This window comes from Grampus griseus (genome assembly GCF_964374135.1).
Source record: "Grampus griseus genome assembly, chromosome: 14".
Classification (NCBI taxonomy): Eukaryota; Metazoa; Chordata; class Mammalia; order Artiodactyla; family Delphinidae; genus Grampus; species Grampus griseus.
In genome coordinates, this window is record NC_139008.1 from 17,434,104 (window position 1) to 17,577,325 (window position 143,222).

The window sequence follows — 143,222 nt, forward strand, 5'->3', positions numbered from 1 at the left end:
AGACAGAGGGTGGAGGCATGTATGCAGTGTAGACACTTACGGAGAACCCTCTGGGCTCTGATCTACAAAAGGCACCACGGAGGGGATCCTGTCACCTCCCTGTGCACCATGAGGCAGCATGGTATTGTCACACAATCCCCAAAGGCCCGCACCCCCTCCTCCCAGTTGAGGAACTCGCTGCTTCTGCCCATCTCCCCCAAGCTCTTCCCTCTGTTCCCTTCTTCCCTGGGAGTTTTCACTGGAAACACAGCATGGTCTTGCTTGCCTGGGGGGGGCGGGCAAGGGATACCGAGGCCAGACAGTTTCTTACTAACTCATACCCTGTTACACATGTATCAGCGCTTACTCATCACATTACAGTGATTTATTTCCTGGCCTGGACCTTTCTCTGAACTGTGAGTCTTCTGAGGTCAAGAACAGTCTCACTGACCTTGGTCTCCAAATGCTCAAGAGTGGGCTTTCTCATTGTGTCACTTAGGCAAGTTTTTTAAACTTCTCTGAGCCTCAGTAAAATGGGCCCAATCTTACAGTAGTTTGGTTGGGATGAACAAAGGTAATGCATATTAATTCCTTAGAACAGTGCCTGTCGTGTACCAATAACTCAATTAATATTAGCTGCTATTATTACTTGTTATTCTTATTATTGTTACTTGTTGTGGGTGTTTGGTTGCCTACCCAACAGTCATTCCCAGCTCCTTTTTTTCCACTTTAGAGACTGAAAGTGCAAAGTACTCATCTTCCCAGCCTTGCTTGCAGCTGGGGCAGGAGCCTGTGCCCCAATCTTGGGCAACAGGACTTGAACAAAAGTGTGCAAGAGGCTTCTGGGAAACATTTTCCTCTCTGATAAAAAGACAGTGAGATAGAGACCTTGGACACTATCATAGAGAGAGGTGACGCTTGGCGCTGTGGCAGCCATCTTGTGACCACGAGGGCAGAGGCAAGGATAAAAGTCAACATGCTGAAAATGTCAGAGCAGAAAGATGCAAGGGTCAGGGGCCCTGATGACATCTTTTAAAAAAGTAATTAATTAATTAATTAATTTCTGGCTGAGTTGGGTCTTTGTTGCTGTGCACGGGCTTTCTCTAGTTGCGGCGAGCTGGGGCTACTCTTGGTTGCGGTGCATGGGCTTCTCATTGCAGTGGCTTCTCTTGTTGCGGGGTATGAGCTCTAGGCGTGCGGGCTTCCGTAGTTGTGGCTCACGGGCTTAGTTGCTCCATGGCATGTGGGATCTTCCCAGACCAGGAATCGAACCCATCTCCCCTGCATTGGCAGGTGGATTCTTAACCGCTGCGCCACCAGGGAAGCCCCATGACATTGTTGAGTTGCTGCCCCAACTCTGGAACTTCCTATCTTAGAACACTTTGTTAAATTGGATCTGAAATGTCCTTATTATGAGGGCTACTTTGAGTTGGGGATTCTGGTATTAGCAGCTGAAAGTATTCCATTGAATACATTATTACAGAAATTTATGCTCAGTAACTGTTGAAAGGAAGTGGCAGTGCGACTCCTGGGGCCCTTTCAATGAACACCCTCTACTCTCCAGCCTCCACTCCCCCACCCAGATTCACATTAGCACAAGAGCTGACTGCCAATCGAGGTCATAGATGGGTAATGCTTCTTGGTCCACTAGTACGTGTGTTGGCCTCATGGGCAGTTCTACAGTGTGTCCATAGGAGAGTGGGTGGACGCACAGCAAAAGAAAATACAGAAGGAAAGGAGGAACCACTCACAAGTGAATAATCCAGATTCCTCGGGCTTGGTTTGTGCTCAGTCTGATCACACAGCCTTGTTCATTTCATCTGGGGGCATCCCATAATCAGAATTGTAACATGGGGGTCAGCCTGTCATGGATGGGCAAAGAAACCATTACCTATCATCACCTTGTTATGACTATTTCTAACTTAGTTTCCGTACGTTATTCATTTTATTGTATTGGAAACTTTGTCTCTCTTTTGCTGAGAAAAGGGGTCGGTGGGGAGACAGGGGTTATGTTTCTCTTGTTTCTGGTTAATTTTGTGACTAGAAAAAATTTCGTGGGAAAGATAGATGCACAACCTATTTACACCACAACTATGGGTCCCATGGTGATGCAGGATGTTACAGCAATAACTGGTGTGTGCCTTGTACAGGTTCATTTAACACTTGGTGTGGGAGTCCCATAGGTCAAAAACTAGCTAAAATTTTTGAGAAGGGGTGGGATCATACATTTTAAGGATGTGATAGGTCTGCTATAGTTAAGAAATATCATTTCTGTGGCAGCACTTGTCTCCAGCGCTTTCTTGAGCTGCCGTGTTCTCTCCTTATGTCACCACAGTTCTGTGTGTGTGACCATATTTCATCTCCACACTTACAGAACTTTCTAGGGTCAACAATGGCAGCTTCAACACAAAGGCCTTCTTTCTCCAGGTTCCACGCAGTCTTCCCAACCTCTGCAGCTGCCCGTTCTTCCTCAAATGTTCTCCTGTGTTGATTTATAAGATTCCACACAGACTCTCTAATCACCTTTTTCTCTTTCCTTTCTTCTTCCCTCTAAATTGGATCATTCATCACGTCCTCTTCTTTTCCCTCTAGCACTCTCCTTCTTGTTCAGCTCATTTACAAACTTACTTTTCCCTTATCGGATACGTGCCCGTGATCAAAGCTTCAACCATGCATAAGGATGTAAAGTCAGTGAATGTTTTCCCCTGGATCTACTCCCCCACCCCCGACCCGCCCAATCCCTCTTCCCAGAAGGAAGCTCTATGAGTATTGAGATGTTCATTCTTGTACAAACAGAGACATAATTTGACTGTGTGGTTTTGACCACAGCTCTATGTTGATAATTCTGTCTCTACATCCGGCCCTGCCAGTCCTCCGTGTCCCAGTGTTTCACGACCCCCATCTGTGTGCGTTTCCCCTGTTGCTATCTCTCAGACCTCTCAAACTCCATGCCTAAGACCAACTCATCATCTTTCTCCAACTTTACTTCTCCTTCTGTGTTCTCAGCCTCAGGTAATGGTGTCGCCATCCAATTAAGCAAGCTGGAAATGATGTCACCATCTTTGACCTCCCCCTGTCTGTCGGTCTCTCTCTGTCCCCTTCTCTCTCATGAAAGACAGCTGTAAGCCACCATGGTCTGCCCACTCCACTCCTGGATTCATTTTCACATCTGCCCTATTTCCCTCTCCCTGCTGCTTCTGCCCTTGTCCAGGCCCCAACTCCCTCTCATATGAACTAAAGCAACAAATTGCTTTTTGTTGCTGGTGGTAGCCCCTGTATTATAGCCTACCCAGCACCCCTTCTTCTCTCTCACTTCATTCAAGCTGCCATGGCTCATGCCTAAAGAATGAATCATGACTGACTGAAGCCAGAAACAGCAGTCCTAATCCTCTTTGACAGATTCTCACTTTCCTGGGCTCCTTTGCACCAAGAGGTGGTGATGTGATTCAGTTTTGACCAATAAGACATACAGAGGAAACCTGGAAAGAGGCCCATGAAGAGAAAGACCTCTGCTCGCCCCGCCCCCTCCCCCCCAACCAGCACTATCATTTTCATTTATGTTTTATTTTTTATTATTTTATTTAATTTAACATTTTTGGCCATGCCATGTGGCTTCTGGGATCTTAGTTCCCCGACCAGGGATTGAACCCGGGCCCACAGCAGTGAAAGCACAGAGTCCTAACCACTGAACCGCCAGGGAATTCCCTCATTTATGTTTTAGAAGTTTAAACTCTTTAGGCTGACATTTGAGGCCAAGACAACCTCACTCTGCACTCATCTTTCTTGCAATGTTACCCACTTCTCACCACATACCTTATGCTGGAGGCTGGGAGTAAGAAGGCCAAGAGTAGGTATGTCCTCCATGGTAGCTGGTCTCCAAAGACGGCCCCCAATGGAGCCTATCTCCCAGGATTCACAGTCTTGTGCAGCCCTCTCCCACTCTGAACCTGCACGGGTCCTGTCAAATACTTTAATTCTTCGATTGCAGAGGGCCTGATGCTGTCGGTCTGGGTCAAGACGGCCCAGCAGATTCCACTGTTACATCCTCAGTAGCCCTAAGCCACGGGATAAGCAATCCAATCGCGCTGAGACCACTGCGCCCGAGGCAGTGTAAGTGAGCCCCAGGAGAGGCCATGTGGAGGAGAACTGAGAATCTCAGTCAACACAGAAGACCAAGGTGCCCAGCTCGTGTTGGAGGGTGAGCCATTCCCACCAGCCTCCACCCGCTTGTATCTCCTGAACTGACACCCAGCGGAGCAAAGACAAGCTGGCAAGATGGGGTGAAAAAGTAAGTGAAAATCACTTCTAGTCAGACTCAACTAGTCTCCTCTTTCTTGCAGACGATACTACTCCTGCATCCACACTTTGCCTAGGTTAGGTTTCCTCCTCATCACGTTTATCCCATCCTCAAGGCTCATCTTGAATGTCACCTCTTTAAAACCTCTCGATTATGTCCACCCTGAATACTTGGGTATTTGGATCAGCTCTGGAGCAGGTGTGTGTTTTTGCCCACCTGCATGCACCCTCCCTTTCTATTGTAACAGTGCACCGATTTTGTTTGGATGGATGACCCCTCCTTCCTTTTTGGTGAAACTGTCAATCAAGTTGTCCACTCACCTCTGCCTTGGGTGGGACATAAAAACTGACTGGGGCCAATCAGCTGCTCTCTCCCTCCAGTACAAATCCTGAGATGGGTGACATGAAACCCCAAAGGGATGGCAGCCTGACTGCATCCTCATAGCTTCTGCCAGCTGGGTCCCCCAAGCTGCTCTCATCCCTGTTCAGTGCAAGAGTTGATTGTTCAGCTTTCTCTTTGTTATTTGTTACGATGAATGCAAAAGTTGAATGAAAATGAAAAATTTGATGAGTCAACTAGATACATTCTTTTCAATCTTGGCTTCCAAATCTATTTTCAAGTGAGTTTTAATTAAGAGATTAAACATATGATTTTACCTCTATTTTTATGATGGTGGTGGCAATATATATGTATATATATGTTTTCAATCATATTATAATTGATTCATAACTTCAAAAATTTATTAAGTGCTAAAGAATAAAATACTTTTGAAACATCAGAACAAAAATAACATTCACTAAGCTCTTAATTCATGACAGATACTATATGTAGGGTTTTTAGTTTTTCATCTCCTCATCCCACCCCTCCCCCAATCCTGATGTCTAACACTGTATTGTGGACAAAGAGAGAAGCAGCAATTTGGAAATATTTGTCTATCATTCCCAAAGGAATTAATAATTTTCAAATCAGAATAAAAGTGTCCCAAGAGGTTGCTGAACCCATGAGGAAGAACCATGGAGAAGGAACTCTCCACTTTTCTTCCTTTTAAAAGAAACACATGTAAAGTGAAAAAGATTTACAACCTGTTCCCAGTGAGAAAAAGAGAGAGAAAATGCTTTTGTTGGAATAACCTTTAAGAGCCTGCGCCATGGGACGTGTGAATAAATTTAAGTGTTTTCTAAATCAGTCCTGCTCAAACTTTGATGTGCTCGGTGATTCAGCTGGCGATCTTGTTAAAATGCAGATTCTGCTCCAGTAGGTCAGGGTGGGGCCTCAGACTCATGCTGTGAGATGTCCCACAAGCTCCCAGGTGATGCTGATGCTGCTAGTACGTGGACCACCTTGGAAGAGCAAATGTAGAATGTTCCTTATGTGATCAGAACAGTCACTGCAATTCAAGAGCTCTCAAAAGGCTTACTGGAGACCACGCTGGATTTGGAGTTTTGATCAGCTTGCCCTGAATTCAACCTTTGATAAGTTTTCTTTTTAAGTCAGTTAGGAAATCACTATGACCTTGAATCTTATCTGAAAATCACTCAGACACAGGCAAAAGAGAGGCCTGAGAAAGTAGGTGTATCAAAGTCTAAATGTGTTCAATTTACTAATATTTAGCTTTCTTATTATTATTTGCCACTTTTCCAACATTTATTTGCTCAGGTTAGGGGACGTTAAAAGAAGGCAATTACAAGAAGAGGTTAGGACTGCTGGTAGCTTGACAGAGGGAAGAAGATGGAAACACTGTAAACAGCTGATGCTACAGTTACAAACTTGGGGTATTTCATGCAAAGGCAAAAAGCCCTAGAAGTAGTAATTGTCCTCAAAAGCTTCCCTGTACTCATCAAGAAAAGTCGTTATTGGCTTAAAATGGCAGATAAGTATTTTAGAATTATTAATACAGAAAAGAGAAAACTTTTAAAATGTTAGTGTATGAAGGGATAATCTAGTTATATGGAAAATTCCTTTCTGTATAACAAATCTTGGATGATGCTAGATAAATATGGCTGTAACTAGATCCCAATTTTTATAGTGTCAATTTCATTATATCTAAAATCTTCATGATCACAGACTCTATTTTGAAAAATAATATTTCTCATGAATATAAGACATGCTTTTCGAGAAAAGTTGGAAAATATAAGAAAGTGACACGAAAAAACATTTACCTGTAATCCCCCCAATGAGGGATATCCACCGATAATATTTTAGTATATATTCTTCTAGTTCTCTAGTTTTCTCTTTCTCTGAAAATATTCTGCATCATGGTTTTTTTCTGACCTCAAGTATTCTTTGAAAACATGATTTTCAGGCTGCATAATGTTCTGCAGAATTTTAACTTATGCCAACCATTCTCCTTTTTAATTATATGGAGACATTTAAATTGTTGCTATTTTCCTCTGATGGAATTAAGGCTATGATGCACTTCTTTGTACATTAACCTTTGTGTGAGTCTCTGATTATGTCCTCAGATTCCTAGAAGTGGACTTATGAGGTCAAAGAACATGATATGTCTAGGCTCATCGTGGGCACAGCCAAATTGCCCTTTATGAAGATTGAATAGTCTACACTGTCCAGCAGCAAGCACATTTCCCAGTCCACTGTTGGACTCTAAATAGGGATCATTTTTAAAGCTGACCTTTGGGGGCTGTCTCCATCCTTCTAAGATAAGGGATGAGTAGAGGGGAATCACTTTCCCTTTCTGCTCCACAAATTCATACCCATTACCTCCACCAGATCAAACTTCAAATGTAATAAATCTCCAAATTATGTGAGTAACAGATGCTAACGAGGACTGTCATGAAAAAACGAAAAGGGTTTAACCTTTCTACTTTCTTCTCCCTTTATTGCCATGTACTTTAAAAAATTAAAATGTGGTTTTCATTCTTTTTCTTATTTTCACTCTTCCTATTAGAAATTTTAAAAAAATACAGAAAAGTGAAAGAGAAGAAAAATGACAGTCATCCATTTTCCCACCATCCAACATTAACCACTGTTAAGATTTTGGCACATTTACCTCTATCCCCTTTGTTAAAGGAGATGTTTGGAAAATTATACAAACTCTATATATGAATATATGGTTTTATTATTTTAAGATTATCATATTACAGATAAACCTCAAGACTTCTTTATTTTCGACCTCATCCCACACCCCTTCCCCCTTCCTAGAGCCCCTCTAGTAACAGTTTTGTGATAATATTTCCAATCCTTAAAAAGAAAATACTTTTATATGCATATATTTATCTATTGGAAATATAAACTATTCCCATTATGCATTTCATCATTTTTGCATAAATGGTAATCCTGTTGCATCCTTTTGTATCTTGCTTTTTTCCCACTCCATTCTATGCGTTTAAGATTCATCCGCGGAAATACTTGAGTCAATTCATCCTTTTTAATGTTACACAATTATCTATTGCACGTGAATATTTTGCTTTTTCATTTCCCTGTTAAAGATGTTTTCTTTTTTTTCCTCTATTGCCAACACTGTGACGGCAAACCTCCTCAAGAGCCCAAGGGAAGCTTTCTCCAGTTAATTTCCTAGAAGTGGAGCTGATAGATGAGCTTTTTCTATTTCAGTAACACCAAATTGCTCTCCAGAGCAGCTATAATATTTACAGCTCCACCATATACGTACCAGAATACTGGTCTCCTCTCACCCTTGGCAACGTTTTGTCGTTCTTATGGGGGAAAATCGGTATCTCTTTGTTTTTATTTCCAAGTAATAATAAGGTTGAACATCTTTCTACACATTTTGCAGCCATTTGAATTTCCTCTTCTGGAAGATACACTGGGAGACTCAGTTTTTGCAACCATGTTTGTACTATAGATGGAGCTGACATTTTCTTTAATTCTGCTGTTCTCATTTTGGTGTCAAGTTTAGACTAGCCTCATAGAATGTGTTGGATCGACTACTCTATCTTGCTCACATTCCAGGGCAGTTTGTGTGATACAGTTTTGTTCTGTTTTTTGTTTTTCGCATTTTTTGTGTATCACTCCAGTAAAATTATCTCGGTCTAGGCATTTTGGCAGTTGGAGCCAGTCTTCTATACTACCTTTTCAAGTTTATTGATGATTGTTCATCTATTTCTCTTCTTTTTGGACCAAGTTTTGTCATTTGTATTTTTGTCAAAAATTACCTTTTATCTAGGTTTTCAAATGTATTGGCATAAAGTTGTTCATTATGTACTCCGATGTTTTCTAACATTTTTATTCTATCTGGTGTCTCCTCTGCCATTTATAACATTGCCTATGTGTATCATTTTCTTGATCAGTCTTACTAGGAGTTTGTCTATTTTATTTGTCTTTAACAGAACGTCGGGTTTTGATTTCCATAATCAACTTCATTTTCTTTTGTTTTTCATTTTACTCTTCTCATTTTGCTTTTGAAAAATTGCTTTCCCTTTTGTTGTCTCTTCAGTTTTTATTTTTCTACCTCTTATATGCAACACTTAAATTTTGTTTTCTTGCTTTGTAATAAGTACCCTTAAGGCTATAAATCCCTCCTCTAATTGTTGTTTTAGTTAGATCCCACAAGTTTTATGTCTCACAAGTTTTATGTCAGGCTTTTATTGTCATTCATTTCTAAATATTTTATAATTTTTTTATTCGTTTTCTTTTCAAGCCGTGTGTATTCTTCAGTTACCAAATGTATGTTCTTTTTCTTTCTTTTTTAAAAATTAATTTATTTAAATTTTGGCTGCGTTTGGTCTTCATTGCTGTGCGTGGGCTTTCTCTAGTTGAAGAGAGAGGGGGCCACTCTTCACTGCGGTGTGCAGGCTTCTCATTGCGGTGGTTTCTCTTGTTGCGGAGCATGGGCTCTAGGCGCGTGGGCTTCAGTAGTTGTGGCATGCAGGCTCAGTAGTTGTGGCACATGGGCTTAGTTGCTCTGCAGCATGTGGGATCTTCCAGACCAGGGCTCGAACCCATGTCCCCTGCATTGGCAGGTGGATTCTTAACCACTGCGCCACCAGGGAAGTCCCTGTTGTTTTTGTTTTAAAAATGTATTATAAAATCTTTCAAAATACAAAAAGATATAAAAAAATAATATAATGAATACCCAGCTTAAGAAATAAAACTCAAATGTATGCTGATAATTTTCAATTTTACTTTTCATACGTAAAAGATGCAGGTGATAAAAAAACAAATCACTTTGTCTTGCTGGCCCCCTCCTGAGAAGCAACTGCAGTTACTAATTTAAGGTGTATTCTTGTGAGTTGAATAGGTTTCTTTTTGGCTCTCTTTTTGTTGTTGATTTTTCATTTTACTTTGTTGCGGTTTGTGAATACAGTCTGTAGATTCTTTGGAATTTAAGCTTCCTTTGCTGGGCCAGTGCATAGTCAATTTCTGTAAGTGTTTCAACTGTGTTTGAAACGAACAGATGTGCTAATGTTCTTTGTCTAAAGTACAAAATTGATTTCATCACTTCCTCTCTGAGAGCTTCTGTGGTCCTCGGGTTAAAGACCCACTGCCTTAGCCTATGATGTGGTCCCAAGCTTCCTCTTTAGCCAAGCCCTCAGTTACCCTCCTTTGATACAACACATTTACAGACATGTAGCTCTTGTATCGTTTAGGGTCAACTTTCAGAAGAAATGCTTGAGCTGTCAGAGTTGTCCTGTAGCAGACAGTCCAATGCCTGACAACGCAAAGGTCCTATTAGATAGATACTGAGTCAACCAGAGAATGGGCTGTGTTCTGAGGATGGAGTCAACCAGAGAACAGGACAGTCACCCAGTGGTGGGTTACTCACTCCCTCATCATGAACTCTAATCCTCACTCACTACTTGTTCCTCCTGAACCCAGCCTGCCTCACTGAGGCCTCTGGTTGCAGTACCCTCCATGTCAATTTCTCAGCACTTTCCCTCCTCCCTCCCTCTGCCTGCCCACCATGGTGGATCACTTCAAAGGCCCTCCCACCAACGCCAGTTGCTTTGCCTTCTAGAATCAGTGGCATATGCCCAACCAAGACCCACCCCAGGATGAATCCACACTTAGCTTCTGCTCTGAGGCCCCTGACACGCGAACGGGAGATTGTGTGTGGGGGGGGGGCAGGGGGGGAATGGGGGGGAGGGGAACCGGGTAAGCGACTGTCCCGTCTACACATTTAAGGTTTCAACCTTCGCTGGAACCTCACTTTTGCACTCACTTCGGCCTCTGTTCCAAACCTTTTGACTCCCCTCAAGTCCCCTAGCATCTCCCCAGCTCCTTTATTCAGCAGAATGATAGTTTGCTAATTTATGGAGAAAAGAGAAGACATCAGGGGTGAGCCTTTATTTAAACATTTTCACTTCCTTTCCTTCTGTTTCAGAGCGTCTCTCTTCCTCCTTAAGATAAAAGTAATCCTGTCTCCGTATGTCCTTGACCCCATCCTCTCCTGTCTCCCCTGTTTTTATTCTACTTTTCCCCTCTGCTCCTGTGTCTCCCCTTCCCAAACCATCCTTCCGAAAAGTAGTCAGCGCCCCCGACCTCAGCTTCCGTGCATCCACTCCTATTGGAGGCCAAGCTAGCTTCTTCCCCTCTCTATGGGCTCTAACTGGCCATCAAATTCTAAACTCGGGTCACATCTTTCTTGCCCTGTCCAGAGCGCTGAAGATCCCGACCACTCCCTGCTTCTCAAAACTCTCTCCTACCTATTTTGCCCCTGATACCACTCTGTTTTGAATCTCTTTCTGGTCTTTCTACCTTCTTTCTTGTCCCTTTGATCCTGAAATGTCCCCAGCGTTTTCTACTCGTGGTCCTCAGTTTTTATCCCTCCACACACCAGGAAAACACACAATTCATTACGAAGGGGTGCAGTCTCTACCAAGCTCCGAACAAGCACTGCCATGGGAGAATGCTGGCTGATTGTCACTACAGTGCCCCATTTTTCAAGAGCTGTCAGATACCCTAGGGTTTTACGTGAAATGCCTCAACTTTAAATATAGGTTATGAATTGAAAGTTTGCCAAAACTGTGCAGAGTAAATAAAACATGGATGGTCTCATTAGGGCTGTTCTTTTCTTATTCGACTGCCCCTAGGACAATTTACAAGGTACTGTATTAGTAATGGAAGTTCACATTTATTGAGGATTTACTATGTGCCAGACACACCTCTGAGTGGTTTGCATGTATTAATTCATTCAATCTTCACAACAATCCTATCAACAAAGTGCTATTATTATCCTGCTTTATAGAGGCAGCAAACTGAGGCAGAGAGCTTCAGTACTTTGCCCTGGGTCTCAGAGATTCTGAGTTTAAGAACCAGGTTTGAAGTCCAGACAGTCCAGCTCCAGAGCTCAAGTTTTTAACCACAGTACTCTGCTGGTTTCCTCCCGCAGTAGATGAGAAAACTGAGGTCCAGAGAGACTGAGAAGTTGCCCAAGACCACAGGAGTGGTAACCGGCCAAGTAGGGACTTGAAGATATCATCACAGGGATTGACACTTGCACTTTCTACTGGTCTATAATTAGTTACCTGTTACCTGTTGCCCCTGCTAGACTGCACGACCAGCTCTCAGACCAGGGACTGGAATACAAACGTTTGTAAAATGAGTGCCCTGGAGACGCAAAACAGTCCATTCACCTCTGTTAATAACTTCATTTACTTCTCACAACAATGCCCAGGTAGGACAGTAGCTAACATTTAATCAGCACTTCCATGTCCCATTATCTCTTAAAACCTCACAAACACACTATTTCATAGGGACTATTATTATCCCTACTAGACAGAAGAAGAACCTGAGGCTCAGTGCAGCTCCATGACTTGCCCAAGATCTGGCAACTAGTAAGTGACAGTCAGGATTCTAGCGCACGCTATAAGACAACAGAGGCCTCTTTCTTGACCATGAGGCCACACTGTCAGTTCTACAGATGGGAAAACTGAGGCCCGGGACGGGGCACGGAATCGCGCCCATTGAAGAGGGCATACTGCATTCTTGCTCTTCCCCCTTTTGGGCCGCGGAGTGCCACTGCGGAGCGGGAGGCGGAGGACGAGAAGCGGAAGCCCTTTCCTGTAAGGTACCGAGAGCCGCTTAGATGCGCTAACTCCCGCCCTCACGGACGGATCCCGCGATTCCAAGGCAACGGCGCGGGCTGGAGAACAGGAAGTGAGTCACCCGGTGGGAGGGACAAATCTGCCACAGTCACCAATGGGAGCGCCGCGTCCGCGTTAGCCCCGCCCCGAGGGAGGGGCCGAGCCCGACTTTTCGCCTTCGCCGCCGGCAGTGTGGGCTGTGCTTGAGCGCTGTGGTGGGTAATCGGGGCGCGGGGGCGCGAGGCTGACAGGGAAGGAAGAGTGTCGCTCAGGAAGGCGAGGGGCGGACGGCCGGTGGGGGTCAGGCCCCGGGGGTCGGTCCGCGTGCTGTGCCACAGTGTGGCTCCGAGGCCTGGGGACTGGGGCTTCTCAATTCCTGATGGGGAAACTGAGGCCCCGTGAGGGGCGGCAGAACTAGGTAGACCGGAAGCTCGTCCATCACACGCAGACATTTTAAAAACGTAATATGAGGTGAAAAAATACTTTAAATCATAATATTAGTTGAAAAAGCAAAATACAAAATTCTGTCTAAACTGAATACGTAAAATAGGGCCTTCACTGACCACCCTCTTAGTCTCGCCGGCCTCTGTGCTTCCCCTCTATTTTGGGTACAGAACTTCTTACTTTGTACAAGTCCACAGCCCCTTATTTTAAAGCCCTGAGGCTGGATGTGTTCAGAATCCCGAATTTCTCGGATTTTCGAAAGGTAATATGGCGCATATATTATATGTTCTGTCATATCTTCAGCGGGGTCTGGGGCAATGTCTTGTGATCAAATACATTACTTTTCTCACAGCTAAATATGTGCATATTTACGCGAAAGGGGTAAACAACAACCATAAATAGTCTCACCTTAGGTCAGGTTTTGAAACTTAAAAGATTAGTTTTGAGATCTTTCGAGATTTGAAAATTGCAGATAAGGGATCTGGATCATAATTTTATCGTTCACTCATATTTCTCACTAATTCGGACTGAGGCTGCCACAGTTCCTCACCCTGCTTTTGTATGGTCACTTCCCTGTCTCTATCACTAACGCTGTGTCGCCTTGTGCCCTCTCAGCCTCAGTTTCCTCATCTGTAAAATGGGGTCAGTAATGCTTTCCTCATAAGGTTCTGGGGAGGATGAAATGAGACTGTGAATGTGGAACATTAATACTGTGTCTAGCACTTGGCACAGATAGTTATGTTTGAGATTTGCTTATTCCACAAACATTTCTATTTTTAAATTATTTGAATGGTGATACACCCCCCCCTTTCATAGAGACTACTGACTTCTCTGCATAAACAAGCCTATATGTATCTTTCACCCTCATTTTCCCACCCCTTTCCCCCAAATTATAGCATTGTATACTGTTCTATACCTCCTTATTAACATTTATTTTGGCTGTTCCTTAACATACTTATATAATTTTCTTTTTTTTAATTAAGATAAGTTACCCACCTATAAAAATGTGTGATATAAGTTTGAAGAACAAAAGTACAGTGAACACCATCCACACACCACCAAGTTAAGAAATAGTACATTGTCATATCCTCAAAGCCGCCACTGAATCATTTTCTTCCCTCCCTAAAGATAACTACTGCCCTAAATATTGTGTTATCATTCCCTTGTTTTTCCTTGTACTTTTTAGTATCTATGTATCGCTCATGAATGCAGTGTACGGTTTTGCTAGTTTTTAGATTTTATATAAATGGGATCCAAATATATATTTTGTGTGACTTGATTTTTGCACATAACATTACATTTATGAGATGCATCCATGTTACTATGAGTAGCTCTACTTCATTGCTGTTTTGAATTCCATGGTATGATTAGAAAGGCTTTATGTAGGTGTTCTTCAGTTGACTGGCACTTATACTGTTGCCAGATTTTTGCTATTACATCATGCTTCATAAACATACTTCCTGGGGTAAATGTGGAATTTTCTGTAAGGTATATACCTAATAGTAGATTTCTGGGGATATCACATTTTTAGTGATATCAAATCAATGTCTGAAGTGGTTATAAGGGCTTATACTCTACCAGCAGTGGATGAAAGTTTCAGCCTCAGCCATTCTTAAGAATTTATGCCTTTCTGGTGACGGGTAAGATATTAATCACTATGGTTTTAATACTCATTTGCCTGATGACATTGAACATTTCTTTATGTATTTATTAGTCATTTGTGCATTCTTTTCATAAATTTTCTCTTGCTCATTTTTCTCTTACATTGCCTTCCCCTTACTGATTTGTAAGATTTCTTTATATATTCTGAATCTTTTGTGTGTGGCTTAAATGTGTTTCAGATACCTTCCAGTTTGAGCTTGTCTTTTGTCTCTCTGTCTCTGTCTCTCTCTCCCCCACTTTCTGTATTTTTGATGAACAGAGGTTCTTAATTTTAACAAAATCGGATTTATCAGTATATTCTTTTATGGTTTGTACTTTTCATATCTTTTAAAGAAATTCTGCTTTCCCTACCTTTGGGTCATAAAGATATACTCCTATATTGTTGTCTAAAAGTTTTATTGTGTTTCCTTTCTTATGACCTTAATCCTCAAGAATTGAGTTTTGTGCATAATGTGAAGGAAGGGTCTAGTTTTATTTTTTTTCACATATGAATAATGGGTTGTTCTGGCACCTTTCATTGAAAAGTCTGCTTTGATCTGGAGTTCCATTTCTTCAACATACCAAGTATCCATATATGTATACATTTCTATTTCTTTTTTTTTTTTTTTTTTTTTGCGGTATGCGGGGCCCCATTTCTATTTCTTAGTTGTCTATTCTGTTCCATTGGCCTTATTTGTCCATTTCTGTACCATTATCACCCATTATTCATTACTCTACCTGTATAATAAGTCGTGGTACCGGGTAGGACAAGTCCTCCTGCCTTTATCTTCTCTAAGAATGTCTTTGCTGCTTTGCCTTTACATTTTCTATGTAAATTTTAGAACCATCTTGTCAAGTCACACACAGACATGTACACAAAGCCTGTGAGGATTTTGATTGGAATTGTATTGATTCAATTGCATTGGATCAGTTTGGATTTTAAAGTGATTGCTTTGAACATTTCATCCTTAAGTGTTATGTGTGCTGTGGGTTTTTGTAGAAGTTTCCTTCTATTCCAAGTTTGTTAAAGAATTTTTAGTATGAACAAATGTTGGATTTTATCAACTATATTTTCTGCATCTATTAAGATGATTGTATGCTTTTTCTCCTTTCTATTAATGTGGTGGCTCACACTGATTGGTTTTTCTCTCCCGCCACAGCTTTATTGAGATATTATTGACATATGACTTTTTTTTTTAACATCTTTTTTTTTTTTTTTTTTTTTTTTGCGGTACGCGGCCTCTTACTGCCGTGGCCTCTCCCGCCGCGGAGCACAGGCTCCGGACGCGCCGGCCCAGCGGCCACGGCCCACGGGCCCAGCTGCTCCGCGGCACGTGGGATCCCCCCGGACCGGGGCACGAACCCGCGTCCCCTGCATAGGCAGGCGGACTCCCAACCACTGGGCCACCAGGGAAGCCCTTTTTAACATCTTTATTGGCATGTAATTGCTTTACAATGGTGTGTTAGTTTCTGCTTTATAACAGAGTGAATCAGTTATACATATACATATATCCCCATATCCCCTCCCTCTTGCGTCTCCCTCCCACCCTCTCTATCCCACCCCTCTAGGTGGTCACAAAGCACCGAGCTCATCTCCCTGTGCTATGCAGCTGCTTCCCACTAGCTATCTATTTTACATGTGGTAGTGTATGTATGTACATGCCATTCTCTCACTTTTTCCCAGCTTACCCTTCCCCCTCCCCTTGTTCTCAAGTCCATTCTCTAGTAGGTCTGCGTCTTTATTCCCATCTTGCCCCTAGGTTCTTCATAACCATTTTTTTGTTTGTTTTTTAGATTCCATATATATGTGTTAGCATACGGTATTTGTTTTTCTCTTTCTGACTTACTTCACTCTGTATGACAGACTCTAGGTCCATCCTGCTCACTGTAAAGAACTCAATTTTGTTTCTTTTTATGACATTTGATGGACTTTCAGATGTTTAACCATTGCTGGGATAAACCACACGATCACAATATATTGTCCTTTTTACATTGCTAGGTTTGGTATGTTAACATTTTTGCTTTGTTCATGAAAGATAACGGATTTTCATTTTACCTTCTTTTGCAGTCTTTGTTAGGTTTCAGTGCCCAACTTACGTCAGCTTCATCAGATGCTTTGGGGATGGTTTGTTCTTTTTCTGGCTCTGGGATAGTTTATGTAACATTTGAAATGATTTGTTTCTTGAATGTTTGGTAGGATTTCTTGATAAATCCATGGGGACCTGAAGTGTTCTTTGTGGGAAGATAAATTTCCCATAAAATGTCTTGAATGGTTATGAAATTGTTTAGGTTTTTAAATTATCTTTAGTCAGTTTTGAATGAATTTCCTATGACTTTGTACATATTTAAAATACAGCTTATTTTAAGTTGTCTATAATATCTTTTTAAAATGTTTGTATCTGCAATTAGTTACCCTTTTTCATTCCAAATATTATTTATTTATAAGTTTTCTGTCGGAAAATCTTGTCAGAGGTTTGTCACTTTTACTAAGTGCCTTCAAAGAATAATTTTGGTTTTATTGATCTTTTCAGATATGCACTTATTTTCTATTTCATTAATTTCTGGTCTTTATTATTTTCTTTCTTTAGCGTTCTTTGGATTTAATTTGCTGTTATTATTTTTATAGCTTCAGATGGATGTCTAACTCACTAATTTTCACGCCTCCCTCCCCCCCAAAATATATATTTATATATAAACATTTAAGGCTATTAATTTCTCTCTACTGTTTTAGTTGCCTCCCACCAATTTCTATGTGTAATATTTTATTTTCAGTTCAAAATATTTTCTGATTTCCATTAACAATTCCTCTTTGATAAAGGATTAAGAGTGTGTTTCTTAAATTTTAAACAGTTTTTCTACTTTTCTTTCTGTTTTCTGGTTCCCACCTTTATTGCATTGCAGTCAGAGAACATGTTCTGTATGAGACCAGTCTTTTACAGTTCGCTAAGACTTGCTTTCTGACCCATATGTGGCAATTTGCAAAATTGTTCCAGGTATGCTTGAAGATTGTGTATTCTGTAGCTGTTGAGTACAATGTTTTATACATGTCCATCAGATTAAGTTTTTTGTTGTGTTTTACAAATCTCTCTACAACATTTTTTTGTTCATTTATCAATGATGGAGAGGGATATCTTAGAATCTCCCACTATGGTTATGGATTTGTATGTTTATTTTTGTAGGTCTGTTAACTGTTTTGAGGTTCTGTTATTATGTGCTTAAATATTTAAAATTGTTATGGCTTCTTTGGAACTGAACCTTCTTATCATTTTATGGGGACCATCCTTATCTCTAGTAATGCTTTCTGCCTTTAAGTCTATTTTGTGTCATATTGATAGAGCCACATCAGCTGTCTTTTGGTTAGTTCACAGAGTGTATATTTTCCTATCCTTTTACTGTAAATTTTTTGGCATTCTTATGTTTTAGAAGTAACTTCTATGTCATATAGCTAGGTTTTATTAATTATTCAATTTGACAAGTTTTTGATCTGGTTTAACAGCCTGGCTCTGTCATCTACTTAAAGACCCTTAGTTTGGAAAGCCTGAATCTCCAGAGTTTCTAGGGTAAAAGTCCAAATTCCTCAGCCCAGCGTATTCTGTTCTTGTGTCTGGAACAATCACTGGCAAATAAGGGGTACTCAGTACCTAAAAATAGAATGGATGAATGAAGGTACCTGATCCTAGTGATAGGAAATAGACTTGGCAGGACTTGGGGACTGGCTGGATCTAGTCAGCCTCAGAGGAGAGGATGATCAGGGTTTGATGCTCAGGTCTGTGGTGTCTGTATGTCTGCGTGGACTGTAACACCCAAACCAGATGATTCTCGAAGAGGACTCGGGGGGAGGAAGGGGTTGAGGAAGGAGGAGATGAGTCTGGTTTAGGATTGGTTGAGGTTGAGATGCTGGTGAGATATTCTCGAGGAGAGCTAGCAGGCAGTCAGAGAAGCCGGTCATGAGATGGTGCATCTTCCCAGCTCTGAGGCCCAGCTGATGATGCCATTTAAAAAGAGCAGTAACTAGCCTTTTTGCGTATCTCCTAGAGCTAGTTCTTGGCAAATCCTTGGTAGTCATATCTCATTTAAACTGCATTTTATTCTTTAAAGATCGTATTATCCCCATTTTATAGAAGAAAAGACTGAGATTTAGCATATTAGCTAAAAATGTGTCTGTGTTATATTTGCTTAAGGTAATAGCGACTTTCGTATAAGACCATGGCATCACCTGAAGTGGATGTTAAAACCTCAGAATTTCAAGCCCCTCTGCAGTCAGAACCTCCAGAAAAGACCTGGGGGTCTGCATTTTTAATACGCAGGTTAGGTGATTCTTAAGATCAGGCGGGTCTGGCAGGCACAGGTCTCAAAGCTACCTGTCTAGTTCTCGCCCTCAGGTCTTAGCTGCTGCACTGCGCCACCTCTCTGTGGCAGGGGCAGGCTTTTTTTTTTTTTTTTTTTTGCGGTACACGGGCCTCTCACTGTTGTGGCCTCTCCCGTTGCGGAGCACAGGCTCCGGACGCGCAGGCTCAGCGGCCATGGCTCACGGGCCCAGCCGCTCCGCGGCATGTGGGATCTTCCCGGACCGGGGCACGAACCCGCATCCGCTGCATCGGCAGGCGGACTCTCAACCACTGTGCCACCAGGGAAGCCCGGGGAAGGCTTTTTGATCAGGGCTTGTGCAGTCCTTTTATCAGCTCTGATCTTTGTGGAAAGTTAGCGTTTTAGTAGAGAGCAGGAGATGTTGAAAAACACCTTGCAGTCCTAGCATGACAGTTGTTTTATTAGTGGTTTGGGAAAGGAGAAGGAAACTAGCATTTATTAAGTGTTTACTAGTAGTTCTCTAAGCAGTGAAAGTTATTCTGATTTTATAGTGAGAAATGGGGCCTCAGCTAAATTTATCCCAGGCCATAGATCTGGTAGGAGGCTGAGCCAAGTTTCAGACCCAGAAGTGTCTACTAGTAAAAATAGCTCAAATTTTTTTTTAGTGTCTAGTCTGTTACCAGGCTCTTATATGTATTTTTTTTATTGAGGTATAGTTGATACACAATATTATGTAAGTTTCAGGTGTACAACAGAGTGATTCACAATTTTTAAAGGTTATACTCCACTTATAGTGTTATAGGCTTTTATGTGTATTTACTCATTTAATCCTCATAGTAATTCTAGTGAAGACGTTTCTATCACTATTCTCACTTAACAAATCAGAAACTGAAGCACGTGGAGGTTAAGTGTCCCCGTTTCACACACCTCCGTGGTGGAGCGGCCTGTGAATCCAGGCTTTCTGGCTGCTTCCAGAGTCCATACTTCTCACCACTGCCCAGTACTAATTTGCCTCACCCCTGACTCGTGTCCTTTTCATCTTTGTACTATTCAGCGTGATGAACTAGATTTTAAAAACCATAACAAACTTTTATCTGTTAATGTAAATTGGAACGGACCGTGGAACGTTGCTTTTGGTGCTCAGACATGACTGGATTGCCTTTGCTTCTTTTTTAGTTCCTCCATCCATGCAGGGCAGCACAAGGAGAATGGGCGTCATGACTGATGTCCACCGGCGGTTCCTGCAGCTGCTGATGACTCACGGCGTGCTGGAGGAGTGGGACGTCCAGCGCTTGCAGAAGCACTGCTATAAGGTCCATGACCGTGAGTATCGTTTCCCTGTTCCCAGGCTGCTCTGCCACCGTGTGATCAGGGACTAGTGACACTGGACTAACACCATGTACCCAGTCAACCGATACTGCCGACCTGGGCGTTCAAGTCTCTCACCATCTCATGCCAGCCCACCTTTCTCATCTCATCTTCAACTTTTTATTTTTTTAAAGTAAATCTGAAATTTAGCCCAGTGGCTAAGAACTTGGACTCTGAAGCTGGATAGTCATGGTTCACACCAAAGCTCTAGCACCTTCTCCAGTCCAAGTTGCTTCATCTCTATAATGAGGATAATCATTTGTACTTCATACCTGAGGTGGTTCAGAGGATTAAGAGACATAATACATACAAAACACCTGGCACGGAAGGCGCTGCATTGGCTATTGATAGGAAGAGGGCACCTTAGCACAGGGGTGAAGGGCACAGCCTTGGACTTGGCCAGATCGGTGAAGTGCCATCCCTGCCCTGTGCCAGCTGTGGGCATTGGGAGCATCTTCTCAGTGGGTTGTCGGGAGGGGTAAGTAAGATAACACATGCGGAGCACTTAGAGACAGGGCCTGGTTTCAATAACTGGAGGTAGCAGTAGAAGCAAGAGGATCCATTTTGATAGATCAGTGAAATCAATGTTGGTAGATCTTACTGACTGAGTGTCAGTATGGGTAGATCTTGTTGAGTGAAAAAGAAAGTTGATAAATTATACCTATTGTATGATGTCATTGTGCTAAGTGTTTTTGTAAAACTTCACGATCTTTATTGTTCATGAATACATACATCTGTGTGTAAAAATATAAAAGTGGATTCTAGAAGGATGTGCAGTACACCATAAGTGTGCTTGCCTTTGGGGAGAGGAGGCGTGGGATCGTTTTGTCACTAGAAATCAAAGGATACTTCATCATTACCCTGTTTTGTTCTTTTATTAAAAAAAAGACAAACATGGCATTGTCAGCATAGTCTAATGGTTGTCCTTCTGACTGATTAACAGGAATTTAAGTATTTGTTTTTTATTCTATGTTTTTGTCTTTCTGTATTTTTAATTTTCAAAAGAAGTAGTCAGCTAAGTCGAGAGGGGTGGGGAAAGGTGTGGGAGGGGCCCTGGGTGCACCGGTGAAGGGACCCAAGACGAGGTGACACATTTCGAGAACTGCAGTCTGTGGCCTGACAGAGGCAGAAGCCAGATCCCTAGGAGCTGAGGGGGGGAGGGCAGTAAGAGGGAAGACAGTGAGGAGAGAAGCAGTATCTTCCTGATGTGCAGAAGAAGGAAGACTTAAGAGGGTGGCATGTAGAGAAGAGGCAGGGTTTGAAGCGGCTGCTCCAGTGAGGTGTTCACGGGAAATTCTGGGAGCTGGATGGCGCGCATCAACAAATTAAAAGCTTGGAGGGGCCCTACAGTAAGGAATCCTTTTAAACTCTGTTTAATCTTCTGTCTCCAAACTTAATTGACCTACAAACCTTGGGAAACTCTGGACAAGAACATATGCCGTGTGGGAAGAGAACAGGTTCTTGTGGTACGTAGGTTTACAGGTTATGAAGAACTCATAATTGTACACCATAGTAATGTTTTTTTTTTTTTAATTTAATTCTGTGGATATTGCAGACTTCTAGAAGGATTTGAAGCAGGAGAGTGACATAATTATTGCTGTGTTTGAGACTCTCCTTCTGGTGAAAATATGTTTGCTCTAACTGCCTGTACTGTGGTGGATTGGGGTCTTTGGTGAGAGCCTCCTTTATGGAAAGGGAATATTACATCTGTCAAGCTACCTTCTCTTGCTCTTTAAAAAAACACAGCAGGACTTTAAACTTGGCCCTCAATGTCCTTTAGTGATGGGCAGAATCATGCTTTTCTTAATTTTACCTACGTGACAGTTCCTTTTCCCTTTTAGTTTCTCATCTGAGTCCTGAGTGTGAGCTTTATTGTTGAGGGGAAGTTTCAGAGCTCACTGGAAGGAGCTGTATGATGCCTGGGCACTAAGAATGAAAGTGGTTTTGCCTTTATTTGACCTTTAAAGTTGTTGTGACCTAATTTAGGAAAGTCCTGTAAAATGTGTCTAGGAATTGATTTATTCTTCACACTTTATGTACCATTTCTGTGCATCAAGATATGGTTATGGCTAGGGTAGTCAGGATAGAACTATAGGTGTTTTCTCCCATCGTTCATTAAAAAAAAGAGAGAGAGAAAAGCTTGTTTCCAAGTGTTAATGTTATTTGAGAGATTTTTAAACTGAGGGATGATGGAATGAAATTATCTAAAATTAAGTAAAAACTTGTAAGACCAATATTATTAATCTCCTATCTTTTGAAGAGATTCCTAGGAAATTCCCCTTTTACCAACTAGAAAAATATTTAGGTTCCCAGAGAATGATGAAACAAAGGAGTATTTGAAACTGCAAGTTTCAGTTTCCCAGAGCATTTGTCCCTTTTGTCAAAGCACTTCCTATTCTGGGCTCTTGCTTGGGCTCTCCTTTTACTGTCATTAGGGGAAGACCAACTTCCCACATCTCTGGCTAGTGAAGAATTTCAATTTTTTTCTGATGTCCTGGTATAAAGCCTTGGCCTTTCTTCCTGGCATTGGAGCACCTTAGATTTTGAACCAGGGTTTGTGTACAAGCATGTGGCCATCCAGCACCATTTCCTGAGACTCTCCAGTGGGCCAGGCCTCTGTGCAAGAGATAAACTTGACACAGAGATAAACTTTTGCTTCGCCTTGGGTTTCGTGAGTCAGACCTGGAATCAGACACGGAATCAGACGATTCCAGTATAAGCCCCCTTGATGGGAGTAAGTACCGGAGGCCTGGGGAGTGGTGGTTAAGAAGACTTGGATTTGAGGATTTCCACTTTAGACCAAGATAGGGTAACAGGGACTAATTTACCTTCCTGTCTGAAACAATCAAAAAATGGACAAAAACATGCAACACCGGTCATTAGTCAGTGAAGGACAGTGATCTCTTGAGAGGTAGGCATGAGGGTTTTTCCCTCTTGACACCAAATATGCATTTTTTTCCCCCAGCACTACCTCCCCAGTTCTCTGGACACCAACTTGAGTGTCCAGGAACTCAGTTCAGTTCTGACACTACTACCTGGAGTTAGAGTCAGATCCCACCAGTGAGGGGCTTAGTCCCACAAGACTGCCCCTACTTACGATGCCAGTCTCAAGTCCTGGGCCACCCATACTTCTGACTGGCTATAAATCAGGGTTCTCATGATGCCCTCCTCAGGTTCAATACATTGGTAGAATGGCTCATGGAACTCAGGAAGACACTTCACTTGCATTTGCTGGTTTACTATAAAGGATACAACTCAAGAGCAGCCATATGGATAAGATGCATGGGGCAGGGGTGGTTTGGAGCCTCCGTGCCCTCTCTGGGTGTTCTACCCTCCTAGCACCTGGATGTGTTCACCATCCCGGAAGCGCTCCAGATCTCAACATTTAGGGATTTTTTTAATGGGGGTTTTATCACGTAGTCATGATTGATTAAATCATTGGCCGTTGGTGATTAGCTCAGTCTCCTCTGCCCAGAGTTGTGGGATGGGGCCGAAAGTTCCAGGCATGTAATCAAGGCTTGGTCTTTCTGGCAGCCAACCCCCATCCTGAAGTTGTTTAGGGACCTGCCAAGAGTCATCTCATTAGAACAAAAGACATGCCTATCACCTTATCACTTAGGAAATTTCAAGTGTTTTAGGAGCTCTGTGCCAGGAACCAGGGACAAAGAGCAAGTATCTTTCTTTCTTTCTTTTTTTTTTTTTAACATCTTTATTGGGGTATAATTGCTTTACAGTGGTGTGTTAGTTTCTGCTTCATAACAAAGTGAATCAGCTATACGTATGTCCCCATATCTCCTCCCTCTTGCGTCTCCCTCCCTCCCACCTGCAAGTATCTTTCTTATACCACAGGGAGAATTCGGTTGCGCCCTACAGTTGCCTCCGCTCACTGCTGTGAGAGCACTTTCAGACCATGGCACAGGGGAAACCAGGCAGAGCTAGACAGACACTCTGAGTTGAGATGGAGCTGAGAGTTCAAGGAGATGAAAGCAGCTAGGGTTTGTAGGACAGAGAACTGTACTGGAGAAGAGAGATGCACAGAGAGAAAAGTAGAGATCTATAGAGTGCCCCTCCACCCCCATCAAGGATCCAGCTGAGAACTGATCAGCACGGGAACTACCTGAGGCTAAGGAAAGAACCAGTTGAAAGAAGGAATTAGGGAAACAATGTGGCATGTTCACACGGGGCTGGGAATAGTGCCTATTGCGGCCCAAAATGGCTTCCCTGGTGAATTCTACCAAACATTCAAGGAAGAAGTAATACCAATTCCACCCTCACTCTTCCAGAAAATTGAAGAGAAGGGAATGCTTCCCAACTCATTCTGTTAGGCTTGCGTTATCCTGATACTAAAACCAAAGACATCGCAAGGAGAGAAGACTAAAGACCAAGATCCCTCATGAATGTAGATGCTAAAATTCTAAACACAGTTTTTGTCAATCTCATTCAGCAATATATAAAAGGGCTGATGTAATATGACCAAGTGGGGTTTACCCCAAGAATGCAGGGTTGGTTTAGCATTTGAAAATCAATCAATGTAATTCACCACATTAACAAACTAAAAAAGCAAAACCATATGATCATCTCAGTAGGTGCAGAAGAAGCATTTGACAAAATCCAACATCTACCCTGGCATGATGAAGCAGAAGTTTCTTACAGAAAATGAAAGCGATCCTCAGGAGCAGGGTGTAAGCAAGATAAACAGGACCTCAGGCATTAGAGCAGGAGAGAGGAATCAACAACTGTCTGCACAGAGTTGAAAAATCCAACATCTATTTCTGATTTAAAAAAAAAAAACGGGCTTCCCTGGTGGCGCAGTGGTTGAGAGTCTGCCTGCCGATGCAGGGGACACAGGTTCGTGCCCCGGTCCAGGAAGATCCCACTTGCCGCGGAGCGGCTAGGCCCATGAGCCATGGCTGCTGAGCCTGCGCGTCCGGAGCCTGTGCTCCGCAGCGGGAGAGGCCACAACAGTGAGAGGCCCGCGTACCGCAAAAAAAAAAAAAAAAACCCTCAGCAAGTAGGAAAAGAAGGGAACTTCCTTAACCCAATAAAGGGGATCTATATAAAACTACTGCTAACATATTTAATTGTGAGAAACTGAATACTTTTCCCCTAATATCAGGAGCAAGACAGGAACGTCCATTCTCATCATTTCTGTTCACCATTGTACTAGAGGTTCTAGCCAGTGCACTCAGGCAAGGGAAAAAAAAACCCACATTGGAAAGGAAGACATAAAAGTGTCTATTCACAGACATGATCATCGTAGAAAATGTGATGGAATCTTTGAAAAAGCTACTAGAACTAATAAGTGGGTTTAGTAAAGGTGCAGGATACAAGATATACAAAAATCAGTTGCATTTCTGTGTGTTAGCATTGAATCATCAGAAACTGAAAAATTTTTTAAAGCACCATTTATAATAGCATCAAAAATATGAAGTACTTAGGAATAAATCTGACAAAAATTTGTAAGGTCTGTAAACTGAAAACCACAAAATATTGCTGAGAGAAATTAAGGAAGATCTAAATAGATGGAGAGACATGCCATGTTCATGGGCTGGAAAATTCAGTATCACTAAGATATCAGTTTTCCCCAAATGATATATAGATTCAACTCAGTTTCAGTCAAATTGAAACCACTAGGTGGAGTTTCAGGGAGGTCTCCGAGGAGCTCCGGTTCTTTATGTCTCAGTGCAGAAAGAATTCAGTGAGAGGCAAAGTGATAGATAAGAAGTGATTTATTAGAATAGGACGCTTGTGAGGTTACAAGTAGCGGACGGGCAAGAGGGTGCCGTGTGCCGAGAACTTAGTGGGCCACAGTTTTATAATCAAAGGAAAATTGGGGAGGGGGTAAAGGCCACCCTCTTCCTCATTCTAGAGTAGACGTCAGGCTTCCATCATCAGCTCCTCCTACAGGTTGGCCAGGGGAGTTTTCTTGTCCCTACTTGGTCAAGCCAGGACTGTCGTGGCACTATGGAAATGAGCAAAAAGGCAGTAACATATGCTAAAAATGCTAAATCATCTCAGGTTTTGGTATAATGTCACCTTTTCCTTATATTTTTGTTTTTAGTACATGCAGAGGAGTGTGTCCTAGGAATCATTAACTTACTGAGTCAGGATATGGGTAGGATGTGGGTCTCATGCCACCATTATTTTATTGTTTTGGGGTGTGTCTCATACTTCTGTTGCATTGTTTTGTTGCTAAGCAAGTCTGCTTTCTTGAGTCATCATTAACTTCCAGAGGTCGCCAGTACCTTTTTCTTTACTTACAATCCCCTAGCGGGATTAACTGTTTAATTACAGTAAGTCCCCTACATACAAATGAGTTCCATTCCAAGAGCGAGTTCTTAAGTCCAGTTTGTTCGTAAGTCCAGCAAAGTTAGCCTAGGCACCCAACTAACACAATCGGCTATATAGTACTGTACTGTAATAGGTTTGTAATACTTTTCACAAAAATAATACATAAAAAACAAACAAAAAATAAAGAAAACATTTATAATCTTACAGTACAGTACCTTGAAAAGTACAGCAGTGCAGTACAACACCTGCCACACAGGCGCTGGCGTTGAGTGAACAGGCAAGAAGAGTTACTGACTGGAGGAGGGAGAGGAGGTGGGAGATGGTAGAGCTGAAGGATCGTCAGCAATAGGAGATGGAGGGCAGGCTGCAATGTCACTCATGCCTGACGCTGATGGCACAGGGTCTGGTTCCTTGCTGGATTCAATTCTATCTACCCTCCTGAAAAACCGATCCAGTGATGTCTGGGTAGTAGGTCCTTTTTTCTTGTCATAGATGACACGGTAGCACTGGATTTCATTCTCAACGGCTGTTGAACCTTCGTGTACCGTGAAGTCTGACTCCCAAGAGAGTTGGCAAGTAGTTATGGGAAGATTCATTAGTTCAATTTCCTAAAAAGAAAACAAACATGGAAGCCTGAATTTTGAAGCCTTCGAAGGAGGCCCACGTCCCCTTGGAAAGTAGGTATTCCTGATGATGTTGTCGGGGAATGGTGTTGCCCAGCTCAGGGTCTGAGGGGGCCCTGAACCTGAACCTGACTCTGGGTTGGAATGTGTTTCATTGATCATGTGGTTTTACTGGGCAGAAGCAGAAAGTTGCCACAGCCCACAGTTTCATAGGAACGAGTCTTTCAGAGTTACTCGCCTTGTTAAACTATTTTGGGGCTGGTCTTTCTGGTTCTGTTTGGTTGAACAAGTTGGGTTTTAGGGGATCATTGGGTCCAGCCTCCTCGTCTTACAAAGCAGGAAGCAGAAACCCCTGGGAGTCTGGTGTGCTGTGTAGCCCCTTCTCACACAATGACTCTGGGCCCCAGCACTGCCCAGTGCTGCCTTCTGAGTCAGTGCCCGATTCTTTGAGGGCCTGCCTTGCCTGAAGCTCCTAGGGTTTTTAAATTTATTGATTGATTGATTGATTGATTGATTGATTGCGGTACGCGGGCCTCTCACTGTTGTGGCCTCTCCCGTTGCGGAGCACAGGCTCCGGACACGCAGGCTCAGCGACCATGGCTGATGGGCCCAGCAGCTCTGCGGCATGTGGGATCTTCCCGGACCGGGGCATGAACCTGTGTCCCCTGCATCGGCAGGCGGACTCTCAACCACTGCGCCACCAGGGAAGCCCTAAATTAATTTTTTTAATTTGAAATAGTTCCAAACTCACAGGAGAGTTGTAAGAATAGTACAAAGAACTTTTTCTCCCCTGAATCATTTAAGAGTAGGTTACCAATCTGAAATTCCATCACCCCTACATTCTTTAGGGTGTGTTTCCTTCTAGCAAAGACATTCTCCTGAATAACCGCAGGATAACTATTAAATCTGACATTAACATTGATCCATCACTATCATCTAGTCCACAGACCCCATTGGTGTTTCTCCAGTTGTCCCAATATTGTCTTTTTTAGCAAAGGATCCACCCCAGAGTCATGTGTCACATTTAGTTGTCACATACAATTTGTCCTCAGGACAAATTAGGTAGAATATCTGAAATCTTAGATTAAAAAATTAAGACTTAACATTATTTCAGCGAGCAGAATAAGTAATGTGACGTTCAGGCAAAACACCAGTGAACTGAAGTGCATGTACCAAAAATAGATTAGGGAACACAGTGTCAGAGGAACATTATGGATGATAGATATTTTCCGTTCTTGTCAAACCTCTCATCTGCCCTCATCCTAGCTTTGTTTTCCTCCTGCGGATTTACATGACTGCATCTGCGCTGTTGTCTCTGCAGGCCTCAGGGCTCAGATTCATCGTTGGGTGGCACGTGTTAGTGGTGAGGCAGTGATGCTGTCCACCTTTCAGTTTAGTATTCTATCCTGTATCTGCAGTCACGTTTATACGCACCTTCTCTTTCCAAGGAGGACTCAGCGATGATTAGATGCTGGCTCCAAATAAGTTTTCCTCCTGCTTTTAATGATTTCATTGTCCATTTCTGCCCTTTGGCCGTGATGAACAGTTAATAAGCATACCGCCGTCAGCCTACTTGCCTTTTCAGTTAATCAAGGGGGATTAGGCTTGTGACCATAACTGAAAAGTGGCATAAAATTAGCATGAAAAGTAACATCTCAAACGCAACTTGATGAATTTTTCAACCTACAGAATTTCATAACAGGCAGTTGTGATGTGCTCAGACCAGAGTCTTTGGGTTCTGGAAGCTCTGCAGCCACGAGGAAACAAACTCTTGTGGCTTTCACATCTCTGGCTCTTGAAGGACTCACTGTGTCCAAGTTCCAGCCGGCCCTTGATGACTGCGGCGCAGGAACCCAGCGGGGAGATGGTCCCCAGCAGTCCTTCCAGGCCAGTGCGGATCTGCTGAGCCGGGGCCTCTGTGTGCTCCACGCTCTCCCAAAGCGTGGCCTTCATTTGCTCCAGGAAGTGTTTCATACTGGCTCCCAGCCACAAGGGAGGGTGTGTGGGTGTGTGGGAGGGCTGGGAGTGGATTCTTCAGCAGGATTACCACACACACCACTGGCAGGAATAGGGAAGCCATTTCTTGAAGACACAGGTTCAAATCAGGGACTTGGGAAAGTGTGTTTTTCTTCACTTTCTGAGTCTCTGCTTTCTGTTTTATAGAGGAGATCTTACCTACCTCATGGAAAAGTCATGAGTGTTAAACAGGAACTTAGGTGAAGTGCCTGGCACAGAGTACTTCCTGCTCCACGTCCAGTGCATGCGCCTTGCTGCCCCTTCCTTCCTGTATGTCCCTCCCCCTACCATCTACTCTCAGGTCCCGGGGCTGGGGGTGGGGGTGGGAACTCACCTCAGAAGATCCAGGATGTTGGTAAGTAGGGTGATAGGAATTGTTATGTAGACCATAGGCTGCATTTCTCGCGCTGGGATTTTCTTAGAAATACTCGTGGAAGGAGATCACGAGTGCAGGTGCTGAGTGGGGGTGTGAGTGACAGGAAGGCCAGCGCGGCTAAGAGTAGAGCGAGGGGGCACACGGGAGCCACTGGTGGCTTCCAGGTTGGCAGTGGTGGTGCGGGTATCTGGCTTCACCCTGGCTGCATGTGGAGGACGGGTGGGGGGCTAGGGTGGACGCTGGGAGGCTGGAGGAGGCTGTGTCGCACTCCAGGGGCGAGGCGCTGGGGACTCAGAGGAGGGCGGCAGTGAGCCGGATGAAAGCGGCCGGAGTCATCCTTCCGATGGCACCACAGGCCTGCCCGTGCCTTTCAGCCACCTTCCTCACCCCTGCCGGGAACGGGGTGCTGAGCCAAGTCCCACGTGTACAGAGTGTGGACATCAGTGAAGGCCACTCAGATGAGAACAGGCAATGGCTGTTTATTCAGAGCTTGCTCTGACAGGGGGACTTGTGTTTTGGAGACTTGCTGGCAGGCAGAGGAGTGGGAAAGCTGTATAGAGGAACAAAGGGAAGGCTTCAGCTGTGCCCTGATAGGAGGCCGTGGGCTCAGGAAGCTGGAGGCGGACAGTCTAGAAGCAGGACAGGCTGTGATTGGTTGCGGGAGCACACCTGGCTTTCTCAGGTTGGTCCTAAGTTGGAAGCAGGGACAGAAATTAGGGAAGCTGTCAGTTATTAATCAAGACCTGTTCATTTTTTTAAATATAGATTATTTTATTTATTTTTGGCCACTTTGGGTCTTCGTTGCTGTGCGCGGGCTTTCTCTAGTTGTGGCGAGCAGGGGCTACTCTCCATTGCGGTGCGCGGGCTTCTCATTGCAGTGACTTCTCTTGTTGTGGAGCACAGGCTCTAGGCGTGTGGGCTTCAGTAGTTGCGGCACTCGGGCTCAGTAGTTGTGGCTCCCAGACTCTAGAGCACAGGCTCAGTAGTTGTGGCACACGGGCTTAGTTGCTCCGTAGCATCTGGGATCTTCCCGGACCAGGGCTCGAACCCGTGTCCCCTGCATTGGCAGGCGGATTCTTAACCACTGCACCACCAGGGAAGCCCAAGACCTGGTCATTTTGAGCCAGTTATTACAGAGCTTATGGCTGGCTTCCTGAGCTGGTTGCTAGAGATAGTGGTCTGACCTCCTACAGGTCTAACTTACAGGTAGCAGGCTGGCTTCCTGGGCTGGTTACTCTAGGTGGTGGGTTGGTTCCCTGGGCTGGGTGCTGCAGATTGTGGATCAGAGCCCTGTTTCTATAACGTTTCTTGTCCGTTTGTACGTTCAGTCTCTCAGAAGAATGTGTGTGACACAGTCTGCTCCTTTGAGTTGTTTGCAGTCCAGCTTCTGAGAAACCACAACCGCTTATCCGGTGGGTCAGGGGACGGAGTGGCCTCTGCAGTCACCGTGTCTCTTTATGGCAGGGCTCCAGCCTACACCAGAATTTGAAAACTGGTGGCGTGTCATTGGGATCTAGCTTATAGTCAGAGCCCTGAGCTAATCTCCGTTGTCACAAGACGCTACCATTTTTCTCTTGTTTGATTCAGACTCCTGGGGGTTAAGGCATCAAGTTATGTTGTTGAGTGTCGAAATATTTTTTTAACCTTTTATTATGGAGAAAGAAAGGTAGAGAGACTAATACAACGCAGCCTCATGTACACATCGTCACCCAGTTAAAATTATAACTCATGACTAATCTTGTTTTATCTGTGCTCCTGGTTACTTACCCCCATATCATTTTGACACAATTCTCAGACCTCATTGCATATCTGAGTAAGAATTTTTTTTTTAAATGAATGCTCAGGTCCTTTTGTCACTGTGCCAGACTGAAGGCCAGATGTTTGTTTTCTGACCTGGACTTTGTCACTTACCGGCCCTGTGGTCTTGGATAAGTCCTTATGCTCTCTGACCCTTGGTTTCCTCTTTTGGAAAACAGACTGTACCACATACTGGCTCCCCTTGGCGGTCGTTCGTGAGGGTCTGATGAGATCCTGAGGGAGCAGAACTTTAGCACGTAGTGACGTGACATACAGATGGAGAGAACTCTTTGTCTAATCTGTCTGCCGCATGAGAGACCGCTGTCCTTCTGTCCCTGCGCTTCCCGGCGCTGCTCACTAGCCGCACTGTGGAAGTGCCGTTGTCAGCTCACATACCTGAGTGTCGAGGGGACCATCTTCCCCAGGCAACTGAGGTGAAAGCCCTAGGCTGGGACGCAACCCCCCACACACCTCTCTGGCCCAGTGTGCCTGCCTGCCAGCCTCTCCCAGCCCAGGGGTCTGCTCTTGGGCCTGATGTGGCCTAGTGCCCACGTCTGGTCCAGGGCCTGGGCTGCCCCGTCCTCAGTGCTCAGGAGGACTGCCCGGCTGGCCCCAGCAGATGAGAGAGCTCTCACGGGGCAAGTTGGCCCATAAGTGGTTTGGTCCCCTGGGGTCTTATTTTTTGCTATTATTTCCTCTGCCTAAAATAGTATTTCCTCTGCCTAAAAGTTTTCTATCTGTGGTGCCTGGTTTGGAACAAAACTATCTGTTGCTCAGAAGTTAGGGCGGCAGACTTCCTGCTGCCCAAGTATGCAGTGAACCCTGGGTTCCAGTAGGCTTCCGGGAAGCAGAGACTCTGATTAACAAGAAGAGGTTTGTTGGTTAAATTAAAATTTATTTTAAAAGAAGAGGAGGTAACAGTGGTGGCCAGAAAAAAACGACCTCTCAAAATGAATTGAACCAGCTCTCACTCCTCAGAGAAGTGTCCCGTTTGCTCAGTGCTACCCCAGCCAGTCCACTGCCCTGAGTCCCATTTTTTAATTGCCCCAACAGAAGAAGGGCATTTCCTGCCGAAGAAGGAGCTGTTCTGTCCTCTCCTGAGTCCTTGGCCTTTAGTTTAGCTCCTCCCGCAGCAGCTCATGTGACCCCCGTGACCTGGCTGAGTAGTCAGGGCTGGAGGAATGATGGATGTTGGCCAGGCACAGCCCCTGTACGTGGCCTTGGGGCACAGCCCTGTGGCGTCTTTCCCAGGCACTGCTCAGATACTTTCTGTCTTTCTGTATTGGCCGAGTCCCTCTTTGTGACCCTGAAGGCACAGTGCCAAGTTCTGGAGGAATGTAGTGGGGTCTGGGGTAGGGAATGTTCCCAGAGGACACTTGGCTCTGCTCCACAGAGGCTGTGTGGCTTCTTGCCCAGGAACTTGGCCTGGGCTCCATTTCCAACGCTGGGCGAGTTGTTTAACCTCTGGTATGTAAAGGTGATAATAACAGCTCACCTTATGGAGTTAGTGTTCTTGCAGTGATGCAATGAGCCAAGCTAATGAGCAGTGCCCAGCACATCCTAAGGTGATGACAGCCCCACATTTACAGGCCTGTTGTGCTCAGCCCAACAGTAGCAACCTCACCACACCCCATAAGAAAGGCACAGGTACACCCTGCTTACATGGAGAGAGAACACAGGTGGCACCAAAGATCTACAGACCCTTGCTTGCTTCAGCCATGGTGCTAATCGTCCTGGTTAGGGTGTCTCTTTGCTCTCTGAGAAGAGGCAGCCGTGGTAGGTCCAGGGCCTTGTTCTTTACCTCTTATAGCTGGTCATCCCATGTTGCTGACTGCTGGTCATTGGTGTGGAGGGACCCAGCCTCTGATCCAGTTCTACCTGTAAAAACTTGGTATTTTGATACTTACCTGAAGCCTATCTTTTTTTCTCAATTGGTTCGGGATCTGAAGGGAGGAGTAGGTTACTCGTTAGTTCTCTGAAGTCCCTTGAAGTGGTAGAACCAAGACTGGAAATAGTTGTCTCAGAATCATGTGATGTGGTCTTTATCTCACGCACGGCATCATGGCCGTGGACTCATAGGATATTGGGGCCAAATGGATCCTCGGACACTGCTTTAGGCCCACTTTGTTCCTACAGATTTGCCAACTGTAGCTTTTCCATCATGGGCTCCAGGAAGAGGGGAGGGAGAGGGGGCAGAGCAGTGAAAATTAGCTGGTTTGAAGACTTGATTTTGGGAAGCACTGATCTGGTGTTACCTTGACACTTAACGGGCACGTCAGGGATCTTGGTAGCAAGCAAGAGTTCCCAATTCTGGCCAACCTGAAAAGGAACGTGTTGGGAGGCTGTTGGGAAAGGAACACACGGGACTGACCGTTGGCTGGTGGCCAGACTGGGGAATGGGCCGAAGCCCCAGGGCACCAGGCACAGGAAAGCACAGCAGCACCTCACGGCCAAAGCCACCCTCCCCCTGCAGCGACTGGGCTAGAACCACCTTCCGCCATCCCTTTGTCCCTTGCTCAGACTGAGAGGGTGTCTGACAGGCTGAGCACGGGTTCTGGCCCACTGTTGGCTGACCTGGGACCTGGCCCCTGCAGGTTCCTGCACTCTGGTTTTCTGCCTATGGGATTTGTTTTCCCACCAGAATCACACAGATGGGGTAAAGAAAGACTCTTTGGTAGAGTCTATTTAGGGAGTGGGGCAGCCAGAATTGGTAACTGGAACAAAGTGTGATGGGGAAGGAAGTGCTTGAGGACCGTGGGAGGACAGAGACAGAGCGCGGAACCCTGATCCTTTGTGGTCAGGGCAGGCCTGCACAGGAAGGGACGTGTCTGGGACGCCAGACGGTCAGAAGCCTGGCCGGTTGGAGCAGGCGTGGTGGAGAGAGGGTTGCGGGGAAGTGTTCTCGATGTGTGAGGTTGGATGTGAGGTGGCGGGTGGCCTTCAGGGATGAGAGAAACGGAGAGGCTGGCCTGGGGGCCCACAGAGGGGCGGGGCGGAACTGGGCCGGCCGTGCTGCTGCCTCTGTGGCCCCAAGAAGTCCAGTTAGGGCGGGGGTGTGGCTGAACAGGAGAGCAGCTTATTCCCAGGTAATGGTGCAGCGCAGGGCATCTGTGGGCAGCACAGGCAGGTCCGCCCAGCAGAGGGCTGTGGCTGAGCCCCCGAGAGGGCCGCTGTGCGCTGGAGCCCACGGGAGCCCCTGAGTAGGCGGCCGGCTGCTGCAAGGTCAGTGGTAGGAAGGGCTTTTTTTTCTTAAATTGAGAACATTCATGTTTCTGAAAAGTGAGGCTGGACAGCAAACTGGAGGTGGTAGGAGAGGGGAAAGCTCAGGGCGGCTATTAGCTCATCTCCGTGCTGACGAGGAAAGTCCGAGGTAGCAGAATGCTTTTGATCTGCCCACAGAGTACGTTCTTCTGAACGACACCCAGGAGAGGCCTTTTCAGTGGAAAATGTGAATTGTTGCTTTCAGGGGGATGTGAGACTTGCCACTGCGTCACCTGGGACGGACGGGCTGGCTCCCGAAGCAGAGGCCCTGTTGGTGGGCAGGAGATGGTTCCTCGTGCCTGGGGGCCCCGCGCCTGAGTTTCCCAGGCTCGAGTCGGGTGCTTGCCGGGGGCCGAAGGGTCTCCAGCAAGCCGGGCGCGTGGCTCGTCCGTGGTAGCTGGCCCCACACACCGGGGCGAGATGCTTTGCATGGTGTGGGAGCGGAGGAAAGCACAGGAGCACTTCGTGCCGGGGCAGCAGAGAACAGCTCGTGGAAAAAAGTGCCCTGCAAGTTGGCTTTCGTAACTGGTCAATGGGAGTGAGGAGGAGGGCGCATGAGCAGGGCACGGAGGCAGGAAATGTGACCGTGTTTCACTCCTCTGATCATGGTGTTTCAGCAGCTGTGGCCAGATTTCATCATCACGCTACCGTTAGGATTTTTGCCACGTCCGAGTACCACCTGTTTATTAATACAAATTTTTTCTTTAAATTGCTTTCTTCCTCATCGTTTTTTGTTTTTTTGGTCACGCCACGTAGCTTGAGGGATCTTAATTCCCTGACCAGGGACTGAACCCGGGCCACGGCAGTGAAAGCTCAGAGTCCTGACCACTGGAGTGCCAGGGAATTCCCTAAATTGCTTTTTTTTCTTTTCTTTAACTTAAGCAACTTTAGTTGTAAAGGAAGATTAGATCCTGCCTGTGATTCACGTATTAGTATTTCTGTCCTGGTCTTTGTCATTAGCTTTTCTGGGCCTCCTCAGCAGACGCCGTGCCTGTGTCACAGCTGCCGACTTTACGTGGCTGCAACCGCCATTGCCACCAGTGTGATCGTTTAGTTTTTTAAACTTTCATAATATTTAGCTATACAAGGAGCTTACAAGTACCTTTCTAAGAAGCCAAACAGATAAAGTTCAAGTGCCCTGGGATGACCTCCTCATTTTTGTTCCCTTCCTAGCAATGGCCTTGTTCATCAGTTTTGTGGGTAACCTTCCTGGCCTTTTTCCTGCATATTGTTTTGTTGGTTTTATTATTGTTTTTAACATAATGTTATATATTGTCTGTTTTCCCGCTATTTTTTTCTTACAGTGATTTTTCTAAGGCACAAATCTTTTGAAATTAATTATTTTAATAAGTGAAAACAGTAATACATACGTTTGGTTTAAAAAAGTCTCACAGTACAACAGGGTGATTCCAGGACCCAAGGCTGACCATGTCTCTCCTGTGCTTCCAGCTCTGAGAGGCTCCCATGTCCCACAGGAGGAAGGGCACACGCCCCCTAGCCCGTGGGGCCCTGGGCCATCTGCTTCCTGCTGCTGCCGCCGCAGCCTTCCCAGCCGTCCTTCTTTCCCCTGCCAGTCTGCTGTCCATCTACCCCAGCCCCCTGCGGTGCTCCCCGGGCTCTGTCCGTACCCCCTCCTCTGACAGGCTGGTGGCCCTGGAGAGGGTGCTGCTGCCTTGTGCATCACCAGGGGCAGCACGAGGTGGCTGGCATACAGGTCAGGGGCTGTGGCCGTGCTGTCAGGGCTCCCCGCTGCTCGCTGTGCCTGGCGGTATAACGCTGGGTGAGTGAGCCCCCCTCTGCAGGCAGGATGGGTTCATTACTGCGTGAAAAGTGCTCAGATCAGGGCCTTCCCCGGGGTGGGTGCTCCGTGTGAGCTGCTGTTCTTACCCTGTCGTCGTTATTCTTCACTGTCGCAGCCCCGGGCCAGCACAGGTGTGCCAGTGTTCCATGTGTGTTTGGATGTCGAATAAAGGGAGGAAGGATAGAGGTGGACCTGACGCGTGCATGAGGACAGGCAGGGGCAGAGGCTCTACGGAGGAGTCAGGCTGTGATACCCACTGCACTGAGGTGCTGAGTGGGGACAGTGACAGGGCGGCAGGGAACTGGGGCTGGGGAGGAGGCCGAGGGCTGCCAGCCAAGACAGGAAGACCTCAGCAGGCTCAGATGCCATTTCCCAGGCGTTTGTACTTCACAGCGCTGTCTCTTTGCTCCAGGAAGAAAGAAGCCACAGGCGTTGGCGCTCACCCAACAGGACCAGGGCCTCCACCCATTTCTGGCTTTGCTGTCCCGTGTTCAGGGTGACAGCGGGGTCGAAACAAGCTGCACTTTTTTTGATGGAGCACCCTCCCCCTTTTTTGCTTTTGCCTGTTTATTTCCAGGCACTGCTACCATAGAGAAGTTGGAGGACTTCATCAACAACATTAACAGTGTCTTGGAGTCTTTGTACATCGAGATAAAGAAAGGCGTCACGGAAGATGACGGGAGACCCATTTATGCGCTGGTGAGTGCAGACAGAGCCCCCTGGTGGATGTGTGAGGGACCGCGGTGGAGACAGCCCCGTGCCCTCCTTACTGGGGCGAATGCAGGTGCACCCGCCTCACCAAGGGCTTGGAGGGAGAAAGGGATAAGATGCCTTTTCATTTAGAACAAGACATAGAAGCTGGGAAAAGCAACAACGTGCATGGCCGCTAAGGACTGAGACATATTTGGGGCCTCCTGTTGTTTTCAGGTTTTCCCTCCCAGCTAGGGGAGGAGGTGAAATACAAACCCCCATCCTTGGCTCGGGAACCACCTTAGGCTGTCAAGGGAGATCAGGCTCCTACCCACCGGGCCCACACAGAAAGGGGCTCTAGCCCAGGGTTTCCCAAACGTTGTCCATGGAAGAAAGGGTTATAGAATCAAATAACATGGAAATGCTGGGTCAAATTGGTAAATCAGATTTATTTACTGCCAGACTTCCCAGTGCCTTTTGCATTTGAAGCTCCATTAGCATGCAGACAAGTTTCCTGAATTTATCTGAGTTTGGAAGATATCGCACGATCTTGGAAATTCTAAAATCTCTGAAAATTAGACATACTGACTGAGCTATAGGTTTAAGCCTGTAACATAAGACCGGTTACAAATTTATCCCTGTGGCCCACAGTACCGGGACACAGGTGCTCCGTGACTGGCAAGGCAGGGAGGGAGGCAGGGAGGGAGAGAGCGCCAACAAGTGAATTAACTGACAAGTGAAGGGCACAGCCTGACCCTCACGCTGACTTATTTTTTAGGTGAATCTTGCAACAACTTCAATTTCTAAAATGGCCTCAGATTTTGCAGAGAATGAGCTGGATCTGTTTAGAAAGGCTGTAAGTACAGTAACTCCCATTGCCCAGCAGCTGGGCTTCTTATAGGAATACCTGTCTTTCACTGGAAATGGAAACTGCAATCTTAGAGGGTCACCACTGCTGCCCGAGAAAGCCCTTTGCAGGGGGATGTCACCAAGCGCCTCGCCCAGAATTCACAGCTGCCAGGTGATTGCTGGGGAGGTTGCCACGGCTGCCTAGAAAAGAAATGCTGGTCCGGGTTTGACCCCAGCTGGTTGAGCAACAGTGGGCCTCCTGGGTGTGTGATGCAGGTGAGCAGGTGTCACTGCCTGGTACTGTGGCAGCATCGCCCGGGAGCTTTTGCTAGAAAGGCCGAATCCCAGCCCCCACCCAGGCTGCTGAATGTGACCCTGCATTCTAAGAAGGTGCCCCCGACCCATTTGCACAGGCACATTTGTGAAGCGCTGCTCTGCCTGCCTGGCTTTGGAGCTGTTCCCTCAGCCACCTTGTCACGCACCTGGCTGAGCACCCGGTCAAGACAGTGGTTCTCAGCTCTGGATGCAACGTAATAACTGGGGAGGTAAAAACAACGCAGACGTTCTGGCCTCAGGTCTGTCGAGTCCAAGTCTCTGAGGACTGACCGAGTCCTAGAATCATTCCTTCCTAAGCCTCCCCTGGGGACGATCAGCAGCCAGGGTTGCGAACTGGGCTCTAAGATGCCAGACACACCTGTGTGTGCAGGAAAGCTGTCTTCCCAGTGGCTGTGCCCTGCTGTGGGCAGAAGTGTTAGGGCAGTTGGCCGGCCGGCCGGCCTCTCGCGGCCCTGGGTCCACAGTGCCTCTGCAGCTCCCGAGCGTGCTCTCGCAGCCCACCCTGCTCTCCTGCCCTTCCCGACTCCAGCCTGCCACTCAGACCAGCCCTGATGGCCTGCCCACCTTTGAGTAGGAGGGGTGCTGCCCCGTTTCCTTATTCATTCATTCCTCAGCTTCTCCATCTTCAGGGAGGTGAAGTGACCCTTCTTGATTTGGGGGGGCATTAAGGTCATTCATTTGGGATGGTGTTACAGGAGAGACTTTTGGGTCAAAACTGTTTATGGCTTTGGATGCATATTATTAAGTTATTTTCCTGAAGAGTCCTACAGTTCTGTCTGTGATAGGAATAGTATAACTGCACCCCTGCCAGAATTGGTATTATTGCTTGAAAGTTGTTTTTGCCAGTTTAATAGATGAATGTGGTATCTGTTTCTTCCAGTTGGAACTGATTATTGACTCAGAAACTGGCTTTGCATCTTCCACAAATATTTTGAACCTGGTTGATCAGCTTAAGGGCAAGAAGATGAGGAAGAAGGAAGCCGAGCATGTGCTGCAGAAGTTCGTACAAAACAAATGGCTGATTGAGGTACTTCGTGCCGTGGATTTTCCAGCTTGGCTCACTTTTTAGAATGAATCACAGTTTTTCCTCCAAAACCATATTGTATCTAACGGACGTCTGTTGAGCCAGGCCCGTTTGGGTTCCTTCTCTGCTTTGAGGCCCACAGTGACCCTGCGAGGAGGACTGGAACCTCCTGTTCACTCACGTGACCCGGGGGAGCCCCAGCTGGAAGCGGCAGAGCCGTGGGCCCCAGACTCTGCTCCCAGGCAGGCCACGTAGTGTGGCGCGCAGGAGCACGGCGCTGGCGTCAGCCCTGGGCCTGAACCCTGGCGCGGGTGCCCCCGTGTTCCTGTGGGGGTGGCGTGCGCCCCTGGGGGCGGGGCGAGCCGCCGTGTTGGGTGCCAGTGTTGGGCCCTCCCGGGAATCGCCGTCCCCGTCCTGGTTATCGTTGCCAGCGTCATGTTACCCAGGGCCAGCGCTGTGGGGTTCTTTCAGTTAGATGGTGGCCCTTAAACAGCAAAGGGGACGTGTAGATAAGCGTTTGGAGAGGAGCTGTAGGAATCTGAGAGGTTCAAGTTTCTCGATGCCCCGTGTCTAATTCTGTTGGCTGGAGCAGTCAGATGTTTCAGTTCTTTTTCCACAAACGCACCACCATTTCCAAGAAACGCGAGTCAGACAGGCTCAGCGCTGCCTCGTGCACCACAGTCCTGCCCCTCGGGGGCCTGTGTCTGGGCAGGACGTGCCAAGACAGTCCCTCAACTTCCTCATTTGGTGGGAGGCCGCTGCTGTGGTGACACGATGCTTCACTTCCTTTTGGGGTGGAGCTCACCTCTGGAGTCCTGGCGACAGTGTTCTGAGTTACTGATCTCAGAGGGTGGGCGGGCCCTGGTAGCCTGACCAGAAACGTTCAGTGCCTGAGGTACTTGCCTGATGGGAGGAAATGTCTGAAGAGGCCACAGCCGCGAGGGCGGGGCGAGGGGGAGCTGCCAGCATCTCTGGGCGTGTCTGCGCAGCACGTGCTTGGGTCCTCGCAGCCGCCCTGTGAGGGCGGGGAGCCCCTTAGCTCTGTTTTGTAGCTAAACCCACTGCAGCTCTGTGATCAGGGTGAAGTCCCACACCCGGCAAGTGGCAGAGCCACGTCCAGGCCCCAGCTTGGGTGACTGCAGGTCCCCATCAACTGCTTTGTCACAGTTCTTCCTCTCTGGGGTGGATGTGGTGATACGGAATGTTCTCGGGCAGCGCGGGTCATAACTGACCATGCTGTGTCCTCGGGCCAGGCTTTCTAAGGCTGGGGACTGTGACCTCATCGTTGTACTTCATCACTCCTGGAGGTGCTACTTCCTGAACGGCGACCGGGTGGGTAGATGGAGTTCCAGGGGAACAGCATTTCTCTAAAACTTACCCCAAATAATACAAGAAATCGTCGTAGATTAGGAAATAGCAGTATTCATACGGGACCGTGTGGGTACGAACACCCGTCGTATCCCCCGAAGCTCGCCCTCTGCTGCCCAGGCGCAGCCTCTGTGCCCGGCTCTGGGCCGCAGGGTGGTCATGTGTGTCTCGCACATGTAGGTGCTGTCCCACCACGGTGCAGGGCTGTGCGCCCGACTTTACCGGCACTGATGCTTTGCTGCCCAGAGCAGGGACGACAGAAGGAAAGGACGCCTCTGGGGTCCGCTGGACTTGCCTTGGGCCCTGCCTCCTGTGCTCTCTGCTTCTTCCTCAGTGAAGTGGAGGTGCTGGTGCGTCCTTACAGGGCTGGGGGTTCCCTGAGCGCTGGCCTCCGCAGCCCCGACGGCCTCCGGGGACCCCCCTGTGCTGACTGACCCCTCCGGCCTCGTGTGGACAAAGGAACAGACCCGGGAGGAGGGGGAGGGCATGGTGGTGAGACACCCCAGGGTCCTCCTCTGGCCTTGCCAGTACCTCTGGCAGTGGCCTCTCGCCTCTGAGCCTGTTTCCCGTCTGAAGGATGAGCACGGTGGTGGCACGCAGGTGTTTGTGTAGCGAGGGCGGAGTGCTTTCTGAAGTGGTCGGCATGGGTGTGGTGGTGAGTTCTGTGGCACTTTTCGAGGAACAGCTGAGGGGCTGCGAGGTGAGTGCTGGCCAGTTCCCCGACCAGTCTTCCTGGGGCAGCACCTTGACCGGAGGGACCATGTCTGAGTCTTATCCTCAGCCTCTCAGAAACGGGACTTGCCTCAGAAGCCACGCTGTGGGGGAATGTCACCTGGCGGCACTTTGTTACGAAAGTACCTGGAGAGCCCTGCCCGGTACCCTGCGCCCGGTACCCTGCGCAAGGCTCCGTCCGCCCTGGCCTTGCACAGGGTACGGAGGTGCTGAGGCACCTGTGCAGCCCCTCAGGGGGCCGCGGAGTAGGGGGTGGTCAGGGTCAGCAGGCGAGCCCCAAGATATGGAGGAGGCCTCAGAGAAAGCACTGATCCTTGGAGCTTGGGTGTCTGCTGGCAGCTGCATCTCTGCACACCCTAGGGACCAGTCCCCACTGCAGGATCCCAGCTCAAAGGATGGCTGTGAGGCCTGGGAGATAACCTGGGTTTGGGTCTTCCTTGGAAATCCAGGGCAGGCCGCCTGTCCCGGTGACGGGGCCCTGAGGATGAGTGGGGTCATGAACAGTAAGCACCGGGCAGTCTCAGGCAGCTAGAAGACGTTTAGTAACTGCAGCTCGAGCCTGACTCTGAACTTGAACTTGCTCACCCCAGCCTCGGGCTTGCATTGGGATCGATGCAAGGGTCGATGCAACTCTTCCCTTAGACGTTTATCACAGCACTGTCGAGCGCTGGGCCTCGCATCACGTGCTGGGGACACAGAGTGAGCAAAACTGGGCCGGCCCACGGTCTGGGGAGGGAGCCGGAGGTCAGCCCCGCATCTCGCTGAAGTAGTTTTACAGATAGAGAGGAAACAGGGTTTTATGACAGCGCTAACAGAGGAACCTTCCCTCTGCAGAGGAAGTGACACTCAGCTGAAGGCTGGATAGAAGGCACCTGGACTGGGGGTGGGGACCATGGTCCAGGGCAGAAGGAGCAGCCTGTGCCCGAGTGGGCATGGTGGGCGCAAGGAGCTGCGGCTGGGCGCTCTGGAAGAGGGGACAAGGTGCGCCTGGAGGTGGGCAGTAAGGGGTTTGGTTCTTCAGCCTAAGAACGGCGGAGCATCACAGGGCTGGGCCTCGCAGAGCTCAGGTCGCTGGACAGGGTTGCAGAGGGGCAAGGGTGGGCCCAGAGGGCGGTTAGGAGGGGGAGGGTGGCCGTGGACATGGAGCATTGTTACGGACTGGGGAGCTTTTGAGAAGGTAGCAGCCACAGGACCCAGGGCAGCCTGGGAGGCCCGCCCTCCCGTGCCCAGCACCTGAGGGGCACGGAGCTCCTGTCCACTTCCTGGCTGGCCCGACAGCCTGCGGCACGGGACACCAGCGCCTCGTGCCGGGCCCCCGTCCACTTGTTTGAGTCCCCGGGCTGCGTCCTGCCTGCCCGCCCTGCTTTCCACGGTCAGTGCTCCTGCTCTCTGACTGCGCCCATTTGCCGTGTCTCCCTCTGGGTGGTGGCCCACCTGCCACTGGAGGCCCAGAGTGAATGCACTTCCTGGCTGGCTTACGGTGGGGAGGGGGTGTGAAGTGGGCCCCGCTCGTTGCAGGCGTCAGGTGGAGAAGAGCGGAGACACGAAGGAGTGCTGGGCTGACCCAGCAGCCGCAGGTTCCGGTAGTGGCTTCTCCTGAAGCCTGCAACGTCGGCCTGCCCACCGGCCCCACTGGCCCTCCAGCGCCCTTTGCCCAGGAGCCCTACCGGCAGCTCCTCCTCCCCCAGCGCGGACAGCGGAGGGGAACGAACACGGTTAAGAGGTTCATCTCCTGCTTCACTAGTCGGCTTTCATGAATAAACGTCCGTGGGCCTCTGTGACCCCTGCCTCTGCCCTGTGAGCTGGCCGTAGGGTAGTTACCGCAGCCAGGTTTTCTGTACGTCCTGGCTTTCCACCGTGTCTGGTTGGGGGAACCGGGAGGCCCCACCAGCCATGCCACCCAGCCACGCCGGGGGCCTCCCTGGACCGTCTCCAGCGTTGCCCGTAAAGTGGCGCGGCTGGAAGTGATCACGGATGGTCCCCTCGGAGGCTCCAGGCAGCAGGGCTGGGGGCACCTGCTGTGCTGCTCCCTGGGGGTGGGGCTGGGGGGCTCTGGGGAGGAGAGGAAGAAGTGGGCGCTTGGGTAGGGGGTGGAGTTCATGCTGTGGGATCACTGCCTCCCTTTCCCGGCCTCTGTCCTCATCTGGGGGGCTGGGCAGGCCTCACACGTGGGGCTGCCGTGCAAGATCCGTGATTCCCGTCTGTGAAGGCACAAGGAAGGCGCCAAGAAGATGCGGGGGCGGGGGTCCTTGCCTCGGTTTCCTTTTAGGTCTTACCTAAGTTTTCCCCACTAGAGGTTCTGCAAGAGGCCGGCGTGGATGCCTGTTGACTGGGGTTGGTGAAAGCGTGTGCGGCGAGGGGCATGTGAACCTCTCCCCGTTTCTGGGCCTCGGGCCATGGGAGCAGAGATACAGGGTGGGAAGAGGGCCAGGTGTGCCAGTTTCATAAAAGATGCGTCTTCCTGTTGTGTCCCTGCAGAAGGAAGGGGAGTTCACCCTGCACGGCCGGGCCATCCTGGAGATGGAGCAGTACATCCGGGAGACGTACCCCGACGCCGTGAAGGTCTGCACCATCTGTCACAGCCTCCTCATCCAGGTACCGCAGGGCCGGGGACGGGTACTTTCTAGAACTCTCTCTCTGGGCCCCAGGCCTTCCTCCAGCGTGAGCAGAAGATGGGCGTCTCCGCAGAAGTGTCTGAGGATGAGCACACGAAGGCCCGCCTCTCCTCCCTGGTCCCTCTGTTCTCGTCCCAGGGCTCTTTCTACTTTTTTCCAGATAAGGCTCTCAGAGGTCTTCTGTGTGGTCCGTATTATCTCAACAGCTGTGTGGTGAACACCTTTCTGTCTCAACCATGGTTTCCCTGTCATCTGTTTTCCCCTGTGTACTTTGTAGGGCTGCAGAGCAGAGCAGCTGGACCGGTGCTGGATGTTTGTTTCCTTTTTATCTTTTTGTGATCGTCACCTACACCGGGATAGGCCTCTTTGCACGTCCATCCTTGGGCACCTGGTTGTTTTCTTGGGTTGAATTACTAGGAGTGGAGTTTCTGGAACAGAGTGCACACACGACTGTTGAAAGCTTTGCTCCACGTTGCTAAAGTGCCTTCTGCAAAGCGGCCGTCCTCACGCCCACTGCAGGACCCACACGTGCTGGGAGCCTGGGACTAGCCTTGCTGCTCCAAGGGCCTGGCCTGCCGCCCTCGCTGCCGCGCTCCGGCCTTTGGAGCCTTGAGCTTCCTTCCCGTGTGCTCATTCGTCAGATTCTTTACTAAAACTCACTGCACTAAGTTAGACTTAACGGGTTGTTCTTATTATTAATCTGGGGCCTAGAAGACAAAAATACTGAGCCTGCAGGACGTTTTCCTTGCAGTTTCCTGAAGGTTTATGAACACGGCGGGCTCCACGGCCATCACCTTTCTCATTTCAGGGTCAAAGCTGCGAGACCTGTGGAATCAGGATGCACTTGCCTTGTGTGGCCAAGTACTTCCAGTCCCATTCGGAGCCGCGCTGCCCCCATTGTAACGACTACTGGCCCCACGAGATACCAGGTTCGTGTCCCTAAGCCGCTGTCTCCTCCTGGCCTCTGGGCGGCTGGGCTGGCAGGGCTGCGAGCGTGCCCGAGTTGTGGTGCGTGGCCCTGAGGGGCCACGGGGGGCAGGGAGGCAGGGTGCGCCAACAGAGCTGCCACGTGTGCGCAGGACCCGAGCTGCACACGCTGAAGCAGCTTCTGCTGTAAGCTGAGGCCAGCTTTTGCTTGCCCTGTTCCACAGGGCTCCCTAGACCCTGGTAGACATCCTGAGGCATGTGAGGGTCTGGTGTAGACGAGGCTCTCTCCCCGGCAGCTGTCTCGGGAGGGGAGGTATAAGCGGTGTCACCAGCTCCCTCTGTTTATCTGTCAACTGGGACTAATTCTGCCTTCCTGGAGAGTAGAATGTCCCATAGGACAGAGTCCTTGGCACACAGCCGTGGCTGTGGATGGCAGCCGGCCACACCGTTCACAGTATTTTCTGGCTTTTCTGCATACAGAAGTCTTTGACCCCGAGAAGGAGAGGGAGGCCAGCATCTCCAAATCGAACAAAAGGTCCTTGCGATCCAGGCAGCACTAGCCGGCCACCGCCTTCAGGGGAGTGACCGGCACGCCCCGTTTGGAAGAGAGGCATCAGTTTCGTGTTTCCCGTGATTCACCTCCTTTATCTTTTACGTTCACTTGTTAACAGGTTTGGAATAAACTTACTAAGCAGCCACCTCGGCCTCATCTGTGGTTGGGTGCCCCTCTTTCCTGGAGCTCACTGAGAGTTGGGAGCCCCCCGGCTTGGGCTCCGGAGTGAGGCTGGCAGAGCTCCTCCTGCCCAGCACCGTCCGAGGCCACTTGCTCAGGGCGGCTTTGCCTTTGGTCCCCAGCTGTGGTCACCCATCCCACCCACACTGGCCGGCCCGACTTGGGCTTGTGGGGGCCTTGGCTTTGGCCCCCCGACGCCCCCCGGGCTGCACCCTCCTTGGCCCAAGACGCACCGGCCTGAACGGCGTCACCCACCGGCTCCAGGCTTCTCCCACGGAGTCACCTTCCCACCATGCCAGGCGGCCTGGCACGCCCCTGCTGACTGCCCTTGCCCGCGGGCCCGGGCCACGCGATGGGGCCCCATGTACCGCAGCCCCTCTCCCCTCCTACCTTCCTAGGGCATGGCATTTCTTTCTGTCCCTGAACGAACCATCGTGTTCCTCACCACCAGGCCTCTGCACACACGTCTCCCCAGCCTGCCTGCCCTCCCCTCGTGTGTCCCGCCCTTGCGGGCAACACCTGTCCACCCTTTAGATCTTGGTTAGGCTGTCACCACCTCCACTTCAGTTCCCCACCTCCCCGCGTGTCTCTGACCATCACACTTGCCGCACTATTTTGACTCCCTGTCTCGCCTCCCTTCCATCCCAGAATCAATCAGGACCCCTTCAGTCATGACAGCAAACCCAACTCAGAGTGGCTTAAACAAGGAAGGACTTGGCCAGAGGAGGTCCTTCAGGAGAGGCTTGACTTAGTGGTTCCAGTGATGTCACCAGGCATCCTGTTTCTCTCTCTGCCCTGTTATCATGAGTGTTGGCCTCACGCTGGCACCTAAAACACGGTCTTCCAGCAAATCCAGCCTCTTTCTTCAGGGTAGCAAAATGGCTTCCATACTTGCAGGCCTCACTCACCCAGGCCCCGCCGTCAGGAGGAAGAGGGCGGGCCTCATTTAGTGGCGCCCCCATCCCAGCAAACATCCAATCGGGATACCTGTGGGGGAGGGTGGGATAGTCCAATGGGCACTCTCGGCCTGGGCCACCTCTGAGCCGTGAGTAGGGCAGCCCCTCCCGAGCCACGTGGCTGAGTGAGGAGGTTCTCTAAGCAAATTGAAGACGCTGTTACCTGGGAGAGAGGGAATGAATGTGGGCGCCCAAAGGGTGGGGTGTCCTCCACCCGTGCGGCAAGGACCCTCTGCCCGATTCACCTGCATCAACCCGCTGTGGGGCGGGACCCGGGTCCGGCCTGGGCCCTGAGGCCCACCCCCAGGCAGCGAGAGGCGCTCAGCTGTGCGCCGGCCCGGCCCCTGGGCCAGCCTTCTGAAGGCAAACACAAGCCTGGGTGAAGCCCTGCGGGAGCCCCGACTGGCGGGCGGGCGGGTGGGCGCAGCTGTGCCACCGAAACCAGTCCCAGCCAGCTTACCCAGAAAGGGGGTTTCTTGGGAGGGTCTGAGAAAACATGGACCCTGGGCTCGGGGATTCCGGCGGGGAAGACCCACTCCCCGGTCACGGTGGGGACTGCAGCCACTGCACAGCAGCTCCAGCTGTTCTGTTCGTCCTCCCAATGCGCCCTCAAGATGCAGGTGCAGGAAGGGCTCCGGGTTGACACACCCTCCAAGGCTGCATTCCTGGGAGGAAGGGCATCCTCCACAATGCTGTTCCGGACAAGGGGGAATGGAGGCCAGGGCCCCAAAGCAGAGCAGCACGCCGTGGCCCTCCTGCCTGTCCGGGCAGGTGGCTGGGCGGTCAAGGCCAGGCAGGGTCACACCACGCAGGTGTCAAGGAAGCTCTGAGCACCTGCCGCTGGGACACTGCCCTCCTGCTGCCAGTCTCCCCTGCGGTGACGCCAGCATGAACTTCCTGAGGACCCCTTGGCACGGCCCAACCAAAGCCCTAACCCCAAGTTCCAGAGCACTTGCCTGGCACTCAAGGCCTTGGTGATCCGGCCCTGCCGCCCCCAGGCACAGCCTGTCTCCCACCGCTCTGCCCTCCCACTGGTGCCCCAAGCGTGTCACTCCAGGGATTACTGGACCGGGGACACTGACCGCTCTTCCGGCCTCCAGTCTCCCCCTTTGGGCTCTTCTCATACGGCAATGTGATCAGCCCTCGTCTCTCCTTGCTTAGCACCTTCATCCCTCCCCCCGCTGCCACAGTCCAGGCCCTGCCCTCCCCATTCCCTCAGCGCCCTCTGCTCGTGCTGCACCAGCCCCTTCCTCTCTCCCAAGGCCAAGGCTTTCCTGCCTCGGGGCTGCTGCACCTGCTGCTGGGAGCACCGTCCTCAAATCTCAGTGTTAGTTCTGGACTCCAGGTCCTTCAAGGTTCTACTCAGATGTCAGCTATGAAAGTCACGTCCCCAATCCCTCCCCTGTTGCCACATTCCACCGTCACCCTGTTCTCTTGCCTTCATGGCACTTATCACTATCCGCACTACTTATTTTATTGTCCGTCTCCTCTCCGGACCCCCCCAAGAGCATGAAACACAAGGAGGGCAGGCCCCCATCCTGCTCGATGCCGCGCCCTGCCTGGCACAGGACTCCGGTGTTGAGCAGGCCTCTCTGCAGCTCCAGTGGGTGGGTGCCCGTACCTCCCCTTGGCCCTGCGAGCAGCTGGTTGGCACCTTTCTTCTAAGCCGCCTTCAGTCCACACCCCTCAGAGCTGAAGCCAGCCCTCCAGTGGGGATACTAGCAAGACGGGAGCCTTGCCCGGAGAGCAGATGAAGATTTCATCTTCCCATCTGACAAGGGACACTTGCTCGAGGCGGCCAGGCCTCAATATGTTTTAATGAACGCTTCCTCTAGTCCCTAACTTCAGAACCATGACGTTACAGGAGAACCGCTTTTTGTCAGGAGTGGGACCTGCCAGCTGGGATGGATGGGGTCCTAAAGGCTGGGCCACCGTGGGAGCTGGAGCCAAGGAAGGAGTGGGGGTTATGCAGGCAGCCCTGGAGTTATGGCTCGTCTGCAGCCCGTCTCCTCACTGATGGTGAGCCTGTGGGCATGGTGGCATCCCTATTTTATGCCTGACTGCCTTCAGCGGCGTTGATATTTGCTATAAATTCTTCATATGAAAAATGAGGTAAATAACTATCAATAACGCTGGGTAGGGGAATAAACGACCTCACAAGCAACTGCTCACAGAGCCCTCAATTCCTTTCTAAACAGCTCTCGTATTCGCCCGGGCTCACCCACGGCATCAGACCCACGGCCTCCCTGCAGCTTTGCCCATCAGCCCCTCCTCTTCCTTACCGAGAATCAAACATGATGATCTCTCTGCTCAAAACGCTGAAGCCCCAAGACCTACATGATAAGGTTCAAATTCCTTGGCCTGGTTACAGAGGACATTAGTAGCTAGTTTTAGCTGCCCATCAATGCTTCCCACCCCCCTTCTCACAGTAACTCAGGGGGGGCCTGTGAGCCAGGCCCCGCCAATCAGAGCAGCCACTCCCTGCCCCACGGCATTGCCCCAGAATAGGCGAAGGTCCCAGGCCCAATGGTCAGAACCTTCTCTGAGGTTTCTGAGCTGTGGGTAGAGGTGCTGGGATCTGGAGTTGACCTGCTGGGGCCATCTTCTCCCCCCGGGAAGAAGGCTACCTACAAGAGGGAAGAGACCGAGGCCAAGGTCAGACCAGCAGACATGAGGTGGCCACGGAGGGAGAGAGGCCTGGTGGGTAGAGGCATGGCCCTGGGCCGCCTCCGCAGCTGTTCCTGCAGGTCTGTGACACCCCTGCCCCCAGCATCCTTACCTGGTCAAAATTCAAACAGAACCACCCATGTTTTATACAAACAAAACAAACGTGTTTATGGAAAGTCTGAAGCCTGGGCCTCTCTCCTGGCCTAAAACCCTCTTTCAGAGAGGAGTGGTCCCGGGCGATGGCGGCAGCAAGGGGCAGGAGGGCCGCCAGGTGGTTCCTGGCTGCTGGGAGCGTGTGGAGTGGGAAATTCGCCAAGCTGGCAGGGCTGTGCGCTTCCCTGAAGGCAGGTTACACTTCAGTAACCAAGACAGAAACTGCCCCAGGCTCCCCACTGCCCAGCAGAGGCCTGAGCTGAGCACCCTCGTGACCAGGCCATGGCCACCCTGCTCCAGAGCCTGCAGGCCATGGCTGTCCCGACAGGCCAGTATTTACAACAGTAAATACAACAGTATTTACAATCAGGAAGGCTGGTGACAGTGGCTGAGGTCTGTAGCGCAGCTCTGCCCACACCGCGTCCCCAGAGCCCTCTGTGGTGAGGACTAGCGCCGCCCTGTTCCCCAGATGGAGACACAGTGGAGTTCCTTGCCCCACATCACGCAGCGGTTAAGCGACAGGGCCAGGCTTGAATCCAGGCAGCCAACCTCAGAGCCCCGGAGCTTCTGTGCGGGTTGTGGGCCGGGAATGTCCCTTTGGGGTCCCCCCCGCCTGCCTCTGCTGCCCACACTGGCCTGGGCACCCCTTGCCCTGCGTTTGCCAAGGCGAGGGAGTCCTTAGGCGCAGGCCGGGCCGGGCACAGGGCGGAGGATGTGTGACCACGAGCGCGTCTGCTTGCCGGGCACCCTCCTCTCGGGCTACGACCACCAGAAGCTGACCGAGAAGCTCAAGTCCAGAGCCCGCACGTAATGCCAGTACTTCACCGGGATGAAGAGGATCTCTCCCGGAGACAGGATGCAGGACAGGAATGGGGCCTCGGCAAACCTGGGGAACTTCTCCACGTCGGGATTCTCCACGTCAACCTGAGGAAAGCAAAGGAAGTCACTGGCCTGCTCTCAGAGACGGGGTGTGGAGGAGGGGAAACGGTGGGTCCCACCGGGTCCTCCAGGCCCACCTGGCTCGTGTTGTGAAGAAGGTGCGTGTCATGAGGATACAGGGCCTCTGACTCCTGCGGGGAGTACAGCCGGATGTATTTCCTGCCCATCACCTGCAAGGAAGAGAGCCGCCCTCCTCAGCAGGTGCCCGGCCACCCCGGCCGCCCCGCGCCCAGCACACGCGTCAGGTTAGGAGTCACTGCCTGCGCTACTGTTGCTAACAGGCCCTCGACGGTGGCACCGCGGTCTCAGTGCTGCATGTGTGTTAACTCTGAGCCTCAGCACACCCCTCCGAGGTGGTTCATCCTTTCCCCGCATTTTACAGGTGAGGATATGGAGGCACAGAGAGGTTAAGTGAATGGCCACGTTCGCAAGGCTGAGAGGCGGTCTGGCTCCCGGCCCCTCTGCTGCCTCTGGGGACTGGTCCCCGGGCTGGAAGAACACTCTCACTTGTCAAACCTCTCTTCCTGCGACGGAAGGTGGTTTTATAACAGGTGCCCCTCCCCTTACAACATACATGCTCGCACGTGCGCGCGCTGCTCTATCTGGGTCTCCATAAAACCACCCACTGGCTGAGCAGGTTCCCTGTATTTGGAGGGTTCTGGCAGGAGAAGCTGGCCTGGTTCTGATGGACGGCAGGGGAGAGGCAGCCGTCGGGGCACTTGCTCCATCCGGAGATGGCGCCCGGCCCCACTCTGCCCTCAGGAGGCGTCTGGGAACCCAGACGATGCAGGAGCCATGTCTGGAAGCCGCCCGACCAGGCAGAGGGCCCCCCGCTGAGGCCTGGTACCTTTCTTTCTCTGTTTTCACTTCTGTCCACGTCCCTGTCAGTGGTTCATCTCTTTAATGTTTAAATGTGGACAATGTGGCCAGGCCGCGTGTGGCTGGGCCAGGCTGCGTGTGGCTGGGCCAGGAGGAGGGGGAAGGCCGATATTCTGAGCAGCTCCAACCTGGGCTAGGAAGTTCTGCTGGGGATCCTGGTGAAGCGGGGAGATGGTGCCTTGGGGACCGAACCAGGCGTTGATGGTGATCTCCTCTTCCTCCCCGGCACCCAGGCAGCAGTAATCGGGGATGCTGATGTCCTGCTTCAGCTCCGGGATCTGTAGGGTCAGAGCAGACGTGGAGGTTCAAGACCAGGCCTGTGGGACACAGCAGCCTAGAAGTCCACTGACTCTCCCAGAAGGCCGATACACACTCTCTTCTTGTGTAATAATATGACTGTAGCCACATTTTACTGTATAGGAGTTTAAAAATCAATTCTAAAAAGTAAATACATAATTGCTAGGGAAGGGTTATAATTTTATTTTCCGATTTCTTTCCATGTCATATGCATTTTAACTTTGTTTCCTTTTCTTAAAAACCTGATACCACTGCTTTGTACCTAAAAATAAACCAGCTTGCAATTTTCTAATTTTAGAACATCAAATTAAAGAAAAACAAAAAGAAAATGGGACTGAGCAGTTAATGAAATCTCTGGAAGGGAAGATTTTCCAAATTTTCCTAATGGTAAAGCAGTCACAATTGGTACGTTTAAGAGAAGTTACTTAATACAAAGATGGGGAGTGAAATGGGAAACATTTGAACTGTGGTAAAGGAAGGTTAATGTAGAGCGTGCACACAAAATGATAAGGAAAAATAATAAGGATCCCGATACATAAGGTATACAAATGAGAAAAGGACAAAAAGCAGATCACACATAAAGATGAATTAGATATAAAGAAGGGTTTCGGTCTCATTAGCACTAACATTGTCATCCTTTCCCACTGATCAAATTAGCAGAAGTTGAAAAAGTGGTAACACACGGTGGTGGTGAGGATGTGGTAAAGGGAGCACCCTCATGCCAGGCTGCTGGTGGCATCAAGCAATGTGGTCAGGACTTCCCTGGTGGCACAGTGGTTAAGAATCTGCCTGCCAATGCAGGGGACATGGGTTCGAGCCCTGGTCCAGGAAGATCCCACATGCCGCGGAGCAGCTAAGCCCGTGTGCCGCAACTACTGAGCCTGCGCTCTAGAGCCCGCGAGCCACAACCACTGAAGCCTACGCGCCTGGAGTCCGTGCTCTGCCACAAGAGAAGCCACTGCAGTGAGAAGCCCGTGCACCACAGCAAAGAGTAGCCCCCACTTGCCGCAACTAGAGAAAGCCCACAGGCAGCAACGAAGACTCAATGCAGCCAAAAATAAACAAACAAACAAATAATAAAAATTGGGTTGAAAAAAAAAAAAGCGACGTGGTCAAGTGTGGAAGTCTTAAAACCATTCATGGACTTTGACCCAGTTGGAAGTGAGCTTGTGCTGCTCCTTTGCGTGGCGGCATCAGGGGCCTCCGGGAGGCTGTGAAGTTAGGGCTCCCGGGGAAGCTGCTCCAGGACAGGGAGCTAAGCTGACCTGTGGCTTCCAGGGGCCCTGGGAGGCCGAGCCCCACTATGACTGAGACCAGGGGATAGGACAGGCCGGTCTCTTGAGATCACGTGGCAGGGGCCTGATCAACTTGAATCCCCCTTTTCTTTACTTAGCAAGAGAGGACAGGACTCAGGACCCACGAGTCCTCACATGGGGACGCCTGGGCAAGAGGACACAGCCCACCTGGCCCCATCACCTCCTGCCCCCCTGTAACTTTGGACCTACAGCTCCTGAAGGCTGGCACATCCCCAACTGGGGCCCCCCAGTCAGGACAGGGACCCCAGCTTCCCACTGGCTGTGGTCCTGACCCCGAATGACCCAGGTCTTCCCTGTTCAGGGCACACACCCAGCCCCTGACCTCGCCTCCCGCCCAGCACTGCCCGTTCTGGGCAGCTGTGGCATAAGGCCTGGCCAAGACCGCATCTGCCGAGTCCCCCCGGATGCCTCAGCTCCATCTAACGAGTGGTTCGGGTCCCAAACCTAGGAGTCTTCCTGGGCTGCTCCCTTTCCTTCGATCTCTGCACGCCCACCACGTCAGGTGCTGGCAGCTCACACACGTCCTAACCCCGTCTCTCCACGCACGGCGTTAGCTCTCCCTAGACCGCTGCAGCAGCCTTCTAGTGGTCTCCCTGCTTCCACACCTGTCACCTCAACTCCTCCCCAGACAGTGCCACAGCCATCCTGGAAATACTTCCCTTCACGTTAAGAAAACCATCCTTCTTCCAGCCCTGATCTCCCTCTCAGGCCCCATCTGCCACTTCCCTCCCCTTCATGCGCTCGGCTCTGGCCACGCTGAACTCTCCTGCCCCTTGAAGGTGAAAGTTCACACCTGCTGCTCTCCCAGCTGGCATGGCGCTTGTCATGTCCTTTTAGACACAAGAAGAAAATAAAATGCAAGTTGATGACAGGGATAAAATACCCATAATGCTTACGGTTGACAACTAGCTTGCATCCAGAACATATATAAAGGATTCCTAAAATTCAAAATAAGACCAACAACCCAATAAAAAAGAAATGGGCAAAATATTTGCCATGTGGCTGGGTACCTACTGCTCATCTTTTGGGCTGTTGCTCAGACATTACCTCCCCAAGACCCCTTCCCCGACCATCAGATGGAAAGAGCCCTTGCCCCGCCCAGCCTCCTTTGTAGGGTACATTTCTCCTTTCCTTCAAGGCGCTCATTACCATCAGATACGTGTGTTTTTCAGGTCCACGGGGCAGGAGAGCGACTGTCTCCTTTGTCCCTGCGTCCCCAGGGCAGGGTTCAGCGCCGGTGCACAGGGGCCTACAAAGCAGCCATCTGCCGCCCGCCACCAGGGTCACAGCCTGGGCCACCCCCCAAGTACAGAGCGAAGAGGAGAGCGGGGGATGAGGCAAGGGGTGGACGGAGGGCTCCCCAGGGTGAGCCCTCCTCTGAGCGTTTCGGCATCCTAACTGGACGGCTTTGAAAGCACAGGATGAAGCTGATTCACGCTACACTTCACTTTGTTCTGTTTTGTTTGCATTTGAAAACAAAGTCTCTGTTCTTCTCGTTATGAGGACTATACATACTCATTATAGATGATTTGGAAACCGCAGAAAAGAGAGGGAGGGACCCCCTCGCCCTCTCGTCCCCCGCAGACAATCCCTGTTCACCTTCTGCGGCCTTTCTTCCTGTCCTTTGCCAACTCAGCTATGGCCATCCTGCACAGCACTGCACAGCCCCATTTCCTCACTCCCCACGAGCCAGACGGTCCTGGTTCCTGCCAGCACTTCCCCAGCTCTGCATTTGGCGGCTACGGGCCCCACCTGACGCAGGTCTGGGTGATGGGTGATGCTGGTGCCATTGATCTGGGTGCGGCCCAGGATGGACCCTGCACCTCTAAAAGCCAGGACGCTGGCGCTGTCTGGGCCACACCTGGACAGTCTCAGGGGAGGATGTGTGACGGAGACAGAGCTAGCGCAGCCTGCCACCGTCCCTCTTCTTCCCCTGGGCGCTCTCCTTGCATCCCCCGGCGCCCCTGTTGGATACTCCTGGGAATACCACCTCGGAGTGGGAACCCTCCAGCTCACAAACGTCCCAGGCTCCTCACCGTCTTGGCCTGGCCTTCAAGGCCCTGCCAGCTTGGCCCCAGCCTCCCTCTTCGGCTTCCCGCTCTGCTTTTCTGACCAAACCCTCTCACGCTGGTGGACGCGCCCAGCACGTGGGGTTCGTTCTGCCCTCCGACCCTGGCTCGTGAGGCGCCTCTCCCTGGGACTGGCCTCGGCCTCGAGCCCTGCTCCTCCCCTCAGCTCCAGCCCACGGCCCCCTCGTCTTTCAGTCTCCACCAGTTCGTCCTGAGGGTCCTCCATCCAGCCAGTCAGGGTACCCAGAGGAGTGGAACCCGGGCCCTGCCACAGCGCACAGGCCCAGGTGCGGGGAGCCTGCCTCGTAAGCAGACGACCGAAAGGTGGTCAGGGCGGCTCCAGGCCCTGCCCAGGGAACTCTGTGAGTCCAGGTCAGCGGCCACTCGCTCGTTCTGGGTCAGGTCACAGCCTGCCACCCTCACCTGGGGGACCTGTTCCTCGGTTCTGACCACACCTGGGCTTTAGACTCCATCCCCTGGGGGCCATCCTAGGGCCTGCTCTGCTCCCCTGCTGTCCGCTGGCGAGTAGGGCACGGGTAACGGCACAGGGGCCTCCCTGCTCACCGCAGGGGGCAGTACCACTGGGGAGCAAACGAGGCTGGGACCCCTTTCCAACCCTCCGGGGCCAGCGCCTAGGAAGGGAGGTGGGAGGAGGTGAGAGGGTGAAGGGTAGAGGGGCTCGGACTTACCTGGTCAAAGAGCTGGTGCTGAGCAAGGTACCCGATGTCCTTCGGCTACTCCATGGGAGAAAGACCAGAGGCGACACAGAAAAGCCCCGTTAGTCGTGGGACACCTCCTCAGCTGCCCGTGTGGCTGGCTCTCAGCACCCTGTCCTAGGCGTCACCTGGAGGGCCCTCGTCTCCAGCCTGCTTGGTACCCCCTCCTCCGACCCGGGGGTGAATGTGATCCCTTGCCAGCCAGCAAGACTGGGCTGATGGGGGGACTCAGGATCTGGCCCTGCCTCTGCCCTGAGTAAGTCACCCTGAGCCCCAGGGCTCAGTTTTCTCACATGAAACGTGAAGGGGCTGTACACACATAAGGATTTTTTAAAATAAAAATGGAATCATACAATATGTATTACTGTGAAGTCTGCTTTTTTCATTCAATGATATACCATGACGACCTCTTCAGGTCAGTACATGCATATGTGACTCACTCCTTTGATGCATGCATGTTTCATAGACAGGATGCATCATTATTCATTCAACCATCCCCCTGCTGGTGGACACTAAGGTGCTTCTGCCGCGGTGCTTCAATAAACAGCCGAATGCTCTGGTCCTGACGTTTACATGCTTCCAAGAGGAGAACAATGCAGTCAGGGAGTACGTGGATTTTAAATCTCAATAGCTTCTGCCACGTTGTTTTCCCAAGCGTTACATCATTTATAATCTCACCAGCAGTTAATGTGAGAGTCCACTTTCCTACAACTGCCTGCACTGGAGATGATCATTTTGTGAAAATTTCTACCAATCAGATGAGTTGAAAGATCAGTGCTTTACAAACTGGGCTCCCCGACGCTCAGGGGTTCTTTGAAGATGCCCGAGGGCCTCTGCAAGGGTCAGATGGGGGCAGGGCAGATGGGATGCTGGGCACCATTGACCCAAACTGCGGCCAGAGTGGCCAACAGGTATCAGGAAGAGGAAGACACCCAAGGCCCTCACTGTAAGAAATGACAAAATGGTGCAGCTGCTTTGGAAGACAATCTGGCAGTTCCTCAAAAGGTCACACACAGAGTTACCATCTGACCCAGCAATTCCGCTCCTCGTATACACCGAAGAGAAACAGAGTCACACGTCCGCACAAAAATGTGTATGTGAATGTTCACAGCAGCATTTTTCATACCAGCCAAAAAGTGGACACAACCCAAACGGCCATCCACTGAGGAATGGACAAACAAGATGTGGTCTATCCATCAAAGGGACAGTATTCGGCCATACAAAGGCACGGAGCACTGGTACGTGCTACGACAGAGATGAACCCTGAAAACGTTATGCTAAATAGAAGAAGCCAGACACAGGTCGCCACATATTATATGATTCCAATGATGTGAAATGTCCAGAATTGGCAAATCCATAGAAACAGAAAACAGATTCGTGGTTGCCTGGGGATGGTGGGGAAGGGGATATGGGAAGTGACTACTAATGAGTACGGGGCTTCCTTGGGGTGATGAGAATGTTCTAGAATTAGATAGTGGTGATGGTTGCGCAATCTTGTGAATATACCAAAACCCACTAAATTGTAACCAAAAAAACCCAAACAAAAAAAACCTCCAAAAAACAAAGGGCCTGAAATGGGAACCTTATGTCCCGCCTGCCTTTCTCGCGCTGGCCAGCCTACTGACCACAGGCCCTTAAAGAATAGCTTCTTGACTCCTCCAAAACCTCCCCTGGCGACACATGGAAGTTATTTGTCCAAATGTAACGCGTCCCCTCCCTCCTAAGTATTAGGGGGCAGGAGTCAAACGACACACCTCATTCCTGATGTACTTGCTGATGAACTCATCGACAGTCATGAGCGTCTGGGACCACTCCTCGTCCGTGTACCTGGAACCGACCTCTACTGGGACGGTGCGGCAGCCAGCGATTTCTTGGATGTACTCCAGACTATTTGGAAAACAGGGATTGGCATTGCCTTCGTATGCTAACACCCATTGGGTGCCCTGCTAAATGTGCTACGCTGGTCTCCTTTCATTGGCACAAACGAGGTGGAGGAAGACCCAATTCACTGCTGAGGAGACACAGGTGCAAGAGAGGCAAGGTCACCTGCCCACCTGGCGCTGGGCAGCTTTGCAGATACAACCAATGAATCTGGTTCTTGCTGGGCAGCTCTATTTCCCTGCTTGCCTAGCGCCTTTCAACTTCGCTCTTTGCTCGCCCTGTCACAAGCAGAGATCTTCTTTGGGCCAGTGGAGGACAGTGCGGGGTGGTGAGGGGCCTGGGTCCTCAGCTCCGGTGGCCTGGTGCCGAGTCCAGCCCTGCCCGTCACCCACCAGGGGACCTGTGGCAAGTCCCTTCACCTCTCTGAGCCCTTGTTCCCCGTTTGCAAACTGTGGGTAATGACAGTGCCCGTCGCACAGGAACCAGGGAGGGGACAATGAAGGAAGACATGGCATGTGCCCGCCTTGCGTGGTCAAGCACACAAGTGTCAGCGGGAACCACTCCCTCCGCAAAACCACTGCCACGAGACAGCCTGGCTCCATCCACCTGCCTGAGACACGCCTCCTCATTTCAAAATTAGGCTACTGTCCAGCTGCCTGATCTGACCTCTCCACCATGAATTTGAGGAGGGACTGGAAACAGACATGAGGAGAGAATAAACACAGGAGCCCTTGGAGCCCACGCAGAGGGGGTGGGGCTGTCTTGGGTTCTTCTTTTTTTTAAAAAATTATTTATTTATTTTTGGCTGCATTGGGTCTTCGTTGCTGCTTGCGGTCTTTCTCTAGTTGCAGAGAGCGGGGGCTACTCTTCGTTGGGATGCGCAGGCTTCTCATTGCAGTGGCCTCTCCTGCTGCGGAGCACGGGCTCTAGTTGAGTGGGCTCTAGTAGTTGTGGCCCACGGGCCCAGTTGCTCCGCGACATGTGGGATCCTCCCGGACCAGGGATCGAACCCGTGTCCCCTGCATTGGCAGGCAGACTCTTAACCACTGCGCCACCAGGGAAGCCCTTGGGTTCTTATTTCTACTCTCAAGGCTCAGGAACCCCTAAGAAACTCCACAGAATTCCTGAGATCCTGCAAAACTGCATAATGGACTTAACATTGGACTTCCCCGATGCACTCCTTAAAAACTGCTTAGGGCCAGCAAGCTGTAGAAGCTAAGAATCCTATAACCTCCGGCATCGCTTCAGAGCACTGTGCCTTTAACGCCTGTTTAGCCCCTCGGCCATCCATCTCACTTCACTGCCAGTGAAGTGTCTGTGGGGCTGTATTCACCTGGGGATGGGAGGAGGAATTTGGGGGTCTCTGGGGATGCTAAATTGGGAAGAGGGACCACACCGCCCTCAGCAGACACCCACCTCCACTTCTTCATGCACGGCCAGTGGTTGGCCACACCTTCCAAGATCACAGGCCTCCCTGGATCCAAAAACTGCTTCCTGAAATACTGGAGGGATGGACAGTGAAGCCGGGGCACCGTGCTTTCTGACGTCATATCTGGAATCGGAACGTGGTCATTCCTTGCTTTCTGTTCAAAATTAAGACAAAACAAGATGGCAACAACTGCAGAAACACCAAAATTCGAGGCATTCCACTAGGAATTTGCATCAATGGTAGTAAGACAGCTGAGGTGTCATTAGTAACAATAATAACCGTTAACATTTATTGTCAGTTTTACTGCTGCTACTGCGACTACTGACGTTTCACGATACCAAGATGTTTCCTTCTCTACCGGTTCATTTAAAATGTTTGTTTAATTATAAAACTAATATATTGCTTTCATAGAGGAAAACTTACTATCCCAAACTCCACCATCTAACATACAAGGATTCTTCTCATTACTGTATGTTCCTTTCCCACTTTGTCCACACATATGCATCTCTGATCCACTCTAAGATTCACGATGAATAAGCAACTCTGCCTCTTCTGTCCAATAATTTCTCTCAAGTAGTTTCCATGCTGCCACTCAGTCCTTGCAATGTCTTGAGTGGCTGCCTCATCATTTACTTAACCATCTCCCAGCTGAGGGACCTGAACAAGTTACTGTCTCTGAGCCCGTTTCCCCACACGTTAAACCCCACTGGGTGACGAGACCTCACACGTAAAGCACCCAGCACTGCTGCCTGGCACCCGTCACCTCCCTCTGCTCCCCCTGCTGGACCCCAGGCCCGTTCTCAACACTCACGCAGTGGCAGCAGCGACAGCTAACGTTCTTCCCTGCAGGCGATGTGCGAGGCCTTGTATTTGCCTCTTCTTTTCTCACTGTCCCCAGTGTAGACTTTGACTTCCCTGTGCTCCCTTGTCAGACAGGCCTTCCCTGGCCACCCTGTCGGAAGCAGCCTCCCCACCTTTCTCACCACCTGGGAGAAGACATTCTTTCACAGCCTCACTAGAATGTCAGCTCCAGGACGGGCGTCTGGACCACGCCCTTGGTTCCCGGCACAGCTGGGCCACCGCTGGGGCTCAGTAAGGCTGCTGAGCAAAGCCCCTCCTACAGGCAGGGGAATGGAGGCGGCACAGGCAGCGGGGGGTGGCGCAGGAATGTGAACCCAGGCAGCTGCCTTCAGAGCCTGAGCTCCCACCCCCTTGACCGTATACACTGCTCCAGACCGTGAACACCACCTTGGCCATGAAGCCACCGCCATATCCCTTGGGACAGCCCTGGCCGGGGCAAGGGTGGGTGCAACCCCTGGGTCCAAGGGGACAGATATTTGTCCCTTGATCCGCATGTCTGCCCGACCCTCTGAAAGGTCCACCAACACCCCATGCTCTTGGCCCTGTGGCACCCTTGGCAACACTGGGTGTTGTATAAAATCTCATCTGATAGTTTCAGAGCCAAGAACGGCTGCTTTGTTTGTCTGTTTGTTTAAACCAGAGGTGAGGTTGGACATTTCCCACATGTTTGTTTAACAGATCTGTTCCCTCCTTGTGAACAGTCTGTTCGTGTGTCTGGTCTCTCTACCTCCTGGGGCCCAGTTTTTTCTGTTCCCCTGTTGATTTGTATAATTCTTATACAATAAAGATATCTCCTCTCTGACAGCTTTGCTGCAAATTTCTCTTCCCTGTTTATAGGCTCACTTTTTATTTCAGTTACATGTATGGTGTATTTATGACATCCATTTGCATTATTCTTATAGAAAAATAATGCTCACTGTAGGGAATTCTGAAAACAAGAAAATATTTAGAAAAATGTCGAAAACACCCCGTAACTCCCTCACCCAGTGTCCAGTACAGTCTCGGCCCTTTTTTCCCGGGGGTCAGCACTCTGCTACTTTACAGATAAGGAAACTGAGGCTCAGAGGAGGTGACTGACTTGCCCAGAGGTGCTGTGAGTGGGTCCGCGTGTCAGTGCTGGGATGTGAAGCCTGAGGAAACCACCCTCAGTGACTCACATGCACTTAAACACCAGTGAGGACACGGCCAAGTATCTAAGGGGCAGGACCGATCAGTCACGTGAGCTGTAGTATCTCATCCAAACTCAGCAGCACAAAGACAGAGGCAGCCAGGAAAGTGGGGGACACCTCAACCAAGGGGCCAGGAAGAAGCTGAAAGAGACGGGCTCCCGCTGGCTGCAGGGCTCGGCCACACAATCCCTCTGAGCCATTTTTCTCAGGAACCACAAAGCTTTCACCCTCCTGCTCTCCCCAAGGGGCACGGCTTTTGCACAAACTGGGGAAAAAAAAAAATTGAGACAAGAGGCTGTTCCATTTCCAAATCAATGGAGATGCCATTTTTCAACCAGAGGGGTCAGCATGCCAGGGGCTTCAGCCCAGGGGAGAGCTGACCTGTGACTTCTAGGAAAACAGGGCTGATGGATTTTGTTGGGTGCGGTCAGTGGCGGTTGCCCACCCCCCCCGCCCCCGGATACCTTTATGCCAAGCGGCTCCTGGCTCGGGCCGGAGGCGGGCCTTTTTCCAGAGAGCAGGTGCTTCTGGAGGACGGCAGTGACTTTAAGGAGGATGTCCCCAAGGATGGCCGCCCCCATCAGCAGGCCCATGTCGCAGGCTTTCAGGGCGGCGGCCACGGAGGCAGCATCCCCCGGCGGCGCACACAGACACACGGCTTTCAGGAGGCAGCTGAAGGAGTACACCTGCCGCCAGCCCTTGTCCACGTGCTGCCAGGGCCCTGTGTTGAGCTTCTCCCAGGAGTAGTCGAGCAGCGCCTCGCAGGTCTGCAGACACTCTTGCCTCCTGTCCCCGTAGAAGAGCTCAGCGGCTTCCTGCAGCAGCAACACCACGCTGCCCTCCACCTTCTCTCCCAGCTCCAGCTTCAGCTCCTCTTTCGTGCGGGGCAGGAGTGCCCAGAGGGCCTCCCAGAGCGCACCCGGCCCCGCCATCAGACCAGCCGGCTCAGTCCGATGAGTGCTGGGGGGAAAGATAAGTTACAGCAAAACACCACGTCGTATGCCTACATATTTACAGTTCTACATTTTCATAAAATAAGACTGGGGGAAAACAAGCTAGATCTGTGATGACATCCAGTGGCCAAAATGTCAACCACTGAAATTTTAAATATATATAAACTATTTTCCTAAAAAAAGAGAGAGACTGAGAGAGAGACCACGCACAGACCTGGACCCCTATAGGTTACCAAGGCTTCCGGACTTGTCCCATGTAACACACATCTCATCTGCACTGATTCTTCAACAATGGTCTTCTCCGCCCTGTGAGGGCACCTGTGAGGGCAGGGTCCCTATCTGACTGGTGTCACCACTGCATCTTCAGGGCCTGGCGTAACACTAGGCACACAGTGGGCACCGGACCCATATTTGTTCAGAGAGTAACATGTATTATTCTTGTCTGAAATCCTCCAACACCCCTCTTCTCTGGCAAACTCCTATCCAACCTTTAAGGCCCAACTTAAATGATCCCCTATGTGAAGTCTGCCAAGATGCTCTGAGAGTGTTTTGGGTTTGAATAGCCCTTGAGCTTCTTGCAGAGTCAAGCTCATAGTAGGCACTCAATTAAGACTACTGAAAGAATGAGATCTTAACGTCTCTGGAGGAAACCTGGAAATACATAAATCCTACATGAAAAGGTTTATCACAGTTGGTGCCTTTAGTGACTTTAGCCTGCACAGTATATACAGATGGCAGCCCAGTCTCTAGGAATAAGTACTAACATGTGAATAGGTTCTACTGCTCACAACTTACAGTGATTTATTTGCACTACAATGTTGTAGGTATTATACTAACAGCTGCTATATGCCCCATCTCCTCTGATACTAAGAAACAGGGACCATCATGCCTTTTGCAGAGACTGCTCTACGCTGGGGGTCAACAAACTTTATCTGTAAAGGGCCAGATATCAAATATTTTAGGCTTTGCAGGCCATATAGTCACTGTTGGTACTACTCTGTCACTGTAGTGTGAAAGCAGCTTTATACAGTATGTAAACAAATGGGCATGGTGTGTCCCAATAAAACTTTATCTACAAACTCTTGCTTTAAGCTCACCAAAGCCCATTCCATCTCCTTCCTGGGCACACAGTTAGACTCCATTTCTCACTTGTAATTAGATGTGACCACGGCACCTTGTTCCAGTTAATGAATGGAAGTGACGTATGCCCCTTCCAGGCCTGGTCCATAAACACTTAAACACTGTATGATCCTCCACACCTTCCCTATCCACTGGCTGGAAGCTAAAGACTCTGAGGCCTTAGGGGATGGCAGAGCCATAAGACAGCCCCCCAACTAGGAATATCCACACTGGAATGCTTCCGGAGCAAAAGCTAAACTGGTGTTGTGTTTAGCCACTACGGTGTTGATGCTTGTTGCAGCAGTGTTCCTGCCCTGAATGAAGCAACAACTTCCTTCTATTATTGAGGAAACAGATGGCAGAGAACATAGTAGAGGGTATTTGTTGAGTTCTGGTGGCTCAGAATCCTCTTCTCTTTCTTGATAACATACCTCCATCTCCTTTTGAGAAATTCCATCATACCCACTGAGATCAGTCTGGTGGGATGTTGCCAAGGGGTGGGTATGTGACCCAAGCTAGACAATGAGTTGCCTCCTTTGCATGTGAACTTTAAGTAGGTCAACTTGACCAGAGACAGCTGGCATTTCATTTTGTCCTAGTGGCAGTTTCTGGACCAGACTATTCTTGCTAGGGCCTCACAATTATTGTCCGCAATTCCTAGGATGCACTTTGGTTCTTGTCCTTTCCAAGCCCAGGTCTCCAGCTTTCCGTCGATTCTGTGGACCCCACAGTCTCCCAAGAAATTTCTTCTTGCTTATGTCAACCAGGGTTTCTGTGGTTAATAATAAAAGAACCTTATTTGACCCTTAAAAGTAACTGACACTCAAGAGCCACTGGTGGATGGTGAAGGCAAGAACGAAGACTTGCTGTGATAAAGCCCCATCACATGCTCCGCTTCTCGTGAGGGAAGAAAGTCACCCTAAGGCGCAAGAGAGCCCAATGATCCCTGCTTGCTGTCACGAACACGCTTATCTAACCCCCTTAAGTACGGGCAGGACCTGTGATTTGAGTGGTCGGCAGAATAACGTCCCCCAAAGATGTCCACATCCTAATCCCCAGAACCTGTGAGTCTGTTACCTAACATGGCAAAAGGGACTTTGCAGATGTGATGAAGAATAAGGGCTGTGAGATAGGATTATACTGGATTACCTGGCTGGCCCCAACCTAACACAGGAGTCCTTGAAAGGATCCTTCCTGGCTAAAGTCAGAGTCAGAGGGAGACGTGATTACAGAATTGTTAGACAATGCAATGTTGCCAGCTCTGAAGATGGAGGAAGGGGGTCCCAAACCAAGGAATGTGGGTGGTCTCTAGAAGCTGGAAAAGGCAAGGAAATGGATTCCCCCCTAGAGCTTCCAGCAGGGAATGCAGCCCTGCTGAGACCTTGATTTTAGTTCCATGTTTAACTTCTAACCTATAGAACTGTAAGCTAGCAAATTTTTATTGTTTTAAGCCATCACGTTTGTGATAATTTGTTATATCAGCAATAGAAAACTATTATTACTTGCCTCTAACCAACAGGTGTGTAGGTTTGGTATGTGTAGCTATTTACTTTTTGGTCTAAGATGGCAAAAGTGACGAGATGCCACTTCTGGGATCAGGTCACATAAGACTGGACCTTCCATCTTGCTGGCAGGCTTTCTCTACTGCCGTCTTGGTTTGCACGCATCGATGAAGCAAGTGGCCCTGTTGGAGGGGCCCATGTGGCAAAGAACTGAGGGTGGCTTAGAGCCAACAGCAAGCTAGGAACTGAGGGCCTCAGTCCAGCAGCCCTCCAGGAACTGAATTTTGCCAACAACCACAGGCACTTAGATCCTTGTCCAGCTGAGCCTTCAGATGAGAGCTCAGCCCTGACACCATAACTGGAGCCTTGTGAGAGACCCTGATGTAGATGACCCAGCTAAACCCTGTCCAGACACCCAACCCACAGAAACAGAGATAATACACGTGTGTTGTTTTACAGTCACTAAATTTATGGTGATGTGTTACGCAGCAATAGATAATAAACACTCCTACCAGATTTCCTGGACATGCTGGGACTCCATCTATAACTCACACCAAAGAACAGGAGGAGAAAGCATGGTTCCCTTTAGCTCTAATGTGTGTGAAGACGTTAGCAGTAGACAGAGAAACAAAGATGTGTGAAGGATGCTAGAGATATGGTCCCTGAGGGTGCTTCGGACAAGCCATTCCTATTGCTGAGCTCCATTTCAGCTCATTTCAGCAGACAGAATACTTGCCTCATTTCACCCCCACAATGACCCTACGAAGCTGATAAAGTACTTACAAAGCGTTTGCTGTAAAGCCAGGAGTGCTCCAAGCGCTTTATATATACTCTTAATTCTTACAGAAACTCTGTATTATCATCTCCATCTTACAGATAAGGAAGCTAAAGCAGAGAAGTTAATGATGTCCCAAAGCAATTCAGCTAATAAGAGGTGGAGCAGAAATTTAAAACTCAGGCAGTCTAGCTCACAAATCCATGATCTTATAAATGAGGGACCAGAGCCACAAGATCACAAGCCAGCACATGATGAAGCTGCACATCTGGGTTAACTCTCAAGAAAGCTCTGAGGAAGGAATTATTATTCTCCCCATTCTACAGATGAGAAAACCCTATCACTTCACATAAGAGAAGGGTGTACCTTTCTCGCTTGTTATTATTTTTGAGGTGCCTCTTCCTGGGCCTGTCCTAAAGTAAGTGCAGTAATTCAGAGTTTTTCTCAGTTCTGCAGTCTATCCCCAGCACCGCTTTCGAATTGTATTTGTTCCTCACCATACTGTGAAGTGGACAGGGGTGTATGTGATCATTTCCCCTGCAACCCCATCCTCCGATTTTGCTGATGAGAAAACTAAAGTCCAGAAAAAAAAGTCCAGACCACAGTCAATCGATTGTGCAGAGACAGAACTGAGATTAAGCTCAACCTCAGTGCCCTTCCGTATGTGCCATGTCAATGCTCCATGTTTTTTGTTTTTTTGTTTTTTTTTTTTTTCTGTGCCACGCGGTTTGTGGGATCTTAGTTCCCAGAACAGGGATCAAAACCGGGGCCTTGCAGTGAAAGCACGGAGTTCTAACCACTGGACAGCCAGGGAAATCCCAATGCTCCATGTTTTATGTACATTATCTAACATATCCCCCACAATTCTACAGTGTGAGGTTTTACAGATGAATGAAGTGAGAGTTGGGAGATTAAGCAATTTGTCCAAAACTTTACAGTAAGTGGCAGTGTCCACTCAGACACTCTTCATGTTCGGGCACGAGGACTGCATCAGCTTTTGGAGTTGTAGATCCCAGCTCAGTCCCTGGTTCACAATGGATATCCTTCCCAGCTGGCTTACTGCATGACAGGACTCAGAGAGCCTGAGTGGCCTGGCCCAAGCCCTCCAGGATGATTTCTATCTCCAGCCTCCTAGCAGATTCATAAATGTCTTGTGTTGGTCTCGTTAAGAGCTTCACAGTGCAGGGCTTCCCTGGTGGCGCAGCAGTTAAGAATCTGCCTGCCAATGCAGGGGACACGGGTTTGAGCCCTGCTCCAGGAAGATCCCACATGCCGCAGAGCAACTAAGCCCATGCACCACAACTACTGAGCCTGTGCTCTAGAGCCCACGAGCCACAACTACTGAGCCCAAGTATTCCATCTACTGAAGCCCGCGCACTCTAGAGCCTGTGCTCTGCAACGAGAAGCCCACGCACCGTAACGAAGAGTAGCCCTCGCTCGCCACAACTAGAGAATGCCTGTGTGCAGCAATGAAGACCCAACACAGCCAAAAATAATAAATAAAAATAAAAAAATTTATTAAAAAATACTATACTAGTATCAATAAATAATATATTTTTTTAAAAAAGGTTCACAGTGCAGCCTTCCAGCATGGTCTTATCCACTAGCCACACGCAAAACAGCACGTGGACCCACCAACTGGCCTTCCTGGGTGGCCTCAATGCTCATCCCCTGAGTGTCTCACATGAGTCTCATAAAGCAATTTCGAAAAATCTCACCTTGAGCGCGCAAAAGGCCTCAGAGGCCTCATATTCTGGCACAAAGGTCTACAAAAAGGCCTCCCAGAAGACGACTTGTTTGCCTTAATATAAAAATGGCTTCTGCTGGGGCCTATGTACCAACTTTGTAAATTGGTCTCTTGGTGGCCTTAGAAAATAGCCTCCTGGAGGGTTTCAAATGGGCTATAAACTAGTTCCCTGGGACAGATTTTAACCTTTGTAAACAGGCCTCCCAGGGTGACCTTACAAAATAGTCCCTCGCAAAGGCCTTACAAAGCCAGCTTCTAAGGTGGCCCCACGTGCTGCTTTGTAAAATGACCTCCCAAGGTGGTCTCTGTTTGGTTTTCATAAACTGGCCTGGTAAGGCGGCTGATGTGCTGCTTCGCCAGTTGGCTGAGGGGAGGGCCTCAGGTTGATGGCCATGTGGACCAGCCCTCTGGGAGAGAGGGCCTCAAGCTGGCTGTACAGAACAGCCTCTTCGTGGCTACGTAAAATAGCCTGAGTAATTTATTTTGAATCCAGAGTTCCTCAGTGAACGTCTTACAACAAAGCCTTCAGAGAGACTTACGCTGATGCTGCACGACACGGCCTTTCAGAGGTGAGAGCTTCGGGATGGCTGCGAGTTCATTTTCAAAATGCTTTTACAGATTGCCTCTGTGTTAGCCACCTGAAACGGCCCTGCGCGTCTCACGATTGATCTTAAACACTAGTGTCCCGGGGGGGCTTACAACTGCAGCCTGTAGCAACCTGGTGAGCTGCCATGCTGGCCACCATCCACCTGAGTAGTCTTACGTATGGCTTGGTTCCATCGGCCTCCCAGAATCTTTCATGATTTGGCCTTTTAGTTGCCGAATCACACAGCCTTCCGAGGAGGAGCCACAGCGTGTTACATAAAAGTCTTCCAAAGTGGCCTCATGACCTGTTTTAAAAACTGGCTTCATTACATATTGGGCCCTCGTCTGAGGGCCAGGTGAAGGCTGGACTTTGTCTTAGTTGTACAAACCTATGTTTCATGATTCCTGTTAGCCATCTGAAATGGCCTTACAGGAGCAAGGTCCTTCCCTGGCTGGGTGAAACACCTTCTTGTCAGCTGTGTGAAACAACCTTCCAGAGGAGCTGGCCTCACGTGGGCTGTAACCAGCAGCCTTCAAACAACCAACCAGTTGGTACGGCCTTCCACTGAAGGTCAGGCAGAGGCTACATTACGCTGCCTTTCTCAATGGCCTCACGCCCAGGCTTTACAAATCAGGCTTCCAGCATTCCCCACACATTAGTCTGATAGAAAGGTTTCTTGACAATTGTATCAAGGAATTTTCTGGAGTAAGGTATCAGCCTGAGTAGCCTCATGGCCTGGCTTTACTGATTTGCTTCCCAGAGTTCCTCACTGAATTGCCTTTTTTTATAAAAGGTTGTATTAAACGAACGAGGCTTCCAGAGGAGGGAATCAAGGGTAAACTGTGTGAACAGTCTTGCAGAGCGGGACTGCAAACTGGCCTTTACATTGGCTTCCCAGAGCTCCACGTAAAAGGGATAAGCAAGTTGCATAAACAGCCTTCTAGTAGGTATAGGTGGATTAACTACGGAATTTATCATACAAACCAGGATGCTATATATAAGCCTTTTATTTATTTAGCTTGGTAAAATATACGTTTTTCTTTTGCAAAATTTTTTACTCTCATCACTTTTGCCAATGTTTTTTTTTCACTGTTTGGAACTGCCATTTCTGCACGTAGGAATTTCATCTTACACAAGTTGAATACTGGAAGTACTGATAGTAGTTTTCAGGGACAAATCATAAACTGGCATTATTCCAGGCACATTGAGACCCATGGTCCCCATAATCACAGGCCATATGAAAAAGCCTGAGTGGCCTTGTATCCTCACTTTAAAGTCAGTCTCCTAGGGCTAGACAGGTATTGGTCTTAAAAGACTTCTTCTTGGTTACATAAGGCTTTTTTGAAGGGGGTGAGGGTAGAGGTGAATTGCCTTTTATAAAAGGTTGTATTAAATGAACAAATCTTCCAGAGGAAGGTCTTGTGTCCTGAGTGGTCGTGTGTCCTGGCTTTGTAAACTGACCTTCTGGAGTGCCACTTGTCTGTACTGGTCTCATGACATGAGACAGCTTCCACAGGAAGCTCAGGTACAGGCAGCATAGAATTGCTCTTCTCAGTGGACTGTTTGTTGGCATAGGAAATCATCTTGAAAAGGGGGTCAGACCAAGGTTGTACGAGCTAACCTCTCAGAGTGGCTTTTGTCTTGGCTTTATAAACCAGCCTAATCTGAACTTCATAAACGGCTTCTTGCTGGTTACGTTAAACACCAAGAAGCCAACTACAGGCTGTAGACAACAGCCCGACTCAGGTCCTGACTTCATGAATTCACCATCCAGATAGAGGGCATTATGTAAGCTGGCCTTTGGTTGGCTGTTAGTTAAGTAGGTTCCTGACGTTTATAAAATAAAGCCTTCTAGGAAGCCACCGCAGTCATCCCAGAATTCTCTTAAGTTATCTTTAAAACTCTAAAGCGCCTCCCAGAATACGTCGGCCTCAATCTGGCTTTCTGGGACCAGGCTGCCCAGTCTTGTAACGAGCAGACAGGATCGGGCTTGGGCCGTCGGTGTGGCCCCAACACCTGCCCACCTCCTGCCCCTGGATTTACTCCAAACTTGTTGAGCACGGTGACCCATCTCTGCTCAGAATTAACCCCTATCGAGTTAGACACCCCCGTCCTCCAGGCGGCCACATGCAGAGGGCCCACTGGGTCCCCCACGACGAGTGGGCTGGGAGGGCTCTACGTAACCCACCAACCCTCCACCCCGAGATCTCACACCTTTTCCCTCCCCGGCGCCTCCCCCGGGGCTTCATTTCCCTTGGTCCACATTTGGGGCCCAATGGTTTAAGCGTGCCCAGTGGGCCTAGCTCCAGACCGACAAAAGACGACTGGCCCGGGAGGGTCAGCCAGCAACCACCTGCCACTACAAACACGGCAGAAATCGGAAGCCTCGCAAGTGCATTAGAGTCGCATCAACGCGACACCAAGAACCGCGCAGGGACACGACAGCCTAGTCTCACGCACGCGCAAAAAGAAACGACTGGCGTAAGAAGTGCACCACGCACGCGCAGGGCCTTCGACCCCTGGAGACTCTGCAGTTGAACGGCTAAACTGCGTTCTCAGAGCGCATGCGCTACCCCAGGTTCTTGGCCCCCCCCCCCGACCCCCCCAACACCCGGCTCAGTTTCGCTGCTTTGAATGGCCGCCCTGGGCTTTCCAAAGCGCACGCGCGAGACCGTCCTTTCCTGCTTCACCCCTTCACGCTACGCCTGCGCAGTCCTCCCCTCTCAGCCCGGCCTCCCCGCTTCTAAGGAGCCAGAGCTGCCCGCCTTCTCGAGTTGCTCAAACTCACCTGTCTCGAGTTTGGACAGTGTCGAGTCGTCGGAGGCCGGCGACGACTTTTCCTTCTGGACCGAATACTCCGGCTGTCTCCGAGTAGTCAGAGGCTTGCCCGAGGAGTATCGATTACCAAGGCGTGCCTAGAGGAGCGCCGAGTGATCGATGCCGTGGCCCCGCCCCACCCCGTTTAAAAGCCGGAGGGTGCTTTCGCCTCGGTTTCTCTTTCCAAGTGGGTAACACCTGCGATTGCCTCTGTAACGATAACTTCGTGTACAAGGCAGCTTCACATCTACCATTTTATCTAATCGTACAACTCGGATTTTTCTCTCTGTTTTAGAGAGCGGTAAATCGAGGCTCAGGGAGATAAAGTGGTCAAATACTCGTACTTTCGGAAAGTCGCAGATCCCGACTTTTCGAAGTTCACCCCCAAGTGCTGCATCCACGGCCTGTGGGAGTGAGGAGGACTCAGGGTTTCAGTACGGAGTGGCGGGCTAGGGGTCAGAGTCCGTCCTTCTGCCCCTGCTAGCTTGGTGCTGAGTGGTGTGGGCGTCGCTGGGGGTTTTGGTTTTGAGCACGCTCCCCATGGTCTCCGAGGACTAGGCCCTTTGAAGCATTGAACAGAGGCGATAGAAAGTTCTGCTCATACTGCGTTTGGAATCCACGTGGAAATAGGAGGGAAATTTATTTACTGGTGTTAAAGAAAAATTTATTTGTCAGACTTTATTCACTGGGACTGCTGCGATGGGAGGGGTGGAAGTGTTGTGATAGGGGAGAGCGATGGGGCACAGCTCTGAATACAGCAAGGACAAGTGGAGATTGATAGCCACGGAGCAGGGTCTGCGTCAGTGGATGGAAACTTATTAAGAGGAAACATAATGGGTAAGGGGAATTTTGGCTAAACCAAGGTCCCAGGTTTTTTGCTGATGGCAGGCCAGGGTGATAAGATATCAAGGGTGAAGGATAAGGATTTTGATCAGATATGAAGGGTAAGGGATTTTTGCTAAACTGACCCAGCTGAATTCTTGCAAAGACAGAGCCCAAGGGCAAGGTGTAGTTACAAAGAGGTCTCAGAAGAGTCTGACCAGAGTTAAGTTGAGGAGAGAGTCTTTGTCACTGGTTACCAGAGATGTGTCAGGCATTGTCTGGGCCCCCTAGACTCCTCCAAGTTGTGTAATTCTCTTCACAAGCCTGTGAGGTGGAGATTATCATGTCTTATTTACAGTCAAGGAAACTGTGGGAATTCCCTGATGGTCCAGGGGTTAGGACTCCGTGCTTTTACTGCTGAGGGTCCAGGTTCAATCCCTGGTTGGGGAACTAAGATCCTGCAAACTGCGTGGTGTAGCCAAAAAAAAAAAGTAACTGTACTGTCAGGGAGACTGAGGCTTGCTCAAGGCCAATTCAGCTGATCAGTGGATCTTGGGTACTGTGCTGGCACCAAAGAAAACACACTGAATCAACTTACCCAGCCCTCCCAGATCTCACGGGTGAGATTCACAAGTATTTATTGAGCATTTACTATGCACCAAGCACCTCCGAGGTACTTTTAAAATATGAAAATTGTAGCTAGTACTATCATAATTATCATCCCCAGTTGGGTGATGACAGCGTTGAATTTTACCTGAGCCCTGTGCTCCTGGAAACAGTGAAGTTTAGAGGAAGACCCCTTACCCTTTTTTGTTCTGGAAAGGTACTTGCTGCAATGAACCACCATTCCTCCTGTGACTTAGGGGAACTCACGGATGCCCACTTCGTTTACCTATGACAGGGCCAGCTACAGAGCCTCCAAATCCCTGTTCTTTGCCTCATAAGTAACTAGCTGAACTGCTTGTCTCCACCAATCATTCTGAGCAAAATTCCTGTGTGGATGAGAAAAGTGTTGCCTGCCATCAAGCCGTCAGCTACTGTAGCCACACCTACCGGTGCACCCTGAGGAGAATTCAGGATGGAGAAAAACAGGATACTGGCCCTTGATAGTTAAGATGCATATCAAAGGAATCGTTTTAATGAGCCCAGACCCTTGCATCTTCCCAAACATGGAAAAGCAGTAAAATCATTAACGTGAGATGTCTGATATTTGTGATTAGCAGTAATCTTTTGCTGTTTGACTACATAGATTTTGTTTGTTTACAAAAACTCCTATATGTCTAGGCTACTCCCTTACTTCTTTGGAACAGTTCCTATCTGAGAGGCTATATGCTGGGCTGGAGTCCTCAGTAATGTCCCCGAATAAAACATAACTCTCAGTGTTTAGGTTGTACATTTTTTGTCGGTTGACACTTTTTTTTTTTGGCTTACAGGATCTTAGTGCCCCGACCAGGGATTGAACCCGCAACGTCAGCAGCGAAAGCATGGAGTCCTAACCACTGGACCGCCGGGGAATTCCCTGTTGACACTTGTTGACTAAACTTTGGTTAAATTCTCTCCTTCCTCCAGGCCCCTGAACTTTGGCCCACTCTCAGCCTGAGCCTGCAGACAGCCCCTCCTGAGAATAGACCGGCCTCAGGATAAAACACTCCCTGACCTCCTGTCCCATCATGCCTCCCTTTCATCCAACCTCCCAGTTCCTTCTTGCCTCTTTTTCTCCTCTTATAAAAGGAAAATTCTTTTGCCTAATCCTTGAGATGCTTGCAGAACTATGGTCACAGCACTGTCTCTGTTACAATAGCCCCTTTCCCCCTTTGCAATCATCCTTTCAAATCAAAGTCTCCCCTTACTAAGTCTGATTTTGTTTTTTTATTTGACAGTGAATGGACAGAGACTACAGTGTGTGTGGGGGGGGCACTTGGCCTCTAAGAGCCCAGACAGGCCCCACTGCAAGGACCAAAGGAGATTCGAAACCAGGACCCCCTGATTCTAGAAGGACCCTCTGATTCTCTTCCACAATCAGGAAAGGGGTTCTGGCCTTTAACATTGAGTGTGAAGTGCTGCCAGCCAGGCAGAGAGAAACAGCCCTTTTGCCAGCTTGTTTGTGTTTTCAAAACTGGCTGGTTGAGATGAAATACAGGCACAGATGAAATGTTTTTAGAAAAGAAAAGAACGACAATCTTTCACCATGGGGTTTCACTTTCTGTAGTCTCCTTGCCAATCCACCACCTCCCCTCACTCCCCCGCCATCAAGCTGACAGACCCATCTGAGTGCTGCAAGAGGCACTGAACAAACAAAAGGAGTCATTTATGTCCGTGTTTGTGATTTTTCTCCATTTGATCAACAGCTTGTAACTTTAATATATCCAAGTGTGCTGGGAACGTTTGCGGCTTAATTATCACATTTATTTAAAATACACACAAACAAAACTCCAAACTGGAAAACAACATTTAGCTTGGCAACAGAAGAGATGTTTAATTTACTCCAATTGTTTAAAGATGATGTGAAAACCGCCCACATACTGGCTCTTCCACTGATTGGTTGAGTGACCTAGGGCTGGTCAATTACCTATTCTGTGCCTTCCTTCCACTTTGGTATGTTATCCTCACTGCCTCAGTTAGTGAGTCTAAGATGATCTTAAAAGTCTGGGCAGGAAAAAACATGGTGTTTTGTTGAGTGGACTCCACTGGGATGGAGGCAAAAAGTCTCTGACGTCAAGTCAGACAGACTGGTCCACGTATTGCCTCTCTGAGCCCTAGCGTTCTCCTCCAGGAAATGGGTAAGAGAACCTACATCCCAAAGTGGTGGTGAGTATTCATAAGACAGCTGTACATCTCAAACTGTACCCCCTATTCTCTTGTTTGTCCCAGAATCCGTACGTTCCAACTTCCCATTTGCCTACTGGTCCAGGCCCCAGTTCCTGTTCCTTGTTTCTGTCAGGCTTGTGACTACTTTGACCGATGGAATATGGCAGGAGTGACGCTATGGGACTTCTGGGGCTGGGTTTTAGAAAATACTGCAGCTTCTGCTTTGTTCCCTGGAACTCTCAGGAGCCTGGAGCACCCATGTAAGACGTCTGACCCCCCTGAAGCCCAGGTACCGGGTACTTGAGTGAATGAGCCTTCAGAAGGTTCTACCCCCAACCATACAAGTCTTCCCAGCTGAATCCTGGATGTGATGGAGCAGAGACAAGCTGCCTCTGCCGTGCCATTTCCCACCCCATCGAATCTGCAAGCAGATTGAATGGTTAGTACATGTACGAGCTTTAGAGTCGCTCAGGATTAAATAAAGGGAAGGGGAGTAACTCAGATACCTTCCATGCAGAGGGGGTGTTCCAGGAAGAGAAAACAGCCTGTCTGCGGGGGGCAGGGCAGGAGAGACCATAGGGGTGATTTAGAGCAAAGATCCCCAAAGTATGGGCACTCCTACCGGTGATGCAAGGGCTGCCTGGGGAGGCATTTTCTCCCACGCCCGGGAACGTTGAAGTGTCATCGTGGCAGTCATTTCATCAGGAATAACCGCCCAGTTTGCACATGTATAGGCAATGACATCTTGGTCACAACCACCACCGGCTCTACGGCGATTACATGATGACATAGTCTGCTAGAGGCATCCTGGCTTCAGACGTTAAATGTGAAAAAGAGTATGCATCTTAGAATAGATAAAGAGGGGTAAGAAAACAGTACGATCATTAGGGGTTGGCAGAATATGGGAAAACCGGCAAAGGCCTTTCGCGAATGGGAGCCTCTTGGGAAGAACTCACGATGCGCGGCTTGGGTGAGCGTGTGGCAGGGGGCCAGGGACGTGGCGGGGGGGTGGCCCTTTCTGGCTATCTTTACATTCGGCTCTGTAGTCAGTACCCGCCCGAACCAGGTCTTGCTGCCTCCAGGCCCAGCCCCTGGCTTTTTACGTCTCCAGTAGCCCAGGTATCCCATCCGATAACCTGAAGAGGCCTGGGGTCTTCCTGCACTGTCTTCCTCTAGCAATTTCAGTGCAGACTGAAAACGGGGTGGGGTGGGGTGGGGAAGAAGCTTGAGATTCTGGGCTGTCTTCTTTCTGGGGGGGGGGGCCCTGCACCGCGGGGCATGTGGGATCTTAGTTCCCCGACCAGGGGTTGAACCCGCGCCCCCTGCATTGGAAGCATGGAGTCTTAACCGCCGGACCGCCAGGGAGGTCTCTGGGCTGCCTTGAGAGGGAGCAGCCTGGGCTCTGCTCCTCACAGAACGTTGCAGTTGCCACCACCAAGACGTCTCGGCTTGTCTGCCTCTTCGCCCTGCTGTGCCCCCGCTGCAGGAGGTTTCTGGGAGCTGCGTCCAGCCTGGTGTGATGACGCCTCTGAGGATGAAGCAGAAGGAAGAGTCAGGATGTCCTGTCCTCGCCCTGTGTCCACCCCTGTGTCCATGGGGAGAGGCCATCATCCGCGAGCAGAGAGGGGGCAAATATAGACAAAGAGCTTAGTTGATTTTCCCCGGGGGGACTCGAAGGGCCATTTAACATCATCATCGTCATCATCATCAGGATTGCGATTACCATTGTTTTCAACAGTGGTGGTTCTGGAGACGTTGATACTAAAACTCCATTTTATTTTTTAATTAATTAATTAATTTAGCTACTGGCCATGCCACGTGGCTTCAGGGATCTTAGTTCCCCGACCAAAAATGAAACTTGTGCTCCCTGCAGGGGAAGTTCGGACTCCTGACCACCGGACTGCCAGGGAATTCCCTAAAACTCCATTTTAAAGATGAGAAAAGGGAAGCTTGAGGCAGTGACCCTCCCAAGGTCGCACAGTTGCTGGGGCACAGTTGTGCCCCAATCCTCTAGTCCTGGCTGGTTACAGAAACTTCAGGAAGACACTTTAATTGCTCAGAGCCTTGTGTTCTTTAAAGAATCAGACCAAAGCTTGGCTACCCCAGACCTTCAGAAGGCTTACATCTAGTGAAGGAGCTGGAGAAGCTTGGGGTGAAAGTGATCAGTGATGCCCATTAGGGCAATTCCACGAATATTTTCCTGAGTCCTCTGATGAACCAGGCACTGTGAGACTTTGGCAGGGGTGGTGGAGATGAAGCTGCAAAGATGAAAAGGCATATTTTATGTTCTTGGGAACTTAAACATTAACAGGGAGAATAAAAATAAGGACAAACCCTAGCACATACCATCATCATTGATTTGTATCAGACATATTTTGGTTATAAATTATAGAAATCCAACTCAGATGGTCACATTTACTGAATCACATGACAGATAATCCCAGGGATTGTTTTGGCTTCAGGCAAGGCTGGACCTAGGTGCTCAGATGGTGTTGCCTCATCTTTTGGCCTCTCTTTTTTCCTCTGAACTGGTTGGTTCTATTTCTAGGCAGACTCTCTTCTTATAGTGGCCCCTGGCAGTTCCAAGTTTACATCCTAGTATTAGCAACTCCAGGGGAAATAGAGTGCTTTTTCCTAAGAGTTGTAGCAAAAGTCCTGGAGAAGACTTCCATTGGTCTGGCTTGTATCCCTATATATATGCCTGAGCCAATCACGGTGTAAAGTCGTGATACTGTGATTGGCCATGGAAAGGTATGAGTTCCCCCTTAATTGAGAGTGGAGGTTGAGCAGTTCTGCTCTCAAAAATTGGGGTGCTGTTACTGGAAGAAGGAGAGCAGATGCTGGGCAGGCAAAACCCATGCATAACACAACCTCAGAGGTAGAAATGGCCTTGGTGTGCCTTATCCAATACCCTCACTTTATAGATGGGAAAACTGGGAGATCCTTCAAATCCCATCTCTGCCACTGGGCAGGCTCTGAGAAATCTCTTTACTTCCCTGTGCCTCAGTTTCCTCATCTCTAAACTGGCTAGAATAATGACATCATAGGGTTAATTGGAGGGACTTCCCTGGCGGTCCGGTGGTTAAGACTCTGCGCTCCCACTGCAGGCACAGGTTTGATCCCTGGTTGGGGAACTAAGACCCCGCATGCTGCGTGGCATTGCCTATATATATATGTGTGTGTGTGTGTGTGTGTGTGTGTGTGTGTGTGTGTATACGTATATGTATGTATATGGGGTTAATTGGAAGGATTAATTCATATGACTGTTGTAACACATTTAGAACAGCGTAACATTGGGTGCTCCTCTTTGCTCACATCCCCAGGATTCCCCCAGAGTCATTCACTCTCTTCTCTGTGTCTCTGAAATACGGCATCCATCCCTTTGCTCAAATCCAGTATTGTCATCATTTGTTCTTACTCTCATGGAGCTCAGTTTCTTCCTCTGGAATGTGAGTTCTTCAGGAGCAGGGACCAGGTCTTGTGAATCGCTGTTCACTGCCCAGCACCTAGCAAAGGTCAATACATATGCGTAAAAAAATCAATCCATCAATCAACCAACCAATCACCAAAGTAGACCAGTGGTTCCATTTATCTAACGCTGCCTAACAAGCCACCACAATCAACTGAGAACAACATTTATTTTGTGCCCAAATCTACAATTTGAGCTGGGCATGGTGGGGACAGCTTGCCTGTGTTCCACTTGGTGGCAGCTGGGGCAGCTAGAAGGCCAAGGACTGGAGACATCTGAAAGGCTGCTCACCGACGTACCTGGTCCCTGGGCTGGGAGGATTCAGGCAGCCGCTACACAGTCGCTGCAACGGGATGGTGTCAGGGAGATGGACTTCTCCATGTCAGTGCAGGACATCCAAGTTGTACGACCCAAGAAAAAGAGTACCAGAAGGAAGCTGTATCACTTAAAAAAAAAAAATCAAAACAGTTTTAGAAGAGCTCTAGATTTACAGAAAAATTGCCAAGATGATATAGACAGTTTCCATGTACCCAACACCCAGTTTCTCCTATTCTCTTAGGTTAGTGTTGTACGTGTATCACAATTAATGAACCGATATTGATACCTTTATATAATTAAAGCTCATACTTTATTCAGATTTCCTTAGTTTTTACTGAATATCCTTTTTCTGTCCTAGGATTCCATCTAGGATACATTACATTTAGTGTTCTTAGTGCCCTGGGGCTGTGACAGTTTCTCATACTTTCCTTGTTTTTGATGACGGTGACAATTTTGAGTCCCTCAGCTGGGATCTGTCTGATGTTTTCATCATGATTAGGCTGGGGTTATGGGTTTGGGGGGAGAAAACCACACTGGCGAAATGCCCTTCTTATCACATTATACCAAGGGTATATACCGTCAGCATGACTGATCACTGTTGATGTTAATTTTGATCATGTGGTGGGGTGGTGATTATTAGTTTTCTCCACTGTAAAACTACTCTTTTCCCCCTTTTTCATACTGTATTGTTGGGAAGGAAGTCGCTAAATATGCACAGCCCACACTTAAGGAGTGGGGAGTTGGGCTCCACCTTCTTGAGGGCAGAGCATCTAACATAAATTATTTGAAATTCTTCTGCATGGGAGATTTGTCTAGTTTCCCATATTTGTTTATGTATGCAATCATTTATTTATATCAGTATTGACTCATTTATTTTGTGCTAGGGTACGTTCTTTTTTTGTTGCTTGAATTGTTCTAGCTTTGGCCATTGGGAGCTCTTTCAGGTTGACTATTGTGTCCCTTTCATTCCCCTCCTCGTGCGTGTGTGAGCGTGCGTGCATGCGCGCACTTCCTTACCTTTAGGCACTATAAGATGCTCCAGACTTATCGTGTTTATTTCCTGCCTTTGTCTAGAATCAGCCATTTCTCCAAGGAGCCCTGGTTCCTTTTATTGGAGAATGGTACTAGAAACCAAGATCTGGGTGTTAGGTGGGCTCATTGCTACTGGGGTGTATCGCCTTTTTAAACATAGCCTCCGAAGTCATGGATTTCTCTTCTGTCATAATCACAGCCTTGCTCAGAATCAAGGGGAGAGAACACAGATTTCCCGCTTGTTGGTTGAAGGTCTGTTACCGTCACATCGTAAGAGCTTATGAGACGGGATATACTGGTGCCATCGTTTTTGGAAAACACCATCTGTCACGACAGTGATTCTGCTACCCGCCCAAGGATTCTTACTTGATTTAAAACATCTTTCACCCCTGTTTGATTTCTATTTTGCTTCAAAGAAACTCTTTCCATGGTGTGGTTTTTCTTGACAATGGTTTTAGTTGATAGAGGGACATACATTCAATAACATTGAGCCACACTGTGAGACAATCATTGCCTTCTCATTACTCTCCTAATCCTTTTGTTGGGGTCAAGGAGAAAGTCTCAGTTTGGTGCTACAAATGGAGCACTTGTAACACTTGCTCATTTCTTCTCTTTTTTAATGTCCTGGCTCAGAGCGTTCTTACAACACAGCCTTCTGGGTAGAATTTAAGCGTATTTATTTATTTTACTCTGGCAGTCACTCTTTGCAGCAGAGACAGTCACTGCTTACCAGTTTGCATGCGCCCCCTTCTTCCCCCGCCCCCCTATGTCTCAGTCCCCTGCACTCTGGCAGGGCCTTGTGACTCTCTGTGGCTAATGGGCTGTGTGTGGAAGATTTAAAAGCCTGTGAGCGACCCTCCTGTTCTCTCATCGCCTGTTCTAAGATGGCATTGCTGCTTCTGCCTGACACTCATTGAGTGAGTAAAGCGGGCCTCCTGCCAACCCACTGTGGAGATGCAACACGTGTCGTGTGAAACTTTGCTCTTGGGATCAACTGTTATTGCTGCATCGCCTAACCTTTCCAGACTAATAAACGTTAAATAGAGTGAGTGATACTGGATTTTCATTTACATAATGATGCAAAATTCACCAAAATAAAAAGTGAATTTGTTCGAAGAAAAATAAGTGAATCATTTGCTAGATGATACCCAGATATGGTGAAAATCCTCAGGGCAAGGACTCAAATGAGTAGCATTTGGGGAAATACTGCCATTGTTTTCTCAGCTTGCTCTCTGCACAGGACCTCTGACCTTTATTGGGATTGGCCAGAAAAAATAAATCTCTGTTAATTCCCATTTGTTCCCTGTATGTCCTAGGGCTTAAACAACAATCACTAGAATCTCTTCATTAAAACTGATTAGTCAGAGATTACATGAAAAGATCTGAATTTTCAATTTCGTTTTAGAGCCAAATACCTTGACTGTTGTGTTCCCCAGACACTAATCAAGGGTATAAACCTGGTGAGAGGGAGCTTTTCAAGTCTTTCTGTTCATGGGGTGCTCTTTAAAGGCAGAAACAAATGCAAACTGACTCAGAATGAGAGACCACCCAAACACTGCTGCGGAGAGGGGAGGGATGGAGCCCTTTCCAACTCAGTGCCACCAGCAGCCAGCCATGTGCTGATTAGAGAGTAATTGGGTCTTGGCACAGTGATTTGCATGTTGGAAACTGCTAAAATATTCAAGTACTTGACTGTGTCTCTTCCAATTAGATGTAATAAATGCAGATTTGGGTGGCCATATGTTTTATTTTGATGTAATGATTTTAACCTTTATGGAGTGTGTGTGCGTGCGTGCGTGTGTGTGTGTGTGTGTGTGTGTGTGTGTGTTTCTCTAGGGCTGCCTGATTTGAGATAAGCTGGTATTTTAAGATGCAATGTGATTCACTTATTAGAGACTCCTTGGGATTGTAAGAACAGATAGTGTTAGCCTGTTCAAACTAGAAAGTTTGAATCCTTCTGCTTTTATTTATTCCCTCCGTCCCTCCCTTCCTTCCTTCCTTTCTCCCTTCCTCCCTTTGATTAGTCTCTCTAAGCCTCAGTTTCCTCATCTGTAAAATAGGGATAATAACAATACCTATGAGAATTTTTATGAGGATGAGCTATATAGTACAGTGTTTGGCACATACAAAGTGTTCAATAAATGATAGCCATTATTTATTTTTTTAAATAAATTTATTTATTTATTTTTGGCTGGTTTGGGTCTTCATTGCTGCATGTGGGCTTTCTCTAGTTGCGGTGAGCTGGGGCTACTCTTCGTTGCGGCGCGCAGGCTTCTCATTGCGGTGGCTTCTCTTGTTGCAGAGCACGGCCTCTAGGCGCACGGGCTCCAGTAGTTGTGGCACGTGGGCTCAGTAGTTGTGGTTCACGGGTTCTAGAGCACAGGCTCAGTAGTTGTGGCGCACGGGCTTAGTTGCTCCGTGACATGTGGGATCTTCCTGGACCAGGGCTCAAACCTGTGTCCCCTGCATTGGCAGGCGGATTCTTAACCACTGCACCACCAGGGAAGCCCCCATTATTATTGTTATTATCAGCTGTGTGTCTCTTAGCAGGTTACTTAACCTTTCCGAACCTCAGTTTCTCCATTCATTACTCCAGATTGCTGTGATGTCTGAAGGAGATAATTAGATATTATTTTTATTATGTGCTCAGTGAATGAAGGAAGGAAGGAAGGAATTTTGGGACTCATGTATTAGTCAGAGTAGGATCCCAACAGTAACAAACTACCCCAACATTTTGGCCAGACACAGTAAGTTTATTTCTCCCTCTCACTGCATCCCAGTGTAGAGGTACAAGGAGGCTCTGCGCCATACAGTCATTTGGGGACCCACAGTCCCTCCAGCCGAGGCTCTACCCTCTGCAGGGGCCTCAAAGTCCTCTTCCTTCCATCCATGGATGGGAAAGATGGTGGCAGATCTCATGTGGGAGATTTTTATGGGCCAGGCCTGACAATGGTCACTTCTGTTCTGCTTCCAGTGGCCTCTCAGTACAAAGCTGGCCACAAGGAAGGGTGGGAGATGGTCTAGCTATGTGCCCAGGACAGCAAAGAGGGTGACACCTCACCCCGGATTAAGGTTCCTAGAAACCACAAAGTGAGGACCGCCAACTGCGTCTGAGACTCACAATGTAATAACAAATGATCTGACTTGATGTCACAACAAGTTGAACAGGCAGGGGAAGGCTGGAAGGAGGGGAAAGGAGAGAATCACATTCAGAACAACAATGGAGACCTGAGTCTCTGCTATGGCTCTGAGTCCCACATGTTGGAGCTGTAAACTGTGTCCATACCCCCTCATCCCTCCTTCCGTCCTTGGTCATTTCCTCCTTGGGAATCCATTAGGAAGCTCCGTCATTGTTTTTCTGATTTCATTCAAAATGCCACCAAGACACATGCTCTGCAGTCTGCCACTTCAGTCCTAAGTGGGGCGTTTTTGCTAGATGGATTGATTTTTTAAATGACAGCATCTGTTTGCTTGTACACATTTATTTATAATTCTTCCCTTGGCAATTAGAGCGGGGGAACTGGTGAGCGGTAACCAGCTGTTTGAATTAGCGGGAAGGCAGGCAGTGATTTGATCTGTGAAGGAGTACCAAAGCCCTGGACAGAAGCAATAAAAATGAACAGATGCCTCAAAACACACCATCCCGGGGAGGGACTTGTAAATTACGTCACTGCTGGCCCCAGAGATGGCAGCTGAGCTGGAAAAGCCCATGAGAGTAGGGGGCTCTGTCTGGCCTTCCCTGGGACTCAAGGGGGTTGATGGGTATATGGGGGAGGGTAGCAGAGTAGCTGAGGGGAGTGGACCTCGGCAAGTTGGACCCTCTGCTGAGTTCCCATTTCACTCAGGGGAAAACCCAAAGTCCTTACCATGGTCCACATAGCCCTGCTGATGTGGCCCTACTCTCTCTCACTCCTACCTGCCTCACTTGGTCTGTTCAGCCACTCTGGCTCCTTGCTGCTTCTAGAACATTCCAGGGTCTCCCTGTCCTCAGGGCCTCTGAGGCTCCAGCTTCCCCTGCCTGGAGCTCTCCAACTCCATCTCCAGTCTCCAGGGCTCTCTGCTTTCGCATCTGTGCTCCAATGTCCCTTCTCAGAACCTACTAGTTAACACTGCAGCTCTAGCCTTCCTCTCCTCTCTCCGCTGGTTTGACTTTCTCCCCAGCACTCACAGCTTTTCTAACGTGACATGCATTTTAAATAAACGTTTATTTTCTGTCTGCTCTGTAGAAGCTTCACAGTGGCAGGGACCTTGCCTGTCTTGTTTCCTGCTGAACTGTGCTTGGCACATAGTAGGTGCTCAGGAAATATTTTCGACTCGATGAAAGGATTTACTTTGGAGGGACACATTGCCCTTTTCACTCTCTTCCTCTGCAATTTCAGGGGGAGGTGTCACAGAAAGCCCAGGTCACCTAGGGTGGCGCCCTGGGGACACCAACCCTGTATTCTCCAGCTCTGTAGCTCCCCAGGGCCTAGCCCAGAGCTTGGCACACAGTAGGTGTTTAATAAATTGTTGTTCTATAAATAGTTATTGAGAGATGACTGAATGGCCCAGGTTGACACTCATCAGTGCTCGGGCAAAAACCAAGGCATCATCCAGAGTCTTTCTTCTATTTTATTGTTGTTGCTGTTGTTATTTTTTATTATTATTATTTGATTCCTTTGCCCAACACCAGAGAGTCTGACCAGCAGCACCTCTGAAATATACCTTTCCTGCAAGCACCAGTCTCCTGATCCTCCCTGAGTTCCGCGGCCTGGGCCACCGTCACCTCCCACCCAAGGGACCCATCCCCGCTGCTACTCTTGCGCCCCCTACTGTTTGTTCTCCAAACAGCAGCCAGAGTGAGCTCATAAAATTGTCAATCAGATCTCACCCTTCGCATGCTCGCCACCCTCCCAAAGGGGCTAATACCGAAATCCAAGCTGCGGCCACCGTGGTCCTGCACACGTGTCCGGTTCTTCTGCCCTCCCTCACGGCGAGGCCACTCTTGCCCCCTGGCTTCTTTTGAATATCCCTCAGAGCCTTTGTACTTGCTGTTCCCTCTTCCTGGAATGCCTTCTCTCTGGTTGGTTCCATGCTGCCGGCTCCTTTATCCTTCAGGTTTCAGCTCAGATGTCACCTCCTCGGAGAGGCCTTCCGGGACTACCCCATCTCAGCCAGTCACCCATCCCCTCCCCCTGCCTCACGGGGAGGAATGGCCTGAATCCCTTGAGGTCCCAGGGACTTCGGTCCTCTCTGCTCCGTCCCCTCCCCCCACCTCCTCCCATCTGCTTTTGTACACGAAGCGGCATCTTATTTGGATCTATTACTTTATCTTTTTTGTTGTTCCACCTGCCTCCAGTTTCCCCTTTCCCTTCTCATCAAATCAGGCAGCTGTTGCCTCAGGGGAGGGATACAGGAGAAGGGGAGGAAGAAATAGCCCATAAGTCTTTCTTGGCTTTTCTTCTCTTTCAGGAGAATTTAGAGTGCTCTCGGAGGAACCAAGAGGCTGCTGGGGATTTGAGGCACCTCGGAACCGTCTTGGAATAACGGTGGGGAGAACGGACCCCCTCCCCAGGCTGCAGAGAGACTTCCCTTGGCTGACGCAGGGGAGGGGTGAGAGGTGGAGGGCTGGGGCCTGAGTACCTCCCCGGCCAGGTCCCGGAGAGGAGGCTTCCTCTAAGGTCTCCCCTTGGGTTGAATCCTACCCACAACTATGCTTCGTTTGGCCCATGGATTGTCTTAATTTTTTTTTTTTTTTTTTAGTTATTTGTCCATAAGAGATTGGATATTTCAAAATTCTCTTGAAAATTCAGGTTCAGATTTGCAGTTTCTCGTGAAAAAGAGATCCAGTCGCCCTGGGCCTGTGCTCCTGTGAGGCTGCCCCTCCCCACGGGTGAGCCTGACACCAACTTGCTACTTCCCGAAGCCCCTACCTCTTGCCGCTGTGTCACAGCCAGTCTACCTGGCTTCTTTCGATGACTAGTCTGGTCCCTGGGAGCATCTGAGTTCTCAGGTTCCGGATGATGGTGCCAGAGACAGCTTGAGCGAAGTTTCTGGGGCATGTTCTGGAAGCTACAGAGAGTTTCTGCTTCTGAAGGGGCCGTGTGGTCAGGAAGGATGGAAACCCACACAGACAGTGACTGACCAACACTGACTGTAACATCTTGGCACCGCGGAACCCCAGAGCCGAGGCCCAGTCCCAGAAGGGAGGGGGAAAGTCAAGCGGACTGAAGTTTACTCTAATGCTGGCACGGCAAAACGAGGGCAAGCGTCAGAGATTCAATGGGTTACAGAAGAATTTAAGAAAAGAATATATTTCTTGAGCAACCGTGTTTGTGGATGAGATGCAGGGCTGCTGTCACCCTCCTTCAGGCTCCAGATTATCCCCGCTTCTATGACATTGACTTTCAGTCAGAACGGACCAATTCTTATCTCCTCTTTACTTAAGGAGGGAAGGGCTCCAGGGTCTCTTATTGGGAGAAAGCCTTTAGGGCTGGGCTGGAGTTGACCTTGCGACCCTTTTAGGGAGTTATCGCGCCTGCTGGGCAGGCAGGTCTAGAAGAGTAGGAAAGGCCTGACTCATTTCATGCATCTTGGTTGAGCCGCGTGCAAAAGCCGCTCTTCGTCAGCTGCTCCTGGCCCTGGGCTTTTCTCTCCCTTGTCTGCTCTGCTGAGACTGGCAGGTGCCAAAACTTACAAAGAGTCCCGACCTGTACTTCCATGTAGAACAGCAAAGCATCATAACTTCTGGGTTATGACCAAGGGGAACAACTTTTTCCGCCAGCTAAGGTGACACGCGGCAGTTGGCATTTGAACAAGCTGCTTCTCAGGACCAGTAAGAGACCGTAAGCGCCACCTCGGAGCTATTACTCTCAGAGAGAGAGGAATCGCTGCAAGCTTGTGACTTCCGTTATTCAACTGGTATTTCCCTCCAGGTGAAGGGAGAGGTAGGTTATTTATTTAACAGGGCACTTGTTAAGTGCTAGGCACAGCACCCTTTACTTACTGCTTCAACAGTGCTTTGCAAATGTCAACTCAATTAAATCCCCACCACAACCCTATGAGGTTGGAGCTATTGTTATCCTCGTTGCACAGTGGGGAAACTGAGGCACAAACCTCTAAATAAATTGCTCAAGGTCCCACAGCTGGTGAGTGACAGAGCTGGGATGCGGTGGCCTGGCTTTAACATCCGTGCTTCTAACCACTGTCCTGTGCTTAGGGTGACCAGCTGTCTTGGTTTTCCTGGGACCAAGGAGGTCTGTCCCAGGATGGATGTGGGACTTTGAGTGCTAAACTTAGGACAGTCCTGGGCAAAACGGGACAGTTGGTCATCCTAGCTAGGCTGCTTCTCGAAGGTGGAAGGTGGTTGATGGTGAAGACGGAAGCCCCCTTCTCACCAACCTCTATTTATAGGTTTTCCCCAGTCTTGTAAATAAACTATGCCAGGCGCTGTGTTGGGGGGTAGAAAGGGCAAACATGGCCCTGTATTCCTGGAGCTGACTCTCCTCTGGGAGAATTGTGACAATGAGACAAATAATATATTGGCTACTTTCAGATTGTAATGGTGCTTTGAAGGGAATGGAGTGAGAGACAGACATCTTTAGAGAGAAGAGTCAGGGAGAGCATCCCTGAGCAGGTGGCCTTGGAAGTACAGGTATCCCCCATTTTTTGAAAGTTTGCTTTATGCCACTTTGCTCTTATGAAACACCTATATTAGGACCTCTATTTGCTAACCGACAAAAATCCAAGGAGGGCTTTCTCTTTTATGAAAAAAAGGTGAAATGTGAAACTAGCGTTCAGTGTTTGCTTTGCAGCGAGCCATTCATGACACAGTCATGCAGCCCTGTCAAGCTCCTTCCTGGGAACCACACTCAGCATCTCGGCATCAAGCCACCGTAGCTCTGAACTGGGCCTGTGAGCATCTGTGCTTTACCTTGTTTTGTTGTGTGCATCCGTGAGCAAGATGTGTCCTAAGGTAATTGCTTCTTTGCTTTATGCCATTTCAGTTTACAAAAGGTTTCATAGGAATGCTCTGCTTTCAGATAGCAGGGGAATCCTGTAACAAGATGTGGCTATCCAGGGGAAGAATGATCCTGGCAAAGGGGATAGCAAGTGCAAAGGCCCTGAGGTAGGAACAGGCTTGGCTTGCTGAAGGAGTGGCAAAAGCTTGGAGAACAGCAGGCAGTGGGCAAGAGATGAGCGTGAGACATGGCTGTTGGTGATGAGGAATCTGGATAATCTATTAACAACAGGCAGCCACTGGGGGATGTTAAGCAGAGAAGGAGCTGGATTTGAGTTGCATTTTGCAGTAGTGGCTCTGGCTGCTGTATGGAGAAAGGACAGAGAGGGATTCGAGGGGAAGCAGGGAAGCGCATTAGGAGGACGTTTGTCTCCCCAGTCCAGGCAGAGGTGAAGATGGCGTGGACTAAGGTGGAAGCAACGGAGTCGGAGTGAAATGGGTGGATTCGGGAACTATGTTAGACATGGAGAGGTGATATTTGCCATGGTTAAGAAGCGGAGTTGGAGGGTAAAGACAGGCCCCCACCCCTACTGTTGGCAGGACCGGGGCAAGAGCACAAATGCGGACCCCCATACATGTCTAATATTTAGAAGTCAAGCTAACACCATTATTAAGTGAAATATATCCTGCTCTCCAGTCCTGGGAAACACCTTCTCTGTAGGCACCTGGAAGCCAAGTTTACATTAGGACTTCTGCGACTTCTTGGGGTTCTGTGCCGGAATGTGGTGGCCATGGGAGACTGGGGCAGTGACCTCCAAGGTGTGGGCTCCTTTTTTGCTGGGTTATAGAAAGGGAAACATCAGGGATGATGCCTGGGGTTTTGGCTTGAGCAAATTTTATTCCAAATTCATCCTCCATTGTGGCAGATTTTTACTTATACTCCCCTCCCCCAAGGCTGAGTTTCTTACTTTTTTTTCTTCTCCTTCAAGACTGCTTTTGGAAGAAGACAGGCCTTTTCTACTGACTGTGATCTCAGCCAGTTTCTAGCCCTCTTTGAGCCTCAGTATACTCAGCTGTATATTGGGACCACTGATACCTTCTTGCTACCTACATGCCACTTAGTGAGTGAGAGGATGCATGTAAAGTGTGTGTGGCAGAGACAGCTGTACATCCACAAAAATCCCTTTCTTTTTTCCTCTGGGCACGTAGCCTGTATTTCCTAGTCCCACTTGCTGTTAAATGTGGCCATGTGACTGTGTTCTGGCCAGTGGAATGTGGGCATAAGCGATGTCTTTACTTCCAAGCCAGGACTATTATAACCTCCCCCCTCAAGATCCTTCTTACTCTTCCCCTGTCTGCTGGCTGGTGTGAAGCTCCAGCGGAAGGCTCTGATACCTTAGAACAGGGGTTGGCAAATGATGCCCCATGAGTTAGATCTCACGTGCTGCCTGTTTTTGTAAATAAAATTTTATTGGAACACGGCCATGTCCATTCATTTATGTATCGTCTATTGCCGTGCATATGTGCTCTAATGGCAGAGTTAACTAATCGTGATAGAGACTCTATGACTCACAAAGCCAAAAGTATTTACTGTCTAGCCCTTTATAGAAAAGTTTGCTGACCCTTGCCCTAGAAGATGGCAGAGCCATAAGATAGGAGGAGCTAGGATCCCTGAGTAACCACATAGAAGGCCTCGTGCCTGCCAGAAGTTGCCATGTTGGACTGATTCTCAATGAGCAAGAAACAACTGTTTATTGTGTAGACCTCTAATATTTTGTGGATTGTTTGTTAAAACATCTGGAATTACTTATCCTAACTAGTGCAATGCTTGGTACACAGAAAGCAAACAACAAATGATATCTTCCTCCCATTCTCCATCGTTTTACAACTCTCCGTATACTATTGTATTTGGAATAGCTCAGAAAAATGAGTTGGGCTTCCTTTAGGCCTTCTTTCACCTCTGAGCCTTTGCACAAGCTGGTCCTAACCCTTCTGCCAAGAACATTCTTTCCCCATTTCTTCACCTCACTGTCTCCTACGAACCTTTCAGGCCCTGAGGTAGCACCACTGCTTCCAGGCACCATCCCTTCCTCCTGTGCCCCCCAGGACTCGGTTGGGTGCCTCTGTTATATGCTCCTAAAAAACCTTAGAGAAACAGGATAGCAGAGTGGTTATGAGCTGAGATCGGGTTCGGCCGCTGGGCTTCAGGTCCTGGCCTGCCACTTAAAGCCATAAGACTCTGGGCAAGTGGCTTAACCTGTCTGTATCTCAATTTCCTTATCTGTGAAACGGAAATAATATGATCTATCTCATCGTGTTGTTGTGGGAATTAAATGAAGTAAAGTGCTTAGAAAAACATTTGCTATCTTGCCGGGGCAGAGTGCATGTTAGATGATGGTATTACCACCATTCTTATTGCTGCCTCTACCGGAGCAAGGATCCCATACTCCTCCTGTGATGACGCTTTTCCACAGGACTCTGAGATAACTTGATGGTTAGCAGGCTCTCAAAACGTTGTGATTGGATGAATGAGGGAAATGGTGGCTGGTGCCCAATCCTCTGGGGCTTGGAGTGTAGGTTTTTCAGGCAAAGCTGCCCTGGGCAGTGCCTGGGAGAGGGTGAGGGACTAAGTGAAGCCGTGTGTCCTGAGCAAGGGCAGTGTGTGGTCAGAGGAGATGGGCTATAAGCCATGGAACACAGCTGTTAAGGCTCTTTGTTGTAAGACCACAGAAGCCACTGCAGCAATCTTAAGTTGAAGAGGAATAACAAATGATTTAATAGAGCACAGAATTTCCAGAGGGCTACCGCCAGACTTGAAGGCTATGCAGACAGGAGGAACACTTAAATTACACCACCAGGCTGCTCTGATGTGGACCCTCTTCCTGCCATCCCCAGCCAGAAGCCACCCGGTCATACAGGGGTCCCACTCTAACTTCTGCATGGCTGCTCTGAAAGCAGGATGCCTCTCCTGTGTGTTTCCACGGACAGATGGCACTGGAGAGCGCACAGAGTCTGTGAGAGAGCTTCTTTTTTTTTTTGCAGTACGGGCCTCTCGCTGTTGTGGCCTCTCCCGTTGCGGAGCACAGGCTCTGGACGCGCAGGCCCAGCGGCCATGGCTCACGGGCCCAGCCGCTCCGCGGCATGTGGGATGTTCCCGGACCGGAGCACGAACCCGTATCCCCTCCATCAGCAGGCGGACTCTCAACCACTGCGCCACCAGGGAAGCCCCTGTGAGAGAGCTTCTTGATGCCAATCTCCCTGCCCCAAAGAATTCTGGGGACCTGACCCGTTATTGAAGCCCCTTCTATTTATCTAACAACAATGGTGGATAATAATACTGACAACTGACATTATTGAATTCCCACGGGACACCAAACAATGAGTCATGTGTTTACAGCATTGTCTCCCATCATCTTCACAACAATCCTGGGAGATAGGTGCTGTTATGAGCTTCATTTTACATATGAAGTCCCCGAGGCTCAGAGAGGTTAAGTAACGGATCCAAGGTCACACAGCACAATGGAGAATTCAAATCCAAGTGAACTCCAGAGCCCAGATTCTTGACTGCCACATCATCTTGCTGTCTTTACTCTCCCGGAAACCTACTTGGTGATTTAGACAATGGAGGGAGGGCATCTATGCATTTATGAAACCTGGTCTGGGCCAATCGTCCCCCTAGGAAGGGATTTCCGCAGGGCCTGTGTTGAGATTGTACATTCCCGCTGAAGTGGTGGTGGCGGGAGGGGTCCCTAGCCTGGGGGACAATGAGCCTTTTGACCTCCAGCGACCAAAGGGAATGGAGCTAAGCTCCTGTCAGCAAGGCTGATGACATCAATGCCCCAGGATACTTTTTCCCTTTTCTCCCTTCTCCATCCTCCTTTATCTTCCTTCACTTATCGTTGTCACAACCTCCATCACCACCACCATCCTGTTATAACCATCCCTCTTCACGATGCTCCACCGCTCTCACCACCGGCGGCCCACTGTCCTGGTTACATTATGACCATAGCCGTGACCATCACCCATGGCATTATCATCTCCAACCATCTATCAACCACTCCAACCATCACCAAACTATCAGTGCTACCATGTCTGCCATCACTATGACAACTTCATCACCATTGCTATCACCATTATTAATCCCACCAACACTGCCCCCATCACCATCCTTATACTGTGAGCCTATTTGCCATTATCATTCACCACAGTCCACCACTGTCACTACCACTTGACTCTACTTGTCACCAAATCACCGCCACCACCACCACTGCTTTCATTGTCACCATCACTCATATTTTCATCACCACCAACACGATGCAGTACAAGTTACAGATACTTTATGAATCTCTCCTGTATTTTAAGCTTGTGTTAAATGCCAAGGGGTAAGCATGGCTAAGAAGGGGAGTGGGACTCATGTCCACCATCGTTATCATCATTAATTTTGAGTGGAACCTCATTAATGCCATATTAACCTCTATCCCTGGCTAAACAGTTGCTTTGAACAGAACAGCATCTTGTAAAATTTGTGCGCTCACCCGATACCAGAACATGTCCCAGAACCCAGCTCCCGCTCCCCCAGCCCAGTGCAGCCCATGGATTTCTTGTTGGCTTTGCCTGGGGCCCATCAGATAGGACACTTCCCCTGCCGCCATCCTTTTCCAGGCCTCTTCGTGCCTGTCTGACTAATTTAATACTGGACTTTAATACTTCTCAGCCTCAATATGGTGATATAAGTATTACCACATGTTATGTGGGTTTTATAAGCTTGAATTAAATGTCACTTGGCTGAAAGCAGAAGATGAGAGAAATCTGTTTCCATCACCAAGTTCGTGTGAAGCTGCTGGAGACTGTGTGGGGGTTCTGAGGAAAATGATCTTTCCTCTGAACAGGCCACGGAGAGGGAAGAGGCGCCTGCAGGCCTTATTTTGGCCCTAAATGACCAGTCAGAAGGAGGTAGATTTCAATCCATTTCAAGAGTCTGGGGTTGATGGGTTGGATATGCTTCGTGGACTCTTCTTGACCCTCTGCGCCCTCACCCACCCCGTCCCTCCACCCGCGTTGTACTCTGATACTACCTCCCAGCTGTGTGATTGTGGGCAACTAACTTGACTTTTTTTGTGCTTCAGTTTCCCCAACTGTAAAATTGGGATAATAATACACCTACTTGTAGTGAAGGTTTTATGAGATCACCCGCCTAAATCCAACACAAAGAATTGATCCGTAGTCATGGTCATGGTAATAGTAATTGTACTGGCCCTGACACTCATGCTACTAATTATAACAATAACTAGTGGGTTTAGGGGCTGATGACTCAATAGCCCTGTGGCCATTCTAAACAGCTTGAGTGAGTCAAAAATGGTCATTTCCACTGTGTCTGTGGTTCTCACAGGCAGGCAGCTGATTTTCTTGAAGGGGGCTTGGAAGAGACAGTGCAGAGATTCGGGTTTGATTCCTGGTTCTGCTACTTACCAGCTGTGTGACCTTGGGCAAGTCCCTTAACCTCTCTGTGCCTCAGAAGTTGTAAAATGGGGATGATCAAATGACAGCCTCATAGAGCTGTGGTGTTGATGAAATACCCAAGTGCTTGGCACAAGGTCACTGTGTGATTAGTGTTTTTTGTTGTTATCATTGTGAATCAGTCAACCAAACAAATGTGTCCCTGTTTCCAGTGGTTTCTAAGTGGATTCAGGCATGTTGAAATGTGTCAGGAACGCTGGTGGGGGTGGATCCCCCGTCTGTGTTTACATGAGGCCTGAGACATCTGGAGAGCAAACCCCTCGGAAGCAGCAAGAAGCAGGGCCTGCACCCACGGCATCCAATTTAAGGAGACCCTCACTCCCAGGCGCTGGTCCCACACTTCCACGAGCCTGAGAGTAAGCGCCTCCTTAAATTTTGCATCCTGAGCCCTATACTTGTCTCACCCCTCCTGATCCTGGTAAGAAGCTAGACTGGTCCAGCTGCTGCAGTGGTCAGAGCAAGGCCAGGATGCTGAGCCCAGACTTTCATCATAAGATCTTATAACAGCCACTAGCAAGAGCAAAAAAAAAAAAAAAAAAAAAAAAAACAGAGAGAGAGAGACAGACATTGCTACAGTGAGGCAGTGAATATTTGTCTTGCTCTGTGATTTCTTTTGACCATCTTAGGGAAATTGTCTTTCTTCGTAGCCCTGCCTCCTCAAGATAGAAGTCAAGGGATGCCATCTGGCAGCCCCCCTTGCAACCTGGGTGTGGACCAGGGATGGTCTCAGGATAGCAGGAGGAAGGTCCTGGCAGGGGCGCCATGGGTCCAGCTCCAGCAGCATGAGGGGTCACTGTAGGGTCTTTGCTAAAATACCTTTGCAGTGTCATCTGAGGACCCTCCCTGGCTTGGTGGGCTTAATTCTCTAGCTTCTCTGGAGACTCAGTGAATGTTGCTGATAAATGCCTTTATTTCCTCAACCAACTAGAGTGGAGCCTGTTGCAGGCACCCCAAAGCCCTGACCAGCGTTGACATATGGAGTCTTCAAGGAAGCGATGGGCTGGAAAGGCCTGGAGCTGGGAAAAGGACAGACACCCACGTGCTTTTTCTGGTGCCTCTCATCTCTGTTTCTCTCTGGCCCCGAGCACAGATGACGTTTCTCAGATTTTTGGTTCAGTTTTGCAAGTTCCAGACCTCACAGAAAATAGACCCAATGTCTCTTGGCCTCACCATTGAATTTTTTGGGAGAAATTCATCTGAACGGCCCAGCTTGGGTCAGCTGCCCTGTCCCGTTGCTGTGTCCAGGGAGTGGGGTTACATGAAACAAACGCTCTTGCTGGATCCGCTCCCTTTGGCGGGAAGTCTCCTCGGGAAGGAGACTTTGGGGGGAGCTGTGCACGTATCCCCAAGGATCTAACTGTAGTCAAGAAGTTTCTATGGCTGGAGCGAAAGAGGCCACTGAGACTTTTGGGGGGCTCCGCCCTGTGGGGTTGGAGATGGCTGTAACTCAAAACAGAAAGCTCTTTCATTCTGGAATACACTGGGGCCCAAGGGGCTCAGACAGGAGGCTGCTGTAACAGTGAATTAACAAAAAAATCCATTTGCCTCCCCTGCTTCCCCCTCCCCGACACAGGGCACAGAGCGGTGACATCTGGAGGGCTGGGGATGGTGGGGACATTGGTGCCTGGCAAGGCAGCAGCTAGGCTGGGCTCAGATCTATTTGTGAGTATATGTGAGTACCTTGGGTAATCCCATAAATACTGCTGATGGAGAAACAGGGCTCTGGAGGCCAAAATTCTTGTCAAAGCAGGTAAATCCCCGTCACTGCCGTTAATCAGGCAGGTGGGCCTGGGGACCCCCAGGTTAGATGGTCATTAGCTCAGCACCCTCCCAGGCACCAGCACCCCTTCCCACCCCATGCAGCCATTTCTCTTTATATGCAGAAATATATGCAGAATTCAAAGTGAGAGGAACGGAGGACCTTGGGTTGGTTTTACAGAAACAAAGTGAGATGTAGTGTTTCACAGAATCTAGACTTTCTGAGGGAGAAAATACAACACTGTTATGAAGAAGAGGCTTAACTTGTGGGAGCTCATAACACGCCCATATGGAGACGGCCCGTCCGTATGGGCCATACAGGTGTGACGAGAAGCACCCACCCCTTTCCCTTCCCACCTGGGGTCCTACCTGCTGGAATGGGAGAGTGTGGAGATGTCTCCTCACAGCAGCTGCCCCAGCCTTGTCTTCCGTCCTGTTCTTTGCCCACCAGGCCCCCTCTTCTGTCTCTGGGTCTCCAAGTCAACAGTTGCCTTCTCCTGCCTCTGAATGTTGAACTTTGCTGAGCCTTTTCCCTGCCTTTGTTCAACTGGAACATTCCTATCATTCTTCCAGACCTCTCCTCAAGCTTCCTCTCTGCACGAGACACTCTGGGTTGCCTTCCCAATATCCATTCCCCCTTCTGATAACAGAACCCATATATATATATCAACAGGATGCTCCCGGCCGAAACGCCTTCCCGACCTCCCTTGCAGGAGGCCAGTCCTGTGACGTAGGCATTGCTCCCCTCTCCAGTGTTGTCCACAGAAGCATGATCACAGTCTCAGTGACGTCCCCTGCAGATCCGTAGTTGAGATGTGGTGGTGTTTGGCCAGGATCTGGGATACTTCAACACGCTGCCTCTCAACCAGCAGATGGAATGATGATTTTGGAATCAGACAAACTGCTTTCAAATGTGGCTTCTGCATAACATAATCATTGGGTGACCTCTGACTGAGCCTCAGTTTCCTCCTTTGCACTGGGAACAACGCTGGCATCTCAGGCTGTTGGGAGGGCTGGTCCAGGGTATAAACTCCACCAAGATGATACGCCCACATGACAGGACGGGCACACAGTAGGTGCTTAACATATTGGGATTGAGTGGATGAGAGGGCAGGTCTCAGCAGAATGATTGGTCAGGAGATCTTATCAAAAAAACTGAATGGACACCCAGGCCACCTCTGGGCTACAGGTTCCTGTGGGGGACACGGGGAGGGCAGGGGAGGGGAAGAAAGGGTTAAGTGTTGGGGTCCCTCCCCCAACATTAGAGCAGATCGGCTCTGATCAGATTTATGCAAGGGATTCATTCCTGAAGCCATGCATTATTCAAGACTAAATTTCCCAGAGGGATAAATGCAAAGCAAGATCTGCATTATTTCAAAATCTGAACATACGGCAAGTCTTTATTAATATTTTTAAATCGCCGTTTTCCAAGTCACGTAATGCAAATTTTCATAAAATGGGACGCGCTGTTTCAGGGTTCTGGACAAGATTCGGTGGGCAGGAAGTTTTCTGAGGGTTAAACAGTGATACTCTATTCCTGGCCTCCCAAATGTGTGGGCGGGGGCTGTAACTAGAGGGGAGGCTGATCACAACCCTTTGATATTAAAAGCCATTAAAGTACCGAGGTCAAAGAATGATTAAGTTCAACAGAATTAGAGCTGATTCAAAGTTATTCCTAGGGAGCAGTGTGAATTACTGAAAAATTAATTGGTGTCTTTTTTCCTCTTTTTCCTCAACTGCTTTAGGCTCGTCAGAAAGGAATGAGAGGAATGTTTCTTCCCATTTCCCCAGGACCTGCTGCAAAATCAGAGGTTCCACACCCCCTGAGAGCAGAAGGGCAGAAGGCAGAGGGCTGGCTGAAAACACAGATTCCTGGGCCCCAGTTCTGGGGTGGGCCCAGGACTCTGCATTTTAAACAGACACCTCAGGAGACTCTGATGTGGGTGATAGGAACCCTGGGTGTCTGAGGCTCCCTGGAGTGGAATTTAGCTGCATCTGGGATGCAGAGGTGCAAGGGGCTGGTGCTCGCAGGGGAAAGAGATATTTTGGCCTCTGGGACTGGGTGAGGAGATGCTGAGGTTCTGAAGGTGGTGGCCCTTGCAAAGGGCCCTCCAGGTGGTAGGTCGTCAGTGGGGTGGCTCCATGAGGGCTGTGGAAGCTGGACTCTCAGTCCTGCAATCTTGGGAATGGGGTCCCTGGGGCCCGAAACAGGCCTGCATCACTGAAGAGAACCCTTGATGGGCATCTGTCACCCATCCCAAAGAGCAGTTGTTGGTGGGGGCATAGTGCGTGATGGTGACAACGTCAGTAGCAAACATTTATCAGTCGTTCACTAGTGCCAGGTCTCATTGTATTAAATACGCTAAGTTATAGGTCTCAGTATTACTCCCATTTTACAGATGAGGACACTGAGGCACAACTTGCCCAAGGTCACACTGCCAGTGAAAGGGAGAACTGGGATTTAAGTAGAGGCCATAAGCCATAGAGTCTATTCTTAGTCCCTGTGCTCTACAGCCACAAGCAGTAACTGAGGGGATGATGATCACAAGACCTGAAAACTGAATCCTTTCTAATTATTTTGGACCAAACCCTGGAATCCTTGTATGATCCACAGAAAGGAGAAGACTCCAGAAATTGACTACTATTGAATTTATTATCTAACCAATGGGGGTATGACTTGATTTAGACATCTAAAGAAATGGGGCATATCTTCTATTTCAGGAGTTATAGAACAATTCATACCTATGGCCCCAATAAGAATGTCACAATCATATGCTTGCCTTTTTTTTTTTTTTTTTTTTTTTTTTTTTTTTTGCGGTACGCGGGCCTCTCACTGCTGTGGCTTCTCCTGTTGCGGAGCGCAGGCTCTGGACGTGCAGGCTCAGCGGCCATGGCTCACGGGCCCAGCCGCTCCGGGGCATGTGGAATCTTCCCGGACCGGGGCACGAACCCGCGTCCCCTACATCGGCAGGCGGACTCTCAACCACTGCGCCACCAGGGAAGCCCAGCTACTCTTTCTTTAAAGTCTTATATCACTCAGGGGAGGACAGACTACCTTAAGGCATAGTAGTGGAAAAAGGAAGCATCTACCTGAGTGCTTCTGTAGAAGTGGTCTGTATGACCCACCAGACCAGCCCAGGGTGGCCATCCTTAAAAAGCCAGAGGAGACCCCAGGTTAGCTCTTACCACGCCAGCCCTGGGAGCAGTACTTTCAAGAGTAAGAATTGAGAGAAGATGGAGAAGGAGGTGTGTGCGCGCACGCGCCTGTGTGTGTGATGTGGGGCCTTGGCCTGATACATTAACGGGAGGAGGGAGAGGAAAGGGGGGCCTTGAGAGCCCGCTTGTGGCCGACTCAAGTGGTGAGCGAACCCCGGGGCCCAGGCTGGGTGCTAACAAGGAAAGGAAGAGTTGCCGGGTAGTAGGTAGACTACAGATTTGGGGAAAGAGACCACTGGCTGCACACACACACGTGTGTGCGCACCTGCTACAAGGGACCGGTTTCTTTAACCAAGGCTGCACAAGGCAGTCCCCAGAGTGCGAGCATCTTCTCTTGATTTCTCATGCCCTCCCCTGGTTCCCTCCATGGGACCAGTTCCTGTGTCCCTCTCCACACAGGATGGTTCTTTTAAGGGGTGAGGAGACAGCAGAGTTCTGCTGTGATGCGGACCTTCCATACCTGGACCGACAGCTGGGGAGAAATCCCCCAACAACCCGGGCACCCTGGTAAAGGGTTGTTTACACCTTCAGGCTCTGGCTTTGGAGCCAGGCTCACTGGCAGTGGGGCTGCACCCTCAGCCAGGGGCAGAAAGCAGAGCCAGGACTCAGGCTCTCTGAACAGCGTGTCCACCTCCACCTGCCCAGGATGCAGGGGGGTCCACCCCTCTGCAGTAATAGTGGTTCCCGTGTATTGAGAGCTTAGTAGGTGCCAGGAACTGCCCTCACTTGATCTGATTTAACTCTCACAACAAACCTGTCTAATGTGTGTTCTGAATACTCAGTAAATACTGGTTGAATGAATGAGTTTATTTACTCAGTAAATACTGGTTGAATGAAGGGATTAGCCCTTTGAATTGGATCTTATTATTCCCCTGGTGGCTCTCTCACCTTGTTTCCTACCACTCTCCTGCTCACTCTGTTCCAGACACACTGGCCTCCTTCCTGCCTCAGGGCCTTTGCATTTTTGTTCCTCTACCCAGATGCTCTTCACTCAATATCCGTGTGTCTGGCTCCCTGCCCTCCTTCAGGCTTTACTCCAATTGCTCCCTCTCAGCAGGGCCTTCCCCCAAACACCTTATTTAAAATTACAACACCCCCTCCCTCCTTCCCCTACCTTATTTTCCCCCAAACATGAATTACTTTCTCCCAGTCTATACATATTCTTCCTGATTGTGTTCATTGTTTGTCTGGTCCACTAGGATCTACATTCCTTCAGGCAGAGATTTCTGTCCGACTGATTCATTGCTGTGTCCCAGGTACCAGCTCAGACTAGGTGCTCAGTACATATTTACTGACTGTATGAAAGAATGGATGAGTTTCCTTTTTACAGAGGAGGAACTTGAGGCTTTGGAAAATGAGCTGATCACTGTTCAAGTCCACATGGCAAGTAGGTGGCAGAAGTGGGATTCAAGTCCAGGCTGGCTCCAAATTGGTATGTAGGGCTTGATCCCAGAGGAAGTGCTGGATGGGTCTTTTTAGGTGGGTTATGAGGCAAGTTGCCCTTGAGGTGTAGGGGAGGAAGAAAATGCTTTCTTCCTCTACCCATCTTAGATTCATTGTCTGGGGCCCTGTGAATTAGACCCACAAGAGATAAACAGAAGTTTATTAACATGTACGTCTAGCATACTCATGGGAGTGTCCAGTGCTGAGTAACTCAAAGGAGTGGTCAGGACTTGGGCTTACATAGCATCTTAACACAGGCACCATATAGTGCTAGAGTGACATGAGAAGGAAAAGGACTTTGAGCTTCTAGGGCAGCAAACTGTGGGGAGGTAACTATGGGGAAACTAATGGAAGATGAGAGCTAGTTAGTAAGGTTTGTTGTGTAGATTCCTCTAGTGTCATCTCCATGCTCGTGAGATTCTAGAGTTGTCTCCAGTGATTAACTTCTGTTCTTCCCGGTAGAGAGTAGGGACACCTTTACAAATTTATGTTCTGCTTTTAGGCAAATAGGAGAAGGATGGAGAGATTTTCTTGTATCTTTTTTTTTTTCAGTTGCCTTCAGCTCAAAAGAATCCTTATGCCAAAATGGCATATTTTGGGGTGGCATATTCTGCCACCTTTCAGAGGCAAAGGGTTTTAGTGGCTGAATGTTGCAACTTGCATACAAGCAAGTTCAAAGACGCTCCAGCCAGCCTGCCAGGTAACAGCAGGTAGCCTCAGGTGGCTGCAGGTAATGAGAAGATGCTTTGGGATGGGGGCCTGCCCTGTACATTATCTTTGCTGTTATTTTGCTTCAAGGGACAATTGGTCTCTTATAGCAGATGTGCACGTGTGTGTGTGTGTGTGTGTGTGTGTGTGTATGTGTGTATGTGTGTGTGCATGTTAGCCAGTTTGTGGGGATGTCTGCATATACAGCCACCTGTCTGAGAACCCCTTCCCATTGTGGACCCTGTGGGCTGTACAAAGGAACCCTGGGAGTGAGCTCCGGGCTTTGTCCACACCAGGGCAATTATGTGGGTAATTGTGCCAGCGTGCCCATTAGCTGACATAATCAGGGAGTGAATTAACATCAGCTTTTCTGGCTGCATTTTAAAGGCATTATTTAAATGCTCTTTCTTTTTTGAGCCTATGCACTCTTCAGAAATTAAATTTAGACCATGATTTTATTACCCTTTTTATTTAATTTATCCTAATGGTTGCACTCAAGCTGTGAACCAGCTGTTGACTTTGAAAAAACATTGTTCCATTTGAAGGGAGCATTTTAAAACTTAATGTAATGGCTGTAAGTAATCACTACAGCAATTACAAACCCCAGCACTGTGCGTCATAAGGGGCACAGGGGGTTTGGAAGAATGCTCAGGTGGGCAGAGGGATGGTTGGGGCAAGAGGCAGGGATGCAGATTTGGGGGAGGGGGAGGGGGGAGGGTGGTACGCAGGAACCTGCAGACCACACAAGCCTGCTTCTCCTCCCTGGCTAGCTGGGGCCTGGGCACGTGGATCTGCTCAGCCCCTCGCTCCTGCTGGCCTCTCCCCAGCCACTTCATCCCATCTGACGCACGTCTGTGCTCCGTCCCCTGCTCCTTGCCAAGGACAGAGGAATAGAAGAGGTTCCGAGGTCGGATGGAGTTCAGGGGCTCAATCTGGACATAACCTTTTCATTAGTTCCTTTCTGCCTTTCTATGTATTCATCTATTCGTTTATTCAATCACTGTGGGAGGTTGCAACAAAAACGGGCACAAATTCTTCCTATCCCTGTATCCAGTCCCTCTGTGATGCACTTCTTCCACTAAGAAGTGAAGTCTACTCCAAATTGCGGATTTGAGCTCAGTTATGGGATGGCCTTTGGCCAATGGGATGTTAGCAAATGCGGTGCCAGCTGAGGTTAGTCCCCTCGTGCTGCCCCGAGACTCCACGTGGAAAAGCCCGGGCTAGCCTGCTGGATGAGCAGAGACGACGTGGAACACGGTTGAGCCGCCCAGCTGATGGTAACCAGCTTGCTAACACGTGGGTGAACCCCCTTCGACCACCCAGCTCCAATGAGCCAGCCCAGTAAATCTACTGAATCCATGAGCTAAATACAGTGACTGTTGTTTCGAGCCACTACATTTAGGGGTGGTTCTCTATGCAGTAAACGTAAACTGAAACAATCACTCAGCAATCATTTCTCTGGCGCCTAATCTTTGCCAGGCGTCGCACTCAGCCGTGGGGATGTATAGCCCGGGGGTGGGCTTGAGATTTGGCCAATCAGAACACGCCATTCCTCTGATCACAGCTTCCTATTGGCCGGTTACCTCTTGCCTGGGGTGAACCATGCGACTCTCTTGCTCTGCCCTGCTCTGCAGACTGCAAGGTCTCTGCATTCCAGACGCAGCTCCAAGTCTCTCCTTAGCGCCACCCTCAGATGGGCAGTGGGCACTGCCAGTAAAGCTTAGTGGTTGAGAGCATCAGACTAACAGGAGGTTCAAGTCCTAACTTCTCTACTAACCACCATCTACTGTCATGAGCTGGATGGTAGAGTCAGACTGTCTGGATTCCAATCCCACCTCTGTGACATTAGGTCACAGACACAACCTCACTGGGCTCTAGGTTCTCTATCTGCAAAATGAGAGATGATACTACCCCATTCATAGGGCTGTTGTGAGGATCAAAAGAGATAGAACCTGCCACGTAATAAACACTCACTGCAGGAGAGACTTCCTACCATCACTCTCTGAGTCTCTGGTTCTCCATCTTGAAATGGGCAGACATCATGCTACCTATTCCTAACAACCACCTGAGGATGGTGTAAGGATGAGAAATGATGAATGCATTTCAAGGATTTACCACTGGGGGTCACACATGGAATGTGCCCTATAGATGGCAAATATCATTGTTTTTTGCTCTTAGTTATTATCAGCCAAGCAAGGGGGAAAGCTCTGGGCTGAGGCTGGCTTTCTACCTCCTAGCAATGAGCACTCAGGGTGCTTTAGGTAGCTGTCCTCCCAGGACATATGTCTTTGCTGGAGCGACAATGTGGCCAAACTGACTTACCATGTATGTGGGTTATGATCTTTTCTTCTCTGGCCTCAGTTTCCTTATATTTAAATCGGAGGATTTCAGAGAGGCAAATGGTTTTAAACTTTGTGCTTTCTATAACCGATTGGTAATGTCTGTCTGGAACCATGAATGGAGATCTCACCACATCGTGGCCTATCAGGAAGAAGTGTCATGATGGATTAGTGATGTCTGCAATGTATGTGACGTGGGAGGATGGAGTGTATCTGCCGACCTAGACTAGTAGTCTCTTAGGCGTCTCTTGAGAGTACTAAGATTCAGTCACTGTGTGGATTTCTGACCTGACAAGTCTATATATCAGCTTTCATGTTGTGGGTGCTTCAGTGTGGAGCTCGGGGTGGGGAATGAATATTACTCATCTTCATATTCTTAGGACCTAGCGAGGAGGTTCACTCCTCAAATGGCCTGGAGGAAAGACCATAGACTCTGTGGTCAGAGAAACCTGGAGTTCTATCCCAGAGCTGCTATTTCCCAGCCGTGTGTCTGTGCAGTGGTAATCACCAGTGCTGTTTGCCAAGTATTCTGGAGCTCCCATTTGGGGGGAACTAGATAGTATTGTTGTAGGATCATGTGATTAGCTCTGACCAATGGGCTGTGAGCAGAAGTGAGATCCCTCAGAAACGTTTCTTTCCTTTTTCCATGATGACCAACAAAAATGTTCCAGATGTGCTTAGCCATCACCTGGACCCCAGAGTGAAGGCTGGTCTCCCTGGGAAGCTGAGTCTGAGATGGAGATTAGCACACATGAAGTTTACCAGGTAATGCTCTTGGGATCCACACTCATGGATGAAGGGAGGAAAGCAAGAGCTCTGAAGCTGGGGTGGTCCTTCAGAGATGTCCCAAGTTGGGGCAATGGTCTGAGCTTTTATACCTTCATATCAATCACTCACTGAATGTAAGTTACCCCCAGGAACTTCTGTCTTTCCTGGTCATAAAATATTTATAAAGGCATACTTTAGGGAATATAGTGAATATAAAATTTAGGATCACAATATGAAGCAATTTCAATCCTCTCAAAAAGTCAGCCTAGGGCTTCCCTGGTGGCACAGTGGTTCAGAATCTGCCTGCCAATGCAGGGCACACGGGTTCGAGACCTGGTCTGGGAGGATCCCACATGCCGCGGAGCAACTGGGCCCGTGAGCCACAACTACTGAGCCTGCGCGTCTGGAGCCTGCGCTCCGCAACAACAGAGGCCGCGATAGTGAGAGGCCTGCGCACCGCGATGAAGAGTGGCCCCCGCTTGCCACAACTAGAGAAAGCCCTCGCGCAGAAACGAAGACCCAACACAGTATAAATAAATAAACACATATAATAAAAAAAAAAAGTCGGCCTAGTCCACAATGCTCTGCAGATGTAAAGCCACTGGTGAGACTCACTGAAAGCAGTTAGACTAGTAGAGGGGGCTTTTATGCACATTTATAACTAGATCATCCGAATACCTCTTCTAAGTGCAAAACCACACATTACACCAATGCAGCAACAATGCATTCGTATTGTTTTCATTAGTAGTCAAATTGCATAGAACAGCAGAATAAAGCACAGTGGGGCTCACAAAATGGGCTAAAATATGAACCTGTCCTTGCAAAACACACACTAGGAAGGGAATGCAACCTTGGAGGCGGTGGAGCTCTTCAGCTGAGAGCAATTCCCGCAGAGGGAGCACAGCTGCGGGCTGAGGGCAGCGCTTCCAGCAGCTGGAGAATAGCAGTGGTGCCCGCTTCTTTTCTGGGGGGAGCGCCACATGGCATGTGGAATCTTAGTTCCCCCACCAGGGATTGACCCCGTGCCCCCTGCAATGGAAGCGTGGAGTTCTAACCACTGGACCACCGGGGAATCCCCAAGGAGCCAGCTTCTACAGCCTGTGAAAATTATTATTATTATTATTATCAACCAAGCAAGGGGGAAAGCTCTGGGCTGAGGCTGGCTTTCTACCTCCTAGAAATGAGCACCCAGGGTGCTTTAGGTAGCTGTCCTCCCAGGACATATGTCTTTGCTGGAGCGACAATGTGGCCAAACTGACTTACCATGTATGTGGGTTATGATCTTTTCTACTCTGGCCTCAGTTTCCTTATATTTAAATCGGAGGATTTCAGAGAGGCAAATGGTTTTAAACTTTGTGCTTCCTATGACCGATTGGTAATGTCTGTCTGGAACCATGAATGGAGATCTCACCACATCCTGGCCTATCAGGAAGAAGTGTCAGGAATTTGGCGAGCCAGCTGCTAAACATAGTCATCATTAAAAATTAAATTACATAAATGTATAAATACATTTTATTAAAAACAAAGGTAATAAATACTCAAGACTCATCACTTCCTAATTGTTTTATTTTATTTTACCTGAGCTCTTGGGCTGATTTCCATCATTGTCTGGTGGAAATACTACACAGCGTGTGCTATCACACAACTCCAGCTCTGCATTCAGTGACCTCGGCAGCTTGAGATCCACCCTAGTGGGAGTATTTATACCACAGAAGCTGGCAAATGCTACAAATCACGGCTTTTTCCTTTGTTTGGTTGATTGTCTAGACTGGAGAAAGTGATGGAAAAAAGGCAGACTAAACTAAATGTCACTGGTAGCTGTTACATTGTGAATAGTAAAAAAAAAAAAAAAGTCAAATAATAGTTGAATTGCAACTATAGGTGGCTGTGGATGTATGAGTTCAATAAAGATCAATAAAAGCATTCTGTGAGAATTATTGGGCTATATGGAATTGACAATAAAAAGTGTTACCTATTTTATTATCATATATAAACAGTACACTATACATTCTTCATATCAGCAAAATTTGTAATAAATGTGTGTATTTATATTTTTTTCTCCCAGAGAATTATTATTAAACATTTACCAACACATCACTGGGGACTAGATCCTGCATCCTCTAAGGGGCTATCTTGGGGATGAAGCACAGTGTCCATGAAAGAAGGTGACATGGAGCAGAGTCGCTGCCGTGCCTTGTTGGACACGCAGCTTGAGAAGGAGATAGTTTACTGCTCTCTGATGCTTTATGACTGGGATTTGGGGGACTGTTTTTTACACAGCATGACCTAGCCTATGCTGACTGATATACTTGGGTAAGGCACTTAATTCTCTGGGCTGCAGTTTAGTTTCTTCACAATAATACCTCCTTGTAGGATTTCAGAGAGAACCAGAGGCGAGGTCTGTATTACCTTTGGCATTCAGTAGGCACTCTGGGTGGTGGTTTTATTGATAGTAGTGTCTTAATAAATGATTATTTATCTGATTTAAGATGTGCTTGAGCCAATTCATACAAGTCATCTTTGGATAGGTGGGACGAGGGTACAGCTTTCTGTCTCTCTGCTTCTCTCGGTATCTGTCTCCATCCTCTCGACCCCTCTTGGTGTCTTTCTCTGCAGTTGTGTCTGGCTCCATCACCATCTAGGGGACAGAACCGAAGGCCACCAGTCCCAGCTGGGAAGGCGGCACTTCAGGGGCCCTGGAGTGTTAACTGCACAGTTACTGTCGCTGCAGGTGCTTTGTCCCCGGGTCTTCTGAGTGGAGTAAAATGCCACCCCAAGAAACCGTGGCAGAGGAGGGCCAGCCATAAAGGTTAATGTTCTGAAATAGCTTGGAGGCAGTGGTGGTCGGCAGGAAGAACAACTTTAACATAAAATAAAAACGGATGGATTGATCACTACAAAGCCTGGTTGGACCTCACATAGCCTCCAGCAGCTAAGGCAGAGGAGGGGGTGGAGCGCAGACCTCAGCCCAGAAGCTGTGAGGGACAGCCTGGCTCCCTGGGTAATTCTACTGTGCGGCCAGGATTGAGGACTTCTGATTCGGAGGCCAACTTCACACCAAGCAATTATTGAACACCAGCTGGGTGTCCTACAATTCAACTCAATTCTGACACTATCTACCTGGAGATAGCATCAGATCCCACAGGTGAAGGGTTCAGTCCTACAAGACTGCCCCACCGCAGACACCAATCACAATCCAGGTCGTCACCTGTGCTTCAGACTGGCCATGAGCCAGAGGTTCCCAAGACCCCCTCCTTAGGTTCCATTCATTTGCTGGACCTCTTACAGAGCTCAGAGAAACATTTTACTTATTAGATTGCTGGTTTATTGTAAAAGGATGTAACGCAACAACAGCCAGATGGAAGAGATGCTCAGGGCAAATCATGCGGAAGGGGCTCCAGAACTCCCATGCTTTCCGAACGCACCGCTCTCTCCAAACCTCCGTGTGTTCCCCAACCCGGAAGCTCTCCGAATCCAGTCTTTTTGGGTTTTTATGGAGGCTTCCCTACGTAAGCATGATTGATTAAATCATTGGCCACTGGGGATTGATCCAACTTCCAGCCCCTCTCCCTTCCCCGAAGGTCAGGAGGTGGGACTGAACAGTCCAACCCTCCAATCGCGAGGTTGGTTCCCCTGACAACCAGCCCCCATTCTTGGGTGCTCTCCATTATCTCATTAACATAAATTCAGGTGTGGTCAAAAGGGGGTTGTTCTAAATATCAAGATACTTTTATTGCTCTTATCACCTAGGAAATTCCAAGGGTTTTAGGAGCTCTGTGCCAGAAATAGGGACAAAAGTCAAATTCATATATATATATCTTATTATAAATCACAATATCACAGGATTCCTAATCATTTTAGTTGGTACACGGATCACCTTTGAACTGCACTGGATTGTTCAACAGGAATAACATGTCTCAGAGGAGATTGTGAGCATTAAATGTGATGCATTTAATAACTTATTAAAGGTCCGTCAGACGGGGACTCATTAAATAAATTACGGTATCCATAGCTATTTATAATTATGAGACAGATGTACACATGTTGTTATGGCATGTTCTCCAATAAATATTAAGAGGAAAAAGCAAGATGGTGAGAGTCTTGATGGTGTGTCTCCCTCTGGAGGTGGGAGGAGAAGCTGGGGGAGCTGGATGCTTGTATATTCGTGACTCTCTCTAGAAGGGATACCCCTGAAACTGTTCCAGTGATCACCTGTGGGGATTGAAAATGGGGACTGGTTGACTGAATTAGGTGGGAAAGTTACCTTTTGACTCTGTGCCCTCTGATACTGTTTCACTTGATTACCATTTATATGTTGTACTTCTCCCTTTATTTGTTAATAGCAGAGAAAAAAAATCCCCGGGAGATTTGGATACCCGACCAGGTTTTGGAACCACCACCATCGTCCAAGACACCAGCCCAGTCAAGTGCGATGTCAGTATTGAGTCTGTGAAGATCCCAGGTGACCTAGAAGTTATTTATGAGGTAGTGGGGCTGGGTCCCCATAAGAGGACTCCAAAACACTATGGACAGGAATGACCTGGATAAACGGCAGAGGTCAAGTCTTTCAAAGAGATTGGTTGCACACCAGAAGGACAAAAGGAACCTGACAGTGCAAGTGTAGAATTTTTCGGCCTCATTCTGCATGGCAAGGACTGCAGGGGGTTGTTAAGACACAGGAGACTTGAGAGTTTCCCTACTGAGTTCTGCCTTGTTTTTTTCCAATTCTGTCAACTATTAGGTCGCCCCAGTGTTATCATTGGGCCCCCGAGACCCTAACGTGTCAGAACTCCCCTTCACAGACCCTGCAGCTGTGCGGATGTGGATCCAGGTGGGTCCCTTGGTGCCCAGAGGCCCCTGGTATTTGGGCGCTCAGACCTTAGGCCGGCTGTGGTGGCAGTGGAGTTGGGATTGCTTGAGGCCAGGGCCTCGGGGACAGTTATGTCTTCATGACCCCTTTTATGTGCCAGGCTGCGCTCCCCTTGACTCCTTCGTCCTGACTTTGGGGGTCAGTCTTTTCATCTTCCTGTCCTGACCCTTCCTGAGACTCCATTCCTTCAGAAAGCCCTTTCCCCATTCTCCAAGGGAGTTGCATCTGAGAACTTCCACGTTGCCTCACTCAAAGCAGCCTCCTGAGCCTCTGGGAGAAATGGTGCAGAAGATTCAGGATTGGCAATCAGGCCCCAGGACATTGGGCCAAAACCTGCCCTCAAGAATTAAGGTAGTTAGTTCCCTGGTGGCCTAGTGGTTAGGATTCTGGGCTTTCAGTGCCGTGTCCTGGGTTCAATCCCTGGTCGGGGGAACTGAGATCTCACAAGCCATGTGGCACGGCCAAAAGAAAAAAAAAAGACATTTATATAAACAACAAGGTCCTACTCTATAGCACAGGGAACTATATTCAATATCCTGTGATAAACCATAATGAAAAAGAATGTATATATATATGTATAACTGAGTCACTTTGCTGTACAGCACTGATTAATACAACATTGTAAATCAACTATACTTCAATTAAAAGAAAAGAATCAGGGAAGTGTTCTGGGGGACAGTGAAACCATCTGACCTTGTCTTGCTGTGTACATAGCTGGCCGCAGGGTGGGGCATCGGGGTCTGTGTTGGGGAGTTTGCCTGTCTTGTCAAAGGCACCTGGTATGGGTGGTGTCCTCAAGGCATGGCTGACCCCATTTCCTCATCAGGAAAACCTGAGTAACGCCACCACTTACACAGCTGTGAGTGAAAACGCACAACAGAGCATCTGGCCGCCCATAGATGGTGCGGGCAAGTGTTCGTTGCCTCTGGATGTGGGCGGGTCCTAGCAGGAGAGGGCGTGTCCCTGAGCTGCAGACCTCGCAGGGACTCCACCCAGGCACACACAGTCTGTTTCTTCTCCAAACATCCTGACCTGGGCAGACGTCTGGGCTGAGGTGGGCCCTGCCGGGATTGGAGAAACAATGACGGAACTCGTGGAGGCTGCAGGGAGAACAACCCTTGTTGGGGACTGGCTGTACCAGGGTGGGTGCTGGGGACCTGTATGGGTTCTCGGATAACTGAAATTCTTGTGGACCCTTCGTAGCACCAAATGCCTAGAGAGTCAGCCAGGTGGATCTTTGGAGGCTTAAAAGACAGAGACAATGGACAAGCCTTTTCGATGCTGAAGGTCACTGCAACACCACTCAGTCTGATCCCTCCGTCTTCCTTTGCCCTTTTCTTCTGGCCACAAATTCTGGGCCATCTTCCTTTGGGTATGCAATCTAGGGTCTTGCTGACCTCACGAAAACCCTGTAAGAATTTAAGGAGGCATACAGAAAGCCCTAGAAAAGAAGAACTGGGAGCTAGTCTTGGCCCTTTCCTGGATTCAGCGGTCACAGTGGACCACTGATAACTGATTTTCTCCCTTCTGGTTCCTTCAAGCTCCATGACCTTCAGGCCCCATCAAAACTCATGGGTGTGAATAAATTCCTAAATAGGGAAACCAGCAACCCAACATATCCCCTTAATTGTGTAGACCTGATCTAGAGAGATGAGTCTGGAAGAGAGATGAGTCTGGAAGAGCTCAGGGCAGAACCTCATTTAATATGGACCCTATAGTTTTCCTTTTTCTGAAGTTTTGGAGTCAGGGACAAGCTGAGCAACTTCCCCCAAGCAGTCACAGAGAGAGTAAAACCTCAGCCTCACCCAGCAGGAACCGCCGCATTTACATGCATCGGAAACAATTTTTGTGAATTTAATTAATCACAGTTTACATGCTAATAACCCTTGAAATATTTTTATGGGTAAATAATGGATATTCCCTGCTGTGGGGGGAATTGCTGGTTCCAGTGCTCACTTATAGTTTATTTCCCATTGAGTGATTACAGCGTGAGAGTGATACCTATCATCGTGATGGGAGAAGAGAGGTGTGATTTTTGTTTCATGGATGAGGCCGGGAGAAGGTAGGATCTTCCCTAGTAGGTGCTTGGTGTCAAGATGGGGCAGCTGGAGTGGCCAATGCTGAATGTGGCCACTTTCACGTCTAGGTTTTCTGGTTATAACATCTTGATTATAATTCTATTATAGTCATCATCATCATAATCACGGCTGCCACTACCACTACCACTATGACCATGATCTCCTCTCTAACCAGTTTTGTCACCATCACCACCACCATCACCTCCATCATCACCATTAACATCAACACCACCATCACTTCCATCATCACCATCATCACTCCTTAAACCAGTTTTATCAATACCACACCATCACCGCTGTCGCATCACCACTTCTATCATCTCCATCATCACTATCATCATCACAGTCACCACCACATCATCACCAGAGCCTTCAACACCACCGTCCGTATCAGCATCATTACTACCGTAAGCACACCAGCTCAACATTCATTACCTTTCTGTACCCTGGGGATGCTATTCCCTCCCTTCCTTGGATCCTGGTTCTCCTCTTTCCCTCTCCACACATCCTCACCCTTCCACATCTAATCAATCACTAAATCGGATTGATTCTCCCTCCTGCATACCTCTTCAAGTTGTGTCCTCATCTTGCCTTATATTTCTTCAGTCTAGGTCCTCATAATTTCTCAGCTGATCTCCTGCAAAAATGGTCTCCCTATTTCTATCCAACGTGGTGCCAGAGTATCTTTCTAATATGGAAATCTGACTTCTGTGATTAAAACTTTTTCTCATTGCCTTATTGTTATCTGCGATACTTCAACTCTACTATATAAACTGTTTTTATGGAAAACATTCTATGGACCCCACACCAAAGTGCGGCATAAATAAGAGAGAGTACTTGTACCTTTCTGACCAATTGCTTCAGCAGCACTCACTTGCCTTATTAGTAGGACACTTATCACTGTTCTCTTAAGTTTCTTTCCTTGCCCCCACCCCTCCCTGGAATGCTCTCTGAACCTCAAAAATTTTTTTAGTTCACAAGGTGATATGTCTTCCTCCAACCCAGACAAAGCAAGAGCAGGAGTCTGGTAGGTCCACTGCTGCAGCTGCTTCTTCTTACCACAGGGGTCACCGTTGAAGATAAATTCTGCACAGTCCTGTGGATGATTTGTTCTGTGGTTACACTGGGTTTAGTCTCTGGGTATCTGTCAAGAGAAGGTGTTCTGACTCCTTCAGTGCTATGCTTGGCCAAGGCCCCAGGGTTACATCTCTATGGTCAATGTTGCCACTTCACATACACAGTCACTCTTTGGGTAAAAGCTGGACCCAGGGGCACTGGTTTGGAGTCAGTTCATAAGTATTACCTCATGCTTCCCCTCTGACCTAATTATTAGACAATTAGCTATTATTTGACTCATTCAAACCTCAAAGCTCTTGTTACATCTTGAAAGAAGTCCACTTGAAGGGCAAATTGCTTTGTACCTATCCTTATGCTGCAGGCTACCCTCAGTGATGAAAAATGCCTTCTATTCCTAGTCATGCTATCTGTAATTGACAGCCTCTTTAAGTAAAGTTGAGGGAGGAACCCAAAGGTTTGATGTTCTTCGGGACGGTCCTATTATACTCCTGACAGTGGAGCATAGAGTACACTCTGCTCACACATCTTTTCTTTCTTTTTTTTAAAATTTATTTTTGGCTGCATTGGGTCTTTGTTGATGTGTGTGGGCTTCTCATTGTGGTGGCTTCTGTTGTTGTGGAGCACGGGCCCTGGGGCACGTGGGCTTCAGTAGTTGTGCCATGTGGGCTCAGTAGTTGTGGCTCACGGGCTCTAGGTGCATGGACTTCAGTAGCTGTGGCGCATGGGCTTAGTTGCTCTGCGGCATGTGGGATCTTCCCGGACCAGGGATCAAACCCATGTCCCCTGCATTGGTAGGCGGATTCTTACCCACTGCGCCACCAGGGAAGTCCTGCTCACACATCTTTAAACATGGTCTAGAGATGATGTAGGAAGAATACAGGATTGGAAACAGACAGAAATCATTCGTATCTGTGGTGGAAATCAGCTGCATTTGCCTGCCCAGCATCCCATTGCTTCTTCAACTCTCACAGAACCTCAATTTTCTTTTCAGGAATCACCCTTCCCCCCACTGTCAGTCCCTGTGGTTTGGGCAAGACTGGTCTTACCTCTGTTCTCAAGGGGTGAGAATCTGACCAAGGCCTGGCCAATCACGGGACTGAAACTCGCCAGCTACAGTGATTGGTTCAGGGATCAGCCATGACTCAGGTAGGGCCAATGAAAGCCTGACCTGAGATTTTTTGCTAGAATGATGGGAAGAGAAGCACTGCCTTTCGGTTGAGAATGCTAAGCTGGTAGGATGTAGGCTTGAAGCTGTTGGGATTCTATCGTAGCCACCAGGTGGAGAAAACCTGACTGAGAATGAAGTCAACTCTGCAGGGAGCAGAGCCAAGAGATAGAGATGGAGAGATTCTTGAAGATTTTGAGTACCTAGATCTAACTGTACCTGAAGCTAACATTACTGATGGTTTTTTCATGAGCCAGAAGATACTCATTTTCTAGTTAGGTCTGTCTGAGTTGGGCTGAGTTTTGGTTACTTGTCATAATATAGCTTACTAATTCGTCTCCTGAGAACCAGTTTAAGAGGGGTCTCACTAGTGAAAGATATTAAGACAGACAGGCAAACAGGCAGATAGATAATCTATCATAATTAGAAACTTCTTTTCACCTCTTTACAGGGCAGAGCTGCACCATCCCTCCTTGCTGGTTGCTTTGCTTGTGTCTGAGGCAGCCAGGGCAGGGTGCCAGTACCAGGCAGGCTGCAAATATTACAGAACGTCTGGGGAAAACAGTATTGTTCCCAATTTATGTTTTTGCTTCCCCTCCTGTCTCCTGCCTTTTTGCTTTTATTTAAGGCTGTGTTCAATGTTGTAATTACTTGTTAAATTGGTAACGTCTGTGTCTCGGGTGCATGGCTTCCCTCTGTTGCAGGGCCTGGCACTGTAAATAAACCCTGGTACTTGGGCTGGGAGGCGCCTGCTGAAATATTGCCCTAAATAAATAAAAGGCAAATTAGATATTGGAAAATAACTTTAAATTACATTTGAATTCTTGAGGAATTACATCTTACATCTGCATTTAGGACAAATGAATTCACCATGAATAATATGTCTGGAGTGAGCGCCAGTGGAGGATAGCAGTGTGGGGCAATGGGAGGAGGGAGAATAGGATTAGATCTCTCTGAGGATAGTGAGGCTTAAAAGAGATGGGGCTTCTTAAGGGATGGTCATGGCAATGGGTGTGTGTGCATATACATCCTAGGAGACCTTGGGTATGCCTGCTGCATCTTTCAGAGAGGCGGGGCTCCTCCAAAGGAAAGTTGCCAGGTTAGTTAACTGGGTTAATTTCCTTGTGGATGGAAGGGGATGCTGACATCACTATGTCCCTACCATCTACTGGGTACCTCACAAACATGGAGGCAGTGTAGTCACCAGCTTTGGGGACAGGAACCTGGGTACAGATGCTGGTTTTGTCACCACCACTGTTGACCAGCAGATAGACCCTTGTCACCAGGAGACTTCAGTCCCCTGGCTTGTTGCTGAGGAATTGGGGGCAGGGAGGGTTATATGTCTTAACAGCAGGGGCTCTGGCATCAATCTGACTTGGGTTCAATCCCTGTTCTGACACCTCCTAGTGACACTTCCTAGTGTCTTTGGGCAAGTCACTTACCTCGCCAAACCTGCTTCTTCATCTGTAAAATGGAGTTCATAACAGTAGTAACTTGTCTCTCAGAGTTGCTGGAAGGATTAAATGTGATAATAAATATTACTTGTTCAGCATAACTTCACTCATAGAATGGTAATATTATTCAATCTTGTTATCTTACAACAGCCTTGTGTAATTAGATGTTAAAACTGAGGTTTCAATTAGGCACCAGGATAAGACAGATTAGCAATTTCAAAGTGAGGTGCCAATTCTCTGTATGCAGACTTACAAATAAAATACTTGGAAACATGTACCTCAACTCTCAATCCCCTTTTACCTACTTCAGAAATAGAAAAGAAATGAAAATGAAGGCCAACAATTTGTGAGGAAGATATCTTTATAAAAGCTATCCTGAGAGCCTTATTCTTTCCCTGTCTTAAGGAGTTAAAGGTGCTGTTCTCTTCATTGTAAAGCTAGAGATAGGTGTATGGAGTACAACAGTAAGACTGGTATGAGGAGAGTATTAGTCAGGATAGGACAGTCTTTGATGCAGTAACAAATAAACCCAGAAGTCTCAGTGGCTTAATCAAACTAAGATTTATTTCCTGCTCAGGCTGAAGTCTGATGCTGCTCTCTTCCATCTTATAGCAGTGCTGTCTAGAATACTTGGCCCTCAAGGGAGGAGAGCTAGAGGGTGGAAGCCTCTGAGGTTCTTAACCATCTCAGTCCAGAAGGGACACATGGCAATCCTGTTCACTTCATTGGCCAGAACTTGTCACATGGCTTTAATCCAACTGCAAGGAAGTCTGGGAAACATAGGAGCACCTGGATGTTTGGTGAGTACTACCATTTCCTAGGAGCTCTTCCTCTAGGAGAGCTTGAAGGGGTTTAGCCTGCACTCCCAGAGTGTTTCAGGGCAATGGATGTGTGGCTGTTTCCAATGGACTAGCCAAGCGGGGGAGACCTGACATGGGATCATTGTGGGTCCCATCTGACAGGAGCTCCTGGAAGAAGGAGCTGAATGCATTGGGCTGAGGAAAGACCACTGTGACAAAGAGGCATCCACTCAAGTACAGGGAAACTTCAGCTGGTGAGGCTCCAGGAGGGAACCCCAAAGCACTAACAAGTCCCCTATGAAAGTATCAGTATTAAACATCTGCCTAGTCTAGAGGGGGCAAGGCCAGCTTGCACAGTAGGGGTTCAAGTAATACCTTTCCTGCCCCCTTACCCTCCTCCCTCTCTGAGCACCAACCCCAGAAGGGAGAAGTCTCTCCATGTCAGGCAGGGAAGGCAGAGTGGAGGCAGAGAGAAGCCAGTCACGTTCCCTGTCCCAGGGCTAACCTCCACCCAGACATAGGCTTGACCTGGGAGAACCTCAGGACTTGATGGTTAAACCAAGCTCAGAGTTGGATGAATAATTTGGTCTGGACACTCTACTTATTGAACTGAAACTATTTTATTCTTTCAGCAAATGTTTATTGACCACTGTTCTAGGTGCTGGGTTACATCCATGAACAGAGCACCAATGACTGGTCTTGTTAGGCTGCAATTCTAGTGTTGCTTCCTTGGAGAAGGACAGTCATGGTCAGAAGAGCCACGGGACCTGGGGTAGTTTTCAAACAGGGCAGGAGAAGATACCTCCTACTGAATGAAGTTTAAAGCCATGAAGACAGCCATTGCACTTGTCAGGAGGGCATTAGTCTCCCAGGTTTATAGATGAGAGAACTGAAATTGCCCGAGGTCACACAGCTAGAAAGTGGCAGAAGCAGAACGTCCAACTTGGGCCTCTCTGACTCCGAAACGCTTCCTCTTTCCATGGTATAACCTAACTACCTCCTGAAGCCTTCTTCTTTTTTCCAGGAGTCTCACTCACCGTGCTATAAAAGCTCGTCCCATCCTGCCATCCTACAGCCCTTGAAGATGGGTGCAGAGGAAGAGGCAAATGTCAAAGACTGCTCTTTCCTTGGAAGCTCAGAGACCCAGAGCTTCCTTTTCCCCACCCCCATCATAAACACCTACGACCTGAGGACAGAGGACCACGTGAGTCAACGGAACACAGATAGCCATCTGGGTGACATGTCCTGTGAGGTCCTGTTCCCTCGCCCCATTCTGGACCAGAGGAGCCCATAGCTGGCAGGGGTCATGAGAGGTGCAGGACGGCTGCTTTTTACTCTCCTTACTTCTGTGCCTGTCACTGTTCGAAGCACAAATATTAAATCGTTTGACCCTCAGAACAACCCAATGAGGCAAGTCCTATTTCTAAACTGATTTACAGAAGAAGCTGAAGCACAGAGAGGGGAAGTTACCGGCTGGGGCTGCATGGCGAGGGAGGGGGCAGAGCTAGGATTCTAAGCAGGCAGCCTCCAGCCTCCTAGCCACTCTGCCATCCCACCCCTCTCCGCCTCTGTAATAGGAGCTGTCGGGTCCAGTCCAAGCCTCTCATTTTTCTGAATTGGAAATGGAGGACCTAAGAGGGGTGACAACCTGCCCAAAGTCCCACAGTCTGCTAGTGTCCTGACATCCATTGGGGTCCCTTCCCTGTACCCACTGTGGATCAGGTCAACTTTGGGATTCTGGGGAGGAAGACCAGAAAGGGCTTCTTGGTCAGTTGATGGCGTTACTGCTGAAAAGTTGTAATTGACCTTGTACCAAGAAGCACATAGAGACAAATACCTCCTAGAATGTGGAGAGGAAGCTTCAGTAGGCTGAGCCTAGGGGTGTCTGGCTGGGGAGATCCTGTACCAGATCAGAGCATCAGGGTCCAGTCTGCGGTTGCAAGCAAAAGAGAACGATATATGCAGAAAACACACGCTTCGTCAGAAGGGTGTGGAACTGCTGAACCGTCCTAGCTGCTTGGGGGTCTGGGAGGCAGAGCCTGGGCAGCTTCACCATCAGGATGAATTAGCTGTAACCACTTTCCATCCGGTGTCATTCAAGATTCAAATTCTTGGGAGAGAGAATCTTATTGGATCATTTTAGGTCACATGCTTATCCTTGAGCCAATCACTGTATCCAGGTGCATGGAGCACCCTGACTGGCCAGGCTTGGGTCATGTGCTTATCCCTGGACCAGGGAGGGTCAGGCTCGCCAGAGTCTCATGGAGCAAGATAGGGAGGTTAGTATCCCATCCCTTCCTCAGGGCAGGACTGAGTCAGCTACCGGAGCATCACCACAGGACCTTAGTGTGAGTTAGAAGAAGGAGATGCCTGTGGGCAGGATCAGCCCTGTGAGCTCAGGGCTTGGTAAGCAGAGCCTGCATGGATGCAGACACTTGCCCTCCAGACCAGTTAAAGCAGATTGTCTAAATGTCAGCATCTTTCCTTTCCTTTCCTTCCTTTCCTTTCCTCTCATTTCCTCTCCTTTCCTTTCCCCCTCCCTCCCTCCTTCCCCCCTTCCCCCCTTCCCCGCTTCCCTGCTTCCCCCTTTCCCACCTTCGCCCCCTCCTCCTTTCCTTCCTTCCTTTCTCTCTTTCTCTCTTACAATTTAATGCCTTTTACTGTATTTACAGACTTGTGCCTCCATCACCACCATCAACTGAAAAGCACTTTCATTACTCCAAGAAGATATCAATGCACCCCTTCACTGTCACTCCCAAATCCCCCCACCTGCCTCCACCCTCCACCCTAGCTGTAGGCAACCAGTAATCTACTTTCTGTCTCTATAGATTTGTCTATTCTGGACATTTCTTATAAATAGAATCATATAATATGTGGTCCTTTGAGACTGGCTTCTTTCACTCAGCATAATGTTTTCAAGGCTCATGCATGTATCAGTACTTCATTTCTTTTCATTGCTGAGTAATATTCCATTATATAGATATACCACATTTTATTTATCCATTCCTCAGCTGATGCAAATTGGGATTGTTTCCACTTTTTGGCTATTATGAATAATGCCACTATAAATATTCCTGCACAAGATTTTGTGTGGATCTATGTTTTCATTTCTCCTAGGTATATACTAGGAATGGAATTGCTGGGTCACATGATGTCTTTATGTTTAACCTTTTGAGGAACTGCCAGACTGTTTTCCAAAGCAGCTGCACCATTCATACCAGAAGGGCAAGAGGGTTTCTTACACTTTGTTTCACACAATCACCAGAACTTATTGGCATCTGTCTTTTTGATTATAGCCTTCCTATCAGGTGTAAAGTGGTATCTTACTGTGGTTTCCATATGAATTTCTCTGATGGATAATGATGTTAAGCAACTTTTCATGTGCTTATTGGCCTTTTGTATATCTCCTTTGGACAAATATCTACTCAGATTCTTTTTTTTTATTTTTTTTTATTTTTTTAACATCTTTATTGGGGTATAATTACTTTACAATGGTGTGTTAGTTTCTGCTTTATAACAAAGTGAATCAGTTATACATATACATATGTTCCCATCTACTCAGATTCTTTACTCATTTAAAAATTGAGTTATGTTTTTATTGTTGAGTTGTAATAATTCTTTATTTAGTTTACATACAAGTCAGACATATAATTTGAAAAACCTTTTTCTCATTCTGTGGGTTGTCTTTTCACTCTTTTGATGATGTCATTTGAAGTACAAAGTTTTTAATTTTGATTAAGTTCAATTCATCTAGTTTTTCTTTTGTTGCTTGTGATTTGGGTGTCATATCTAAGATCCAAACTCAAGGTCACAAAGATTTCATCTTATGTTTTCTTCAAAGAATGTGATAGTTTTACAACAACTATATAGTCTTACATTTGATAGTCTTACCTTTAGGTCTTTGATCCAGTTTGAGTAATTTTTTATGTGGTGTGAGGTAGGGGTTCAACTTCATTTACTCTTTTACGTGTGGATATCTAGTTGTCCCAGCACTATTTGTTGGAAAGACTATTCTTTCTCCCTTGCCAAAAATCAACTGCCCATGGATATATGGGTGTATTTCTGAACTCCCAATTTTATTCCATTGATATTTATGCCAGTGCCACACTGTCTCAACTACTGTAGTATTGTTGTAAGTTTTGAAATTGGGAACTGTGAATCCTCCAACTTTCTCTTTTTCTTCCAAGACTGTAAGATTGTATTGCTGATTTTTTGACTTTCCGTATGAATTTTAGTATAAGCTCATCAATTTCTAAGGAAGCAGCCAGCTGGGATATTGATGGGGATTGCACTGAGGCTATAGATCAGTTTGGGAAGTCTGGCCAAAATGGCAACACTTAATCTTCTGATCTATGAACATGGGATGTCTTTTCCTTTATTTAGGTCTTCCTGAATTTCATTCAACAATGTTTTGTAATTTTCAGAGTATAGGTTTTACTCTTTCGTTACATCAGTGTTTTCTAAAGCTCCTTTGGTGATCCCAATGTTCAGTCAAACTTGCATAGTGATTTCAGTAGCTCACATTCCTTCAGTGCTTTTATTCCAGACTGAGGTTCAGGGAAGTGCAGGGTATAGCAGAGCCAGGCTTGAGGCTCAGATATGTCTGACTCCTGAGTTAGGCTCTTTTATCAACATCCACCTGCTTCTCAGAAAACACACCTGGGATTGTAACTGAACTACAAGGGATCCGGGGCCCTCAGAGGATTCACTAAAAGGTTTGAGGCTTGGAAAAGATACCCAAGTGCTCCCACTGCCTTCCAGGGTCCCAAGTGGGTGTCCTCCATCTCTTCTTCTAAGTGAACATATACCTCTTGTATTAATTCCATAAATATTTACCGAGTCCCTCCAATGTTCTAGGTGTGGCACTAGGCGCTGGGGCTCCAGCAGTAAACAAAAAGACTGCCTTGTGGAACTAACACTTTTATAGGTGGAAATAGTCAAAAACCTAAGCCAACAAATAAATGAGGGGGCTAATTTTGGACTGGTATAAATCCAGTGAAGGAAATGGATTAGGATGTGTGATATTGTGCGATAATGAGAAATATAAATATATATATATTTGGCCTTTGTCTTCACTTCCTAGCACAGAGCTCTTAAAATCCTTATAATTTTCTGAGTGATGGGGGGTGATAGGTGCATCTTTTGTCGTAATATTTGGTCTTAGTCCCTGGTTCCTGATTCAAGAGCTTCTAAGACCCTTGGGACTTATGATAAGAGTGTTGTTTTATATGCTAAGAATGACTGGGGGTGGTGGCCTAGATACCTTCAGAATTGGGGCTGGTTGCCAGAAAGACCAAGGCGTGATTAGAGGGTTGGAACTTTGAGCCCCACCCCTTGACCTCTAGGAAGGGGATGGGGCTGGAGTTTGAGTGCAGTCACCCAGCACCAGTGATTTAATCCCTCGTGCCTGTGTAACGGAACCTTCATAAAAATCCTAATGATGGGGTTTGGAGAGCTTCCAGGTTGGTCACACATCAAGGTGCAGGGGTGGCGATGTGCCTGAAGAGGGCATGGAAGTCCATGGACCACCCCTCCACCACGCCTTGCCCTGTGCATCTCTTCCACGGGCTGTTCCTGAGTTGTATCCTTTATAATAAACCAGTAATCATAAGTAAACAGTTTTCCTGAGTTCTGTGAGTAATTTGACAATTAGCCAAACCCAGTGAGGGAGTTGTGGGAGCCCCTGACTCATAGTCAGTCTGTCAGGAGTACAGGAGGCCCGTGGCTTGCAGTTGGGGTCTGAAGTGGGGGCTGTCTTGTGGGACAGGACCCTTAACCTGTGGGGTCTGTGCTAACCTCGGGCGCTTAGTGTCAGATGGTGTTGAATTGTAGGACACCCAGCTGGTGAGTGGAGAGTTGCAGAATTGATTGTTGGTGTGAAAACACCCAACACATCTTAGTGTCTGAGGCGTTTGGAGAAAAAAACACTTTAGGGCGTGTGTGATAGGTGGTTAAGAAAAGTCTCCCTGAAGAGTGCCATTTGGGCGGAGACCAGCTGTGTGAAGACCTGGAACAGTGTCCCAGGCTGGACGGAATGGCAAATGCAGCGGCACCAAGGAGGTTCCCAGCTTGCTGTGGTGGAGGGACAGGAAGAAGCCAGGTGTGGCCAGAGTGCAGTGAAGAGTGAGAAGAGGATGGAGAGCCAGGTAGGGGGTAGATCTTGAGGGTCTTAGCATCCGTTGCTGTCCAGACAGGAAACAGACGGCACACTCAGGGAGGTAAGCGATGAAAGTTTAATGAGGGGACTATTTATGGAGGTTGGGTGGGGTTGAGGGAGACTAATTAGGAGGCATGAGGCACCTGGACACCAGTAGCAGTGGGGCCCTTGTTGCCACCCTAGCCCTGACGGGGCCAGGGAGGAGCAGTGAGGGGAACCCAGAAATAGTCATGGCTGTAGGAGACCACCAGTGGCTCTCATCAGACGGACCCAGCCATGCCAGCCCACGGCCAAGCAGAGAGGAAGTGGGAATGATACCGCCTCCCTCCTTCCCGCCCCCATCTCCTGCTGGCACCTCCAGAAGCCAGAGGGCAAAGGTTGATGTTGACCCTTCAGGTCAGCCTCTGGGTCACTAAACAGTGTGGGGAAGGATGGAGAGTGACCTGGGGACAAACAGAGAAGATCTAGTCCAGTCGTGGAAGGGGTGGTCCAGTGTCCATTTTATTCTGAGTTCAATGAGGGGCCACTGCGGGGTCTAAGATGAGGAGTGATCTGATTTGGGATGAACTTGACCTCTCTGGCTCAAGTTCTGGGGAGTGGATTGGGTGGGGAGGGCCAGGGTGGGGAGCACAGTTTGGGAGGCTCCTCTAGTTGTCCAGGTGGCTGATGACAGTAGATTGGACCAGGGATGGAGTGGTGAGGATGCAGAGAAGAGCATGGGCTCAGGGTTATATTTTGAGGTGAAACCCATGGGGTGGATTGGGCGTGGGGGAGGGGTAAGGCCACATGAGAAAGGAGCGTGAAGAAGAGAATAATGGACGACTCAATTTCAACCTCACTTCAAGCTCAGGAAGCTCACAGCTATGTGTGTGTGGAAACATCACCTTCTGGATTTGTTCCCTTTGCCTACCCTCACCGCTTCACAGGGAAAGGGGATTTAGAGGACCTCCTTAGGACAGCCCAATGTGGCAGTATCTTCTTAACAAGTGAAGAATTCAGACATCAGAGAGGTTAAGACATCGGCCCAAGATCACACAGCAAGTAGGTGATAGATGGGGATTTGGAGACCCGGGTCTGTCTGATTCAAGAACACGCTGTGCAGAAGGAATTGGATGGGGTCTCTTGCCTTACACTTTAGCCACAAACCAGAGAGAGGCTGCAAGCCCGTCAGCAACGTGTGCACGTTGTTAGGGACACCTGAGGGGATATGTGACTGTCTGCTGTGTTCAGGAATTTGGGCAGAGCAGCAGACCCAGCAGAAGCTTTTTAGTTTTTTTTTTTTTTTCCATTATTACAGAATTGAAGAACAAGGAAGGGAACTAACATTTACATGCTCATTCATTTATTTCTTCATCCTTTAATTAAAAAAATCTATTCCTGAATTCCAGGCTTCTTGCTGGGCAGGTTTCTTGCATTATTTATTGAATCCCCCAAATGAACCCAGCCAGGGTAGGCCCCCTGCTTCACCCTTGTTTCACAGACCTGAGGAAACGGAGGCTCAGAGAGGGGAAGTGACTCGCTCAAGGTAACACCTCCACCTCCAAGACATTTCCCACTGAGTGTAAGGCCTGCTGGGTGGCAGAATGTAGGGTGCAGTGGTTAGAATCATGGTATTGAACCCAGGCTGTCTTCATTCAAATCTTGGCTCTCCTTCTTTAGAGATGTGACCTCAGTTTCCACATCTGTAAAATGGGATTAGTAGTGGTATCTATCTGAAAGGCTATTGCAAGGATTGATGGGGATGAGGCATGCAAATGACTGAGCAGAGCAAGGGCTCAGAACACTGACTGTCACTGGGATCTCTCTTCCCAAAACTAGTGTCAAGTTCAATGCCATGAGGTAAACTCTTCAGCCATCTCTGGGCTCCCTCACTCAGCAAGTACCAGATCAGCTCTGCTCCCTTCCCTGAGGTGCTGCCCGGCACCCAGCCCTGGGGTAGGGGCACAGGGATGGGAGGACAGGCTCTGCCTTCAAGCCATCACGTGGTGAGGGGGACAGGTCCAGACAGAGGCATGCACCTCAGAATCCAAGAGGTGCAACTGCAAAGCTGGATTCAAACAAGGGTACTGATAGCAGTGTTCCGCTCCCCTCTCCCCCAGCCTCTTCCTAGTGCATCACTTGTTTCATTCATTTCTCAGCACTTAGCATCCAAAATCATCTCGTGCATTCCTTGGTTGATTAGTTTGTTTCCTGTCTTTATCACAAAGTACCCCGCCCCCCGCTGCCCCCCCGCCCCCGCACTGTCCAGCACTGGGCCTGGCATCTGCAGATGCTCAATGAATATCAGCTGATTGTATGAACGAGTCGTTAGGTGAAATGAAGCCTCATGTGTCAGTTCTCTGCCTCTGGACACGGTGGAGGAGGCAAGAGACAGGTGGGGAAGAGTTTGTGGCTCAGCCCCTGAGCTCCCTTGCCCCCTGCACACAGCTTGTGTCATCAGGGATGCTGTCGGGGACTACAGCCTCGGGCCACCTTGGAGGCTGGCTGCCAACACTCTTCCACCAGCCCGGGGGGCTGTCTGAGATTAGCTCCTGGTGTTCAAGGGGGACATTTCGGGTGTGAGGGTGGGAGGGAGGGTCTGGGCAGCAGACTGTACACAAGTGGCCTTGAATAAGCCTCTGGAGGTCTCAGTGTATTTGTTGGGTGAGAGGGGTGATAGCATCCATTTTTAGCAGTTACCGTAGAGCCCTTAAGCCTGTGAGCCCTGGGTGGAACTTCATGGCTTAAAACCCGGGTGTTGCCACTAACTGGCTCTGGGCCCTTAACTCCTCTGGGCCTCAGTTTCCTCTCGGCGAAGTGGGGATAAAACCAACCTCATGGCTCCCTGCGTTTAAAATGAGCCCACATATGAAAAATGCCTGGCAAAGAGGAAGCCCTCAGTCAACGTTAGCCACGGCCTTTCAAGGGTTCTGGGCTAGTCTTGGCGATTCCACTGACCTCGGCCACCGCCAAGCCTCGGTGCTGTTCCTCCGTGGGACCCTCTCTAACTCAGCAGGTTCTCTGCAGAGACTTTCCAAGGTCTAGCAGTGGCCGCTGGGCTGCAGCAAAGAGCTTCCCTCAATGCTTCAAACGTGACTCTTTAAAAACAGGGAAAAACCTTTCCTGGATTGTTGCCTGCGGCAGACACAGTTTAAAACTTAAACCATTTCCTTCTCCCACCCCCACCTCATTATCCTTTTTCAGGAGGAGAGAAGAGAAAACCTTTTCGGGAAAAAGCTACGGGAGACGCTTCTCTCTCTCTTCCCTCCAGCGGATGCCAGGCCTAGAGATGCTAAAGTTTGCAGCCGGGGCCCGGCTTGCCGGAGCGAGGGACTTAGCATTTAGGGCCAGTTGCTAGGGAACGCGGGCGGCTCGGAGGGTCCCTGGGGAGGGTGGTCCTCGCGGCGTTCCGTCGCCGCCCCGCGCTGCAGCGCCCCGCGCCGCCGCTAGGGTGCAGCAGGGCCCTGCGGATGCGCGGCCGCCCGATCGGCGTCGCGTACGCAGACCACGTCCCGGAAGGGGCGAAGGGATGCAAAAGGCGGCGGCGGGGCGGTGACCCGAGTTGGCTCAGGGCTGCAGGGGCCGCGGAAGGCGCCGGCCTGAGACCTCGGGCTGCTTCTGTTACCCTAGCGGGTTTCCGCGGGGGATTGCTTCCAGGACCTCCGCAGATACCAAAATCTGCGGATGCTCACTCGAGTCCCTTGTATGCAGTGAGGTAATACAGCTGGCCCTCAGTATCCCCTGGTTCAACCAAAATTTGACCCGTGGTTGGTTGAATCCGCGCATGCGGAACCTGCGGATACGGAGGGCCTGACTGTACTTCCTTAATTGACGCATTCTTTCTTCCTTCATTGCTTCAACCCCTGCATACTACTTTTCTTCACTCTCTCCCTTCCCGGCCTTCCTTCTTCCCTTTTCCGTTCATTCCTCCCTTCCTTCTTCCCTCTCATTCTTTCACCGCCCGCCCACCGTCCATTCGTTCTCTCCATCCATTCCTCCATCCATCCATCTTTTCAACTTCCTCCTTCCCTCTCTTCTTTCTCACTTCCTTCCTTCCTTCTGGATTCTGCAGTTGGACTACAAATTCCACCTCTGGCCAAACGTGTCTGGGCAAGTTGTCAACGTTTCTGCATCGCCCCTTCCGTATCTGGGCAGCGAGGACACCAGCACCAGCTTCACGGGCCTGCTGTGAGGATGGAGTGACGGTCCACAGAGGAGCCTTGCCCAAGGTTTGGCACCTGGTGAGCGCTGGATTCTCGGAGCGTCGCCTCCCGTTCCCTCGTTCTCCACTTAGGCTGCTCATTACAATCACCTGGGGAACCTTTTGAATCGATTACCTGGTCTTCTCCAGAAATTCTGGTGGGGCCCCTACCCTGGTAATTTTTGACAGCTCTGTGGGCGATTCTAATGGGCTGCTAGGGTGGAAACCAACTGGGAAGACTTTTTGATTGATGCCTGCTAGTGCCAGGCTCTGTGCCAGGTGAACCCCCAGGGAGCTGGGTGGGGCGGGGACTTATCTTGCCCTCCCCCAGTCACCTGTCTCCCTTCCTCCCACTCCCCTCGTAGCCCCAGGCTCCAGCCTCCCTGCAATGCTCCTTCTTTCTTCAAGGAACAGGCACATTCACATCTTTCTTCAAGGAACAAAGGCACATTCGCCTTTGCATACACAGCCGCCACCCCCGCACCTGGAAAACAGCTTAGCACCTGGGCTGATGCCCCCTTCCCAGCCACACACCCCAGGCTCACACATCCCCACATCTGCCGTTTCAGTGGCCTGTGTTTCTATCTGTCTTCTCCCGTGTGTGGGAGCTTCTCACGGGTGAGGTCTGGATCTGATTCTTCTCTGAGTGTCCCAGGCCTGGCGTGGAGTGGGCACTGGTATAGGTTTATTCATGGATGTTTCTGCTGATTGAATTTGGTTTTGATCAAGTCCTATAAGCAGACACATCACCGTCACCAGCAAATCTGACCTCTCTCCCTGTACCCCCTGTGGTTCTTCTCCTGAGAGGGGGAATAATAAGATCTTTGGGTCCAGGAATATTTATTAAAAGGGAAAACGTCCCACCTCTAGCTTCTTAAAGACTTAAGGTGTAGCCAGAGCTTGTAAGCTTGCCAAACCCTCCCCACTGACATGTGTTGTTTGGCATACATAGGGTTAATTGTTTTCCTAAGAAGTAGTTGCTGACATTTAAAAACTGGCAGATTTCACACCTTCTTGGGAAAAACGGAGAGCTCTGCTAACATCCTCCCCTCCTTCCCCGTGGGCTAGAGCAGGACTGACCTTCCATCAGACTAGGGGGAGCTCCTGCAGTTCTCAAGACTCCAGACAAGGGCGGGGGAGCCCCTGAGTTCTCAAGACTCCAGGTCCAGGTTCCTGCTGACATTACCTCCCCTCATTCGAGGTGGGGAGCTCTGCTGCCGTTCTTCATTTTATGGACGAGGAAGCAGAGGTCCAGAGAGGCCTGTGCACTTGGCAAGGGTCACAAAGCAAGTGTTTGGAGGCACCAGGGCTGTCAGATAGCAGAGACGTAAAGAAGGGGTGATGAGTGATTCTGAGGGTCTCTTCTGGGGAGAAAATCATGAGAAGGACTTGGGGGTGGGATGGGGTGGGGCTGGGACTGTTTCATCTGAGAGAAGAGATGCCTCAGGGTTGATGTGGGGCAAGCATAGTCGTTTCCAGGTGGGAAGGGTGTTCTGTGTGACTTCAGGAGGTCTCGATACATCGCAGCTGGTATTCGCTGAGTGCTTACCCTGCATCAGGCAGGGCGCAGTGTGTGTGTCTCATGCATCATCCGTCACCCACGCCACAGGAATAGACACATTCATAACCCTCCTTTTGACATGAAACAAAGGCTCAGAGAGACTTAGCAAATTGCCTAGTATCACTGTGCTCGACTTTACTGCAGGCACAAATATTCTGGTCTTTTCTCCTTCCTGACTACACAGACAAGAACATTTTCCAGTCCCCTACGTTAGGCAGGGTCATGGGACTAGTTCTGGCCATTGAAATGTGGGTGGAAGTGATGGGTGTCACTTCCTGGCTGAAGCAGGGAAATGTCCTTCGATAATTATGGAGTCTCTCCCTTCCCACCCCCCCCATCACTCCAGGTGATGGAACCACGTGTTCTAGGCAGTTAGCATGTGGAGGGCAGTTGCCCTGACACGTGGTCCTGACCTTGAGTAGATTTGTGTGAACACAACCCTTTATTGTGTTAAGCCACTGAGATTTGGGGATTGTTTTTTACTGCAGCAGATCATAGCCTACCCTGATTAACACAGGCAGACCTCAAAGATATTGCAGGTTTGATTCCAGACCACTTCAATAAAGTGAATATGCAATAAAGAAAGTCACACAAAATTTTTTTGTTTCCCAGTACATATACAAGTGATGTTTCCACTATACTGCAGTCTAAGTGTGCAATAGCATTATGTCTAAAAAATGTACATACCTTAATTAAAAATACTTTTTTGCTAAAAAAAGCTGACCAATCATCTGAGCCTTCAGTGAGTCATAGTAGTAACATCAAAGATCACTGATCACAGATCACCATACAAGTATAATACTAATGAAAAAGTTAGAAATAGTGTGAGAATTACCAGAATGTGACATAGACATGAAGGGAGCAACCGCTGTTAGAAAAATGGTGCTGACAGACTTGCTCAACTCAGGATTGTCATAAACCTTCAGTTTGTTAAAAAACACAATATCTGGGAAGCACAGTAAAATGAGGTATACATCACACAGCTAAGACGTAGAGTGGCTGGGAGTTGAAGCCATGCCTTTATGACCCCAAACTCTTGTCTATTACATTAGAAGCAGAATCAGGGAAGGTGGGTGCAGATTCCACTGATTCAAAGACACGTGTTTTCTCCTCTCCATGAAAACAGGTTTCATCTTATGAAATGGCATTTCACAATTGTCAGCCTGATGGCAGTGTGATGCACTTTCCAGGCAAGTTTCATTGCCTGGAAACTTGTGGCAAGATTTTTTAAAAAGTGGCAACATCAAAACTTGAAGAATGAATGTCTGCTTGAGATCAAATCTCAGGGACAAAGGTGGAACACTCTTTTAAGAGATGGTGCATCACCTAAGCTCTTGATGTCCCAGAAGATGATATTGTGTGAAAAACACAAACATCAGTGACTCTGAGTTGAAAAGAGACTCACAAAAGTCAAATTCTGAAGGCAAAGATGTTGTAGGATAACTTGACCAATTTATTTGGCTCACGTTTTCCATTTTTTATAGGCACCATAGTGATATATGATAAAAATCTACATTTAAATACGTCCAAGAGAGCCCTTTCGATACATATAAAATAAAAATTCTAAGTGCTAATAAAGCAGTATGTCTTGGTTTAATTGGCCGTGTTCTTTCTTTCTTAGTGGTACATAAAGGTGCACCGTACAGTCAATGGCATCTTAGATTTGTTGAAATATGGTCCCCGTTGGTTACAGGAGGCAGAATTTGCTACCACCATTAGCTGCCTGGGTGTGTGTGCGGTGGGGGCAGTGTCTGGACCCCCTGCAGAGCCGGCTAGGGTTGGAGGAGCTGGCATCATCCTGGGGGCTCTGTTCTCAACGCCCCTTCTCTGCCCGAGGAACCTGGCTTTGACTTTCTTCTCTGCAGATTCTCTTTGCAACAGCTCCTGATTTATGGCTGCTCAGCGGAGCTGACAGGGTTCAGGATAAACGCAGGCTCCACAGAGGGGATGAGGAATCCTCGGAATGAAATAAAGAGAAAGAGAGAGAGCTCTCCAGGTCCCTTCCAGGGAAATCAAGTGAAATTTCTGGAAGGAAGACGAAGACAGCTGGCTGTGCTCAGAGAGCAACCCTGTCTGTGGGGCCAGACTCCTCTGGAGGGTGAAAAGAAGAGGGGCAGGATCTACTGGTCCCAGTCCCTCCCCTCCCCCATCCCTGCTCAGTGCTGTCACTGCCCTCATCGCCCTACCCTGACCACATCAGTCAGGGCAGACTGTGTACTGCTACAGTAACAAACGTCTCCCATCTCCATCTCAGTGGCTCCGAGTCACAGAGGTTTCGTCCTCCCTCATGCTTCGTGTCCCTCATGGGTTTCTCCTCACTCGGGACCCTGGTGGACAGAGCCTCCACCATCTGGGGTGTCCCAAGTTGCCCATTCACAAGTGACATATATCCCTCCCACTGACATATCATGGCCAAAGCAAGTCACACAGCCACAGCCAATGTCAAAGGAAGTGCAATCCTACCACATAACATAAAGCAGAGAAACTGAACATCTCTGAACAATCATGGGAACCTTCCCATTGACCACATTCCCATGCCTGACCTTGTCCCCCTTTCTAGCCATGCCCTTGTCTGTAACCACTCTCATCACCGGCTGTACTCCATCCCTCAAAGTCTCCACATCCCTGATCATGTCCCCGTGGGTGAGACTGTATTTGTGAGACTGTGTGTCCTGGCATTTGCTTCTGGAAACGCAGAACCATGTCTGTTCTTCTCCTCTGGTACCTATCCCATCCGCAGTACCACTTACATCCATGGCTGAGAGTCCTGCTGGTCTGGGAGCTCTTTCCACGGGATGGTGGTCATTCATTCTGTGCACTTCCTCCACCCCCACGCCCAGCACAGAGCCTGGCACAGAGGAAGTGTGCATGAGAAGAATGGGTATTTAAGTGAATGATAGAATGAGTCTTTGGAAGAATGAAGCGCTTCTTACCCCAGGGAGTCCAGACCACTTGAGCCAGGACCCTAGTCTCTGCCCATTGACTGCCATTGTCAGAAATGCCCGGGAAAGGCGAGTGTGCATGTGTGTGTGTGTGTGTGTGTGTGTGTGTGTAGGTAGAGGGTGTGTGGAGACCCCCGTACTTCAGACACACCCTCAGAGGCTGTGCTGTGGCTGGGCTGGCAGGAGGTGGGTTGGGGTTGCTGGACCTTCATGTGTCATCAACACAGCTGTTCAGTCTAGACCAATGGTTGTCAACCTCCCTGCCCCCCTGCCATGACCCACAGGGCAAATGACATCCACAGGAGTATCTTGTTATAGGCACACCTAGCCTATGATCTGAAGCACAGGTAAGACAGCCTCTGGGCTATATGCAGTCCTCAGTGACTGGCTGTGAATCCACTGCTTTCTTTCTCTGTGAAAGAAAGCTGGTCAGAAAGCAAGTGAGTGAGAGTAATTTTTTACAGTGTTTTTGTCAGGACATTTTTTTGGCTGCAAGTGATACAGAACCAGTTAAAACAGGACTGTGCAAACAAAAGGGAGTTTATTTGCTTATTTATCCAAAAAGTCCAGGGTAATGACTTGAAGCACACCTGCATCCAGGTGCTCAAGTGACGTGGCCAGGTGTCTGTCCACGTGTCTGGATGAGGGCTTTCCATTCAGAAGAACAAGCTGACATTTATTGAGCATCTACTTTGCTCTAGGAACTGTGCTAACACTTTGCATCATGTTCTGTCACCTTTAATCCTCACAACCCTGTGAAGTAGGTTCTAGTATTACTTTACACAGCTGAGAAAACAAAAGCTCAGAGACATTTAGTAACTTGCCGAAGTACACACAGAGAGTAAGTGGCAGATCCAGGATTAGATCACTATCTGTCTGACTCTACAGCCTATACTTTTTTTTTTGTTTGTTTGTTTTTTGGTGCGCGGGCCTCTCACTGTTGTGGCCTCTCCCGTTGCGGAGCACAGGCTCCAGAAGCGCAGGCTCAGCGGCCATGGCTCACGGGCCCAGCCGCTCCGCGGCATGTGGGATCCTCCCAGACCGCGGCACGAACCCGTGTCCCCTGCATCGGCAGGCGGACTCTCAACCACTGTGCCATCAGGGAAGCCCCAGCCTATACTCTTAATCCTTGTCATATTCGTTTTTCCAGCTTGAGATAAATAATCTAAAAGACACTCATGCCAACCACTATATCCCTGACCCTCTCGCTCAGATCCCAGGAGGCAGGTTCCCTGAAGGATAACGTTTCAGACCTCAGGAACCACAGGTTAAAAGGACTAGAGATGCTAATTTTCTCCTGCATCCATCCGCCTTCTGCAAGAAACTTCCCTCCTCACAGCCCTGGGTCACCTTAAACTGCCGTCATCTATAATAAGTGACTCTACCCTTTCTCTTCCCAGTCATGGCTGATCGGACCAGCAGTGGCCATGTGACCTGAGGACAGCCAGACTATAGGTTGGCTTACCACCTATCACTTGTGTGGCCTGGATGGGCTTGGCCAATCGGATTCTCTCCTGGAATTTGAACAAGACTCAGAGGGGAATTCCCAGTTGGTAGTGGCAGTTGAACTTGAATGCAAAGTGGATTCCGGGTTGGAGCAGCCATTTTGGACCCCCGAGTCAGAGAGGAAGCCAGGTAGTGGAGAGAGGAGGTCACGGCAGCCGTGTAAGGAAGAGTAGAGGTTCCACAGAGAAGTGACTTCCCAAAGGTGAGTAGCTTCCAGGTGGCCTGTGGCTGCCTCTCAGCTCTGCTTTCTGATTTCAAACATGGTACCTGCACTTTCCAGAACGCTGGTATGCTTTCCACACCTCCCTGTGGATTTAAGCATTTCCTTTTCTCTTCTTCAGTTTAAAGGCACAGGGAGTTTAGTTGAAATAAATTAGATGGAGTAAAAATTAAGTCAACAAATATTTATTGAGCTTCAGCTCTGTGTCAGGAACTGTGCCAGTTCTGTGAATGAGATGGGGTCTGTCAGGGGACATGGACCCATTCCTGACTTTAAGTTTCCCTGGGGGCGTTGCACCTAACCCAGAGTCTGTCTTGTCTATGCTCTGATCACAGGCTGGATATATCCCTGACAGGATACTCCTGTGGACGTCATTTGCCCTGGGGGTCATGGTGAGGGCAGGGAGGTTGAGAACCACTGATCTAGACTGAATGGCTATGTTGATTTGGTGACCCCCTCTCTCGGGTCTTTGTGAGGCAAAGAGCTTGGATCAGATATGTCTGAAGGCCTTTCTAGAGCAATGACTTGGGGAAGAAAGTGGGCTTCCTTTTTTACTCTAAACCCACAATGGCCACGGCTTTAGCAGAGAAAGAGACTGGAAGGTGCAGACTGGCCTTAGGGTCCTCATGGGCCTGTCCTGTGCTTGTTCCGCTGTCATCACCATGCTGGCTCTTGGGGTGTTTCAGCCAACCTGAGCACTTTTCTATGTGGATCCAGAAGTAAGTTCGTGGTCTCTCCTGGGTGGAGGGAAACAGATGTGCCACTGGGCTGAGTCATCTCTCTTCTTCTTTCCTTCATGACTTTTTCTTATTTTCAATTACACACATTAAAATAGTGTATAACTCTACTATATAAAATATAAAATAGATAATCAACAAGGACCTACTGTATAGCACAAGGAACTCTACTCAACACTCTGTAATAACCTATAAGGGAAAAGAATCTGAAAAAGAATAGATAAATGGATATGTATATAACTGGATCACTTTGCTGTACACCTGAAACTAACACAACATTGTAAATCAACTATACTCCAATATAGAATAAAAATTTAAAAAAGAATAAAAAAATAGTATATAAAGCACACACAGAGTTTAAAAAGTAACTGTAAAATAAAGACCCAGGTTGAGAAGTAGAACATTTCTCAGTACCTCAGAACCTCCTAGGTGCTTTTCCCCAGTGACAATTTCCCTCCCTTTCCAAAAATTAGCGCCATCTTGAATTTTGTGCTAAGGTTTAATTCATTTTTACTGCTGTCTGGTATACTGTTGTGTGAATGACTGCAGACCATGTATCCATTCTGTTGGTGATGGACACATGAATTGTTTCGTTTCGGGGGACTAGTTTGGCGGGACATTCCTATTTATGTCTCCTGGCACACTTGTTGAAGGGTTTATCTAGGTATGTGCCCAGGAGTATGACTGCTGGGTCAGGGATTTTCTTATGTAAAACTTGGGAGGTAAATCCAACCTGTTTTCAAAAGTGGTTATACCAAACACCTCACCAAGTGTGTCTGAGGATTCCTGTGATTCCACATCCCTGCTAGCATTTGCGAACGTTATTTTTTGTTTGTTTGTTTTTTTGCGGTACGCGGGCCTCTCACTGTTGTGGCTTCTCCTGTTGCGGAGCACAGGCTCCGGACGCGCAGGCTCAGCGGCCATGGCTCACGGGCCCAGCCGCTCCGCGGCATGTGGGATCTTCCCGGACCGGGGCACGAACCCATGTCCCCTGCATCGGCAGGCGGACTCTCAACCACTGCGCCACCAGGGATGCCCGTGAATGTCTTAACAATTTTGCCCATCTGTTTGGTGGGAATTGAAATCTCGTTGTGGTTTTAATTTGCCCTTTTATGATTTGCAACTTTTATTATTTTGTTTTCAATTCAGTAGTTTAGTTTTTTTTTTAATTAATTAATTTATTTGGCTTTTGTTGGGCTTTCTCTAGTTGCGGCAAGCAGGGCTACTCTTTGTTGCGGTGCACGGGCTTCTCCTTGCGGTGGCTTCTCCTTGCGGTGGCTTCTCTTGTTGCACAGCGCGGGCTCCAGGCATGCAGGCTCAGTAGTTGTGGCGTGTGGGCTTTGTTGCTCTGCGGCATGTGGGATCTTCCCAGACCAGGGCTCGAACCTGTGTCCCCTGAAATGGCAGGCGGATTCTTAACCACTGCGCCACCAGGGAAGCCCCAGTAGTTTAGTTTTTTAATGAAGATTTTATGTTTTTAGAGCAGTTTTAGGTTCACAGCAAAATTGAGTGGAAGGTCCAGCGATTTCCCAAAGACCACCCCGCACCATGCACAGCCTGCCCTGTTATCAACATTGCCCACCACATGGTACATTTGTTACAACTGATGAACCTACATGGACACATCATTACCACCCAGAGTCCACAGTTTACACTTCTTGGTTCACTCTTTGTGTTGTACATCCCATGGATTTGGACCAGGGGATTTTTTTAAAACACAGCTCAGATCCTGTCTCACTTTGCTGAGAAACTTCCACAGGCTTCACACTGCACTGGGCCTTGTCCTTTCTGTTTCTGATACTTCCTGGGCTAGAACACTCTCTCCTCAGCTCTGCACACGACTGGATCCTTCGGTTCGAATGTCGTGTCCTCACAGACATTCTTCTGATCAAGGCTATCTAAAGGCAGCCAACTCCCCATTCCTGTTCTAGTTCTTCTTTTAAAAAATTTTCAGAGCTGAGCCTAATCTGTAAATTTCCTATTTCTTTTCTGTTTTTTCTTTTTTTTTCCCGTATTTCTTAATGTGTCTTTCTTCCCCCATTATCAGTCCCCTCCCCCACCCGCCATGACCTTGTTCCATACTGGCACATGGTAAGCACTCAACACACATCTGTTGAATGTTGAAATGATACTAGGTTGTACCAAGAGTTTTCTGTGTGTCAGATTTGCATCTTTTAAATTATTAGTTATTGAGGTAACATTAGTTTATAAGATTATATGTTTCACATGTACAACATTGTATTTCTCCTTCCCTGTACAGTACAGTGTGCTCACCATCGAAAGTTTCGTTTCCGTCCGTCACCATACAGCTAACCCCTTTACCCATTTCACACTCCCCCCCCTCCCCTGCCCTGCTGACCCTTCGCCTCTGGTAGCCGCTACTCTGTTCTATGTATCTACGTGTTTGTGTGTTTGTTTCTGTTTGGTTGGGTTTAGTTTATTTATTTATTTTTATATTATTAGTTGTTTGAGTTTCCTCTTCTGGGAAATTCCTGTTCATGTCTTTTTCCCCCCACTTTTTTAGTGGGTTTTGTCTTCTTACCAATTCATAAGAATTCTTAATACAGTTTGAATAACAATCCTTTGTTGATTTGTTTTGTATGCTGTAACTATCTTCCCTTACATGCATGCATTCTTGAAAAAAATTCAGATATGGCTAATACTAAACTTCCACTTGAAGTCCCCCTCAATCCATCCCCCTTTCTCCCCAGAAGTAACAACTGTTATCATTTAACTGTGTTTTCTTTCAACCTTCTTCTATGTATCTGTGCACATACACATGCACGTACATTCCTATAGGAATACATTATTTTCTTCTGTTTGTTCCAATACAAATGAGATTATACTATATGTATTATTCTATAACACTCTGATTTCACTTACTATGTCTTGGACATCTTCTGTCTGTGGTCATTCGTCTAGATCTATCTCTTTTTATCTGCTTCATTATATTCCATTATATGATTGTATTATTTTAATTTAGTCATTCCTATCTCTATAGACATTGCACCGTCTTCAACTGTTTGCTCTTACAAATGATGCTTGTGGTGACCATCCCTATTTTATGCCTCCTTGGGCCCGGATATGAGTATTTCTCTAGGATACTCACTTAGCAGTGGCTAAAATAATATCCTAATTTCAGATTTTAACAGGCACTGTCAGATTGCCCTCCCCAAAGCTACCATTTTTCACTTCTAGCAGCAGTACGTGAAAGTACCCATTTCCCTACACTGTCACCAACCCTGGCCACTTTTGATCTAACTTTTTGTCCCTTTGATAGGTCTGAAAGGGCTTCTCTTTAACCTCCATAGACCCTTGCTGGGCCGAGGATCTTTTTGTGTGTTAGTTGGTCCAAAGTCTTTGTTATGTGTGAGTTGCCTATTTATATGCTTTGTCCATTTTGGGTTGTTTTTCTTTTTTCTCTCTCTCTTTTTTTTTACTTGTCAATGGATTTTTTTTTTTTTTTTTTTTTTTTTTTTGCGGTACGCGGGCCTCTCGCTGTTGTGGCCTCTCCCGTTGCGGAGCACAGGCTCCGGACGCGCAGGCCCAGCGGCCATGGCTCATGGGCCCAGCCGCCCCGCGGCACATGGGATCTTCCCGGACAGAGGCACAAACCCTGTGTCCCCTGCATCGGCAGGCGGACTCTCAACCACTGCGCCACCAGGGAAGCCGTGTCAATGGATTTTTAAAAACATTTTTAATTGAAGTATAGTTGATTTACAATATCGTGTAAGTTTCAGGTGTACAGCACAGTGATTCAGTTATACATACATACGTATATTATATATATATATATATTCTTTTTCAGATTCTTTTCCCTTATAGGTTATTATATAATATTGAGTATAGTTCCTGGGCTATGTAGTAGGTCCCTGTCAGTGTTCTATTTTATAGTTTTGCTTTTTCTTGTTGATTGATAGATATGCATTATTTTGACAGTTAAATGTGTCAGAAAACATTTCTCTGCCCACTGGAATTTCAGTCCTGTGGAAAACTTTTACTTAGTTTAGTTCAATCTAGCAATTTCCCAAGGGGTCTAGTTCCCGGACCAGATAAGTCTGAGAGCGTTTAGCGAAGTGAGCTACCCCAACCCAGATTAGCAGTGGCTGCCTGGTGAGCATAAGTTGCTGGCAGCTGCAAGGCCTGACCCACACATGGCCAGCTGGCTTCCCCATCTCTCCCTAAGGATGGTGGTTGAGTGTCAGATGCCTAGAGTTCAGTTGCTGGGCAGGACGTGCTTGGCATGTGGAGAATCACCACGTACTGTGGGCCTACTCTGTCTGAGTCACCATACATACACCTCCCCAGTCCCTACAGCTGCCCTGAGAGATGCACTCTGTTATCCCTACCATATATAGAGGAGGAAACTGAGGCTTAGGGAAGTGAGTTTCAGTGCTTCACAGTAACCACGTAGTGGGGCCAGGATTATTCAAGTGTGGCTTTGACTGACTTGAAATCTCACATTCCTACCCTTGCAACATGGCGCCCCCGTTGAAAGGGTCGGCGGTAGCAGGAGTTGCTGATATTCCTACTGTTATTACTACCACTGTTAATACTACTACTCTTAGAACTGCTAGCAATTCTTCTTCTTCCTACTACTAGTACCATTACTATTATAAATGTATTAATTTGGTAAACTCTTTTAAATTTTATTTTATTGTGATAAGAACACTTAAAGTGAGATCTATCCTCTTAACAAATTTTAAGTGTACAAGACGTTATCGTTGGCTATAAGTTTAACCCTTGGCGAACTGTCCTTCAGAAATGAAGGCCAGATAAAGACTTTGCCAGCAACACGATAGCATAAGAAAAAAAGAAGCTTGTTAATTCAGTCAACTCTGTCTGTGTTGTATTCTGGCAAACAAAGGAGCTATGGTTTAGTGGCTGATGATAAAGTCAGTATTTTTTTGAGCTCTGCCTATGTGCAGGCACCATGCTTGGCACTTTGTGGACAGTGTTTCATTTAGTTCTTACACCCGCCCTGGGGGTTAGGGACTGTTGCTCATCTTCTGGTCTTGGCTCACATGTCACCTCCTCCGAGAAGCCTTCTCTGACACCTTGTATGAATGGATGCCCCTCCTCCTCATTCCTGTTGTCTTCATCCTCTCACCCCGTGGGTTTCCATTATTGTTCCGGTCACATGTTATCCTCATCTGTGGGTTGATTGTCTGCTCCCTTGCTAGACCAAAAGCGACCTGTGTCTATCGGGTTTACCATTGTATCACAGACACCCAGCACAGCATCTGCCACACAGTAGGCAGCCAGTCGATATTTGTGGAATAAATTCTCATTTTTCAGATGGGGAAACTGAGACTCAGAGAGGTGAGCAACTTTCCCGAGGTCACCTTGCCAGATGAGGCAGAAGTAGGACTCAAATTCTGGTCCTTCTGACTCTAGGGCCCCAGTTCCCATTCACTGTACTATATAGGAACTCCCTGACTTGGGGGCTGTGTCCTGGCTTTCTGGGATGCCACCGAAGATGTGGTCAGGTCAAAGTGCTGCCTCTTACCTGGCTTTATAAAAGCCAACTACCTGGCCACATCTGGCCTCTCACAGATGGTGTTTTGGGAGTCACTATGGGCTTCAAGAGGCCACTTCCCCAGGTTCAGGCTAGCAAGGGTCTGTTTGGGATGATTCCACCAACTTTGCTGATATGAGAGGACACCACTCACCCTAACTGTCTTAGCCTCTCAGGGCCAGAGAGAACTTTAGAAAGTAAAGCCTGAATCTTGGCCAGTGAACAACTTAGCAACATCCAGCATCCGACCCATGAGGGTGGGTACCCATGATGCCCTGGTGCTGTCGTGGGCTGGGAAGGAAGGGTTTTGCTCTAGACACCCTGACTTCTCTGTTCTTCTAATGAGCTGTGCTCTCTTACCTCAAGATCATTGCATAGGTTTTGTCCCCACTGTCAGGAACAGCACTCCACTGCCATTCCCACTTCCTTCACCTGGAAAACTGATCCATAATCATTTACTGGGTCTCAGCTTAAATGTTGCTTCCTTGGAGAAGCCTGCTAGGGCTGTCCAGGTCAGGACTAGGGATGCTCTGATGTGTGTGTTCTCATGGTGTCCTGCACCTTCTCTTGGACCTACTAGATTCCAAGAGAAGTAAGCCCCTCTTGCTCACCACAGTAGCTGCAGCACCAACTCGATGTCTGATATATAGTAGGTGCTCAGTAAACATTGGTTGTGTGAGCATGGGATGTTTTTGTCAGGATGCATCCTTCTAAGCAGAGGTGACCAAGATCCAGTTTGCTTTCTGCTTGTTCTAACTGGTGTCTTCAACCACCCTTTTATGGACTGAATTGTGCCCCATACCCAATTCATATGTTGAAACCCTAACACCCAATGTGACTGTATTTGGAGATAGGGCCTTGAAGGAGATAACTAAATTAAATGAGTTCATAAGGGTGAGCCCTAATCCCATGGGACTGACGTCCTTATAAGAAGAGGAAGGGACATTAGAGTTCTATCTCCCTTTTCTGTGCGTGCCAAGGAAGAAGGTGGCCATCTACAAGCCAGGAAGACAGAAACCAAAATTTCTGATACCTTGATCTTGGACTTCTACCCTCTAGAACTGTGAGAAAATGCATTTTTGTGTTTAAGCTACCCAGTCCGTGGTATTTTGTTATGGCAGCTGGAGCAGGCCCAAGACTGATTATTTCTCTTCAGGAAACCAAGGGCTGCTCCCCAACTCCTTGCTCTAGCTCTGTCATCTTGGTTTATCAGAGGCTCTTTCTCAGGGATGGCTGGCCTGGGGCCAGCGACGATGGCCAAGGAGAGCAGAGCCATCAGCAATTCCCACCTCTGGAGCCCTTGCGGCCTGGGAAATGCATTTCCTGTAAACCTCGTTAGGGCCAAATACACGGCAATGTGCACTAATATATTTAGCTAACTATTTAATTGGACTATTGGCAACAGTCTCAGAGGAGTCAGATTGAATAACAACAGAGTATGTCTAACCATCAAGAAAAAATTATAGCGTGTCAGCACGTAGGCACTGCAAGAGCACTGCCAAGTCTGTTACCAACGCGCATCTACCCACATCACTTTCTTTAGGTGGGGACCTTGTTTTGATTTTCTGAAAGAAATGCTGCTTTTAATTATGTTCATTTTTAGAACACCACAAAATATTCACAAGAGACCCCAAATACACTAATATTTCTCCCCTTAAACTGCCTCCTTCAGGATTGACTGCCCTGTCCTTTGTAAGGGAGGCTTAGTCCTGTTCGGAAGAGCAGTGAGGGAACCATTATTTGATCCTCTGGACCCTTTCTAGCAGCAGACATAGTAAGGGTCCAAAGTGTGCCCCATGGCACTGGTTAGCTCAGCCCCTGGAAACACCACCTGCACAGCCTTTGGCCAATTGTAGCACACCCTGCTTGGAGCCACCAGCACAGCCCCCAACTCCATATCCAACTAAATACCAAGTCCTGTTGATTCTCCCTCTCTTTGTCGGACCCACTCAGCCAGCCTGATTCAGAACTGCTGTGGTGGACAGTTCCCTGCTCCTGCCCCAGGTCCTGTGTTCTGTGAGGTCTCTGCGTTCTCCAAAGCTGTGCTGGGCAATAAGATGGCCACTCCCACATATGACTATATAAATTTAAGTTCATTAAAATTAAGTAAAATGAAAAATTCAGTTTCTCAGTCACACCAGCTGCACTTCACGTGCTGAGTGGTCATGTGTGGCTGGCTAGTGGCTACCATATTTGACAGCATCAATGTAGAACATTTCCCTTATTGCAGAAAGTTCTATTAGACGACAGTGCTTCACAGCCTCCAAAGGTCACTCGGCTGTGTGTATATACTACTCAGATGTGTGCGGACCCCTGGGGGCCGTCTCCAACCAATGGGGGATGAGAGTTGGTGGATAAATTACTCAGGCTCCCTGTCCTCCAGGGGGCCAGTTCTGTCTCCAGTGGGCAGTTTACTTGGTTCTTCAGATGGTTCCCAGTGAGACTGAGCTCCAGGTGCCCACAGGGGGAATTTGCTCCTTGGCATACCCTTTATAGGTTCATCTCCTTTTCTTGCCTCCCTTTCCCACCTTCCTCATGGTGCTTCCTGAGATCATCTCCCAGATAAACTACCTGTATCCAAGTCCATGTCTGTAGTCTGCTTTTAGGGCAGCCCTGACTATGACACCTTGGATTTGTAAATTTCTCTCCACTTCAGTGCATCTGCCTCAGTGCAGACCCCCATCTTCTTTTATCTGGACGATGGTGACAGCCTCCTTATCAGTCTTCTCACCTCCCTTCTTACCTTCTATCAGTTTTCCACACTGAAGCCAGAGGACAAGACAAATAACACAAATACGAATCACCTCACTAACCCCGTGTTTCAGTCGTTTAATAACTCCTTGTTATGTGCTGACTTACATCCCCTCCCCCCAAATGCATGTGTTGAGATCCTAATCCCCAGTAGCTCAGAATGTGACTGTACTTGGGGATACCATCTTTAAAGAGGTAAAGTTAACATGAGGTCATTGGGAGTGGGCCCTAATCCAACATGACTGCTGTCTTCAGTCAGAAGAGATTAGGGCACAGATACACAGAGGAAGGACCATGTGAGGACACAAGAAGAGGACCATCTACAAACCAAAGGGAGAGGCCTCAGAAGAAACCAACTCTGCTGACACCTTGATATCACACTTCTAAGCCTCAAGAACGGTGAGAACATAAATTTCTGTTGTTTAAGCCACTCAGTCCGTGGCACTTTGTTTTGGTATTATGAGCTGACTAATACACCCCTCATTGTCCCAAGGACAGTGTCCAGATTCCTTAAAGTGGCTCTGAAGACTGGTATTATCCAGTCCTAATTTACACCCTCAGCCTCTTTCTTCCTAACCCTGAGTAACTGGAGTGTAGGTTAGTTCATCCAAAGCCAAGTCATCAAAGACAATTTGCCCCAAATTAGTCATCCTTCTAATGGTCAATTTGCCAAAATTGTGAGGCAAAGCCTTAAACTGAGTCTAGGTTTAAGACTAGGGCCAGAACTAGGGTGAGGTAGGGGAGTTTAGAGGGGCTTTTTTTCTTGTGGTTAAGAACAATAACTTAACTTTTTATTTTGAGATAATTGTAGATTCACATGCAGGTGTAAGAAATCGTACAAAGAGGGCCCATGTATATCCCTTTCCCAGGTTCCTCCAATGGCAATGACTTCCTTAACCACAGTACAAATCACAGCCAGAACACTGACATTGCTATGGTGCAGATACAGAACATTTCCATCACCACAAGGATCTCTTGTATTGCCCTTTCTCTGGCTACCACTAATCTGTTCTTTAGTTCTATAATTTTATCATTTCAAGAATGTTATGTAAATGGAATCACACAGTATGTAACTTTTGAGATTTTTTTTTTCACTTAACGTAACACTTTGGAGATTCATCCAAGTTGTTACATGTATCAATAGTTTATTCCTTTTGCTGCTGAGTAGTATTCCACTGTATGGATGTACCACAGTTTGTTTATCCATTCACCAATTGAAAGACATCTGGAATGTATCACTATTATGAATACAGCTGCTATGAACATTTGTATACAGGGTTTTGTGGGAACACACATTTTCATTTCTCTAGAATAAATGCCCAGGAGTATAACTGCTGGGTCATCTGGTAGTCACATGTGTATTTTTATAAGTAATTGTCAGACTGTGTCCCAGAGTGGCTGTACCATTTTACATTTTCACCCACAGGTATGAGTGATCCAAATTCTCCACATCCTCACCAGTATTTAGTTTTGTCACTAATTTCTATTTTAGCCATTCAGACAGGTATGTAGTCTTGTAATTTTAATTTGCATTTCCCTAATGGCTAATGATGTTGGAACATCTTTTCATGTGCTTATTTGCCATCTGTATATCCTCTTCGGTGGAATTTTTGTTTATGTCTTTTGCCCTTTTTCTAATTAGATTGTTTGTTTTCTTATTATTAGATTTGATAATCCTTTACATATTTTAGGGTTTTTTTGTTTTTTATTTTTCGGTACGCGGGCCTCTCACTGTTGTGGCCTCTCCCGTTGCGGAGCACAGGCTCCGGACGTGCAGGCTCGGCGGCCATGGCTCACGGGCCCAGACACTCTGCGGCATGTGGGATCTTCCCAGACCGGGGCACGAACCTGTGTCCCCTGCATCAGCAGGCAGACTCTCAACCACTGCGCCACCAGGGAAACCCTACATATTTTAGATATTAGTCCTTTGTTGCATATGTGGTTTGCAAATGTTTTCTCCCAATCTGTAGCTTGTCTTTTCATTGTTTACAGAGTCTTTCACAGAGAAAAGGTTTTTTAATTTTTATGATGTTCAATGTATCACTTTTTTCTTTTTATGCATTGTGCTGTCTTTCCTCTATTACTGTCAATGATCTTGATTTCTGTAGTTATATAATAAGGCTTGAAATTAGGTAGACTTATTCCTCCCACTTCATTCTTCCTTTTCAAAATTGTTTTAATTATTCTGGTTCTTTGTCTTGCCATTTAAATTTTAGCATAATCTTGTCTACATCTACAAAAACTCTTTCTGTGATTTTGATAAGAATTGTGTTAAAACTGAATATCGAATTGGGATGAACTGATATCACTTCTTTGTTGAGTTCTTCCAATCTGTGAAAATGGTATTTCTCTCCTTTTATTTACATCCTCTTTGATTTCTTTCATCAGTATTTTGTAGTTTTCAGGATAAGAGTCCATACTGTATGTATGTTATTATATTTACACTTAAGTATTTCATTTTGAGGGGGAGAGGGCAATTGAAAATGGTATAGTATCTTAAATTTCAGTGTCTATGTGTTCATTACTAGTATACAGAAATGCTAAACATTTTTGTATGTTTACCGTGTGTCCTGCAAACTTAGCTAAACTTCCTTATTGGCTTAGGAGTTTTTTCTTTTTCTTTCTTCTTCTTTTTTTAAAGACTCCTTGGCATTTTCTGTGTAGATAATCATGTCATCTGCAAATAGGGACTGTTTTATTTCTTCTTTTTGATCTATATGCATTTTATTTCCTTTTCTTGCTTAATTGCACTTGTTAGAAATTTTAGCACTATGTTGAATAAGAGTGGTGAGAGTGGACATCCTTGACTTTTTCCAGAACTTAGGGAGAAAGTATTAGGTCTTGAATCATTAGGTATAGTATTAGTTATAGTTTTTTTGTAGATGCTCTTTATGAAGTTGAGGAAATTCCCATTTATTTATAGTATTCTCAGAGGGTTTTTTTTCAAATCATGAATGAGTGTTGGATTTTGTCAAATGCTTTTCTTTATCAACTGATATGGCCACGTGATTTCTATTTGTTAGCTTGTTAACACAGATTATGTTGACTGATTTTCAAATATTGAATCAGCCTTGCGTCCCTTGAATAAACCACGCTTGGTCAAGGTGTGTCCTTTTTTCTTATATATTGCTGAATTCTATCTGCTGATACTTTATTAAGGGTTTTTGCATCTCTATTCGTGAGTAATAATGATCTGTAGTTTTCTTCTGTTGTACTGTTTTTGTCTGATATTGGTGTCAATGAAATACTAGCTTCATAAAATGAATTGGAAGTGCCCTCTCTTCTATTTTCTAGAAGAGATTGTGTAGAATTATTATTACTTTTTCTTTAAATACTTGATAAAATTCTCCAGTGAAACCATCTAAGCCTGGAGACTTCTTTTGGGGAATTTTAAAATTATAAATTCACTTTTCTTAGCAGTTCCAGGTCTATTCAAATTACCAATTCCTTTTTTTAAAAAAAATTATTTTATTTTATTATTTTACATCTTTATTGGAGTACAATTGCTTTACAATGTTGTGTTAGTTTCTGCTTTATAACAAAGTGAATCAGTTATACATATACATATGTTCCCATATCTCTTCCCTCTTGCATCTCCCTCCCTCCCAACCTCCCTATCCCACCCCTTCAGGCGGTCACAAAGCACCGAGCTGATCTCCCTGTGCTATGTGGCTGCTTCCCACTAGCTATCTACCTTACGTTTGGTAGTGTATATAGGTCCATGCCTCTCTCTCGCTTTGTCATAGCTTACCCTTCCCCCTC

General features: G+C 48.3%; 2 protein-coding genes across 3 annotated transcripts; one reads left to right on the plus strand and one right to left on the minus strand.

Moving 5' to 3' along the window:
* The first annotated feature begins 12,398 nt into the window (after positions 1-12,398).
* On the plus strand, positions 12,399-45,441 carry NSMCE1 (NSE1 homolog, SMC5-SMC6 complex component). Of its 2 annotated transcripts, none has more exons than XM_082670796.1 (8): positions 12,399-12,491; positions 19,846-19,992; positions 36,780-36,901; positions 37,671-37,748; positions 38,958-39,104; positions 43,680-43,796; positions 44,625-44,745; positions 45,224-45,441. In XM_082670796.1, exons 2-8 carry the CDS (start codon positions 19,857-19,859, stop codon positions 45,301-45,303), a joined length of 801 nt encoding a protein of 266 aa, XP_082526922.1. In that variant the 5' UTR covers positions 12,399-12,491; positions 19,846-19,856; the 3' UTR covers positions 45,304-45,441. The 2 variants fall into 2 exon arrangements, with proteins under 2 accessions (XP_082526922.1, XP_082526923.1); XM_082670797.1 differs by lacking the exon at positions 12,399-12,491 and adding an exon at positions 12,500-12,982.
* Positions 45,442-49,251: 3,810 nt separating this feature from the next.
* KDM8 (lysine demethylase 8) lies at positions 49,252-70,434 on the minus strand. Its single transcript, XM_082671532.1, has 8 exons — positions 70,279-70,434; positions 61,273-61,768; positions 58,766-58,932; positions 57,223-57,355; positions 55,442-55,486; positions 51,199-51,348; positions 50,269-50,361; positions 49,252-50,176 (listed from the first exon to the last, which is right to left on the minus strand). The coding sequence occupies exons 2-8, from the start codon at positions 61,738-61,740 to the stop codon at positions 50,012-50,014; spliced, it is 1,221 nt and encodes a 406-aa protein (XP_082527658.1). The 5' UTR covers positions 61,741-61,768; positions 70,279-70,434; the 3' UTR covers positions 49,252-50,011.
* Between the last annotated feature and the right edge of the window lie 72,788 nt (positions 70,435-143,222).

Bases quoted from the DNA above. Each gene is read 5' to 3' on its own strand.
- KDM8 (XM_082671532.1), bottom strand. From the start codon at position 61,740: ATGGCGGGGCCGGGTGCGCTCTGGGAGGCCCTCTGGGCACTCCTGCCC. The intron at 55,487-57,222 runs GTGTGTCGTTTG...CCCATGGAGTAG, and splicing joins GCAAGTACATCAGGAATGAG to CCGAAGGACATCGGGTACCT. The intron at 50,362-51,198 runs GTTGGAGCTGCT...TCTTCCTTGCAG, and splicing joins AGCAGAACTTCCTAGCCCAG to GTGATGGGCAGGAAATACAT.
- NSMCE1 (XM_082670796.1), top strand. From the start codon at position 19,857: ATGCAGGGCAGCACAAGGAGAATGGGCGTCATGACTGATGTCCACCGG. The intron at 19,993-36,779 runs GTGAGTATCGTT...GTTTATTTCCAG, and splicing joins CTGCTATAAGGTCCATGACC to GCACTGCTACCATAGAGAAG. The intron at 44,746-45,223 runs GTTCGTGTCCCT...TTCTGCATACAG, and splicing joins CTGGCCCCACGAGATACCAG to AAGTCTTTGACCCCGAGAAG.